The 144179-nt window shown below is 42.8% G+C and overlaps 2 protein-coding genes across 2 annotated transcripts; one reads left to right on the forward strand and one right to left on the reverse strand.

Moving 5' to 3' along the window:
- Window positions 1-7372: 7372 nt before the first annotated feature.
- On the reverse strand, window positions 7373-86844 carry SHLD1 (shieldin complex subunit 1). The gene is made up of 4 exons (XM_081096481.1): window positions 86811-86844; window positions 77756-77937; window positions 14407-15609; window positions 7373-9270 (listed from the first exon to the last, which is right to left on the reverse strand). Exons 2-3 carry the CDS (start codon window positions 77931-77933, stop codon window positions 15167-15169), a joined length of 621 nt encoding a protein of 206 aa, XP_080952607.1. The 5' UTR covers window positions 77934-77937; window positions 86811-86844; the 3' UTR covers window positions 7373-9270; window positions 14407-15166.
- LOC308522886 (non-histone chromosomal protein HMG-14-like) lies at window positions 11348-14083 on the forward strand. The gene has a single exon (XM_081096482.1). It carries the CDS (start codon window positions 11814-11816, stop codon window positions 12114-12116), a length of 303 nt encoding a protein of 100 aa, XP_080952608.1. The 5' UTR covers window positions 11348-11813; the 3' UTR covers window positions 12117-14083.
- Window positions 86845-144179: the final 57335 nt, after the last annotated feature.

Here is a 144179-nt window from a genome sequence, read left to right on the forward strand (position 1 = left end):
TACTGTTCAAGGATCAGGGAGATTTGTCAGAACATTCTGGAAAGCAGTTATGAGAGAAGATGAAGTTGTCTCCTGAGTGTTACCTTCCAAGTTCAGCATGTTCAACTGGCATATGTGTAATATAGGATTGAAAAATGCCTGCAGCCCTGCCCGATGTGGCTCAGTTGCACCAAAAGGTGGTGGGTTTGATTCCCAGTCAGGGCACATACCCAGGTTGCAGGTTCAATCCTGGTCAGGACATGTGCAGGAGGCACCTGATCAATGTTTTACTCTCTTGTCCATGTTTCTCTCTCTCTCTCTCTCTCTCTCTCTCTCTCTCTCTCTCTCTCTCTCTCTCCTTCTTCCTCTCACTAAAAATTAAAAAAAAAAGAAAAATACTTACATATGTGAGTGCTGCAATATGAGAGGGAATGCTCTGGGAACAGAAATCATAAGGAATCCTCAAAGGGTAAAAGCAGATGGTTCCAGATTGAAGGAGAAAAATCACAGCCCCTCCAATAGGGCTAATGAAAAAGAATGGAGGGGCTTTGGGATTCCTCCAAGCCCAGAAGCAGGAGGGCACCTGGGGGTGACTGTTGAGGACTTTGAGTGGTGCCTGGCGGAGGCACACAGGTGGTGTGGCCCTCCCCTTCTTCAGCACGTGTGCCAAGCATTGGGTAGCAGAGATGTCGGGACCTGCATCCTGTTCTGTTGGGTTCCTTTCACTTCTTAGTAGTAACTTTTCTCCATCTCTGATGCTTTGGTACCCACAGCCTCTTTCTCCTTTTTCAGCCTTCTCTTGATGGCACTCTTCATAGAAACTTTTGAAACTTGGTCTCATTCCAAAATATGTATTTTAATTTATGGGATTTCCAGTACCGAGCCAGAAATTGTGGTCATGACCTTGAAATCACAGCATGTTCCGATCAATATGGCTGATACTGGGAGTCAGAAGCAGTGCATTGCTGGTTGTTTTGAGATCTCCCTCCTGTGTTCTGCTCGCTGAACTCCCCTGGCCTTTCTCTGTGTGTCATCCTCGGGAGTAATGAAATGTAACTTGGTTCTGCCTCTGTGATTCTGAAAGAGCTGGTGGACAGTAAGCTCCCTTTTCTCTGGGAGGAGGTATTCTGCTGCTGCTGACTTTTTAATTATTTAGGGGAACATTAGAGCATATCTTCCAGGCAGGCTCCTCCTCAACAAAAATGTATTCTGTAGATGTAAACTCCAGGAAAACTCTGTGTAGGCTAATTTCAGTTTTACAGTATGAATATTTTATTTCCCAATAATTCATAATGGCCCTGGAGGAGCCATTATTGTTAAGTAAATATGCATAGTCTGAAACTTCCCAAGACGTCATGGCCCATATTTTTGATGTGGGTAACAAAGATGTATATGCAAGTAGGTCACTTCTCATCAGTTTTATTAATGGATTGCTCTCTGTGTCTTTCTCCATCTCCCCTTGCTGCCTTTCCTTTCTTTACATTCACTCACAAAGCTGAGGAAAGAGCACCAACTAATACAATACTGTCAGATAACCATGGTACTTTTACTTTTTAAATATATTTTTATTTATTTCAGAGAGGAAGGGAGAGGGAGAGAGAGATAGAAACATCAATGATGAGAGAATCATTGATCAGCTGCCTCTTGCATGCCCCACACTGGGGATTGAGCCTGCAACCTGGGCATGTGCCCTGACAGGAATTGAACCGTTACCTCCTGGTTCATAGGTCCATGCTCAACCACTGAGCCACATCGGTTGGGCAACATGGTACTGTTTAAATTGTAAATTACCAATAGATGAGGTAGTCTTAACTCAAATATTTTTGTCATTTAGCAGACAAACCTGGTATTCTCTCAGGTATAAAGAGAGAGATTGGAAAACTTAGTAGATTTGGTACTTCTTCCCATAAGTACAGTGGATGCAGAATTCATAGCTAACTTAGGAAAGGAGAAAGTACCTTTGCAGGAATATGACCCAACAGGCAAAGTGGTACCTCAGGTCATTCAGACTAACGCAGAAACCTCAGAATAAGAGGCAGCTTCTAACTTAGAGGTAGACGAAGTAAAGGGGCATCCAAAAATCCCCACTGAATCTATAGCCCAGAGAGAGATGAAAGAAAGCTCAGAGCAGCCGGGGGTGATGGGAGTTGCCTAAAGGGAAATGGTTTAGTCACAGAAAAGTGAGCTTGAATTACCCCTATTCCTGAATTCACCCAAGGACTCCGTGAAATGATAGACAGCATCTCCAAAAGCTGGAGCTATTTGTTTGCATAATTATTCGGCGCTTTATTGTGATCCTCCGAACACTGTTTTGACAGTGGGGATGTACAGGGAGGAAGGGAACAAAGAGTGTATAAGAGGCAGAATGGCATACACACACGTACCTATTCTCTGCTCTCTCCCTCCCTTCCACTCTCTCTAAAAATCAACGAAAAAAATATCCTTGGATGCAAAAAAAATGAAACTAGACCACCAACTTACACTGTACACAAAACTAAATTCAAAATGGATAAAGGACTTAAATGTAAGATGGGAAACCATAAAAATACTAGAGGAATCCAAAGGCAACAAAATCTCAGACATATGCCAAAGCAATTTCTTCACCAATACATCTCCTAGGGCATTGGAAACGAAAGAGAAAATAAACAAATGGGACTACATCAAAATAAAAAGCTTCTGCACAGCAAAAGAAACCACAACAAAACAACAAGAAAGCCCACTGCATATTTGCCAATGTTATCACCGATAAGGTTTAATCTCCAACATTTATAGGAAATTCATACAACTTAACAAAAGGAAGATAAACAATCCAATCAAAAAATGGGCAAAGGACCTAAATAGACACTTTTAAAAAGAGGACATTTAGAAAGCCAAGAGACATATGAAAACATGCTCAAAGTCACTAATCATCTGAGAAATGCAAATCAAAACAACAATGAGGTACCATCTCACACCTGTCAGACTGGCTATCATCAACAAATCAACAAACGACAAGTGCTGGAGAGGATGCGGAGAAAAGGGAACACTCATGCACTGCTAGTGGGAATGTAGACTGGTGCAGCCACTATGGAAGACAGTATGGACTTTCCTCTAAAAACTAAAAATGGAACTCCCATTTGACCCAGTGATCCCACTTCTAGGAATATATCCCAGGAAACCAGAAACACCAATCAGAAAGGATATATGCACCCCTATTTCATAGCAGCACAATTCACCATAGCTAAGATCTGGAAACAGCCTAAGTGCCCATCAGTAGATGAATGGATTAGAAAACTGTGGTACATCTACACGATGGAATACTATGCTGCTCTAAAAAGGAAGGAACTCTTACCATTTGCAACGGCATGGATGGAACTGGAGAGCATTATGTTAAGTGAAATAAGCCAGTCAATGAAGGAAAAATACCACATGATCTCACTCATTTATGGATAATAAAGACCATTATAAACTTTTGAACAATAATAGATACAGAGGCAGAGCTGCCTCAAACAGATTGTCAAACTGCAGTGGGAAGGCCGGGGAGGGTTGGGGGGTAGGAGGGAGGGGGGTAAGAGATCAACTAAAGGACTTGTATGCATGCATATAAGCATAACCAATGGACATAAAACACTGGGGGGAGGGGAACCCGGGGGGATGTCAAGGGGAGAAAAAAAGAAGGAGACCTATGTAATACTCTTTGTAATACTTTAAGCAATAAAAAAAATTAAAAAAAATATCCTTGGGCGAGGCTGAGCAACAACAAAAAATAATAAAAATTTAAAAAAGAAAGGGCTCTACCGAGTGAGCCCTACATTAACAAGCAAGTCCAGGAAAAGCTAGCAGCAGGGCTGAAGGGTGCGGGAAGGTTTCTGGGAGCAGGACAGGAGCCGGCCACAGATGTCACACAGGGGTTGGTCTGTGTGGCTTGTAGCTGTTGCCATGTTGTAAGGATGTATTCATGGCCCTGTATAGTGAGGCATTCTCCCAAATAAAATAAATGTCAATAACTTTATAACTTTTTATGACATACTTTATACTTTATGCAGATCCTGAGCGTGGTGTTCCAAGAAATAACTTTTGGGAGCAAAATAAGTTCATTAATTGTTGATTTTGAATTGTGATTTTTTTTGTGTGTAATACTATTAAACTTGCTGGGTTAAATTTGAATGTTAAATTATTCAAAATCATGGAATTTTACAACATTTGGATATCTGCTATAGGTTACAGTTCTTTATAAATACTACTAAACTGTTATTTCTTATTTATTGAAAATAGTTTAATAAATCCATGATAATGAGTAAAGCATTTCTGATGTTTCACTTCCAAGTCCCAAAGATTCGTATTTTTTGAGAATTTAGAAACATCACAATGAATGAGAGTCTGTTTTGAAACTTTGCCTAGGGTCAGTCTTTTTCCTGCAAGAAAAATACTGGTCTCTAAGCAGCACAGTTCCTACAGGGAAGCAGTTACTTAGTAAATGTCACAGGCTAAAGAAGCCGCAGGGATTTGCTCTTTTTTTGTCTTATCTCCCATGTTCTCAATTTCATCAAGAATCATTGTACCTTTGTCTTGGCCGAGAAGTCAGCTCATATGCTTAAGGAGGCTTCAGTGAATGTGGCAATCTGAGCTCCTGTTTGGTCTGGATTCACAGGTCTTGCTCACTATTGTGAGGCCCAAAGAACCCAGGGCGAAATCACAGCCACACGTGTCAACTGCATGTTTTCCAGCCCAGCCCAGTTCAGATGGAACAAGATGTGATCAAACACAGCAAGTTCTCAAAGTACAGTGATTGCTTCTCTGAGAATAAATTATTTTTTATCACCATATCAGAGATAATTGAGCCTGCTTTCTGGTTCCGGGAGGCTGGCCAGCAGAGACAGGGCATGAATGAAATTCATCAGGCACAGGCTTAACTTCTCACTTCAATTCATGTCCTTTGAAGTCAGAACGAAAGAGCTCATCCTCTTACACTTTAGCGAGTGTGATTCACAGTGGTCAATCTCTGTTCCACTCACATTTTTGTATGTGGCCAGAGGAGGAGAGAATTAAAATTAAATATTCATTTTAGATTAAATGTACTACTCATTCTGATGTAACAAACATTTTTATATGTGGCTTGTGATGTTATGATTTATAACAAATATGTATTTGGTCTTTGTCCCTGTTTCTGGCACAGAGCTCCTAAAACCCTTCAAATGTCTCAAGAGCAATAAAGGTGTCTTGATATTCACAACAGACCCCTTTTAATCACACCTGAATTTATTATGTTAAGTAGGTGACTTTTAGAAAGCTCCAAAAATGCGGGCTGGCTGCCAGAGGAACCAACCATGTGATTGGAGGTTTGGAACTTTTAGTCCCATCCACCTGACCTCTGAGGAGGGGAGAGGGGCTGGAGGCTGAATAAATCACCGATGGCCAATGATTTAATCCAGCGGTTTTCAGCATTTTTTTCCTTACGGCACACAAACTAATTACTAAAATTCTTTGGCACACCAAAAAATAGGTACACTCTTGATTCATTCACACTGACAGCTCTTGTTGTGTTGGCTGTTGTCATTTTTTAATCTGACAATCTAAGGGAAAAGAGGTCAGTGCCCCTGACTAGTCAGTTATTGCATGTTTCAAAATTTCTTGTGACACACCAGTTGAAAATTGTTGATTTAGTCAGCCATGTCTATGTAATGGGGCCTCCCAAAACACCCAAGAGGAGGGCGTTTGGAGAGCTTCACCTGCCACCATGCTGGGGCCCAGGCTCCATGAAGACAGAAACTCCTTTGTTTGGTACCTCGCAATATGTATCTCTTCATCTGGCTGTTGATTCATATCCTTTGTAATAAATTGGTAATCTAGTGAATAAACGGTCCCCTGAGTTCTGTGAGTCACTCCAGCACATTAATCAAACCTATGAAGGGGGATGTGCAAACCTTTGATTTATAGCCAGTTGGTCAGAGGCAAAGGTAACAATCTGGATTTGGGATTGATTTCTGAAGTGGAGGGCAGAAGAGGTGATGGGACTGAGCCCTCTACCTACAGGATCTGATGCTATCTCCAGGTAGATAGTGTCAGAATTGAGTGGAACTGTAGGATACCCAGCTGATGTCTAAGAATTGTTTGGTGGTGAGGGGACCACCCTCCCACACCCCCAAATACACTGGAATTGGGTGATCAGAATTGTTACGGTCAGATGAGGGAAGAATTAAAATTGAAATTTAATTTTATATTAAACAGACCACTCATTCTGATGTCACAAACATGCTCTGAGCTGCTAATTAGATATTCAGGTAGATGTAGATGTAAATGTAGATGATGAACATGGTGAAGTAGGTGATGTGGTTGATGTAGATTTTGTATGTGCTGTAGATGTGGCTGTCGGTGACACAGATGTAAAGGCAAATGTAGATGATGTAGATCTAAATACAGATGTAAGTAGATATCAATATAGATGCAGATGTGCATGGCATAGTTGTAAACATGGATGCAGATGGTGTGGATGATATTGATTAGGGTTTCTCAACTTCAGCACTATTGATAATTTAGACTAGATCATTCTTTGCTGTCAGGGGCTGTCTTGTGCATTTTCCTAGATGCCAAGGGCACTCTCTGCACCACAAGTTGTGACAATAAAAAAATGTTTCTGGATGTTGCCCATGTCCAGGTGTAGATGATTGAAGAGTACATACAATCATATAGCTCTAAACATAGATATCGATGACATACTTGATACAGATAATGTAGATGGTATAAATGTCAGTTTTATGATCTGGGCAGGAAACTGTAGATGTTAATGATGCAGATGACATAGATTAGGTATTGGTTATGAAATAGATATCTAGACAGATCAATATGAAAAAAATTTTCTCAACTTAAATCTAAGTTCTTTGAAAGTAGGAACCATGACTCTATAGTCATATCTCCCAGAGCAATTTGGAAGTATTCTTTAATGATCTGATGGTTATTTAATTAGTTCTAGCTCTTAAGAGCCAATAAAGTTATCCTTTGTATTTCAAGTATGTTTTCTATTAAGAAAAGAGATTGTCTTAGGAATGTTTGTGGTAATTTAAAATTTCAAGTTATAAATGTATGTGTAAATATTTAATACACTTAAAACCTATCCTGCATATATTTTCCCAACATTTTATTTTGAAAAATGTCAAATATGGAGAAAACTTGATAAAAATTTACAAGTAAGACCTGCATACCTACCAGATTTTACCATTAACATTTACCATTAGCTCTTGAATATCCATCTACCCACCATCTATCCATTCATCAATCAACCTTATTTGTTAATGGGCATTGTTGAACTTGCATGCTGAGTTGTGTGTTTGCATTGGTCCATAACTGATTGGAAACTAAATAAGGGTCCTTCACTACTGATCACTGAAGAAGCAATGCTTTAGCACACACACACAAAGGAGAGTGAGGGGAACAATAAAAAGAATGGCAGAAAGCTGACTGCTATTGAACCTAGGTAATGGGCAGGTAGCACAATTCTCTCTTCTTTTATGAAGGTTTTAAAATCCACATCCTTTGGTTTATTAAAAAGTAAAAAAACAAACAAACAAAAAAACTCTGCCTGTTCATGGAGATATTTTAAATATACACATTTTCAATGCATATATTTATAGCTAAACATAAAGTATATGTATGTGTGTGTGTCGAATAAAATAATATAGAAATGATACATAGAATACATAGTTCACACAGGGATTTTATGTAATGGTTCAAGTAAAACTTTACAGAAGTCTTAGGTGGGTAAACAAACAGAAAGTAACTTCCTGGATCATGAGCTCGGTGAGCTTTTATTATATAATAAATTCTGCTTATGTAATAAACTCTTTGAGGTCAAGGATCCTGTGAGATACCACTTCTGTGTCTCCACAGCACTTAATCCAGGGTACTGCAGAGTAAATGGTACTTAATAAACATTGGCTGATGGGCCACACTCAGGAAATGAATTGTGACGAACAGTAGTTTAATTCTCCATGCAATAACGCCACACCGCTCAATCAATTGGAAAATCGGTTTCCTGAATCCGCCCTCGTGGAGATTTGCACAGAATGTTTGAGCTTGAGGGAGACCTGGAGCTTTGCTAATGTCCTCATTTTGCAGAAGGAAATGAGGCCCAGAGGGATTATATGAGCCTCACTGAACATCCCACTTGTTAATGGCCGAGTTGTTGCCTCTGACGCCTACACTTGGACTCTTGCTTTTGCCATGATGTCTCTCAGAAGGTACAATTCCACCTCCCACCCCCACCCCTTGCTCCTGGCTTAAAATTCATGGCTTCAGTTACAGGAAAGAGCAAGAACTTGACAAGCTGGCTCCACCAGGAGGCTGAACAGGAGACATGACGGGAGAACAGCTCATGATCAGTGTTTGCCCAGCACTGTTCTGTGCTGAGCCTGGGGAAGATAAGCGCTCTGTCCATTGGAAGGAAGATGGACACATGTTAACAGAGGATGGTCCTGCTGTGTAGGATTAAAGCATAAATCAGTAGAGCAGAGCCGTGGGGGCTGGAGAAAGGATGGAATGTTTTGGAGGCCATAAAGCAGCGGTTCTCAACCTGTGGGTCGTGACCCCTTTGGGGGTCGAACGACCCTTTCACAGGGGTCGCCTAAGACCATCGGAAAACACATATATAATTACATATTGTTTTTGTGATTAATCACTATGCTTTAATTATGTTCAATTTGTAACAATGACATTGGGCGTCACCACAACATGAGGAACTGTATTAAAGGGTCGCGGCATTAGGAAGGTTGAGGACCACTGCCATAGAGCTTGGATATAAGGATCTAGGACTGAGGAGGGGGCAGGACAGCCAGGTTAGAATAGTGTGGACCTGGGTCTGTGCTTCACCCTGCGGGTGTTAAGGAGCTTGGGAGGTTTCTGTGGGGGACGGGATGGGATCCAGTACTGACTGGATTTAGGAAGACCAGTGTGTGAGAGAGGCTGGCAGCAGGGAGAACCTTGAGGAGGGCTTTCCGGAGATGAAAGCTGGGAGCAGGTAACAGCAATGGCAAGAGGAAGAAAACGGCAGATGTAAAAATGGTTTGCTCGGGCCAATGTTTCTCAAAAAGCAATGAGAGAATAAGGCCAGTGGGTTGCAAACAGGCAAACATGCCTGAGTCTGGTCCACAAGCTTCTTGGACTAAAGAATCATTTCTCCCAAAGGGCTGTCGTTTGGATCAACATAGCATGTTCTTTCTCTGAACTTGAACTTGTTGGGAACATTGAGTTCTCTGACCCATAGGGAGAGTGGTGTTCCCGTGGAGAAGAAAGTGGAGGGAGGCGCCATTGCAACGTGACCTGAGAGAATGGAAATAGAGGGAGAAAAAGATGATTAAAATACCAACAGTGTCATCTGCAACTTTTATAGTTTTATTTTTTACATTTAGATCTTCAATCCATCTGGAATCTGTGTTTGTGTATAGTGTGATGTGAGGATCTGTTGATTGAATATTTAGGAATTCAAACTTTACGAGTATTTTGAAATGTTACCCTGAACACATACTAAATTTCCACGAATATTTTCTTATTCTCTTGCTTAAAATCCAGAAATCATTTCCTATTTAGAATAAAATTCAAATTCCTTGCCCTGGCTTAAAAAGCCCTCACCTGCTTCTGAAATTCACCTGCTATTCTGCCCCTGTATGCTGTGCTCCAAACACGGGACTTCCTTCTGTCCAGCTTGAGCTCATTTCAGGCTGAGTTTCGCACCAGCTCTGCAAATGCTCCTTCCTCTTCCCGATGCTCCACTCCAGTCTTTGTGCAGCTGGTTCTTGTGAATCCTGCAGCTCTCGGCTCAAAGGCTACTTCTTCAGTCTTTCTCGGACCACCCAGCCTAAAGCGCCCACCCAGGCACTAACCATCCATCCTTGGTGACCCCAGAGCACCTAGAATTCATTTAGATATCAGGAGTGAGGTGAGGAGTCAGGCTTTTTCACTCTCCCCTTCCAGTGTGGGAAGCCAGTTACTTTAAGACCATTTGAGAAAGAAAAGGAAAGAAAAGAAAAGAAAAGAAAAGGAAAGAAAACATTTGCTAAAAAACTTAATCTTTTCATTATGCATTTGAAATGCTAGCTTCATCATATACTCAGTTTCTCTTGCATTCATATCTATTTACGGACTGAACTCTTTTTCTTTTCTGTTTTATTGCTGCTTTAATTATTGTGGAGTTAAAATGTTTTCATATTTGATAAGGCTAGACCCTGCTTTTTAATCTTCTGGCCATTCATGCATGCTTTGCTTTTAGAAAGGATTTGCACTATGGGTGCAAGGTAAAGAGAGGCAAAGCTAGATGTGGGTTCACCTGATGGAAGTTTCTCGCAGCATTCCAGGAGAGAGATGGCGGGAGACATAGAATAGCTTGCCTAACCCATTGTGTTCTGAATTTCAGTCATTTCCAGTATACCACTTTTATAATTTTGACACACCTATATGTCACCTGAGCTATTATTAATTTAACACTTTCAATAGTTCAATTCACTTTTATATTTTAAATATTTATATTAGATTTATTCTATGTAATATCTGTAGAAGCATAGATTAGACATAGTAGTTATACTTCTCTAATATATTAAACTGAATAGACAACAATGAAAATAACGTTGTTTGTGCACAGACATTGCTTTGTGTCCTGCCAGCAGTCTGAGAAACACTGGTCTGAGCGAACCAGCCTCCTCAGTTTTCCAGGTGAAAATTCCCACTCAGAAGGGGCCACAGGGACTAGCTGCTCACAGCTGTCCATTGCATAGGTGGGCTCCGTCTATGAAAATCATCAAGATGTTTACTTATAAACACTTTATACAAGATTATCGTAACCCAATAAAAAGTTTTCCAACTAAGCTTTAAAGTTTTGAAAGTATTACTGTGTTGTTTTGTGTTAATAAGATCTAGTACATGTGGTCCGGCCGGTATGGCTCAGTGGTTGAGTGTGGACCCATGAACCTGGAGGTCATGGTTTGATTCCTGGTCAGGACACAACAGGGTTTTGGGCCGAATCCCCAGTGGGAGGCATGCAGGAGGCAGTTGATCAATAATTCTCTCTCATCACTGATGTTTCTAGCTCTCTATCCCTCTCCCTTCCTCTCTCAAATCAATAAAAACGTCATTAAAAAAAAAAATCCATTACATGTGCCCTTACATAGGTCAAGCAAAGAAATAGACTAATGAAGTGAATAATAGTTTCATGAAGTTAAAACATGGCAGCAGTTCTCTTCTTTGGCGTTCCTGCAAGCAGATCCATCCTCCCCAAGACCAAAGGGCCACAGGTGGTATCACAGGCCAGTCAGAACCTTGGTAGGATGGTAATATGTCAGTGAGTGATGTGTAGGGCAGAATTAACTAATAATGCCAACGGTCAGAGCCTCAGTGTCATTTCCTCTTAGTCTTTATTGAAGGTAAACAGAGATAAATGGAAAATGCCATCCTGACCCACGGAGATCAAATTAAGGCACGAGATTGCAGGGAATCAGATATCTTGTTCTGACCTGTCACAAGCACTTACTCAGATACAAACAAGAACAGGCCACACTCCTTTTTTTTACCATCAGGTGCTTCTGGCTTTTAGACTTGTTAATTCTCTGATTTTAGAGTCTAACCACTGGCTGAGAGCCCATAGCACTGATGAAGTTAACAAAATTATTGACACTAAAATCTCACTGCCCAAGAGAAGCTGCTGCCTCCGGGCATGGAGAGTCAAATAGCTTATATCTTTTGTCCTTTAAAAACAGTATAAAAGAGCAGTTTGGGAGGCAGGAGACGGGGCAGCGGCCTGGCAGCCCAGGTTCGCCCAGACAGTAGGTGCCCAGGCCCTCAGGCACCCAGCACATGCCCAGCCCGCCTCCACGATGCCCAACAGGAAGGTCAGCCCTGCGGAGGGGGCGGCCAAGGGGGAGCCCAAGAGGAGGTCGGCCAGGTTGTCAGCCAAACCTACTCCTGCAAAAGTGGAAACGAAGCCCAAAAAGGCGGCAGGAAAGGATAAATCTGCAGACAAAAAAGTGCAAACCAAAGGGGAAAGGGGAGTCAAGGGAAAGCAGGTCCAAGTGGCTGACCAGGAACCTAAAGATTTACCTGCGGAAAACGGAGCAACTAAACACGAGGAGAGTCCAACCTCAGATGAAGCAGGAGAGAAAGAAGCCAAGTCTGATTAATATCATATATCATGTCTGATCAGTGGTCCCTGTCTCCCTTCTTATACAATCCAGAGGAATACTTTTATCAACTATTTTGCAAATGCAAGTTTTTCAGTAGCTCTAGAAACGTTTTTAAAGAGAATGGAATTCCACCTTATCCCATTTTTCAAAAAGTGTAAATGCTTTTTTTTTTTTTTTTTTTTTTAAAGAGGTGAAATCATTTGCTGGTTGTTTATTTTTTTTGGTACAATCAGAAAATAGTGGGATACTGAATATGGGAGACTTTGATTGTCTTGGGTGTCAGCTTAACATTCCATTGATGGTGGTAGTTCTTATATCCTATAATACAAAGCATCCTCACTGGCAATTTGGAGTCAGTCATGCATTTGCTATGTCTTGAACATTTTAAATTACTTCTATTCACATGTTTTTTGGTAGCATTGTTTCCTAAAGAAAACCACTCCTTGATCTTGGCTCTCCCTGTCAGAATTCTGTGCATCTGTAACATCTTTGGTGGTAGTCCAGTTTCCCTAGTAACTTTGTCAGCGTGCTGTGAAAGATTGAAAATTTGATTACGTAGTATATATGGTATTAAATTGTGAATTAGTGGGACTTTGATGTAACAGCGTATCAACATTTGAAGATATTGGTACTTGATACTCTATTAAGGAAAGTTAGCCTCTACATTTTAAGCTGGAAAGTCACTGGAATAACTGTTTAGAAAAGAATGACAACTACATGACTTTACATTTTTGGTACGTATGCTAAGAATTGTGTACAAATTGATATGTCTGTGTACTGATCCTCAAGACAAACAAAATCTCAATTAGGAAAGAAAAAAATAAAAACAGTATAAAATAAGTCAGTTTCTTTTTTGTTGGTAGCCATGGAAACTAATCTCCAATATTTCAGTGACTGCATGATACTAAGAACTACAACATTCTTCAAGGGCATCTATTAATTTGCTTCACATTAAAAAACAATAAAACTAGACTGACCTTCAAATTCAACCTGTAGATTTTCTATTATAAGTCCCATTGGTTTCAGACTATGTGGGGCCAGTTGAATAGCAGAGGCCTGTGGGGGAAGACTGCTGGTCGGAGGAAAATTGGGAGGCTTGTTTTCTCAAGTCTCTCAGAGGCCTGTTCATTTCCTGTTTCCTACCACTTAGGTCTCCTTCCAGTGGTGCGTCTGCACGTCAATGTGGAACTGTGTCTTACGTCTGAAATGTTTCTTATGTCTGACCTTCCTGACCTTTAAAAGGCTTCTGTCTCCATCCCAGAGTCCCCAAGGAACCTGCCTGTGAGGACGCATTCACTCTGAATGGTCACGGTTAGGCTGATCTAGTTGCCTAATATGGTTTCTGAAAAGCTTAGGGGATCTTATGCCAATTAAATTTCATCAGAAGTTTCTCCAAATCTAACTGCACAGCTTTGCCAGCTTCTCTTCTTGTTCCCTCTGAAACGATTGATATAACCCTTTCCTGTCAATGCAGTTTGTTTGGAGAACTGTCTAGGTAAGGATTACTGCGAGGCTTCCAATGACAGTTGCAGGGAACTTGGTCCCAGGTGACGTCATCTACCAACTGAGTCTCAAATGGGGGTTCAGGACATGTTAGTGGAGCAGAGCACCTGCCAGCACAAGCCTGCATCGGCGATTTAAAGCCACAAGGAATATAGTCAATAATATTGTATGATGTCAGATGGATATCACACTTATTGGGGGATCATTTCATAATGTACATAAATGTCGCTCTAACTGGTTTGGCTCAGTGGATGGAGTGTCGGCCTGCAGATTGAAGGGTCCTGGGTTCGATTTTGGTCAAGGGCACATGCCTGGGTTGCGAGCTCCATTCCCCAGTAAGGGACATGCAGGAGTCAGCCAATCAATGACTCCCTCTCATCATTGATGTTTCTATCTCTCTCTCCCTCTGAAATCAATAAAAACATATTTTTAAAAAAAGGTACATAAATGTCTAATCACTGTTATATGTCTGAAATAATAAAATATTATATTGTATTTTTTAACTATAACGAAGAGATAAATTTAAAAAATAATGAAAAAAGACAAGGTAAAGCCACTCTCTGGTGAAGTCAAGACAGGGCAGGGGTGAGGGGGCCAACCATTCAGAAGGTGGCAGAGGTGCTGGCGGCAGGCAGAAGGCAGAAACCACCAGAGGAAGGAGTGCACCTGGGCAAAGGACTCCTCTCTCTCCCACCACAAGCTGACGAGGCCACTGGCCCGCCCAGCCCGTCATCCTGAGCTTGCGCATACTTGGGTGTGTGGAGCACCTTTATTTTCTCCTCACCTTTCACATTTGCAATCTGGCGGAGACGAAGAGACTTTATTTTTTCTTTAATTTGTGAATCCTAGCTGTTATTTTAGGAGGTCCACATGTCCCTTCCACTCCCAGGTGGTATTATAAAATAGGCAGTTCTGGATTTGGAAAGGCAAGGGCCTGACTAAGATGCGAAGCACTTTTTTGGAAGCGTATTGAAATCTTTGTATTCTTCTGGGACAGACTCTCTCAATCGCGTGGTCACAGTTTTACAACATGGTATAATTCTTTACTTGATTCAGCATGGTTTTATTCCCTTCAAAAAATCCATCTGATGGAAGCCTGTTCCCTTAGGTCTGGTTCTCCCAGAAGTGGACTCTGAGTCAAGGATTCAAGTACAAGCGATTTATTGAGGAAAGGCTCATAGGTGGCACCAATAGGTGAATGAATGGAAAGACAGCATCGGCCTGGAGCTCCAAAGAGTAAATTATGCCACAGAGCATGTCTTCCTTTGAGACAAGGAAGCTGGGCTTTTTGAACTCCCAAACCAGCCCATCACTGGCCTCAGGCCAAAGGGAAAGGTAGGAGGGCATGTGGCCACAGGGGCTATAAAATTCCCAGGCACCGATGGCTCTCTATTTGGGCTGACCAGCCTCTAATACTTGGTCACAGATGCCAGCTGTTGGCTGCAGAGCACTTAGCTGGGGACGGGGCACACAGCTGGCAAGACAGACCAGAACGGACCTGGGTGGTGTACTGACAGTGGCCTGCTCTCACCACCAGGCACCAGTTATGGGTCTCCCATCACATTCTGCTGCAAGAGGAAACGAACAATGTCTTTGGAAAGTCCTGGGGTCGGCTTTTCGTCATCCAGAGACTGACTTCCTTCTCCCAGCGGGTAGAATCGGGCGTCCCTGGAATACCTCTGTAACAAGGAGCAGCCATCCCGGTTGAAAATGACGCGGGCCATTTGAAAACTGCGGAGGGCGTACTTCTGGCTCTCCTGGCCCTGCAGTTCGTCGATTTTCTGAGACAGGCACTGGCAGACAGATGCAGAGAGTGGGTTTCGAGAGGCTGGTGGTGGGTGGCCAAACATCTCATAGAGTCTATCCAGGGATTTCCGAAGTTCCTCATCTTCTGCCTTGGTCTCCGGTTGGCCATTTACAGAAGGGTCGACCCAGAAGTTCTCAGAGGCCCAGGAGTCACGTTGTGTAGTGTTTAGGTGACCGCTGTCTGTAAGACAAACACATCCCATTACTCAAACACATACTCAAAAATATCAGAAAGCCGGCCCAAAGCAGGTGATGTCTCTTTCTAATGCAACACACTTACTGCTCCTGGGTAATGGGCAATCGGCAGAATCAGATGATTTCTGAATCTGTTCCCACCGTCCTGGGGGTATGCCACTTGTTTGCCCAAAACAAGAACATGTTTCAGGGGTTCCTAACCTGAGGTCCTTGTAAAGAAGTTCAGAGTGGCTGTGAACTTAGATGGGAAAAATATCATATCTTTATTTTCACTAACCTCTACCTAAAATTACGCATTTCCTTCCATGATGAATGTAGGCAATAAACCCATTAGCAGCAATACGTGTGACTTTATCACCAGTAGATCACAGCTATTTTCATATCACATTATAGTTTGTTGAACATGTTTTGAAATATCACATATGCCCATCACTATGCTATGGACTGAACTGTGTTTCTCCAAAATTCATATGTTAAAGTCCTAATCCTTAAAGGAGATGGGCCTTTTAAGAGGTTACTAAGATTAAATGAGGTGGAAAACCAAGATGGCGGCATAGGTAAACACCGGAGTTAGCTGCCTCGAACAACCACTTCACAAATACAACTAAAAGACGGAACGAACACTGCCCAGAACCACAGGAAGACTGGCTGAGGGGAAATTCTTCAACTAGAAGGAAAGAGAACAGCATACGAGACTCAGAGGAGGCACAGTGCGGAAAATACAAAGGTGCGGAGGTGCGCGTGGAGCGGGCTGGTGGCTGAGGGCGCGGTTGTCGTTTTCAATCGAGAGGGAGTCTCAGATTCTGAGCTCCAGTTCTGGGCGAGTCTCTAGGGACCCAGACTCAAACGGGAGAAGCGGGACTGTCTGGCATTGGTCGGAACGCGAGGGCAGCTTTCTCTCTGAGGTTTGAAGCAGTTGCTGGGACTCTGAGAGGCAGAGCCTCTGGGGATGGGACTGAGAGCAGCCATAACTGCCCCCTCCACCCGCTCTGTTGATCCCATGTGACCCACCCTGCCCAAGCCCTGCGCAGAGCCATTTGCCAGATAGCCTCAGGCAAAGGCTAGATTAGCACCTCCACAGAGGACAGAAGTTTTCCCACTGCAGACACAGCTGATTCTCACAGCCAGTTGGCCTGGAGGTCAAATCCCCCTAGTATTAACTACAACAATCAAGGCTTAACTACAACAAGACTGCGCACAAAGACCACTAGGGGGTGCACCAAGAAAGCATAAAAAATGCGGAGACAAAGAAACAGGACAAAACTGTCAATGGAGGATATTGAGTTCAGAACCACACTTTTAAGGTCTCTCAAGATCTGTCTAGAAGCCGCCAATAAAGTTATTGAGATCCTCAAGAAATCTAATGAGACCCTCGATGTTGTGATAAAGAACCAACTAGAAATTAAGCATACACGGACTGAAATAACGAATATTATACAGACTCCCAACAGCAGACCAGAGGAGCGCAAGAATCAAGTCAATGATTTGAAATGCGAAGAAGCAAAAAACACCCAACCCGAAAAGCAAAATGAAAAAAGAATCCGAAAATACGAGGATAGTGTAAGGAGCCTCTGGGACAGCTTCAAGCGTACCAACATCAGAATTATAGGGGTGCCAGAAGATGAGAGAGAGCAAGATATTGAAAACCTATTTGAAGAAATAATGACAGAAAACTTTCCCTACCTGGTGAAAGAAATAGACTTACAAGTCCAGGAAGCGCAGAGAACCCCAAACAAAAGGACTCCAAAGAGGACCACACCAAGACACATCATAATTAAAATGCCAAGAGCAAAAAACAAAGAGAGAATCTTAAAAGCAGCAAGAGAAAGAAACTCAGTTACCTACAAGGGAGTACCCATACGACTGTCAGCTGATTTCTCAACAGGAACTTTGCAGGCCAGAAGGGAGTGGCAAGAAATATTCAAAGTGATGAATAGCAAGAACCTACAACCAAGATTACTTTATCCAGCAAAGCTATCATTCAGAATTGAAGGTCAGATAAAGAGCTTCACAGATAAGGAAAAGCTAAAGGAGTTCATCACCACCAAACCAATATTATATGAAATGCTGAAAGGTATCCTTTAAGAAGAGGAAGAAGAAGAAAAAGGTAAAGATACTAATTATGAACAACAAATATGCATCTATCAACAAGTGAATCTAAGAATCAAGTGAATAAATAATCTGATGAACAGAATGAACTGGTGATTATAATAGAATCAGGGACATAAAAAGGGAATGGACTCACTATTCTTGGTGGGGAAAGGGGTGTGGGAGATGCGGGAAGAGCCTGGACAAAAATTGTGCACCTAGGGATGAGGACAGTGGGGGAATAAGGGCAGAGGGTGGGGTGGGAACTGGGTGGAGGGGAGCTATGGGGGGAAAAAAAGAGGAACAAATGTAATAATCTGAACAATAAAGATTTACTAAAAAAAAAGAAAGAAAAAAAGATTAAATGAGGTCATAAAGGTGGGGCCTCAATCAGATAAGATTGGTGGCCTTCTAAGAAGAGGAAGACCTCTCTCATTTTTCTTTCTCTCTCCCCCCTCTCTTGTCATGTGAAGGAACTGAGGAAAGGCCATTGAGGATACAACAAGAAGGAGGCCTTCTCCAAGCCAGGGAGAGAGTCCTCACCACACTGACCATGCTGATTCCCTGCCTTGGACTTCCAGTGTCCAGAACTGTGAGAAAAATAATTTCTTTTGTTTAAGCCATTCAGTTTATGGTATTTTGTTATGGCAGCCCAAGTAGACAAAGACAACGACTATGAAATCACCACAGTTATTGGTCCTGACGCTAGATCGTATTATTTAAACATGAATTTAAAAAACATATATTCATTACAATATCACACATTTTGTTCTTTACGTATTTTAATAGCTACGTTTTAGTGTTTTCCCTTGGTAAGCCTATATGTTTTACTTCATGCAGTTAAAAACTTTATTCTGCGTTCATGGGCTTCACCAGATGCCAAAGGGATGCACTGCACAGAGACAGTGCAGACCCCCAATGCAGACAGTTCTGGGCATTTACACAGCTCAGATATTTCTTTCTTTACTCCCTACATAATCCTATAGATGCTTTATCTCTCAATTAAAACCATCTTTTTGTTTTTTAAAGGAATAGTAACAGCCCTAACTGGTTTGGCTCAGTGGATAGAGCATCGGCCTGCAGACTTAGGGGTCCTGGGTTCGATTCCGGTCAAGGGCATGTACCTTGGTTGCAGGCACATCCCCAGTGGGGAGTGTGCAGGAGGCAGCTGATCGATGTTTCTCTCACATCGATGTTTCTGACTCTCTATCCCTCTCCCTTCCTCTCTGTAAAAAATCAATAAAATATATTTAAAAAAAAATAAAATAGCCGAAACCGGTTTGGCTCAGTGGATAGAGCGTCGGTCTGTGGACTGAGAGGTCCCAGGTTCGATTCTGGTCAAGGGCATGTGCCTGGGTTGCGGGCACATCCCCAGTAGGAGATGTGCAGGAGGCAGCTGATCGATGTTTCTCTCTCATCGATGTTTCTAACTCTCTATCTCTCTTCCTTCCTCTCTGTAAAAAATCAATAAAATATAAAAAAAAAAATTAAAAAAATAAAATAAAGGAAGAGTAACAAATAAACTAAGAGATTTAATAATAGACAGTAAGAAACCAGAATTGGAGCCAAATCCTAGTTCTTGACCTAACTTTCTGTACCTCTCTGGGCACCCTAATTCTTAACATAGGAATCTCTTAAGTCTTTTGAAACAAAGAACTTTCATATCATTTATTCTAGAAAAAATTTTGCACAAATAATTTGTAAGTGGCTGAATTCCTTATACAGCCACCAGCTTTATGCTTTAAACTGTTATACTTTAAATCAAAATAATATATTTTCTCTTTTTTGCTCTAATATATGCTGTAATTAATTACTAGCTTTAATTCTACACACCCACTCCCCATCCACTTACTCAATTAGTAGTTATAATAAAAATGTTGGTATCCTGGCCAGTGTGGCTCAGGTAGAGTGTTGGCCCACACACCAAAGCGTCTTGGGTTCGATTCCCAGTCAAGGGCACGTGCTTGGGTTGCAGGTTCAATCTCTTAGCCCCTATTGTCCTGCCTTATGACCCCCGGACCGATCATCTGTGGGGAAGCAGATGGGTAGGGACCCCTCACCCTGCCACTGCAGGACCCTTCGCCCCTTCCCTTGGCTCTCTAACAGCAGTACCATTTGTTAGGCGAATACTATTTGCCAAGCCCTGAGCTAAGTCTTTTGTTTGTTTGTTTTAATAATAAAGTAGGCCACCGAAAGAAGTTTTACAATTACTCTCCAGAGGTTTGTTTTAATTTTTTTCTTGAAATGATCTCAAACTCATAGGAAACTTGCAAGCACAATACAAACAACTATTTCTCATTAATTATTTGCCAACCTGATGCCCACCCTGATTTTCCTACCAGCAAGGACATTCTTCCACATAACCCCAACGCAACCATCAACATCAGGAAATTAACAGGGACAACATTACTGCCATCTAATCCTAGCCCCCATCAAGCGGTCCCGATCATGTTCTTTGTAGCAAAAAGGTCTGTTTGAAAATCCTGTGTTGTGTTAGTTGTCAGTGGGAAGAATGAAAGAGAGAAGGAGATGCTCCATAGTAACACTGGGGAAGTTGGAGAGTTCCTGAAACTGCCCACCCGAGGCAGCATCTATACAGAACATTCCAAGGAGTGTAGCATGTACTTATTAACTGGTCAACAACTTTGATATGCAGGATTTTAAGTTTTCATCGGAGCTTCATTATTATACGTAATGTTTGAAATCAGGTGTCCTAAACTCAGTGTCCAAAAGAATCCAAAAAAATTAGCCTGTTTTCTCTATTTTTCTTGCAAATGTCAAGCAGACTGCAATTCATCTTCAAAGGCACCCAGCTCCCCCCAATCTCTTTCCAAAGAGCAATAACAATATGGGTTGAATCAGTCACTGCTTCAGTCAGTTCTTTTGAACCTGCCTCCAGCTCATTTCAGTCTTTGATTTCCTTTTAAAATTTGCATTACTGCCAACTACAAAGCCATCTCTTTAATCATGTGTCTGGTGTGGCCTTTTGGACATCACTGTTTCTTCACCAGCAAATAAAGCTAATTGCTTCTCTTTTTCCTAATGCACTAAATGTAGACAGAAGGATGGATCTTTGATAACTTGGTCAGTTGCTGCCCAATGTTGCATTCCCACAGCTATGTTCAAGCCCCACCATATTCTACCTGTTAATATAGCCCTGACTTATATATAGGGCTCTCAGCTTGGGACTATAATGTCTACTCTAGGGAGAGACTGGGGACGTTTTGTGCCAGTGATTGGAAAATGCTACTTGCATTTAGTGATGGGGTCAAGGATATAAATATCCTACAAGTTAGAATAGTGATTTTTCAACCGGCATGCTAGAAGAATTGTTAAAACATGCAATACCAGCCCTAACCGGTTTGGCTCAGTGGACAGAGCGTCGGCCTGTGGACTCAAGGATCCCAGGTTCGATTCCGGTCAAGGGCATGTACCTTGGTTGAGGGCACAACCCCAGGAAGGGGTGTGCAGGAGGCAGCTGATCGATGTTTCTCTCTCATCGATGTTTCTAACTCTCTATCCCTCTCCCTTTCTCTCTGTAAAAAAAGATCAATAAAATATATTTAAAAACAACAACAAACAAACAAACAAACAAAAAAACATGCAATACCTGACTATTTAGTCAGGAGCACTGACCTCTTTCCCCTGAGATTGTCAAATATAAAAAATGACAACAGTCAACACAGCAATAGTTGACTGGTGTGAATGAATAAAAATTATACCATTTTTTGGTCAGATTGGCAAAAAACATATTTCTTGGTGTGCTGCAGAATTTTAGTTATTAGTTTATGTGTGCCACGGGATGAAAAAGGTTGAAAATCACTGATGTAGAGGATAATTCCATAAACCAAGAACCATAATGTCCCCAAATTCCAGTAGTGCCCCTTACTCTCTCAGGAACTGTGGCTCAAGGATGGATTGTGGAAGGAGTGGGAAGTGAAGGCTGAATCCTACTGCATCGCAATATATTGATTCGCCCTGCGCTCGCCTTTGCTGTTGATTCTTGCACAATGGATTTCTTGCTGGTACCCATTCGCATTATGCATTCCTGCCTTCTCAGACCTTGAGTTTTTTTGTGTGTTTTTTTCCTAAGCAAGGGCCTAACCACCAATCCTAATTCTGGCGTTACTTAAATTGGATGGAACCTCCCTTTTCATTTCAATAGGCTTTCAATTACAAATAAAATTTCTTTAGGAATCACTAAGAAGAAAAGGAGGACAGGGCTTTCTATGACAATGCTTTTGCATGCACTGTGTTAAGGCCACCTATCTACCAGAACATCTGTTTCTTAACTCTTCTTTTTTGTAATCCTCACCCAAGGACATGCTTTTATTGATTTTAGAGAGATAGTAGGGGAGAGGGAGAGAGAGAGAGAAACATCGATGTGAGAGTGAAACATTGATTGGCTGCCTCCTGCACGTGCTCCTACTGGGGACTGAACCCGCACCCTTCAGTGTATGTCAAACCCGAGGCCTGTAGGCTGCATGTGGCCCACAATAGATATTTTTGTGGCCCAGCCAATATAACGGTATGTGAGAAATGTTTTAATAAAAATCTCATAACTTAACTTTTACAAATCCTGTTATACATAATTATTAATAACGAACTACAATGTTCGCTAATGACCGATTACTATAATCGTGTTGCATTCATTTACCTTAGGCACCTTATGCGCAGGCACACCATTTCTGTCCACTAATACTAGCAGCGAATATTTTAGCAGCCAATTGCCATGTCATTAGTCTAGGACTGGCTTGTTTGGTGTGCGCAACAGGAAATATTTCGCTTTCGGAGAACAAGAAAAATAAGTTTATTTGTGTTATGCTTATTAATTTGTGCAGTTATTCAGTGTCTGTGTTCAAGAAAAAACATTATTTTTTATTAAAATGTTCTATTTTTTTAAATATATTTTATTGATTTTAGAGAGGAAGGGAGAGGGAGAGAGAGATAGAAACATCAATGATGAGAGAGAATTATTGATTGGCTGCCTCTTGCATACCCCCTACTGAGGATTGAGCCAGCAACCCAGGCATGTGCCCTTGGCTAGAATCGAACCTGGGACTCTTCAGTCCGCAGACCGAAGCTCTATCTATTGAGCCAAACCAGATATGGCTAAAATGTTCTATTATTTTATGTTAACGATTACTCAGCCCTTTGTATTCAGCATGTGTCTATCGAAATAAATCTATGTTTCTATGAAAATTGAAGCTTTTGTTTTTTTGCGGCCCACATAATCTTAAACCTTGTTTATTTGGCCCATGTTAGCCTTTGTGTACAGGACAATACTCCAACCAACTGAGTCACATTGGCCAGGGCTGTTAACTTTTCTTTTGGCCAAAGAGAGAAAACATATAGATATTTGAGATTCTTATAGACCTATTTTTATATCTTTAGGAGTTACAGATGCTAATTTGAGTTCAGTAATCTGAGACAACCAATTAGCATGGAGCATTTGAGATTAATGGTTGTGTTCAGCGAGAGGCGCCATTAGCTTTTAGAAACCCAAGTGGTTAACAGGGGTTTCTTCCAGAGAATCTTCCTGGCTATTTCTGTGGCTGATACACACAGCAGGATTGTACCTCTGCAACTCTATCAAGTTTCCTCTGCATAAATTTGATATTTAGAATTCTGTCTCCTTCTTGCATCAGCATCAATCACTGCCCACTCAGCCTTATTTGCCCAGCGTTTCTTTTACTAACAACCGCTAATTGGGAGGATCTGTGGTTTTAAGTCTGCACAGAGCCGAAAGAAACCTGCGACTTCATTTTAAAACATGGAGAATGATCAGGATTTAAGGAAAGAAGTAATATGTGGCATGCACAGTCTCCTATGTTGCTCAGAGGGGAAGCTGCCCCTTTTGCTGGGCACTGCCCAGCACACTTCTAAGACAAACCCTGCTGCCTTGGTTTGTCTGTTGGAGGTTGCTTGGGTTCTGTGTGGCTCTAAGAAAAATTCATGGGCATGAGAAGAACAAGATGAATGGGGGAGAGGGATGTTCTGGTTATCAATGGTCAGTTGTTAGCGCTCTGTGGATGCAAGGACTCACTTTCTTTATGGCAGTGGTCAAACTTCAGAGGCCTCACAAGCTCTCCACACGGTGACACTACCAGTTTAGTATATGAGGAGCTGTGGCCCGTGGATCTGGGGGCCCTGCTCTCCTAGTCTGCATCTGCCTGCTCCAAATCTCTCTTTTCTTTCATCCCCTCTTCTATTTCTCTCACTCCCGCCTTCCCACTCCATAGAGGAGAGAACAGGATCAACAAGATTAAGCCCTATTTCCAGCCCTACAGGCTGCGTGAAAGTCTGACTGGTTGCTCACACTTTGGCATCATTGCCTTGAAAAATCTGGCTTCTTTCCAGTCCTGGAATGCATCAAGAGAGCTCCTCCCTCCCTTCATGGGGGAATGTGGTAGGAGTCAGACAGACGTGAACAGAGCAGATAGGTCAGGTGCACAAGGTCACCAGGGCAGAACTTCCCGGGTGACTAGCAACGCACAAAACAAGGAAAACAAGGACCTCGCCCAAGGGTAAACTTCCCTCCCCTAGCATATCAGGTCCCGAGGTTCAGACCTCCCTGACCTTTCCTCCCCTGGCATGTTGCTACTCATGCCAGTTAGACTCCTTAGAGGGAGAACAAACAAGGGAACCCTTAAGCATTAAGCCCCCAGGACAATAGGTTCTGACCCACATCAAATACATCTAGGCCTCAGCTGTGTTTCAGCTCCAGGCCCAGAAAAGCAGCAACATCAGGCAAGTGATGCCATGGCTGCCTCAGGACCAGCTGCACTGACTAAACACCCCCTGTGCTGGTCCCTACCTACCTGTAGGGACCATGACTCTGAAAAGAGGTACCTGAAAAGCTGATGACTATTCTATTAAGATCCTCCCCTAAAATCCCCACCCTTAGCAGCTCTTAGGATGGAAACTGCCTCAGCCTTTCCAGTCCCCGGCTTCTTCCCCCCAGGCTGTGTACCTTTACCTTTCTCTTTCTTCTAAGCTCCAAGGGCCTTTCTTTTGCCTCTGTAACTGTTTCCTGAACCCATTTCTTCTACCACTGTGACCTTCTAAATAAACTTTTGCTTATTTAAAAATAAAATAAAGCAAGCTCCCTCTTCGGAACCTTTGCACTTGCTGTTCTCTGAGTGGAACGTGCTTTCTCCACGTACCTGCATGGCTGGTCTCCTCTCCTCCTTCAGTTCTCTGCTTAGGTGTTACCTTCTCAGTGAGGCCAGGACGGGCTAGGTCAGTGGTCGGCAAACTGCGGCTCTCAAGCCACATGCGGCTCTTTGGCCCCTTGAGTGTGGCCACGAAGTTTCAATCGCACTGTGTGTGCGCGCCCGCACGTGGTATTTTGTGGAAGAGCCGCACTCAAGGAGCCGCAGTGTGCCGACCCCTGGGCTAGGTATGACACAGAGCAAGCAAGCCCCAAATCTCAGGGGCATAAAACAACAAGGGATTTTTTTCCTCTCATCTTCCAGCTCAGTGTCATACAAGTAGATCTGCATCATCTTTGTCCTTATCCTGGAACCCAAGCTGATGGGGCAGCCAGGGTCTCAACTACAACAGAGGGAAAAGGGTGTGGTCAAGGAGGCAGTGACTGGGAAAACTGTCACTCTGTTTACCTATCACTGGCCAATGTTAAACCATGTGGCCACGCCTGATTACAAAAGAACGAGGAAGAAAAATTCTCCTATAGGAAGAAGGTGTATGTTGAAGCTCCTGCATTGGCAAGGGTGTGAATATGAAGACATTTCATCCAACTTAACACCTCAAAGGGATGGGAGATCTGGTCAGACGCTTTTGCAACCACAGTCTCTGGACTTGTTTACCTCTGAAGCTAAACCTGAATGAATCACCCAAGGGGCAGTGGCATATGCTGTCACCTTCATCCTAATGACTAACAGATGCAATGGGCAGAGGACAGGGTCCTGCAAAATGCAACTGCTGAGAAATAAAATGAATGCTGGGGAAAAAAACAAAGATATGTGCGGCAGCCCTAAAATTAGGTGCCTCGGCCAGTTAGATAAGGCCAGTTTCCACTGTCTGATCTGTAAGCTATCTTACGTTTACCTTGGCATATTATACTTTTCTTCAGAAATGGAAATGCTCTGAAATTTACAGGGAACCCTAATATCCAAGTTTATACCACCCCAAATCGGCAATTAAGATATATTTGCTTCTTTTTTCTTATTAACGAATTAAACATTTCAACTAAAGTTGACCACTTTTACAGAAATTTATTCCTTCCAGCCCATTTTTATACCTTACATATATATATGTCTCCATAAGCAATAGAATTGTTGCTTTGTGTGTGGTGGTCATTTTAATTTTAGGTTCAATGAACAAGCTTTTGCTTTTTTCACTCAACTGTATGACTTTTTACTTCTAGCTAATGTTGATACATATGAATCTGCCTTATATAGTATTCTAACATAGGAACATAATGTATTATTTTTTCATCCATTCCCTTGCTGATGGGTATAGAGCTTGTGTCTAATTTTTCATTATCACGGACAAGGCCTCAGTGAAGCCCCTGGTGCCTGCCTCCTGGTGCACTTGTGTGAGGCTTTCCGTGGAAACACGGCCAGAAGCAGAATGGCTGAGTGGGAGGGAATCTTATCCATTTCACTAGGATCCAACTTTACCTCATCCAAAGTGGCTATAGCATTTACCCGCTCCCCCCCACCTCCCCCGGCGCCCACCTCACCTTCCCCAGCAGAGTCTGGGTATTCCTGTTTCTCCACGATTTTGCCAAACCCTGATACTGCCAGACATTTCAAATGGTATCTTCTCATCTGGGTTCTCATTTCCTTGATTCCTTGTATGTCTGAGCTGCTTTTCATGCACATGCTGGCCATTTGGGATTCTGATACTGTGAACTGTCTACTCATATTCTTTACCATTTTCCTATTGGGTTCTGTCTCTTTTCCCTCTCCTTTTTAATGGCATGCAAAATGAATTACAAAGAAAGCTGTATCTTTGACTTTTCTTTGTTTTATCTCAGTCTGAAGGGGATTAAAAAGAATGTGAGAGTGAAAAAGAGACTTCGTGAAAAGCCTCAAGGTTTGTTTTGGTTTTGGTTTAATGGCAAATCTCAAGCAAAAAAACACCCTCACAGTGTTAGCTTATCAATTCCAAAATGTGATACTGTGTATGGGTGTGTGTGTGTGTGTGGGGGGGGGGGGGATGGGAGGGGGTGAAGGGGGGAGCATCCTGGTCTCATACAGACAAGAAAACTGAGACAAAGGCCGAGTCTCCAGAATCGCTTGATGAAGGGATTGGCGAATAGAACCGGAAAAGGCTAATCTTATTAATTTTCTTATCATAGTTAAAATGATCTCCATCTGGTTATCATTTGCCATAATTAGGAGCAGCGATAGATTTGCATGTTGGTGATGCTCAGAGCCTCCCTAGCCCATTCAGGTAATAAGTTTCAAATGGTATCTTCTCATCTGGATTCTCATTTCCTTGATTCCTTGTATGTCTGAGCTGCTCTTCATGGATCCTAAAAATGCTTAACAATTCTTTTCTTTGCTGTGAGACTGAGGCTTTGCCTGAGGCTGAATTTAAAACAGCTTCGTTTTGCACTTTGTTAAGTAAGAACCAGTTAAAGGATCAGAATCTGAGCCCTTTACAGCTAGGAAAGCCATTGGGAATGATTTGCTCCTACTCACTTTCTGGAACAGAACCTTACAGCTGGAGCGGGAGTAAGAATAACGATCCCTGCTGACCCCATCAAGCCCTGAGAGGGGACAATGAGGCAGGCGAGGCTGACGGAGAAGGGAACCCGATAGACCGTCCTCCTCAGCAGCCATTTGGAATTAGGAGCTTCGCCATAACCCCTAAAGTAATCACTTAAAATGTTTCCCCCAAAATGGTTTTTTCACATTTCATTTTACATGGGAGGTCTCAGCAAATTTGTTTCATATCCTGGCCTAGATAGTAAGGAACGCTTGGGAGTAGAAAGGCAAAGCAAATGATTCAGATCTAGGTTTCTATAGCAACATTGCTTTTTTTTGAATGCCACTGTTTACTTCAGCAGAGTTAAGTTAAATGTGAGCAGCTAATTAAGATGATGCTGGAAACTTTGACCTTGACCTTCACTATCAGAAAAAATAAGCACATTAAAAATGCCGCTTGGAGTGTTGCTGGAGACATACAGCAGGGAGATCATTCTCCTTTGCTGGGAAAGCAGAAACCTCACAATCTGACCACATCCACAAGTCAATATTTATTTCTCTTAAGATTTAAAGGGGAATGGAACGGAACTACTATTCAACGTTGACCTCAGCAGTAAGACGTGTTTTCCAGACACAGAATTTTTGTTAGATGCATATTTGTGTAAACAGATTTCACTCCACATCAAATTGACGATAAGCACACCTATGAAGTAACAGATTGAATTGTATACCAACGCCAGAATGTAAAAATATAGCTGACTGCTCCCTCTTCAAAATATTGGGGGAGGAGGGACTCTTATTTTAAAGCCACTGCCATTGCTGAGCGCACAGTGGCGTCTCTTAGGAAGTGACTTCATCCCCTCTGTCAGTGTCCGTCTGCTGGTTGTCCTCATTGGTGGCAAATCGCCATCCTCAGAGGGCAGAGTTACCTTTTTGGAAACTGTCAAGAGGCATTAGGAGTGAAATCTGACAAATAATGGAGGTGATCAAGCATGGGCTAGGAAGCAAGGTTTGGAATATGAATGTCTAATCGCTATGCTTTTCACCTGAAACTAATATAATATTGTTATGTCAACTGTGATTGAAAAATAAAAAGATATTTGAAAAGAAAACATATATAAAATCAAGGTTTATCTCCAAAAGTTGCTTTTCTTATGTTTTAAAAGTTGGTTCGGAAAGCATTTCTCACAAAGCAGTTCCCAAACCAGTTCTGTGCTAGGGCAGGCAGCATGGTTTCGATGTGTATATACTTTCAGATGTGTTACCTTAAAGGACAGACCTGACATGGATTTAAGTTCTGGCCTTTGTAAAAGGCTCATAGCCATCAATCAGAGCGCCGAATGCTTCTACCCTGACAGACGAGACGCATGTGAGCATTGACTTTGCATTTAAAGGCTTGAGTTTGAGTCCCAGCATGACCACTCACTGGCTATGTGACCTTGGGCAAGTTACTTAATATCGCTGAATTTCCAGGTCCGCACCTGTGAACTGGGGATAATAACAGCTCCTACTTCAGAGGACTGTTGTTAGAATTAATGATTTGTTAGCATAAAGCCCAGCACATAGTAAATAAATAAAATCTACTTAAAATCATTACCATGGTGACAAGAGTAGTATCGGCAGCAGAGTTGACAGGTCTTTGTCATTTAGCATCTGGGATTTTTAAGAGTGGATTGCAAATGCTCCTCCATGTCCACTATTCAGTGACAGACGCCTATGATAAGGAAAGTCTAGATGAACAAACATCCATTCCTGACTAGAAGGAACATCTCTTTGCCAAAAGCTACTGCCCAGAGCTGATGGGATGAGTCACAGTGAGCATTACCCATCTCACAGCAGTGGGACTATGACTACAGAGAGGTCCCAAGTGCACGCTCTGCAAAGCAAACATGATCCCAGTGTGGGTGGAAACAGCAGGTGGCTCCGTGTGTGGGAGCGTCAAACACAGAAGCCCAGGCTGCAGGGCCCTCCAGCTGTCCCCCGACACGTGTCCCCAAGGGCGACCAGCACCAGAGTGTAGGTGGGACTGAAATGACTCAATCTGCAGGGAGCCTACTGGTTTTTGGAAATTGATGGAAACTATAAGTCAAGAAGAGCCTTAGGAAAAGTTTCGGTGAGTAAATATGTTGAAGAAGAAGAAATAGGCTGCATTAAAAAAAAAAAAAAGTTGGGAAAATAGACAGAAAAGGTCTAGGGTCAGAAGATGACCGCTGGCTGAGTCAGAATTGGAGTGCTGAGTTAAACTTAAAAAGGTGATATGAGCCTGGCAATCAAATGAGAACAGTTCTAGGAGATAAGTTTTGATCTTTCCTCTTGCTCTCTTCCCCCATTTACAGCTGAATCTGAAGGAAGGCAAAGCTTTGAGCTTTCTCTCCTGGTCCAAAATCTTCAGAGAACTTGGAAAACTCAGAGAAAATGGAAAACTCCACAAGCAAAATTTAAAATAGCATAATATGATGCAGCCTATGCAGAAAGGCCTATAACCAGCAGAGAAGTGGAAGCTGGGACTGACTGAACGACAGAAAACATGGGACATGAGGGATTTAGGACATGCTGGTATTGAAAGTGTTTCTAACATGGGTTCATTATGAAGGCTAGAAGTGGGTGCAAACGTGGAATTGAATTTCCACCTTTACAAGGATACTTCTAGTAGGATTGCAGAGATAGTTGTATATTTTTGACGAAAGAATATGGTTTACAAGGTACTTTGAAAATCGTCACTATTACCAAACATCTAAAAATGCTGGGTAAAATATTATTTTTGAAATCTTGTAAAATGCATGACTGAGCTGGAATAAAGTAAATAAAGTCCTTAGAGACCAAAAGCAAAATGAGAGGAGGCATTCCAAGAGGCAAGTGCATATAGGAGACCTAGCACACCAGCTTTAATGGCCACACAGGGGTCGGGACACAAAGTCTAGCATCATGGTAGGATGAGGTGCTTGAAAGATCACTGTGTAAATCTGAGAGCCCTCTGAGAAAAGATGAACTAGAAAAAAATACTTATGCCTTGCAAAGGGTCACAGTAAGAAAACGTGTTTGTCTTGGCTTTGGCTCAATTGGTAGGAGTGTCATCCCGTGCATCCAAAGGTTTGGGGTTTGATCCCTCAGTTGGAGTGCATATGGAAGGCAATCCACCGATGTTTCTCTTTCACAGCGATGTCTCTCTCTCTCTCTCTCTCTCAAATCAAGAAAAACATATCCTCAGGTGACGAGAGAGAGAGAGAGAGAGAAAGAGAGAGAGAGAACACATCTCTCCTAAGATTTAACCATAAGCCAGACCTCACATATGTTTGTAGTCTCAGGACTATTTTTGTGGTCTACAAACTTCAAAGCCAGGTATTTATTTTTATATGGTTCCAGATTGATGTGCCCTCCTATGTTTAGAGAAACCAAATGCAAATCCTCTTTAGAGAAGTGTACTCTCAACCCAAACTTCAAAAGAAACCCTACACATAAAGTTCCATTGGACATGACTCACAAAACACACACTGAACAGGACAGGTCTCCTTTATTGAGAGTGAGAAAACAAGAAGAGCCAGCACCAAAAGAAGACTTGCAGAACATTAAGTACTGGAGTCAATGGACAGAGAACATAAAACAAATGTGCTTAATATGTTAAAATATACAATAGGAAATAGAAAGTTTAAGTGAACAGGTAAATTAGAAAAAGAAATAAAAATAACTAGAGAAATGACAGATCATAATGGTAAAACAAGGTTAGACACTGCTAAAAAAATCGAAAATAGAAATCAAGTTTAAAGATGTTACTTAGAATTTAGCACAGAGAGACAAGGAGATGGAGAAAACAAAACAGAAAAAATAACAAGTCAAAGTGAGATGCTCTACTATGCATCTAACTTGAATTTCTCAGAGAGATAACAGAGAATAGGGGCAAGGCAACACACAATGAATTAATGGGTAAGAATTTCCTAGAACTAATGAAAGCATGAATTCTCAGATTTAGCAACCACAATGTCTTAAAAGCAGGATAAATAAAAAGGACTCTATAGCTAGGCACAAGATAAAACTGCAGATTATCAAAGGCAAGAATAAAAATTCTACAACCACCCAATAGGAAAATACAGATTACCTATAAATGAATGATGATTAAGTTGGCTGCTATCTCAATAGCAGCAATGTAAGCAGGAAGGCAGTGGAATAATATCTTTAAAGTTCTAATCGAAAAGAATGGCCAACCTAGGGCCATGCAGGAAATGGTGGGTGAGGAAATTAAGATAGCAGTCTCTTAACTGGCCAGATCAACAAAATGATAAATGTCAGGGCCAGATTGCCTTCATATCAAATCCTCCCTGTACCAAATATTTTAAAAATGCTGGGTAAAATATTTTTTAAGATCTTTTAAAGTGCATGACTGAGCTGGAATAAAGTAAATAAAGTCCAAAGTTCATCCTCTAAGAACTTAAAATGGACAATATTCATATCACCTAGGTTGATTTATAGAGATTTTGCCTGAAGACAGAGAAATGAATTTTTGTGTTTTCTATCCCTTTGATGACATGAGTTGGTTTGATTTATTAATATGGCCCAGCTATCTTTGAAAATGTATTCCAATATTAGACTTTGATCCCAAATCACATGTGATCATCTTAAAAGTATAGTTCATGTCCACCCTGTATTTTGCTTCTGAAAGTTTTATTCCATAAATAGCAATTATCCAAAATCATTCAAAAATCAAAGTTGTTCTAGTTGGTTTTATTTTAAAAAATGCAGATGCTTTTAATGTTTTGCAGTTGATATTTTCTTTCTCTGTAACCAACTATTTCTACTTACTTTTCAATTAATTACAAACTTTATCTTCCTAACCCAGTTCATGCCTGCTTCTCTGGTAGCCTCAGAATTACAATACTAATTGTGCAGCCAATGGCCCACATAACAAGATATCTGCTCCAAACACCCTTTTGGAAGAAAGAGAAAATAATTATTTTTACTCTCTCATGATTGTCACTCTCTTTGAAGAGATCACACAAAAGAAACCTTATAGCTTAGTATTAAGAAGGTAGCTAAATCTCTTTTAGCAAATAAACCAAGCCAATCATGAGAAGATAAACAGAGTCAAAGATTATTACTCACAAAGTTATTACTGGTAACATTTACTACCTTATTGGTATTTTAGAATTTTCTGTTACATAAGGTCCTCCTTAAATTCATTTTATTTCACATATAAATAAAACTGCCTTATTGCCTAGAAAGGAATACAAATTTGTAGGGTATTATGAAGAAGAAAAAAGAGAAAGATGACCTAATTATACTGGTTATTCCAGATGACTACATTTGTTTGACCTCTGAGTGGCAAAACTTCAAATGCACTTGTAACTTTAGCTCCTAAAAGGAGCCCTTAAAAAACCCAAGCTCACTGTAAATCTTTCATGCACATTTCTGTTTTTCTGTATCTTGATCTGAACAGTTGTTAACCAGGTATGTACATATAATCTACCAAGCTGTATTTAACACGTAAGATTTGTGTACTTTATATAAAAATTGTATCTCAATTTAAAAAATATCTACACACATACACACACTTCCTGTCTTCACTAAGTCTTGGATGTGGCATAGAAATTAAGTTTTTAAAAAAAGATTCCTGAAGGTTCTAATGTTCAGTTAGGTTGGTAACCACTACCCTAAGGCAATTAGAACTTGCCTTCATTAGAATAGACATTCAGCAAATATTTGTTTGAATGAATGAATGATCAAATCAACAAACTAATAAATAGCTATATTATTTATGGCTGTAGGTATACCATTGACTTGGGCCAGAAAAAGCCCTAAAGATTTATTTTTTTAAAAGTATGCCAGATAATGTTCTAAGTACTGTAAATGCATTCTCTAATGAACCCTCACAACAATTCTATGAGGTAAGTTGACTGTTCATGGTCTTCAGTTGCAGCCAACATAAATCATTTTGGCTGCTTTAAGCAGAAAGAGCTGTATTAAAAAGTATAACACAGTTCACGTCATTGTTGGGAGGGCTGCAGAAACCCACTCTAGGCTGAGCTCTTTGGAATCGCTACTCCAATAAACAGCCAAAGGGGCTAGTCCTCTATCACTATTAGGAACCCAAAGAATTAGGAAGCTGCTGCTACAAAGGCTGCACCAAAGTAACACAGTTTCTGCTACATCTGGAAGCTTCCCAATAGGAAGCTGCCTGCTGAATCAGGAAGCCATCGCTACAGTTGCTAGTTCCAGAACCATGTGCCTCTGCCATTAGACACACCAGCTAAAAATGAATGTACTGGCCCCATTTCTCTCTTCCCACACAATCTAGGTCTAAATTCAAAGGTTTATGGGAATGCATTGGATTAACAGAGCTAACTTACATCCAGAACACTGGCTGTGCAAGAGATTCTGGAAATGGAATTTCCACCCTCTGTAAGACAAGAAATCATGGTACGACGAGGTTGGAATAGGCATTGTGTGGGCTAATCAATAAACTCACAGATAATGAAACCGAGGCACAGAGGTTAAGAAACTTGGTTAAAGACACACTGCTAGAAGTGCCAGGGTCAGGATGCAAACTCAGGAAGTATGCCACAAGGACCCATAAAGCATACTAGAGAATAATAAGACAGTGCACAGGCAAGCTCATGGGTGTGAGGCCTGCAGTCCTGACATACAAATTTTTGTGCTCACAAAGAACAACTTGCAATTTATTTTACTCAAAAATCCTAACATCACCTCTAGAATTTTAAGTCTCATCTCATAGTTTCTCAGCTTCGAACTTCAAAAAGGTATCATTAACTTACTTGACTGTTTTATTTTTGGTCTAGAAAGTGTTTGCAAGTGTTTTGGGTGATGAGGGATCAAAAAAGATTCTATCACTAAATAGTCACTGAAGATGCCCATACCGAGGCCTCAATAACCACCTCAGCTCCAGCTCCTCACATTACTTCCACTGTATAAATTAAAAGGATATTCAAAAGTATCCTGAAGTTACTTCAAGACTTTCTAATGGAACATCTTCCTGATTCTACTTTCATCAAAAGGTTTTGGAAACTGTGTTAGATGCATTAGAATGATGGCTGTTTAACCGCTGCTTGGGATGATGACCATTATACAGCTCTTGTGGACTGGAAACTGTGAGACCAAAGCTTGATGTATCCTCTGTTATCTGAACTGTATTTCTATACACTCTTATTGTAGTTTTGTCTATCTATCTATCTATCTATCTATCTATCTATCTATCTATCTATCTATCGATCTATCTATCTATCTCAATTTATCCATCCACCCACCCATCCATCTCTCTATGAGAATGACCCAGCTAGCAGAATAAAAACATTAACTGTATCCAAAATAAATATATCAATAAGTACAGACTAAGGTTAATATGAGTGAGAAGGGTCAGTTCCAAATCAAAGGATGGAAATGTTTAAAGTTCCCCACAAAGGAGAATGAGTCAGCTATTTTTAAAAGACCATAATTTTCATCAGAGATCCTTCTGGGGGCAGAGGAAAGAGAAAATGCTTCATTTGACAAGTTATGAATTGCAAATCTGCCAGTTTGGGAAGGGTAAATATTTGCTGAAGATTAAGTACATGACAAAGGTACATCATTAAATCTAACGTAATTAAAAAGCTCAATTTAGTAGTGCATGCACCTCTCCATTTTTAATAAGCATACAGTCTCAACAGCCAGGAGCCATAGTCCAATCTATTTCCATGGTGTAGAGGAAATGATAAATGTCTTCAGCAGGACTTCCGATAAAAAGAGTCTGACTTAATTACTCCACGTGCAAGTGAAAATGGATTTGGTTAAACAAATGAGCCTGCCAGCCAAGGACATCGGACTTATGCTGGACTACGTTTCAAATGTACATCAAATTGTATCAGCGACATGTACACAGAAGAAGGGCTGCTGAACACTTACATTTTAATTTTTACTAATGTTTGTTTATCAAAGTAATATATGCTCATAGCTTTCTAAAGTCAAATGAGGTTCAAAGTCTTACAATGAGCAATGGTGCCCAGCCTCCATCCTCTTTCCCATTTCTAAGTCTACATTTCAACTTGCTGTTCCTTCTGGTTTTTAAAATCTTATCTAGCTAATTGATATAATCACAAATGATACTTAGGAGCTTTAGACATTTTATGTTGACATCCCTAGGCCTTATAGATGCACAGGTACCTTCACTTATTCTCTACGGTTATGTCAATTTTTTTTTATTAAGTCAACATTCAGTATTTCTATTATTGTAACTATATAAAGTTGATCACTGCTAAAAATGCGTAGAATGTTTTCTTTATTGTACAATATTATTGTTTCTGTGATTAACATTTTTTCTGCTTGCTTTGCAACTTTCTTTTTCTTAAATTTTTTTTTATTGATTTCAGAGAGGAAGGAAGAGAGATAGACAGAAACATCAATGATGAGAGAGAATCATCAATTGGCCACCTCCTGCACACCCCTACGGGGGGCAGGGGAGGGATCGAGCCTGCAATCTGGGCATGTGACCCCTGCTGGAATTGAACGTGGGACCCCCCAGTCCGCAGGCCGAAGCTCTATCCACTGAGCCAAACCGGCTAGGGCTGCTTTGTAACTTTCTTTAACTGTATCCACACCCTCCAAGGGCCTCTCGGTATAATTTTCTACCTGCCAGAATGACAGGATAGTCTCTCAAGTCCCCAGCTGTCCTGGCCACGTCCCTCTGAGAGCCCTCCAGCCTCTTCTCCAGGTTGCTCTCCGGGCCTGCTCAACAGCTGTTGACCCGGGTCTTCCATCTGTTGCTCTACTAAATTTCTTCTATTATTTCTATGATGATTCCTCTGCCCCATTTTCTCTCTCTCTCTTTCTCTTTCTTTCAGCACCAACCTTCCTTCCTTCTTTCCTTCCTTCCTTCCATCCAGATTTCTTGTGCTCCATCTCAGTTTCTTTAGTTTTTATTAGACTTGGTCTCTATATTTTCTGATGTAGGATTTCCACAAATATCTGGTGATCACTGGCTGTGAGTTCATAATTGAAGGCTGAGGCATTAAAAAGCTAATTTGGAAGCCCTTGCCATGGGTAGGGCTTATGGACTGGTGGACTTCATATAGGGTGGCTGATAATCATTCAGGTTTTCCAGAGGTGGCTCCTCTCATCTCTGCACTGGCCAGAGAAGGATGGATAAGGGTGCAGTCTTAGACAAGGAAAGTGCAGAAAGTTCTCTTTGACGAGGTGGCATTTAACTGGAGCCCTGAATGCAATGAGGAGGAAAAGTGATGCACATATCTGGGGCAGCCAGGTTCCAGAGAGAGGAAATGGCAAATGCAGAGTCCCTGAGTGTCTGATGTGGAGTGAAGGTATCTTGAGACCGGAAAACGATGCAGGCAATGCCATAAATTATCACTGAATGTATTGTGGGGTAAGTTAACTTACAAGGGGTAGGATTAGAGGGAACAGGCAATGCAGCAGTCTGTATGCAGCTAATCTCTGCTAAATGCTTTATAGCAGTGGTTCTCAACCTTCCTAATGCTGTGACCCTTTAATACAGTTCCTCATGTTGTGGTGACCCCCAACCATAAAATTATTTTCGTTGCTACTTCGTAACTGTAATTTTGCTACTGTTATGAATCGTAATGTAAATATCTGATATGCAGGATGTATTTTCATTGTTGCAAATTGAACATAATTAAAGCATAGTGATTAATCACAAAAACAATATGTAATTATATATGTGCTTTCTGATGGTCTTAGGTGACCCCTGTGAAAGGGTCGTTCGACCCCCAAAGGGGGCGCGACCCACAGGTTGAGAACCGCTGCTTTACAGTATAGCTAAAGCATGAAGTGATTGACAAGACAGCGAGACAAAGAATGCAGTACGAGCCAGGAACCATACCTCCCGGTGGTCTTGTGATGGATAATTGCTTACAATTGACACTAACACCTAGTTTGATATTTATCTCAGTTGCTGTGCCATTCTGGCTGTTACTGACAGGAATCTCTATGGTGACACTGTAAGCTTACAGCACGCAGCTAATCATTAACCATAAGGCTTCGGTATGCTTGCTGAGAATAGTTAGGGGAGTCTGAGTTCACAGCATGAAGACTTAAACAGAAAAGAAACCAAGAAGGTACAAAGTTGGAGTCAGTCTTATTTACATCAGCACTACACGCGGAGATGGGAACAGATTTAGTGAGGATGAGGACCAGCCAGAAGGCCACTGCAGCCACAGCAGAGTAAGCAAGGGGGAGACGGAAGGAGCCTGTGCATTTATCATTTATGGAAACAATTTTCACACAGGCCTTGTCAGAGACATTAGAAAGCCAAATATTACAATATTTACACATAGTTTATAAAAGTAAATCGAATAAAACTATGTTCTAAGGTGTCACTTGTAGTGGAGTCACTGGCTTGCAGTAATAAGTCATGCCTTCCCACTTAAGCAGGGAGGGGTGGTCATCCATGAGACCAGTTGTTAGAAGAATTCCTTGATTGGAACTTTTAGCTTTGAGTTTTGTTGCTCTATTTCCTGAAAATTACTTGGCGATGCTCCTATGTTGTTCAGCTACCTCTTTGATTCATTGAATCCCACCCATTCTTTCACTTTAAGAAAATACAAGTTGTCATTACAGAGGTCTCTGTGTTTTACAGCTGCCCTTTTTAAAAAATATTTTTTTTTTATTGAGTTTAGAGAGAAAGGGAGAGGGAGAGAAATAGAAACATCAGTGGAGAGAGAGAGAGAGAAAATCATTAGTTGGTTGCCTCTTGCACTACACTGGGGATTGAGCCCACAACCTGGGCATGTGCCCTGACCAGGAATTGAACAATGACCTCCTGGTTCATAGGTGGATGCTCAACTACTGAGCCACGCTGGTCATTTTTAACAAGCACATTTCCCAAATAAAACCATTTTTTAAAAGTGAATCTGAATCATTTCTAGAGTATTTGACATCAGACCAAAAAAAAATCACTGCCACTTGCCTTTGTTTGGAGAGTCAGGCAGGCTAACAGTAATGTGCAATTATCTATCTCCATTCAACCCTGTGAAGACTCTAGAAATTAAAAAATCTATAAACATAAACACACTAGAGACTCTCTGAATAAGATCCACACACTTCTAAGCTAGATCAAAAGGAAGCAGCTCACGTTGTTGAGAAAAATCAAAAGTTTGGAAAAAATCACTAGTTGCCAAGGCAACAAGAAAAAAAATTAGACAGGAAATAGAGTTTCCACCTCAAGCACTATCACATTCAGAAGCTGAGTGTCTTCTTGGCCTGCTTCAGAAGTTGTATTTAACCTCCACTCAGTCATTCCTGGAGATAGGGCAAGAATTGAGAATCCACAGCACAGGGGCCTTTGTCAACGCTGGGCCATGGGGCAACTCGCTAGTAAAAAGCCCACAAGAGGGTGAAAGTAAACCCTCTGCAGGCTAAGGCATCAGAACCATTTTTCTTTATTCTGCAACTTTTCCTGTGTGACACTTTTACAGAGAACTTCCATTTATGAGCTAGACAGGAAATGGTTACCGAGAGATTAGAAGGTCAAATAATTTGCTGGAGGGTTTCCAAACCCTTCTCCTTGAATTTCTATCATTTCATAGTGACTCAGAGCTGACTGTAAACATCATCTGTGCTCCTCCACTAGCACCCTGCTAAAAGCCATGCCATTTGCCAAGCTCGTTCTTGACCCTCCCCTCCCTGGCTTTCTCTACCTGGAGATTCTACTGCTCCTTGGGGACCCAGTGTCATGCTCCTCCTCTGTGAGGCCTCCTCAATCTTCCAGGTGGAGCTTGCTGTCCCCTACCACAGGTCCTGCACTCAGTACACAGTATTCAGCGCCATTTCCATCCTGAAAGTTTGTGTGTGGCTGTTTCCTTATCCAATTGTGAATTCCTAGAAGCAGTGGCCCTGTCCTGTCTATGGTGGGACACCATGGGGGGTACAGTGCGGAGGTAACTGGTTTTAGTGAATGAGACCGAATGCATTAATGCACTGCTCTAGCTTTTAATGCTAAAGGACAATTCTAAGACATCACCAGCACAATTAGGGGGAAGAATCTGGAAAGCTGGCTGTGGGTTGAGGGAGGCAAGTGTGTCTGGTCCCAGCTCAGGCCCTGGGAGGCTGTGAGATGACTAAACCTCTCTCATTTTCCAAACTGTCTGCAGAATACCATCTGTGTCCTGCAGAAGGTAGCAGGTGTTCCATGTAAATGGGGACTTAATTTTCCAATAAGTTCAAGATGGCGGGGTTAAAAACATTAACCAGGCCCTTTTCCCATAGGCCTTTACACGGTAGTATCTCACCTACAGAACTGGAGGCGGATGGAATGAATGATGCAGTGAAGTTCTGCTGAGTGCTTGAGAAATGCTAGCTGCTGTTTCCTTATTGTTACTCTTCTCACCCATCTACACTCTGCAAGTTTTCTTCATAGATTCTCATGGATCTCACAGACTGCAGATTACTGAGAATTAAAAAAAGCTATTTTACTAAAGGAATTAGTCAAATTAGAATGCAACCCAGCTGGATGAAACTGTAATATTCATTTTCCTCTATCATTATAGAAACAATCCCTTTCCTAGTCCTTCCTCTGCATAAAGTTACACACTGATAATTTCTCCAATAGGTTTGTTTGTTTGTTTTTTACTTTGGAGAGTTATACTAGCATTGGAAGGAAAGGACTCATGGGATAGGAGAACCATTCACCCAGAGGCCTCCAGAAGGCTTGGATGTGAATGGTGGCTTTCCCAAGAACTGAGCACTGCCTTCCTGATAATGAAAACATAAATATCACATCAATAAACTCACCCATAAGCAGATACCTATATTCTAAGGTCACAATGTTGAAGGGAATCAAAACACAGCAGGTGCCTCCTAGATGAATGGGGTTCCAGGAGAGAGGAGTATAGGGCCACTTCGGGTAACTGGGCACAGGCCAAATTAGACAAAATGGAAATGATGAATATGTGAGTCCAAACTATATATCTCTTTCTCTTTTCTAAACAACTACTCTCTCTCTCTCTCTCTCTCTCTCTCTCTCTCTCTCTCTCTCTCTCACACACACACACACACACACACACACACACACACAGTAGGGTACTCACTTTAGACAGACTCTGTTCAGGACAAACAACCATTTATAGCAACATGGTTAAGCAGAGGCCTACAGATAACGCAAAGGTCACATGGCCCCCAACCAGAGTGGAGTTGAACGAACAAAACAATGCACCCATTAAGGTATTTTAAAGGTCAAGAGAGATAGTATGTCAGTGTTTACAGGGGAGATTTTTCTTCTTACCAATGAATAATCTCATTTAAATGAATGTCATGTAAATTCTTAAGGAGTCTAAAGAGAAACTAGGGACAAAGCTCCAAGTAATCTGGGAGAAAACCTGAAACAGGTCAAGGAAAAACAGGAGTCTATTTTAAGACTATTTTAGGAGGAAAGCAAGAATACAAATACTGTATGGTATGTTCAGCCGTGTCAAGTTCACTCCATGTACCAGGAGCATGACAGACCGGGAGCTCCAGGTCATGACAAGGAAGACAGCCATGGCAGCCACACAGCACTAGTGTAGGTAGTTACTGTGCAGTTCCAGAAACATCAAGAACAGCACAGCCTTGTGCAACCACCCAGAAATCTCAGCCCAGAGAGGCAAATCTTCTGTTAAAATTCTCAGGCAGAGAACTAGGATTAATGGGATTTTAAGGTCTAAAACAGGTAACATCTAAGAATCTGAAAGATCTCACCTGCTTTCAGGATGTGATTGAGGGCAATAATAGTAGTCAACACAATGGTCTATCCTGGAGGAACTCTTGGATCATGTCACATTATATTATTCTATAGCAAGACATGAAAGTCCAGCTCTTAATCTAACTTACACCTTCACATATGGAGAGTAAAGAAAACTGAGGCAGTAACACATACGTTTTCTACTCTGCCAAAAAATCCTTTAAAAATTGGAGAAGTTTCTTCCCTAGACTCACTTCCATCATTCTTAAGAAATACAATAAAAACAAGAAACAGGAGAGTGGGAGAGGAGGACAGGGAGCATGAAAACAGTGGCATTCTGGGAAAACACAGCAAAATAAGCAAAGTGTTGCTCTCTGAGTGGAAGGATTACGGGTGTTTATCTTCTACTTCTTTGTGCCTTTTCATATTTCCCAATCTTCTACAAGAGAATTTTCAGAGAGAAGTGGAGATCAAAGGAATTAGAAAAATCAAACACAGACAACTCAAAGGAACCAACACAACTATTGCCACTTAACAGCAAATGCTTGTTCTGCCTCAGGCAGAGCCACTGTTCTTTCCTATTTCTTCAAGGGCAACAGCCATTTGTCAGATATATATGAAATGTCCGCGAAACGCCTGACCCTGGATGGAGAAATGAAAGGTGGGGCTGTTGGCCTTGATCAACTTGCAGTCAAGAAAGAATCCAAAGAAATAAAACCCCTAGAGCACTATCAACTGCTAAAACATGTTCTGTTTCTGTTTTTGTTTTCAAAGTGGCTATAATCAGAGCTTGTGGAGAACAGAGGTCAGAGTGCCATGAAGGTTTCACTGAACTGGAAAAAAGAGCTGACCCCTAAGGGAGATGGGGGTTGGGTGAGCTCCCATGGTCCTTCACAAAAAGATCACAGCTGAGTTGAAGTGTCTCAGTAGTTTCTGTCGGTAGATGACATGGGCTGCTTAAAGACAGTGTAGTACTGCCCTGGCCAGTTTGGCTCAGTGGATAGAGCATCAGCCCAAGGACTGAAGGGTCCTAGGTTCAATTCCAGTCAAGGATATGTACCTCGGTTGCAGGCTCAATCTCCTGGCCTGGGTGCATGCGGGAGGCAACTAATCAATGTGTCTCTCCCACATTGATATTTCTCTTTCTATCTCTCCCCTCCCTTCCCCTCTCTCTAAAAATCAATGGAAAAAATATCCTCGAGCAAGGATGAACAAAAGAAAAGACAGTGCAGTACTGTGTGCCTTTTAACCTTCAGTCAAAGCGTCAATGTAAACTTCTGCCTTTTCTAATGAGTCTGCTTGAAAATTATAGCGAGGTCCTGTTTTTAAATGGATATATTTTAAACTCTTTGGAAAATTATAATAACCACATATGACAGTGCCCGAATCATCTAGATTGCTTTGTCGTTTTTATGCTGAAAACAAGTGGAATTACAGCAGGTACTCTTTGGTATCTGGCTTCTTTCACTCAACCTTATGTGAGAAGCATCGTTTTATTGTGTAGAGCTGCAGTTTATTCATTTGCAGTGAAATACAGAATTCCATTGTATGAACACATAACCACTTATTTGTCCATTCTGCTGGCGATGAGCATTTGGGTAGTTTCTAGTTATGGCTGCTATAACCGGTGCTGCTGTAACTATCTTAGTACGTGTCTTTCCATGAAAATATGGATGCATTTCTCTCGGGGCTGTACCTGGGAATGGAGCTGCTGGGTTGCAGGGTATACAAATGTTCAGCTTTTAGAGACACTGTAAGTACGTATAGGTGTCATAGCTCATCTGAGGATTAAGGACCCATTTCTGTTTTTGCCTGTTCCTAGCTCTAATGATGGTGTCCTACACCACACCGGGTCCAAATCTCATCTTCTATCACCCAAGATTGAGAGCCCCCAAACCATTCCATTCTCATCTACCTTAAAAATATTTTCTTCATAGATATTGTCTATGCTTGTGTGTGTGTTTTTCCTAAAGAAGAGGCTGTAACCCAGAAGGGCAGAAGAAATTGTGCTGTAGTTAAGGCAAATGATATTACAAAGGACAAGCTGTCTAGTAAAACATACTTATAATTATAATTATCCTCAAAATAAATCAAATTATCCATACAAATCCAACCCCTCACTGGTAAATTAATGAAAAATATGACAGTGTTGAGCTTTTAATTGCTTCTATTGCAAAACCCCCAAATTTCAATTGCAGTTATCAGGCAGAAAAGAGGCAATTAGTTTGCAACAGATGTGTCAGTGAAAACCTGTTATAACATGGGCCCAGAGTTAATATTCTGCAAGTTTCTGAAGTCCATCTGTCCAATTTTGTCATGTTTTCATTTTAGACAATCCTACTTAGTCCTTCCAAATTAATTGCTTTTTGTTGTTTGGGTTGTTGTTTTTTTGGTCAGGATCTTTTTTTTATCTTCATTATATAAGATTCATAGGAGCCCTGTTATCTCAAATACCAAGTTTGATTTCCTTTTCAGAACATTTTTTTCCCCAAAATATTAAACCTCAGAAAAATGGCAGATGAAAAGATGATTGCGCAATGGTAGGGCTTAAATAAATTAAGGCTTCCAGGCTGTGTTGCTACTTCCTGTTTCTAAAAAGTAAAATCTTTTTTGAGGATATTAAACATCAGTTGTGACCTTTAAAAAGAACTCCCTGAAGTCATTAATTCATAATAAAATCTGGTTAGACTATCACAATAGTGAGTAATATAAAATGATGCCAATTTTCAATTACAGTCCCAACAATGCCTATTATACATTTTCAGAATTATTGAATAGGTTTGAAATGGTCCAAATAACAATCAAATATATTTTGGTTGGCAGCATTTGGGAAAGAGAAATGAGAAATAGAATAATTTCAGATAAATAATTCCCCAAATATTATATTCCCTATGGTGACTGAAGGAAAAGGGAGTTTGTTCTTGGTCCAAGTCCTACTCCCATACACGTGGAAAGGCTGGCTGCTCTGATGATGGGCGAGCGGGGTCATGAAGAAATGACTCCTTTGAGCAGCAATGCATGACTTGGGCATGGAAAGGAACTTCATGGGTCCTTCCATGGCATCTAAAATCTCCACTCTGCTGGCCTCCTGAGGTCGTGACATGCCACATAGTATTGTGACCAATACATTTATTCACTCAACAGATATTTCTGAAGGATCTATTATGTGCCATACACTGTTCTAAGGTCTGGAGCCTCTGTGATAAATATCACAGATATAGTCTCTATTCTCATGCAGATGAAGATTTGGAAGAGAAGGTAAAACAAGGAATAAATAACTACACAGATAAATTCTAGTAAGTCTCACGTAGGGTGCCCCCACAGTGAATGGACAGCAAGTAAATCTGGATGAGAGGGAAGGGTGTCAGGGAGTGACCTGGATATGCACAACATGTGGTATAGTTAACCAGTGTTAAATATGCTGAATTCATGATCATAACTAGCACCATCTTTAGCCAGGTGAGTGACGTTTATCACATCTTTCCATTAGTCATTTCAATACAATCAATTTTTTTCAGCACTCGTATTTATTTCAGCCACTTGAAGGTGCCACAAAAGAATGCCTAGATACAGTGGTGGCTGAATGTAATGTGTACAACACATCACCTCTTCTGTCATGAATACATACATACATACATACATACATGCCAAGATGAGTATGGTGTGGTCCGTCCTCAGCAGTGGATGGTCTGGCCTACAGAGCAGTCCCACAAATAGGCCCCCAGACCACAACATGCAATGCAGCCTAATGAAGTACACGGAGAATCAGCTGTCAGGAAACTCACAGGAGGGAGGGTATTTGGGGCTGGATCATATGAATAGGTAGCATTCTCTAGGCCAAGAAGGAGAGAAGGGGACTCTAGGGAAAGGGAATGGTCACAAAAAGTTGAAAAGAGGTGCAAATGTCAAGACGTGTTGGATGGGCAGCCTACAGACTGGCTGAGTGGCGGGGGAGGAGACCAGAGGGCAGAAACATGGCCAGGTGCCCTTGCCCTCTGTCTTGGAGTTGGGAACCACGGGGAGGCCTGGCAGGAGATGCAAGGAGGGAGAAAGGTGATGGACTATTTACTTCCCTGGCTCCTTTCCTGGGAAATTGCCATATGGTGGCTGCATCCCTCCACAAGCTCACGGCTCTGGTGAGGCAACCCAACCAACACAGCTCTTGTGGGCGTGCCCACTCGGGTTTCTAGGCCCAGGTCCTGTGCTTCCCCTGCGGTTTCCTCCCAGCCGCTCAGACCTCTGTACATATTCCATTTATTAAGCTTCCCTCAAATTACATGGTTAGACTGTGTTATCTGTTCCCCACCAGAACCTGAACTGATACAGTCATGCAGCAAGGAAATCAGGGTGGCTGATGAAGGCATTAGAGGCAAATGCAGAGAGGGAGATGCCTGTGGGAGAAGGAAGGGGCAGGGGCTGGGGGAGGGTGAAAGGTCATGACAGTGAAGAGCAGGGTGATGGGGGAGGTGGAATCACAGACCAGCCAGACCACAGCACTTATGTGAAACCTACCATGTGCCAGGCACTATCCACAGGCTTTAACATCAATCATGTCAAGGCAGCCCATTTAACCGATGAGGAAACAGAGACACAGAGAGATCTAGTGACTTTCTCAAAGTCCCAAGCTAGTAAGTGGAGATGCTCAGATTTGAATCCAGGGAAGTCTAGCACCAGAGTCATGCTCTCAGCCTCTGTGCTAGACTGACTCTCTGGCGGGGGCAGGAAAGGAGCCTTCAGAATTCAGGACCTTGCAGGTGGCAGGCACTGGTGATGACGCCTCTTGGGGAAGCCATGTGTGTAGATTGCTGAAGTAAGGCTACTTGGAGAAAACCTGTTACCTTATACAAACTCTGCCTCGGTGACAACGCAGAGCTCTGCGCAGGTATCAGAATGGCAGAAATCCTTAAAAAATGACTGTCCAAATAAATGAGTCAGGTCTGCTGAGAAACCATAATTACATTTCTACAAAGCCTCGTATTATCGAGAACATATCACAGAGTTATTTCAATATGGGAAAAGAAGGATTGTGGTCACAGAGTCCATAAGACTATTTTTCCTGTAGGAGCTTACATATTGTATTGTATTTTGTTAGCATCTAAAAGAGTTTAATTATATTTTGTTGCCATCTAAAAATACTAAATGGCTTGAACGGCACAGAAATATAACCTGCAGCCAAGCTCATACCCACTGACGGGGAAGAAAAACCCTTGGCGTCAGCTGGCCTCTGCGGGCGGCTGCTTCCTTCCGCCGGTGCTCACATCACAGCCCACCGTGGCCCAGAAAATGCAAGTGGTGCTTCCCACATGGTCAAAGGCATAATAACCAGGTCTCTTGCAGCAGATAAGACCATGAAAATAACAGTGCTCGGGAAAATGAGGAGGGCTAGGGGCATCTCCCTTACTGCGACTTACTGCAAATGGCATCTCACTCTATTAGCTCAGGCTGTCTTCCTTTGGCCGGCAGAGCCATGACAACATGTTCCTATTAACATCAGAAATAACTTCCACCGCAATCACTTTCTTTAAGGAGAGAGAAAAGAAAAAACGCTCCCTAGTCAGATTCACATTTTCCATTTGCACTGTGGGTTGCCAAGCGTGCCAGCCCAGCTGAGGCTGTAATGAGGAATCCAACATCGAGTTCTAGACGCGTCGGCCGGGGGCCTGCAGGCACACAGTGGGAGTGTGATAATAGCTTCTGATGGTGCTGACCTGCCTCTGCCTTATTCCGTTCATATCCTCAGGCCGGGTCCCACGCACAGGTAAAGATGGGACTACAGAGACTGGTCCATTTCTGCAGTTGTTCACTCAACACCAAAAGCAGGTTGCCATGATCATGGGCACACGCTGGTTTTCTGTGCAAGAGGGGGCAGCCAGCAGAGGATGCTTAGCAATCAGTGATGTTCCATACATCTATAGTAACAGGAGCCAAGAAAAGCTGACACTGGTGTGAATATCCTTTCAGGTTCAAACTGCTAATTTGTTTTAAAAGAGTACATCCTTGCCCTGGTTGGGTGGCTCAGTTGGTTGTAGCATCATCCCGTACAACAAAAAAATGTTTGTGGGTTCGATTCCTGGTCAGGGGGTCAGGGCATGTACCTAGGTTTCGGGTTCATATGGGAGGTAACCAATCAATGTTTCTTTCTTTCTCCCTTCCTCTATCTCTAAAGAAATAAAAATCAATAGAGTTACTCCTGGGTGAGCATTAAAAAAAGAAGAGTATACCCTTTCTTTGGGTATAACAAGAGAGATCTCATAAAGTATTTTGGTTTAGCTAAGTGTATTGTCAATGTTGAAAACTTCAGATTTTCCTGATGACTCAACATCCCCATAAATAAGGTGTGAGTACCTGCCACGTGGTCCATTTCGTGTCATAAGGCTGGTTCCTGCTATAGTTTGTCCCTCTTATCACCCTCCCCTGTGACCGAGTGACGTTTAAATACACCAATAAAATCCCCTCATGCCTTTTGCTTGTGTAGGGCTTGTACCTGACCCCAATAGAGGCGCCTGCCACCGGGTATTCACTCTCAGCTCCCTTCCTGCTTGGTTGAGTCTGCTTCCGGGGTGCTCTCCCATGTGCCTCCCTCCTCTAAGATCTGTGAGTACAGTAAATCCTTTCCTTTCACAGGCCTCTCCAAGTAAAATTTCTGTAGTTGTGTTGAAATCATCCTTAAAGACCCGACCAGGGGGGCTTAATCCCCATTCACAACACGCTAAGCCATCCAGTGGTTTCTAAAAGGAATCTAAGGCTATGGTCCGAGGACCATAAAGGCCAAGGTCGGTATATGGAGCACAGTGTGTAACTGATCCATGACTTTAGATTTGAAAAATACAATCTGAACATTAGGGTTTGGAAAGGCAATCTAAACTTAGGATCTTCAAATGAAATTGGGAAGACTCAAACTTCAATCTACATTGTAGAAAATTGGAGATTTTGTCATAAAATTGTTCCATGGGCGCATTTTCCCCTTGAAAATGCAACCTCATTACAACTAATGAACCAGCTACATGTACCGGTATCTTAGGTGCAAGTTATAAATCAAAATATCTGTGTTAACAAATGCATATATATCTTGGTTAACAAATATATATTTGTACCTTTTCATGCAATAGAATTCAAGTTCTTATTTATTAAAAAAAAACACTAACCGCCCTAACCTGTTTGGCTCAGTGGATAGAGCGTCAGCCTGTGGACTGAAGGGTCCCAGGTTCGATTCTGGTCAAGGGCATGTACCTTGGTTGCAGGCACATCCCCAGTGGGGAGTGTGCAGGAGGCAGCTGATCGATGTTTCTCTCTCATCGATGTTTCTGACTCTCTCTCCTCTCCCTTCTTCTCTGTAAAATAATCAATAAAATATATTAAAAAAAACAAAAACAAAAAAAACCACTAACCAATAATATAGAAGAAAATTACCTTCATGGATATCACTAATAAAGAATTTAATCCTTTACATGAGATAAATTTCTAAAAAAGCAACCTCCATCTTCTAAAGTCAAGGTTGGGGGCCGGCTGCCAACAAGAAGCAAGCATTCTGGTCTATTCCTCCAGTTCTGACTACACAAAGGGCAGCCCCACACCTGTGGGCAGGGCCTGCATTATTCGGAATCGCCTCTGGTTCTGGAAATTCTTCAGTTCTGGTTGACACGGAGGAGAGGGAGCATTGCTTCCTGCTCCGTTCGGCTACAAGTAGCAGCTCTGAAAGGGTCCCCTTTTCTCCTTCGAATCATCCTATCTGTCCCCAAATCTGACTTCCCCTTCCATGAGCTCCCAGGTGGGTGGCATTTACCCACTTCCCTGGCTACCAAGTGTGGCCATATGAACAAGGCCATAACAACAGCAGTGGTGGAGTGCGTGGAAGGGTGGGAGGAGAGGAAAAAGGCTGGAGTGGGTTGGAGAGAAACCGGGAAGGGAAGAATGGAGAAAGAGAGTATCGACAAATTAGATTCATCTTCCACAGCCCTTTGCTATACTAGTAAAAAGGAAGAGAGAAATGGGGAAGTAGAGCATACTGAAGAGCAATATGAAATCAAGGGAGGATTTCTTTTTTCTTTCTTTTTTAAGATGGGAGATATCACAGCATGTTGTCACTAAAAATGAACCAGTCAAGAGGGAGAAATCAATAAATTCAGGAGAGAGAAGATAATTGGAGGTGTGATGTCCGTTACTAGGAGAGGAGATGGGGATTACATACGAGGGGAGGAGTCAGCCTTAAACAGAAGCAGGGACAACTCATCCAAAGAAGAACTGGGAACCTATTTTATGGGGCTGCAGGGGAGCTGCCTTCCCAGCAGGTTCTCCCTGTGCAATCTGCTGAAACCCTCCGTGTGGCTCTAAGTCAGCTCCGGATCTAGGACAACACACCAGGCTCTCCGGCACGGCCTGGCTGGCTTTGTCATCCCTGGCCTCTCTCTCCAGCACACTGTAAATCAAAGGCCCAGGCTAGAGCTCAGACATCATACCTGGAGATGAAAAGGAGACGAGGCCAAAGGAGACAGATAAAACCTTCCTCCTGTGAGACAGTATGGCAGCTGGCCAACCTATCAGCTAACATCAGCCCGAAGTATCATTTCCCCTTCTTTATTTCAGGAACTCTACCTGGTCTTTCACAGCTATTCTTTTTTAAACCTTCTCATGACAAACAACTCTCACTGTGGGAGAATGAATGTCTTCTATTCTGAACACTTCAGAGGCCAGTTTCTAGGGTTTTCTATCACTGGGAGGTAAATCCCAAGAGGGCAGAGACTGCATCTAGCTTTCACTTCACCCAGGAACTAGCACAGTGCCTGGCACATAGTAGGTGCTCAGCGAACATTTGATGACTAAATGCAGTGAATTGACTTTCCACCTCTAAAGGTCCATCAATCACTCAAAGGATACCTGTTGAGTGCCTATGTGTATAGCATGGTGCAAGGAGCTATGTAAGGGCCATGAAACTTAACTTGGCATATGCCTGATGCACTTAGAAAGACAATCAAGTCCTCATTGTGTATCCACTGGAATCCAGTAGTTCTTTTTTAAAAAAAAATATTTTGCCCGAACCAATATGCTCAATTAATATTTGACAAAGGAGGCAAGAACATTCAATGGAGCCAAGATAGTCTCTTCAATAAATGGTGTTGGGAAAATTGGACAGATATATGCAAGAAAATGAAACTAGACCACCAACTTACACCATACACAAAAATAAACTCAAAATGGATAAAGGACTTAAATGTACGACAGGAAACCATAAAAATTCTAGAAGAATCCAAAGGCAACAAAATCTCAGACATATGCCGAAGCAATTTCTTCACTGATACAGCTCCTAGGGCACTTGAAACTAGAGAGAAAATGAACAAATGGGACTACATCAAAATAAAAAGCTTCTGCACAGCCAAAGAAACCATCAACAAAACAATGAGAAAACCCACTGTGTGGGAAAACATATTTGCCAATGTCATATCTGATAAGGGCCTAATCTCCAAAATTTATAGGGAACTCATACAACTTAACAAAAGGAAGATAAACAATCCAAAAAAAATGGGCAAAGGACCTAAATAGACACCTTTCAAAAGAGGACATTCAGAAAGCCAAGAGACATATGAAAACATGCTCAAACTCACTAATCATCCGAGAGATGCAAATCAAAACAACAATGAGGTACCATCTCACACCTGTCAGACTGGCTATCATCAACAAATCAACAAACGACAAGTGCTGGAGAGGATGTGGAGAAAAAGGAACACTTGTGCACTGCTGGTGGGAATGCAGACTGGTGCAGCCACTATGGAAGACAGTATGGCGTTTCCTTAAAAAACTGAAAATGGAACTCCCATTTGACCCTGTGATCCCACTTCTAGGAATATATCCCAAGAAACCAGAAACACCAATCAGAAAGGATATATGCACCCCTATGTTCATAGCAGCACAATTCACCATAGCTAAGATCTGGAAACAGCCTAAGTGCCCATCAGTAGATGAATGGATTAGAAAACTGTGGTACATCTACACGATGGAATACTATGCTGCTCTAAAAAGGAAGGAACTCTTACCATTTGCAACGTCATGGATGGATCTGGAGAGCATTATGCTAAGTGAAATAAGCCAGTCAATGAAGGAAACATACCACATGATCTCACTCATTCATGGATAATAGAGACCATTATAAACTTTTGAACAATAATAGATACAGAGGCAGAGCTGCCTCAAACAGATTGTCAAACTGCAGCGGGAAGGCCGGGGAGGGTTGGGGGACAGGAGGTAGGGGGGTAAGAGATCAACTAAAGGACTTGTATGCATGCATATAAGCATAACCAATGGACATAAGACACTGGGGCATAGGGGAGGCTGGGGGACTGTCTAGGGCGGGGTGATAAAATGGAAAAAATAAAAAAAAATAAAAAAAATAAAAAAAAAAGACACTAAAAAAAAAAAAAAAAAATATTTTATTGATTTTTTACAGAGAGGAAAGGAGATGGTTAGAGAGTTAGAAACATCGATGAGAGAGAAACATCGATCAGCTGCCTCCTGCACACCCCCCGCTGGGGATGTGCCCGCAACCAAGGTACATGCCCTTGACCGGAATCGAACCTGGGACCCTTCAGTCCACAGGCCGATGCCCTATCCACTGAGCCAAACCGGTTAGGGCTCCAGTAGTTCTTTAGGCCTAAACACAAAAGTGTAACTGTTCCAGCCAGTGTGATGTTTTAAATATTCTATGTAGTTCCTATGGTGCCTGAAATTAATAAGCATTCACTGAGTACTTACCACATGTGACGAAGGCAAAGCAGTTATAAAGGTGAGCATTACAGTAAGCAAAGTTTGGGACTGGAAATAACAGATAAGGATAAGAAAGATTATAAGTGATTTTTTTTCCCCCTTCTAATGTTCTGTATTTTCAAATTCTCCTACAATTAGTAGGTATGGGTTTTAAAGCCAGAAGAAAATAAATGGTGCCCCCGAAGAGGTGGAATAACGTAGGGAAAATATTAGGCAAGTCAACAAAAATGAGTCAGGAAGAGGCAACCCCTGTGGGAACCCACAATGGAGGAGCACAAGCTTTGGAGCCTGCAGATCTGGCCAAGTCTCAGCACGGCAGCACATTAGCTGTTTCTCTGGGCAGTTAACTTTGCCTCGTTTCCTGATCTGTACAATAAGGGTCATAGTTTCTTCTTTAGGTAGAGAATGAAGACTAAATGAGATAATACATCGAAGGCTCTCAGCACAGTGGTAAGGGAGAGTAAACAGTGGCTATTATTTCAATATCTTACTAGGTGACAGACAGTGACATCTAATGCACTCTTGGGATTATTATAGCTGTCCTAAATTTCTCTCCTAATATGAAGCTGTAGAGCCTTCTCCTACCGCATTCTTTTACCACCGTTTTTACCGTCTTCTCTTTTGCTCCACTGCTTTTGTCTCTGCCTGGGTTACCAGTAACACCCACTGGTGTGCTCAGCTCTACAGGTGGGATCTAGTTTAATGAGGCGAGGGCCAGGTCACGTGATCCATGGTTCCTGCCATCCTGACAACTCAGTTTGTGATTTCAAGCCTCTTATTCACTCTTGACAACTCCGTGTCATCTCATCTATAAAGTGGGGACAGGATCCCTGCTTCTACTTACTGCAGAAAAATACCAAGAGAGAAAAAAATCTGAGTAAATAGCCTCTGGCAATGACAAAGTAACTGGTGCCCAACTTGCCCTCCTGCTGTGAACAATACGAAAACTGGACAAAATGCATGGAACAACTGTTTTCAGGTACTAGACACAGGTAATATAGGACTTTGCTCCCTGAGAGAAGGGGAACAGTAAGATGTCTGATTGCCCCAACGTTCTGCCTAGGGGTACTTTCTGGTCCGCAGTGCATGGAGGAGGAAGCCAAGCAGAGGACAGCGGTCTCCTCCCTGGGGAGACAGAGACTGGAGCCTGAGATGCCTGGAACCTGTGGGGCAGAGAGCTGGAGGAGAGGGAGCTCACAGAGAAAGAGCTCCAGGAACCGGCAGAGGGACAGGGGGGCGGTTCTGTGCAGAGTAAGGTGTTTAATGGCATGCCTGGCCTCCGCCTCCTTGAGGCCAGTAGCACATCCATAGCTGTGACAACCAAACATGCCTCCAAACATTGCCAGGTGTCCCCTGGGGGCGGCGGGGCGGGGGTGGGAGGGGTGGCGGGGCGGGGGGGGGGGGGGGGCGGAATTCATCCCTGATTGAGAACCACTGTTGTAGAGTAAATGCTGAAGTTACCGACACAAATGAGGAAAGATGGAAGCAGTTGTTACAAGATAATAGGATATCAGTAGTCAGAAGAAAACTTGTCCTGGGCTGGAACTGGAGCAGCACCTGCCAAGGCCAAATGCACGGGGCCATTCTTTGGGCAGGGTGGCCGTTCCTTTGGGAGCAGGCTGGGCTGTGACATTGGAGCCCACCTCATGCGAGGCAGACAGCTTTTTTTTTTTTTTTAATGTTTGTATTGCTTTGAGGAAGAGAGAGGGAGGGAGAAAGAGAAACAGAGAGAAAAAACATTGATTGGCTGCCTCATGCCCCCTACTGGGGATCGAGCCCTGACTGGGAATTAGACCTGCCACCTCTGGATGCCTGGGACAGTGCTCAACCAACTGACCCACACTGGCCAGGGCGAGACAGACAGCTTTGCCTACATGGATGCCGCTCATCAGACACATGACCTTGGGAATGTGCCCATAAAGGGAAAATAGAGATTTAGCTGTGTACTCAGAGCAAATGAATCTGATTGTATGGGTTTATTTAAAGAGAGCCTTATCTATGAATGTTATCAAGATTTACTCTAAACAGTAATTATTCATTGTCTAATACTGTGCAACATGTATGTTCAGATGCTTTCTACTGTTTAGTCAGACATCTAGCTCTTTAGTGATTTTTTTAGAGTCATCATTTAATCACTTATGAACACAGTTTTAGAAAGAAAAATACACCCCCAACATTTCTCACCTCCTCTTAGGAGAAATTATTATTTTTAGTTCCACCTCTGGAAGCACACTCCAATGATGTACGTGTCACAGCTCTGAATCTGCGACTATGGCAACTCATTAAATAGGCCACCCCCATAAATTCCTTTATGGTATATAAATTTGATGTTCTAAAACAAATATTTTACCATGAATTAATTCTTAGCAAGTAATAAGATTAACTTAACTCAAACTGATTTCTATAACACTTCCACCATCTGTAAATATTTCTTGCACATTTTAAAGAAAATCTTTTGTTACGTAATCATTAGGCTTCATCATAAATGTTAACTAATATGTAATCCTCACCTGAGGACATGTTTTTATTGATTTTTAGAGAGAGAGGAAGGGAAAGAGAGAAAGAGAAACATCAATTGGTTGCCTCCCGTATGCACCCATGTGTGTTCTGACCAGGAATTGAACTTTACCACCTTCTGGTGCATGGGACGATACTCCAACCAACTGAGCCACTCAGCCAGGGCAATATTAACTAGTATTAAAATACAGCAATATAATTCTCAAGACATAATTCAACTAGTGAGAATATTCACTCACCAAATGCATTGGGTAAGATATGTACAAAGAGAGCCACAAGATTGAGAAAGAAAAAGTGGCAACAACCTAAACAGACATCATGCTAAATAAATTATGGTTCAATGATAAAATGGAATACTATGCAGCCACTAAAAATATGAGAGATCTACATGTACTAGCTTGGCAAGATGCCTTGATATAGCATTAAGTGAAAAGAGCAAGATAAAAAAAAAATTGGTATATATGGTAAAATTCTATTTGTATTTCTAAAAAATAGATATATGTGCTGTTTGTGTGTGTGTAATATGTGCATGTATATATGTGTATGTATATATACCTGTATGTATGCATATGTTTATAATTGTGTAGAAAAAATAACAGAAGTTATTTACACTGATTACCTCTAGGGAGAAGCACTCCCTATGGAGACAAGGCCTTTGCTTTTCACTTCATACCCTTCTAGTTATTTTTTTAAAGAAAAAAGTGACTAATGCCTTTATCACAAGTACCATAACTATCATACATATACCAAAGTGGGGACCTCCCCCCAAGACTAGTTGTGGTAAATCTACAAAAAGAACAAAGATATATTTTGGGTTGTTCTCTATAGCTCGTTGTCTGAAATCACCAATGAATTCTAGGGAGCATGAATCCTGAGGCTTAGCAAAGAAAGGCTATGTCCTCAAAAAGGAAATCTAAGGAGTACCTCTTTTTCAGCAAAGTTAAAATAACTCTAGGGTTTGCAACTCGCCAAATCAGGACATTCCACAGAAATAAGACTCTGTAACTTTGAAACTGCTTTGAATAACTAGAATGAGCACTTATTTTCAGAAGTTGGGAGTTTAGATTGTATTTCTGGATTTTTATTTTTTTTTTTTAACCGAAGTGAAATCACTGTGCCAATTCTGAGTCACAATTCAAGGACAGTCAAATGTAAGCAAGAGCTGCCCTTGGCCCAGCACAGACAAGGGACACAAAGCAAAGGCCGAATGAGAAGAGACACAGCTCTGCAGGGCTCCCGCGGCGTGCTGAGGGCACTGTCCTGGCCCTCGGCTGCTAGCCAACTGATTTCTAAGCCAGTGTGTTCATGAACAAAATGAAAATCTCAGGCAGAAAATTACAGGCAATGGTTACCAGGCCACTCACTCACTTTCAGGTGCTAAAAGCAAAGTCTTCTCAGTGGAAAGATACAATGCATGCCATTCTAGTAGAGAAGGTGGTGACAGAGGGCTGGCAACTATCACTGCCTCCACTCTGCACCTTCCCCCATGCCAGGATACTCAGTTCACATCCCCCAGGCGCACAGAAACGAAAACACGGGTATAAACAAGGAACGTTGGGATCTTAACTGATCAGCATACCATGGGGCAGGCAAGATGGCCAGGAAAGCCAACTTTCCCTCCCTTCTGCAGTGATATGGTGACGTTGACTTTGCCAAGGGCCAGAAGCAGATGCCAGGAACCTCTCCAGCTCCCAAGACAAACCATGGGCTTCTTTTAGGCCTAAACCTAATCCCTCCAGAACTTGGGAAGTAGTTTATCAAAACCGCATGCCTGACTGCGAAGTGTGGAAATGGACACAGGGCATTTACTGCAGATAATCCGCTTCCTCACAGCAATACAGGAAAATGATCAGTGCTTCGTAACCTTCACAAGCTATTTGATATATGACAGAAGAAAAGAGATAAGCAAATGTTCTCATTTTCAACAGGGAGGAAGAAAGGTACAATGCATAAACCCATACGTTATGGATCATTGAGCCTGGTGGTTAAACAGTGTGGGGGTAGAGACTGTCATTTGTGACACCTATTGTCTATCCAATTCCATTATTATCCCCATAAAACAGATGAAAAAAATGAGGCTCAGAGAAGCTCTTTAACACGTCTAAGGAGACTAAGTAGAAAGTGATGAAACCCCTCACGCCCCAAAGGCTGTCCTTTCTGCCTGGCCCAGCCCTCAGCCCTGTCACATTGGGCCCACTTCTGTCTGACCACAAATGTAACACAGTTCAAGCATTTGCATTCCTAGTTTTCTGTCTGCTCCATAATATCTACCTTTTACCCTTTCTAAGAAATTGAAAAATGTACCATGTGTATAAAGGTCTAATTTCTTAATTTAGAGAAACCAAAGGGGAGATTGGGGAACCGACTGATAAAGGAGATGGAGAAATAGAAACACAGTCATATTACTGTGGCTTCATCAGTGCTAGACCAAGAGCTGGGCATTAAGGTACAGCTTTCCTAGGTCAAAACAATACTATCTTCTGGGAGGGAAAGGGGCATTTGGGGTGAGGAATTTTGTTTTCCCCGCAGCTGATCACTGTGGAAGGTTGCCAGGCTTCCTGCTGCCTGGACGCCACCAAGATTTCCTGGGCAGGGCAAAGGCGTTATTTCACCCCCAGCAGCACACAGCCCGCTTTCTCAGTAAACAAACTGCCAAGGCGTCTGAATACATAGAATTTCTCAGGTTGTTTTTTCTACCTCCGCCTTCAAACACATCAAGTTTCTGAGTCAATAGGAAACATCGCATGCAACATTGAACAAGATCCTGCTTCGAAACGCCAGTTCCTGTCCGATGCACCAGCACGTCTTTCTGTGTCAGTCACAGAATGTCAGGTGGCACGGGGATACACCATTAGGTGACAGAAACGGCTGATGGACGCCTGCAGCAAGTGCAGCTTCTGCATGGAATTCCTGGGGTACAACTTGGCCATAATTGAAGTGCCTCTGCACAGTCACAGATCACTCTGTGATCGTGAAAGATGAAAGGATGTGGCAGACACTGAACCAACAAAACTAGCCTGCAGGTTAAAGTCACATAAGAAACATACGGGAGACGGGGTGGTAGCGAGTTTCTTTGTTTCTTGCTCTATACTGTTAGGCATTAGTTTAAAGATCCAGCTGTAGGAGCAGGCCGCTTCCTCTTTTGATAAGGAGGCAGGAGACTGGTGCCCAACCCCTAACGAGCAAGCCCACTACCACCTCCTCTTGTCGCTCTTGTTTTATTCCTTCAAATGTTAAATTCAGGCCTAGGACACAGGGGGAGGGCGTCCCTGAAACCTCACACTATATTTGCACCTTCCCCTTTTTCTCTGGGGACAGTTTTCATTCTCTCTATCAGATTCTCAAAGGGATCTGCAATCAAACAAGGTGAACAAATGCCTTTGAGCCTTCAGGAATGTCCTATTGAAACAGCCACACAAAAAGATGAAATACTGCCTTTTGCGACAATGTAAACTTTCATTACCTTGATGGTATCATGCTAAGTGAAATAAGTCAGACAGAAAGGACAAAAACCATATGATTTCACTCATATATGGAATATGAAACAAAAAAGTAACAAACGAACTGACAAAACTAAACAAACAAACCCACAGGTACAGACATCAGAATGGTGGTTCCCAGAAGGAAAAGGGATGGGGGAGGGCAAATGGGGTTCAAATATAAGATGACAAAGGAAACTAGACTCTGGGCGGTGAGAACACAAGGGCTTATACAGATATCAACTTACAATGATGTACACCTGAAATTTACATGTTATTAACCAATATTATCTCAGTTAAAAAAAGGGACCATCACCAATACTTCCCACCCCTTCAACAATGACCTATTGAAATACAGTCCCTCTTGAGTTTTGAGTATTGTGGGCTAATCAGGTGTATGCCAAGGAGGGTGAGAATAAACCCAGGACAGCGATAAGGGAAGGCCAGGGCTGGCAAACAAGCCAGATAGGAGCCAGAGCTAAATGTAACCCCTATTGCTTTGTCCTGGCCCTGGCCCTGTAGTGCGTGACAGAGAATCCCATGGTGTAAGCATTAGGAGAAATCTGGGGAAGCAGTGGGCTTTACCAGGCTGTGGCTGGGAGGACCCACTGTGTTAAGGCACAGTATCGACTACGGTGGCCACTGACAAAGCTCTGGAGTTAGACTGTCTAGTTCCACCATAACCTTGCTTAAATAACCTCGCTGGGCCTGTTTTCTCTGCTGTAAAATGGGGATAATACAGAATGTCTCCCTAGGTTTATTCAAGGATTACCTGGAGAAAGGCCAAGTCAACATTCAGTAAATACCGGCTAATTTGTAAAGGACTCCCTACTCCCTTTGCAACCACGTTTGTGTGTGACATTTGCAGTGAGCACTTGCTGAGGCTGAGAGATGTATTCTGACCTCTATGCTAATTCTTGCATTTAAGAACTTGTGGCTACATGTGTTAAAAGTATATTCTTATCTTTGCTGCTTAGCTATTTCAGAACTTCTCTCTTCAAAGGATCCACACAAGTTTATCTCCTCCATATTTTTCTTATATCCCACTTTCTGGAGATATCACACAAAGTCTACAATAATTTGAACATTTCTAAATTCAACAGACATAATGACAGAGGGGACTTTCCAATATCTGCTACTGATAACACACAGCTAAAAATTTCTTTTGTATGTATGATGCTTTGAACTTCTTTCACAGCTACTCTTTATTTTACTTATTAGAGGCCCGATGCATGAAATTCGTGCATGGATAGGGTCCCTAGGCCTGGCTGGTGATCAGTGCCCATCTGTGGGGCAACTGGCGGGGCGATCGAGGGGCAGCACTGGCCCGCTTGCTGGCCAGCCCCCGCCCCTCACTGTCACCCACTTGCTAGCAGCCCCGCGGGCCCCCCCCCCCCACCAGTTGCCTCCCTCTGTGGGGCAACTGGTGGGGCAGTTGGCGGGGAGGGGGGGGGGAGCGGCTGGCATCTGCCTTGGCTGGTCTGGGGCCTGCGGGCTGGGGGCAGCTCCTGCATTGAGCATATGCCCCCTGGTGGTCAGTGCACATTATAGTGACCAGTTGTTCCAATGGTCGTTCCACCATTTGGTTAATTTGCATATTAGGCTTTTATTATAAAGGATGTGTTTATTTATTTATAGTTCTACCTTTCCCCATCAAGGACTGAGGGTGACTTTAAGGGCACATAAAAGTTGATGAGACAGCATTAAAAAAGATAAAATCAAGGAAGAAAAACAAGGGGGAAAAAAACACCCAAATCCCTGGGAATTAGGAAGAAAAAGGTATTATCCCTGTTTCACAGAGAAAGAAACCAGGGCACAGAGCTAGTAAATGACTGTTTGAAGCTATGTGGGTTAAAAGCTAGAAATAACCTGAGATTAAGCCAGTCCTAAAAATGGCATCCTGGGACTCTGGAGTATTGGGAAATGACAAAACAAACTCATGTCAAAGAGACCACCATCCTGGTCAGCAAAGCTGGGCAGAGACACGGAGACTCCTCCTGGGAGAAGTCGTGGAGCTGGGTGTGGTTGGAGATTGGAGGGTTGGTGGTGCTAATGGCAACAGTGTAACTCATACCGTGGATCAGGTACTCACAAAGTGCCCGCACCATCCTAAGAATGTTCCAAGCATCACTTCATTTAATGCTCACCACAGTGCCTTATGATGTAGGTACCAGCATTATTCAAATTTTGCAGATGAGGAAAACGAGGCCCAAAAAGATGAAGTAACTTGCACAAAGTGATAGAAGAAGTACATGACAGATTTTAACTCAGACGGGTCTGACTCCAGAGCCTGCTCCTCACTTCTAGTATCTGCAGAGTCCCGATAGGACAGGAAAGCTGGGTCTGGAGGAGCAGGGACATCTTTTCACAAAGGTAAGAACGTGAGAGGGGCAGGATGGTGGGTGTGGGTCAAGGAAGTTGCAAAGGAAAATGAGGACTCTGCAAAAAATCAGAAAGTCATGAATTAATTCCCAAGCCTTTTATTTGGATGTTGCCAGCTTGCTGGGCAGAAAACTTCCTTAAAGTGACCTCACAAGGGGTCAGGACACTGATCTGTTTCCAAAACCAACCTTAACTCTGAAATAGGATAACAGGTTGATGATGATAATGATGATAATTTTAAAAAAAAAAAAGTGTTTGCTTTTTCCCACAGTAAGATTAGAGCTTTCATTCAATTTAGTGAGTATTTACTGAGCACATATGTAACAGGCACTGTAGTAGGCACAATGATTTCGAACACAAGACTTTATAGGGAAGAATTTATATAATTTTCACAGCACATTAACAATTTTTTAAACATCAAAAATTTCTAAATTTTAAAATAGAGCACTTCTAATTCTTCCATATCTGGGATATACCTGGGTACCAATTTACCGGGCTATTCCTATTACAGTACTCTAACAAATTACTGTTGTTGGTTTTTTGTTGGTTTTTAAACCTTTATTCTCCAGAACATTATATTTTTATTTTTTTAAATACATTTTTATTGATTTTTTTAGAGAGAGAAGAAGGGAGAGGGATAGAGAGCTAGAACCATCAATCACCAGTCATGTGCCCTGGCTAGGAATCAAACCAGTGACCTTTTGATTCATGGGTAGACACTCAACCACTGAGCCACAAGGACCAGGCTAAATACCTGTTTTTTGAACAGCATCCCGCCTGTTCTCCATATCTCCAGCAGCAGCTCCCACCTCCACAGTTCTTCCCTGTGCTCACTTCAAGCTGTGGCTTTTTCCTTCCATCAGATCCCTTTTCCTTCCATCAGATCCCCTATACTCAGGCCTTTGAGGGAGTCAGTAAAGCTATCTGAGAACTATTTCCAATTGTCCCCTCTCCAGGACACCGACAGGATTGCATCTCCTGGCTGCCCTGTGGAAATGGGACCATTAAATAGTTCTGGGCAGGGAGGTGAGTGGGAAGAAATCAAGAGATCAACCAAAGAACTTGTTTGCACATATGCATAACCCATGGACATAGATAATAGGGTGCAGGCAGGGAGGGACTAGAAGGGGTTAATGGGAGGAAAAGAGGGGCATATGAAATATTTTCAACAATAAAGATTTTTTAAAAAATCAATGGAAAAATATCCTCAGGTGAGCATAACAAAAAGAAATTTAAAATAGTAAAAAAAAAAAAAAATAGTTCTAGGCAATGAGTATGAGTAGGAATTTAACCTGAAGAATAATTTAACATTTATCAAATTTTTAATTCTATCATTTCCATTTGCTTCTTTTTATATAAGTTGTATTTCTTCGCTGAGGTTTTTCCATTTTTTCACTTGTTTCAAGAGAATTTGGAATTGATTGCTGAAGCATTTTCATGGTGGCTGCTTTAAAATACTTGTCAGATGATTCCAACGTTTGATTCATCATATTGATATCTCTGACTGCTTTTTCACTTGAGTTGTGATCTTCAGGTCTTGGTGTCAAGAGAGGTGATCTTTGATTGTCTCCTGAGCATTTTGTCTATTATGTTTAGAGAATATTACATTTGGAGAATTTTGGTCTTTTAGTTCAACACCCAAATACCCTCTTCAGGTTTAGCATGCAGTCCGTGGCCTAGTTTTGTGGGCTGTGGTTCCAATGACAGTGTAACTTTCAGAGCCTTTGCTGTTTATTTTGGTCTGCGTGGTTTATCTGGCACCGCTGAGGCCCCCACAGGCCCATGCTGGGGCTGCCTGAGGACTGGCCTGGCCCATGGGTGTCTCGTGGTGGAGGAGGGAGAGCTCAGGCCTCCTGGGGGGGGAGGAGGCTTCCCAGGCTGAGCTGCTTATTTAGATGGGATCCCCTTTTCAGTGTCCCCAGAGAATGTGCGTGGGGAGGGGGGGGGGGGCAGTCGCAGGCCCACCGGCATAAAGGCACTTTCCAGACCAGGTCACTGTTCATGCATTGGCAGAATCCCCTTGCTTGTGCCTTCTGGCTGCCAAAGTCTGGCTTAGCAGGGGATGTAAGTCTCAGGCCACTTCCTGTGGCCACTTCCTGTGGTGGGTCTTTTATCAATTCCCTCTTTCTGGGTGCTAAGCTAGCCTCGTGATGTTGGATGGACAACAGGTCAATCCCGGGAAGAAATGACTCCTTCCTGGGCCCCTTCTTGTTGCTAGATTTCAGGTCGGGATGCATGAGGTCCTGGGCACCTTATTCCATTGATGTTGTTCCTTCAGTCTGAGGCTCCAAACCAACTCATCTTCTTACCCCTGCAAAATGTTCCCATTTAGTTGCCTGTTGTGTTTCTGGGGCTTACACTTGTACTTAGCAGGGAGAAGCAGAGAGAAATAGGGCTACTCCATCTTGTCAGATTAGAAATCCCAAAAAGATTTTTAAATTTTCATTACCCTTGAAAGCTACTATAATTTTATCAGATAAAGTAAATTTAAACCCTTTGGTCTTATCCTTGTTCTGTTTCTTTTTTAAAAAGCACAACTTTTACTTGGCAAATGGGCAGAGAAAAACCAGACATCATTCTTTATGTCTGCATTAGCCTGCGATCAATCTAGCCCGATAAATGAAAAGGTGTCCTCAGGTTACAGAATGCATGTCCAGTAAGTAGACCTAACATTGCTGGCCTCAAGACAAGTTAGCTTCTCAGATTTCAAAAGAGTAAAATAAGCTCCAATAACTTTTAGTCTGATTCGTAGTAGGCACAAAAATCTGCAAAGAATGAATTACAAAGACTTAAGACATGGTACATTTAAATTCTTTTTCTTGGTAAGGCTCAAGAATATATTTAAAAAGTAGCCACTAGAGGGCAGTAGACTCACACTCTGCCCAATAACAAGAGATGGCCAGGCACATCTCAGCTCTAGACTCAGAGCAGCTGTGTAGGTACTACCTAAAAACATGGGATATTATTTTAACCCATTTTCCCCAAAACTCTATTTCTAACATGACATTGGATCATGGGTAACTTCCCCATTTTTTAATTCCTAGTATTCCCTAGTATTTTCCAAGAGTTCTTTGTAAAAAAAAATTCTGGACATAATTACTAAATATATTATAAAGAAACTAGAGGCCCGGTGCACGAAATCATGCATGGGTAGGGTCCCTAGGCCTGGCCAGTGATCAGGGCCAATCTGTGAGTCAACTGGCAGGGCAACTGGGGGGCCCCCACTGGCACCCACTTTGGCTGGCCTGGGGCCTGTGGGCTGGGGGCAGCTCCTGTGTTGAGCGTCTGCCCCCTGGTGGTCAGTGCGCATCATAGCAACCAGTCATTCCACTGTTTGGTCGATTTGCATATTAGGCTTTTATTATATAGGATGGAACTCAGTACCTGTGGTTGTTTGTTTTTAAAATTTATTTAAATGTTCCACTCAATTGCATTATTTTGTAAGCAGAAAAAATCTTGTATGCTATAGAATGTGATCGGAATACAGTTTTCTTAATTGCTTTAAAAAAAGAAGTCTTAGGTATCCTTACAGCCATAAGCTCTCACACTGTAATTAGAGAGATGTTTGCTGAATAAATAAATTAAAGAAGCATCCCCGCTAGTAACATGCTTTCTTCATGATGGAGAAATATAGTGACAATTCAGTGGCATTTTGTCTCCTCACAGATGTTCATTTCTCTGCTGGTTATTTATTTATTTACTTACTTACGTACTTTAATAAGGGGGCTTTCGAGAGACCAGTTCAAGCCAGCCTGAAGACTTTGCCATTGCGTTGAACAAATCTGCAGGGCTTATGTAAGAGTATATTCTATTTAACTTAGAAACTTTCTCATCCTATAATACACATAACATCAATCATAACTTAAATATGATAAAGTTATAAAGTGGCAATCAAGGTACTGTGATACCTTATGTCTATTTTAAAATCATATCACAATTTCACTAATATGTGTTTTTTATTTATTCATTCAACCAGCCTTTGCTGAGGACCTACTATGTGCCAGGCGCTGTACCCTTATTCTCTACTCACATGTGAGGGTCTAGGTTTAGAAGGCAGGAGCTGCAGACATTGTGATTAGACAAGACAGAGAACAAAACACGAACCCTGACAGGCAAAGAGGAATTAATTAAAAAGCATTTACCCTTAAAAGTTATGCTTCACCCAGCCAGCGTGGCTCAGTGGTTGAGCATCGACCTATGAACTGGGAGGTTGAGGTTTGATTCCCGGTTGGGGCACGTGCCCAAGCTCGATTTCCAGTGTGGGGCATGCAGAAGGCAGCCAATCAATGATTCTCTCTCATCACTGAGGTTTCTAACTCTCTCTCCCCTCTCCCTTTCTCTCTGAAATCAATATATGTATATATATATATATATATATATATATATATATATATATATATATATATTTTAAAGTTATGCTTCAATAACCTGGGTTTTTCTAACATCAAGCATGTTAGCAAAACCCAGCTCTATCAAAAATTTCAGGGAGCTTGCTGGTCTGTAACAGGCAGCCACTCAACAGACAAAAAGCATGAGTTACAACTTCAAAGGGCAAAGAGCCAAGAATAAGAAGAGTTCCCAGGCCAGATGGGAACATTTCTTCTGGATAGAAAAAGTTATCAAGGGTTTCATTCATTCCAGCAAACAGAGTTAAAATTCCCAACTTGTTTTCTTCCCTTGTTTTTTGTGGGGTTTTTCCCTTTGGTTTTAACATAAGAAGCTGGTGTGAAAAATTTAACTGAGAAGGCAATGCCTTCTCTCTGACTGGCCTGCAGGTAGGTAGAGTGTCTTCAACAACGGGAACAGGAGAGGTTGTAAGGGAAACACAGTGGACAGGGGACACAACGCTGGTCAAATGAACCCGAGGCCTGGTCACCCCTGAGAGGGTGCTGATATTGAAGGTATTCTGAGTGAATAGAAAGAAGCTCGCGGAGACTGAAGGAGGTAGCTGCTTAGCACTTACTCATTCCTGGATGTTTGCAATTTCTTTCAAGTTCTGCCTTTGAAGTCAGCCTGACCCAGATTTGAGCCTCAACATTCCACCATTCCTTAGATAACACATTAATACCTCACCTCACTCTAAAGCTCTATTTCCTCATAGGTAACATGGCGATTATAATAGTATTTATTTCTTGAGGGCAGAGGTGAGAATTAGAAGGAACAGTATATATATATATATATATATATATATATATATATATATATATATATAAAATGCATAGCACAATGTCTGTCTTCTTTGTCCTATAAATATCTAACAGTGAATGATACTACTGACGGTGTGTATTTACTGACTTTAATCAAGCTGTTTTCCCATATTTTAAGAAGACACGGCTGAGTGGCAGGTCATGAGTGAATGTCCACTTGGGGAAGCCCTTGAGGAGCTATCGGGTCAGACCAGCGGGCACTGCTGGACACCTGAACTGGGGAGATAAATGCCTGGAGGTGTGGCTCTCAGCAGGAACACGGCCTGCTTTTCAACTCAGCTGGGATTTCTTTTTAAAACTGTGACGGCAGCGAAGTACAGAAGTAAACAAGTCTCTTTTCCCACAGCACATGTCCTTGAAACTCAAAAGTGAGGAGAGACGAGAGACCTCACGGTTGGCAAATGGCATTCTTGAGCCTTGAAAAAGAATTCTCTTAAACTATTATCATCTCTAGTGGCTGTTTCCTGTTATCTACAATTTAGCAGCCTAAATAGAGAAATATCTGTATTTTTAAAAGGGACAGAAAAGTCACCGTTAGGAGAAGTCTGTACAGAGGGTCACCTAAGAAACAGGAGTTGCCGGGTTATTCTGTGACCTTGATGACTTTCTTCATTATCCTGGGGTTCCACTTCCCTTTGCGGAAAATGAGACAACTAGGGGAGCTGGGCGGTTTTCAAACTCTTTTTGGCCCTGACATCCTTTCTTTCAGTGAATGCTTATCTGGAAGCCCACACAGTAAATAAGCTGACATGGATGAGCAACAGTGGAGAGTCCAGGGCCCCCATAAGTTCAGAACTTCCTCCCAATCCTGGCCCTGTAGTCCCTAAACGGCGGCCTGAAGTACAGTTTGAAAACCCCTGGCCCAGAAGCGATGCCATTCACTAACTCTATGGACCTTCACCAGATACACTTAGCGGCTTATCCATCACTACCGGAGCCGCACAATTAGGACACATTGCTGCCTTCCAACAGCAGCAAGCACAGGGTTCAAAATCCCATGACCTGAAAATTAAGTCTAGGTGGCCGAATCCACGTAACTCAATCCGGAAAGTGGAAACAAATGCAGAGATGCACTGTCCTACAAAATACTCAGACTTTCCAAAAAACAAGACAGAACAAAACCCGTCAGCCTGAGATATAACAGGAAGTGCCAGGCTCTGCTGTATGATTTCTCAGAGATGTGGGTCCTCACTCTCCCTTCCCTTCCTCAGGACCTCAGGTCCAGTTTAGAAGGTGCTGGGTCATGAGCCACTAGGTTGGATATCTTTTAATGTACCTATAAAAATGTATTTTAATTCAATGTAAAAGAAACTTTAATATGAAATTTGTCTGTTTTATGAGGTTTTGTTTTCATTTTATTTCACTTTTAAATTTATCCATATTTTTGAAGTCAGTAAAACCCGAGGAGAAAAAGTTAATCTTTGTACCTAACACTAGCATTGCTCTCTTCGTTAAAGAAGGGAATCAATCCATTACAACGAGAAAGTATTCTTTCAAAGGGCTTGCCTGCCATGTGCATTCACAAATTTATTTTGTATCTTCAAAGAATCACTTAAAAATATTATTAAAATGAATAATTTTCTACCTACTTTATTTCACTCTTTTCTTTCCTCTGAGTCATTTTCTCCTTCCTATCTTAAAATTTATTTCTAATGCTAAAAAATAAAAGGGGATTTAAATGTAATTATGATTTAAGATATAACAGGATATTTTATATATTGGTAAGTATTTTTATTGTACTTTTATTATCCAAGTTTTTATGTACTATAGGTAGGTATTACTTCTTGTTTACCACATTGTATTTTGACACCTTTATTTTAAAAGTTTCTTATTGTAAATACTTGGATTTTGAATGCTCATAGAAATATATTTTTATTGAACTATTTCTTTTTTTCTTCTTCTTCTAAAAAAAAAGCAAATGTCTTTAACATTATTTCCCTGTCTAAAATATATCCTGCCACCTATTCAAAATGACAACCACAACACATCCAGAATTGTACAAATTCTATTTTAAGATCCTGGATTTAAGAGCTTATTATTTCTTATGAAAATAAAAATTTCTAGAATTACAAATAGATACCATATGATCATTAAAAGAAAATAAGGCATATTCACTCCACTCTTAAATATCAAATTTCTTGGATGAAATGCCTAAATACACAGGTTATAAAATGGCCTTTGAAAATTGGGATGTTGACAGATTCCCTAAGAAGAATAAGGAGGCATTAAAGTACTATTTACTTTAGACTATAGCTGTCTATCAGCGAGAGCCTTTAATCATCAAAGACTTAATTGGGTTTAACATTCAACTTGCTGTGTACATGCAACCAATTTCTCCAACAACTGACCTTAGAAGTTCAGGTTGGAGGAAAGGTCTGAGGTTTTCCACCTCGTATTGTAATGTCGGAGCACAACTTCAGAGAAACCCTTTGTCCTGTGTTAGTATGTATCTTGGGTGCTTTCCAGGACAAAGTTTTCAGAAGGCCCTGATGAGATACGCCATGTGAGCCACCCGGAGTTTGTTAAGCTGTCGTAATGCACACAGTACTGCCCCCCCAGGAAACCTTTGTGACCTGGCTTTTGAGAGGTTCATCCAAGACCATTTGCCATTTCACATGAGGCTTCCATTCTGTTTACTCTATGCTCTCCTTCTGCTCGGTAACAAAAGAGGAAGGAGAGAAGTGTTGTAGAGGCAGGAGTTCAAGTACATCAGCAGCGACGTACTCAGGACTAATTGATGGATTCGATTCAGCAGTCTCTGGAGTGGGCTGGAGTAGACGAGGGAGAAAGGGGCGCACTTCAAGTTGGAGAACAATGCAGCTCAGCTGTGGCCCTGAGGTCTGAGTCAGCACGAAAACAGGCCCAACAGGAGTGGCAGGCCTGTGTTAATGAGTAGTTAGACACCAGCAGGGTCCTCCGCTCAGCTGGCGTGCACCTGTACAGCCTTGCCACTTGTTAAAATATTGCAGTGCTGCTGAACTGCTTGTTAAATATTTTGAACAAACACCCTTGACACCAGATAACAGAGTCCTGACATGGAGGTGCAGGAGCTTTGACTGGAGTTGGCAGGAAAGTGGAGGTAGATGATGAAATCTCAAAGGCACTGAGGGGAAAGGGATGGAAACGGAGTTTCAGGAAGACCTTCTTGGGGTATGGGGCGTTTGCCTTATCTCAGCAGGATGGGCAGAGGGAGGGAGTTTCGTAATCCTGTGCCTGGCTTAGGTGACAGGCTGTGTACAGCATCAGCACGTCATGAAAAGTGGCTGGCTTGTTGGTCATTTAAGGACAGCTGAGCTCTATTTACTTAAACAAATATAACCCGGCCTCGCCTACCTTTGGGTACCGAGGCTGAAATGACACATGACTAAGGCTTCTGAGCTTTTTCTGACTAATACTTTCAGGTTCTTATCAACCCACTAGTTTCTTAGAAAGTGCTATTAAGCCTCGTGTCCCTTGCCACTAATGTCCGCCTCCAGGGCATGCACAGTAATGTGGCAGTGAGCATGCAGATAAGGGCAGAAAAGTGTCCATTAGGTGCGGCTTCTGGTGAAGGTCACTGGCATCTGAGCAAGAGAAGGCTTAGTCTAGTGCAGGGGTCCTCAAACTACGGCCCGCGGGAGACATGCAAATACAAATATTGTATTTGTTCCCGTTTTGTTTTTTACTTCAAAATAAGATATGTGCAGTGTGCATAGGAATTTGTTCATAGTTTTTTTTAAACTATAGTCCGGCTCTCCAACGGTCTGAGGGACAGTGAACTGGCCCCCTGTTTAAAAAGTTTGAGGACCCCTGGTCTAGTGGGTAATGGGGATGGAGGTCACATGCCCAGAAATGAGGAACAATCATAAGATGAAATAGAATGAAGGAGTGTAGGCAACTCCTTCAAAAAGCCTGCCTGGCCCTGCCGGCATGGCTCGGCAGTTGAACGTCGACCTATGAACCAGAAGGTCATGATTGGATTCTGGTCAGGACACATGCCCAGGTTTCGGGATCGATCCCCAGTGTGGGGTGTGCAGGAGGCAACCAATTAACGATTCTCTCTCATCACTGATGTTTCTGTCTCTCTCTCTCCCTTTCCCTTCCTCTCTGAAATCAATATATATTTAAAAAAAAATCCTGCCTGGAGTCTTTAGGGTTTTCTATGTACAATATCATGTCATCTGTAAATAATGACAGTTTTACTTCCTCCTTTCCAACTTGTATGCCTTTTATTTTTTCTTCTTGTCTGATCTCTGTGGCTAGGACTTCCAGTACTATGGTGAATAAGAGTGGTGGAAGTGGACATCCCTGTCTTATTGCTGTTCTTAGGGGGAATGCTTTTAGTTTTTGCCTATTGAGTATGATGTTAGCTGCAGGTTTGTCATACATGGCCTTTATTATGTACTAGGGGCCCAGTGCATGAATTCATGCACCTTGAAAGGAATTGTGGGCCGCAAGGCTGTGGTGGGCACAGGGGCGGGTCTCCGCCCATCCTCCGCACCCTCGCCCAGCCCCTCCAGCCATGGTCCCCTGTCTGTCAGCAGCCCTGCTCCCGCCGCCACTGCTCCCATGCACTGATAGCACCAGCCCCGCTCGCACCTGCTGATGGTGCGGAGAGATTGGGGCCAGCGCCGTCAGCGGGTGCAAGCAGCGGCTGCTGCCCCAGTCGCCTTCCAGGAGCAGGGGAAGGTGGAGAAGCCCTCAGGGGCAATCGGGGCTGGCAGCCGCCACTCGCACATGCTGACGGCACCGAGCGACTGGGACCAGCGCCAGGTGCTGACAGTGGGTGCGAGTGGTGGCTTTGTCACCAGCAGTGGATGGGAGCGGGGCCATCACCGGCAGCGGATCCGAGAGGTGGTTGCTGGCCCCAATTGCCCCTCAGAAGCAGGGGGAGGTGGAGAAGCCACGAGGGGCAATCAGGGCTGGCTCCAGCGCCAGCAGTGGGTGGGAGTGGGGCCGAAGCCAGCAGCAGGAGCAAGCGCCCAGTGGGACCGCAGCGCATGGGAGCAAAGAATTTTCAGTAACCACTAGAGGCTCACCCCAATGACAGCAACCGGCGCCCTGCCTTGGTCTGGCACCCCGGCTCCCTTGCTCTACCATCCAGTCATGGCCGATGCCCGCCATGTTCCATGCTCTGTGCCTGCTGCCAACGCCCACCATGTTTCATGCACGCCCCCTGGTGGTCAGCGCACATCATAGCGACTGGTTGTTCGGTTGTTCAGTCTATTTGCATATTAGGGTTTTATATATATATAGATGATCCCTCTATTCCCACTTTGCTGAGAGTTTTTATAAAAAATGGGTGTTGGGCCCTAGTCGGTTTGGCTCAGTGGATAGAGCTTGGACCATGGACCAAAGGGTCCTGGGTTTGATTCCACTCAAGGACATGTACCTTGGTTGCAGGCTCTTCCCTGGCCCAGGCCCTGGTTAGGGTTCATGCAGAAGGCAACCAATCGATGTGTTTCTCTCACATTGATATTTCTTTCTGTCTTTCCCTATCTCTTCCACTCTCTCTGAAAATCAATGGAAAAATACCCTTGGGTGAGGATTTTAAAAATAAAATAAAAAATAAATAAAATCCTATATAATAAAAGCATAATATGCAAATCAACCGAATGGTGGAACGACCAGTCGCTATGATGTGCACTGACCACCAGGGGGCAGACACTCAATGCAGGTGCTGCCCCCTGGTGGTCAGTGCACTCCCACAAGGGAAGCACAGCTCAGCCAGAAGCCAGGCTCAGCTGGTGAACGCAGCGGCAGTGGTGGAAGCCTCTCCCACCTCTGCTGTAGGTGGGCAGAAAGGAGCAAGGGAGTCCAGACTGTGAGAGCCCCAAGGGGTCCTGAACTGTGAGAGGGCACAGGCTGGACTGAGGGAATTCTCGCCCCCCCCCCCCATACTGCACAAATCTCATGCATCAGGCCTCTAGAATGAAATGAAATGAAATGAAATGAAATGAAATGAAATGAAATGAAATGAAATGAAATAATAAAATAAATAAATAAATAAATAAATAAAATATAAAATAAAATAATAAAATAAAATAATAAATTAAATAACTAAATTAAATTAAAAATGGGTGTTGGGCCTGGCCGATGTTGCTCAGCAGTTGAGTGCCAACTGATGAACCAGGAGGTCACAGTTTGATTCCCAGTCAGGGCACATGCCTGGGTTTGGGGCTCAATCTCCAGTAGGGGGTATGCAGGAGGCAGCCAATCAATGATTATCTCTCATCATTGATGTTCCTATCTCTCGCCCTCTCCAGTCTCTCCCTAAAACTAATAAAAACATATTTTTTTAAAAATGGGTGTTGGGCCCTAACCTGGCTCAGTGGATAGAGCGTTGGCTTGTGGACTCCAGGGCCCCAGGTTCGATTCTGGTCAAAGACATGTACCTTGGTTGTGGGCACCTAACCAGTAGGGAGTGTGAGGAGGCAGCTGATCAATGTTTCTCTCTCGTTGATGTTTCTAACTCTCTATCCCTCTCCCTTCCTCTCTGTGAAAAATCAATAAAATATATATATATTTTTAAAAATGGTGTTGGGCCCTAGCCGGTTTGGCTCAGTGGATAGAGTGTTGGCCTGCGGGCTGAAGGGTCTCAGGTTCAATTCGGTCAAGGGCACATGCCTAGGTTGTGGACTCGATTCCCAGTAGGGGGTGTGCAGGAGGCAACCGATCAATGATTCTCTCTTATCATTGATGTTTTTCTCTCTCTCTCTCCCTCTCCCTTTTTCTATGAAATCAATAAAAAAAATTTTTCTTAAAAAATGGGTGTTGGATTTTGTCAAATGCTTTTTCTGTGTCTATTGATATGATCATGTGGTTTCTGTCTTTCAATTTGTTTATGTGATGCATCACATTTATTGATTTACGAATATTGTACTAGCCTTGCATCCCTGGAAAAAATATCCATTTGATCATGGTGTATGATCTTTTTAATAGATTGTTGGATCCCATTTGCTAATATTTTGTTGAGGATTTTAGCATCTAAAACAAATGGGACTACATCAACCTAAAAAGCTATGCATAGCTAAACAAACCAGCATCAAGCTGAAAAGGGAACCAACTGCATGGGAGAACATTTTTGCCAACAGTACATCTTATAAAGGGTTAATCTCCAAAATATATAAAGTACTCATACAACTCAACAAAAAAAAGACAAACAACCCAATTGAAAAAAATGGGCAGAGGACCTAAATAGATACTTCTCCAAAGAGGACATACAAAAGGCCAAGAGGCATATGAAAAAATGCTCAATGTCACTAATTATCAGAGAAATGCAAATTAAAATGACAATGAGGTACCACCTCACACCTGCCAGTATGGCTATCATCAATAAATCAACAAACAGCAAGTGCTGGCGAGGATGTGGAGAAAAAGGAATCCTAGTATACTGCTGGAGGGAATGCAGACTGGTACAACCATTATGGAAAACAGTGTGGAGTTTCCTCAAAAAATTAAAAATGGAACTGCCATTTGACCCAATGATCCCACTATTAGGAATATATCCTAAGAAGTCTTTCTGAAACACCAGTCAGAAAGAATATATGCACCTCTATGTTCATAGCAGTGTTATTTATAAGAGCTAAGATGTGGAAACAGCCCAAGTGCCCAACAGTAGATGAATGGATTATAAAACTGTGGTACATTTACACAATGGAATGCAGCTGTAAAAAAAAAAAAAAAAAAAGGATCTCTTACCCTTTGGGACAGCATGGAGGATCCCGGAAAGTATTATGCTAAGCAAAATAAGCCAGTCAGAGATCTCAACTTATATGTGGAATATAATGAACAGAATAAACTGATGAACAAAACAGATCCAGAGAAATTGAAACATGCAGCAGATACAATAGACTGACTCATTTCAGAAGGGTGCGGGAAAGGAAGAGATTCACCAAAGAACTTAAAAGCATATATGTACAGCCCATAGACAATCAATAGTGTGGGGAAGGCCTAGGGAGGGGGTGCGAGCAGGGTGGAGGGGGTCAACAGGTGAAAAAAAAGGGGCAGCTGTAATACTTTCAACAATAAAGATTAAAAAATATTAATAATAAAGTTAAACTAAATTTTTTTAAAAAGCCTGGGAAGAGCAGGTGAGTAATAGGCCCATAGCCAGAGGCAACTGCAAGGTGAAATGGGGAATCTATAATAATAAAAGCATAATATACTAATTAGACCAGACATCCTTCTGGATGTTCTTCCTTCCTGACAAAGCCGCAGTGGGTGGGGGCTGAGGTAGAGGCAGCAGAAGCCCCTGGCAGGGGCTGCAACGGCGGGCAGAGGCCGGGGCCAAAGCTCTTGCACAAATTTTGTGCATCGGTTCTGTAGTCTATAATAATAAAAGCGTAATATGCTAATTAGACAAGATGACCTTCCAGATGAAGCTGGGACTGCGAGGGTAGCCCAGGTCCCAGGCGCCAGAGGGAAGCTGGTGCCGGCAGCCAGGGGAAGGAAGGCCTACTCTTGCATGAATATCATGCATTGGGCCTCTAGTCCTTTATAAAAGTTAGGTTTAAGCCTGGGCCCATGGCCTTATAACCTGGCTTTTGCAGGGGTCCCTGCTACACCATCATATATATGGGGTGCTGGATGGCACTAGATCTGTGGTGAAGATTAAAGCATATGAGGAAGGAGCGCCAGGGCCTCCCTGAAGGGTGAGACTATAGGGTAGAGGAACAAGCTTGGTGTGGCAGAGGCCTAGCCCTGTTGCACGTAGGGGCTTAGGGGTGGGGATGGTAGGAGGTGAGATCAGAGAGGCCCAAGGCCCAAAGGGCATGGTAAGGACTTTGGCTCTTGCTCTGAGAAGCCATGATGAGAAGCCATGAGGAGTTTTGTACCAAGGACTAACATGATCTGATTTAAAAGGATCGTCCCGGTTGCTGTGTTGAGAAGGGATGGCAGGAAGGTAAGGGTAGGTGTGGAAAAATCCAGTTAGGACACTGTGACAGTAATCCAGAAGACAGATGATAGTGGCTGGGACCAGGGTGGTAGCAATGGAGACGGCAAAAACTGTTCAGATTCTAGATTTAATCTGAAGGTAGGGTTGACAGGACTTGCCAATGAGCAGGATGTGAGGTTTAAGACAAAGAGGAATTGAGGATGACTCTTAGATTTTTGTCTAAGTAAACAAAAGGATAGAAGTGAGTTTTTGAGATGAGAAAGCCTCAAATAACAGGTGTGTGTATGTGTATATGATGGGGAAGGGACTAAGGAAGGTGTAGATGAAGCATATCAGACTCAAAGGCTAACACGGGCCAAATAAACAAGGTTTAAGTTTATGTGTGCTGCAAAAAAACAAAAGCTTCAATTTTCATAGAAACGTAGATTTATCTCGATAGAGACATGCTAAATACAAAAGGCTGAAATAAATGAGTAATCGTTAACATAAAATAATAGAAAATTTTAATAAAAATTAATATTTTTTCTTGAACATCAACTTACCAGACACTGAATAACTGCACAAATAAGCATAATGCAAATAAACCTATTTTTCTTGTTCTCCGAAAGCGAAATATTTTCTGTTGCGCACACCAAACAGGTCAGTACAAGACTAGTGACGTGGCAATCGGCTGCTAAAATATTCACTGCTAGTATTTATTAGTGGAGAGAAATGGTGCACTGTGTGTAAGGCACATAAGGGAAATGAATGCAACACGATTATAGTATTCAGTCATTAGCGAACATTGCAGTTCGTTATTAATAATTATGTATAACAGGATATTGTAAAAATTAAGTTACGGACTTTGTATTAAAATGCTTCTTACATACCGTTATATTGGCTAGGCCGCAAAAATATTCATTGTGGGCTGCATGCAGCCCGTGGGTCACGCGTTTGACATGCTTGGCGTAGACGTATTGGGAATTTGGTTTAGGATGTGTCAAATTTAAGCAATCAGAGTAATTAAAAAATTAGTTTTTAAAAAAGATTTCTAATGGAAATCTAAGTGATGATGTCAAATATACAGATAGTCTAAGGGTCAAGCTAGAGATCCAAGCTAGAAAGAGAAATTTGAGATTGATCAGGGCACTGAGGGCGTTTAAGACCCCCAAACTGGGTAAGATCATTCAGGAAGTGAGTGATAATAGAGAAGAAATCTGATGACTCCAACATTAAAAGGCTGGAGAGGCAAGAAGAAACCAGCAAAGCAGACTGAGAACAAATTGAAAGTAAAGTAAGAAAAGAACCATAACAGGCTGCTTCCCAGAAAACCCATGGAGGAAAGAATTCAAAAAGGAAAAGGTCAACTGCGCAAATGCTGCTGATAGAGCAAGAAGGATGAGGATTGAGGAGTGTCCATTGGACTTAACAATGTGGAGGTCATCAGTGACCTTGGCAAGAGTGACAGAAGGAACTGGAGGAAGCAGTTTTTCTGTAGTAAAGAAGAGAGAAGCAAGACTATAACTAGAGGAAAATTTTAGATCTAGGGTGGATGGTTTGTTGTTGTTGTTGTTTTAAGTATATTTTTCTTTATTTCAGAGAGGAAGGGAGAGGGAGAGATGGAAACATCAATGATGAGAGAGCTAGGGTGGATGTTTTTAAAAGATGGGAAATATGATAGCATGTTTTCATGATCATGAGAATGACCAGTAGAGGGATCGGATGACACAGAAGACTGCCAGAGCGACGACCTTGAGTAGGCAAGAGAAGCCAGGATCTAGTGCAGAAGTGAAGGATAAAACAGGCTAGGTCTGCCACAGATACAGGAGGGAAGGAAGCTGGTGGATGTGCAGTGTGTGTGTGGTCATTCTCTTCTGATTGTTTCCGGTTTTTCGATAAAACAAAAATCAGCCCTAGGTGGTTTGGCTCAGTGAATAGAGCATCGGCCTGCGGACTAAAGGGTCCCGGGTTTCACTCCGACCAAGGGCACGTGCCCGGGTTGTGGGCTCGATCCCCAGTAGGGGGCATGCAGGAGGCAGGCGATTGGTGATTCTCTCTCATCATTGATGTTTCTATCTCTCCCTCTCCCTTCCTCTCTGAAATCAATAAAAATATATATATATATTTATTATTATTAATAAAAAATATTTTTTAAGAAATCAGCTCACCAGATCATCAGCTAATCAGGTGTCAGAAAGGCCGAAGGAGGAGGTCACGGAGGTTTGCAAAGAGAAGAGAAGATATAAAACAGTCATCTAGGAGGCGGGAGAATGAACTTTAGGAAAACAGCGTGTGACGGAGAGGCAGCACGAAGGGTCCCTTGGAGGTGGGTGCCATAAAGGTAAAGGGAGCCTGGTCAGCGTGGTAGTGGGTTGAGTGGCCCAGATGCTGTGAGGTTATGAAGAGTAGGATTTCCAAAAGTCCACCATGTGCCAGCACCACGTGCCTCACACATATTCATTCTCATGGTATCGCTCCACAACAAGGTAGGTGTTATCATCTCCATTTTACAAATGAGGAAACCAAAACAGAGGCCAAGTGACTTGCCCAAGGTTAAACCACAGGAAGAAGCAAAACCCGAATTCAAGCCCGACTGTAGGACCTAGCACTACGCCACTGATACCTGCTAAATGTTCGTCTCAGCACTTGAGCGCGCCTTCCCATGTTCAGACCTCTCTCAGGACCTCTAAAAGAACCTTTTATTTATTTATTTATTTATTTTTGCATGAAATGTCTAGGTTATTAAGAAATACTCCAATATAAATCTTTCAACATGCTTCTCCCTTATAGAATTTTCAACCAAATTGGAAATGATAACAGTTGCTCTCCTATGGGGTATTCATCCAAAAGTCAATAAAAAATAAAAACAGAGCCCACACAGAATTCTCTGGAGGGACAGAGCCAGGCTCTGAATGCAGGTCTGTGGACCTGCAGGTCTGAACTGGGCAATGAATGGGGGGAAGACGTGAGCTTTACAACCAGGGATGGTCACTACGTCAAGGAATTATCATTAAGCTTAAATAACAGACTTTTGGGTAAACTGAGTCAGAGAAGCTTATAGAAAAGTTGTTACCTAAATTCAGGGTATCCTTCATATGAGGAATATTAAAGCCCTTATTGCTATTGTCTATAACACATAACTGGCCCACACTGCTATTTTCTGAAGTTTTAAGAGAACAACACCGAAAAACAATCCCACTCTCCCTGTTGAACCAAGTGTTTCCCTGCCTCTGATGCATTTGGATGGAGATCAGAAAGGGACGCAGACAAAAAAAAACCAAAACAGCTTCCAGGAAACAGCTTTTTGTGGTGGTTACACACCAGGGAGGCTGTCCTTTGAAGTGTCTCCTGGTTTTGTTGAGACGTTTTTCTACCTGAGCCAATGCATCACTCCCCAGAGAGAGAGAAACAAACTACTGCATCCCTGTATATGTTAGGGTTTTTGGGGTTTTTTGTTGTCTTTTTTAATGTTAGTTTGTTTTAAACTCTGCTCCTTACCTGGATCCACCTCAGAAGAGGAAAGAACGGAAAGGCCTTCTGCAGAACTAGCAGCCTCGCTGTGGGCCTCCTGGCAGGGCTCCCGCAGCACGTAATCTCTTATGTCACAAGCAGACGGCAGCTCCAGAGAGTTGCTCTCCTCTGACTGGCTGTCTGGAGTGGCTTGCGGAGTTGCCATAGTCCTGCCACGGGAAAAATAAAACAATCAACACAAAAGGCATTGCAAAGAGAAGCCTCCATTCAGACAGTCACGACTTGAAGGACTGAAGTCCCAGAATCGGAAAGGCCAAAGCACAGTAGAACCAGGATAATCGGTCTTTACTTCCTTGTCTGTCCTTTAGACCCAGTATTTGTTTACCGTATTTTCTTCCTCATGAGAAACAAATGTTCTCATCATGAAAGAAACCATGAACAAGTCCAGCTGGAAAATAGCCCATATGCCTGATGAGGATGAAATCATTCAAGGACTACAAGAATATTTAATGAAAAGGGAAATTGTTCATGAGCTATTCCATAAAAATGGATTTTAAAACGATAAGATTTGATCCAGATTCTGTAAAATAAAATGTCATGTGTGAGATGCATGCGCGTGAAATATATAGACCTCTAGCTAGAAAAACCAAACCTTGAAGAGTGTATCCCAAATCAATTTTACTGGTAACTAATCCAGTGGTTTAATTTCCGAGTAGTGAGATTATAGGCGATTTTCATTTTCCTCTGTGGCCTACTCAGACATGCATTTAGCCAATTATTTGACATGCCAGGCCAGGTGCCAGGCTCTGAGGATGTAAAGATGAACGTGATAGGCTTTTCCTTCAAGTTGCTCAGTTTGGGGTGATCCAAACACAGAAACATACCATGTCAACACAATGACAAAACAGAGTGGAGCCTGGAAAGGAGTAGGAGGCTTACTGGAGGAGGCAATCCCTGTGCATAAGGCAGGCCAGGCCATGGCCAGGGGACAGTTTGAACACGAGAAGAACCAGCTTGGGCAACCACAGTGGCATGGGGTGTCAGGAGTTTAAAGTGAGAGTCAAGGAACAGTCATGCACTGTGTAACTGGAGAGACAAACCCTGTGGTCTTAGTTGGCACCCTCTTCTCCTCCTGTGCCAAGTCTGGGGAGGACAACAAGGCTGGCTGCTGTCAGCAACTTGGATATACAAAATCTTTTTTTAATATGTTTTTATTAATTTTTAAAATGTATTGTATTAATTTCAGAGAGAAAGGGAGAGGGAGAGAGAAATAGAAACATCAATGATGAGAATCATCAATCAGCTGCCTTCCGCATACCCCCTGCTGTTCGTGCAAGAGATCAAGCCCACAACCTGGGCATGTGCCCTGACTGGGAATCGAACCTGTGACCTCTTGGTGCATGGATCGATGTTCAACCACAGAGCCACCAGCCAGGGAGATATACAAACTCTTTAGCTGAGCTCTGGGGACTGTGAAAGTGGCTTATTAGGTTCAGTGTTTAGACATTCCTTGTTAAAAATGAGTTGTTCCTGCCCTGGCCAATGAGCTTGTGAACCAGGGCAGGGCACTACCAGTCAGGAGCAGGGGCAGATTAAGAACATATTTAGGAAGAAAAATGAGAATAGAACTTAATAACTGAATGAATAAAGGAACTAAGGAGAAATAGAGAGCCAATGAGGAATGGCACCTGGGTTGTATTATCAACTGAGGTAGAGAAGATAGAAGAAAGGGGTTTGGGAGGGGGCAGTATTCCAAGTTACGTAATATTATGCAACTATTAAAATGTTAGTCAGAACTTGAAAGACCTCAAAGATGTATGTTTGAATGAAAGAAGCAATTTCAGAATAACATGGACAGCCTATAATAATAAAAGGGTAATATGCTAATTAGACTGGACGTCTTCCGGGCATCATTCCGGATGTCCTTCCTGGCAAAGCTGGGGCCAGAGGGAAGCCAGCCCAGGTCCTGGGTGCCTGGAGGGAAGTCAGTGCCGGCAGCCAGGGGAAGGAAGGCCTACTCTTGCACGAATTTTCGTGCATTAGGCCTCTAGTATAATAATAATAAGAGTAGGTGCCCTGGCTGGTGTGGCTCAGTTGGATGGGTGTCATCCTCTGCACCTAAAGTTTGTGGGGTTCATTTCCCAGTCAGGGCACATGCCTGGGTTGTGGGTTTGATCTCCGGTGGGATGTGTGCAGGAGGCAGCCAATTAATGTCTTGCTCTCACATCAGTATCTCTCTCTCTCTCTCTCTCTCTCTCTCTCTCTCTCTCTCTCTCTCTCCCTCTCCCTTCCTCTCTCTCTAAAAGTCAATAAAAAATCTTTAAAAAAATAAGAATATTTATCAAGTGTTCATTGCATGCCAGGTATTGTGCTGAGCTTTATCTGCAACCACTCTATGAAGCAGGTAATCCAATTATTACCCTAATTTACAGTCAGTCTGACCCAGACACAGAGACAAGTAGAGTAACTTGCCCAAGGAAACCCATCTAGAAAGTACCAAGCTAGGATGAACTCAGCACCAAGACCTCCCACTCTCCTCTGCACAGCCTCCATACTGTGACCTAAGCAGGCACAGATAGGAGAAGGTGGATGGAAACAAATCAACAGAGAGACCTGGCAAGACCCTTCTTGTTTGAAGACATCAAGTCACATGCTGTTGTGAACATTTGCTCTAGCAGAGAGTGAGCCAAGACATCAGCTGATTGCTTCTGAAAGGAGTGGAGTGATTAATGTGCCCAAAGAAGCAAGAACGTCCTGTCTTTTCACATGTGCTACATTAGCCAATCAGGCCTGAAGTTTCAGCAAACACCTCTGCTGCAAGCTATCAGTGGCTCCTCCTTCTCTCTTCATGTTACCAAACACTGCTCTGGAATCTTCTGGAAGGGATCAAATAGGTAGGTCAATGAATGCCTGCCTACAAAGGTGCCTTGAAATCAACCATCAACTGAAGGTGTTGTTATCAATGTAAAACAAAAGAAATCCTTTTTTGAAAACAAATAGTACACTGATGTGACATCTACCTTTTCTTTTAGAATCACTTACATTGAACATCAAATACATTCCAAACTAGGTATGTGAACAAATAAGAATTTGTGCATGTAAAGCACAAAGCAAGTAATAGGTATAGAAGAGACCTCGTTATAGTCTGAAACCATGTAGGCTGGCAAGTAAAATACAATGATTATTTTTTGCCCGAAAACTTTTTAAATCTTCACCCAAGGACGTGCTTAGAGAGAGGAAGGGAGAGATGCCTTTGCACATGCCCCAGCCAGGGACCAAACCCACAACCCAAATACGTGCCCTGACCGGGAATCGACCTGGAAACCCTTAGGTGCATAGGAAGACGCTCAACCAACTGAGCCATCTGGCCTGGCTGACCCCAAATTTTTGATATGTGGTTCTACTTCCTTCTCCAGAATTGCATATTTTCCTTTCTTAAAAGAGCCTGAATGACAAGGGGCCAGCCTGGGCCTTAAGTGCCATTCTTTGGATCTGTCCATAGCCTTCAGGGACAACAATCCCTTCTCTCACTTCTGTTCCACTGGACTGTCACTGTGACTTTTCAACATGCCCAAATTGCTCCCTCCCATTTTCAACCAAACCTGGTGTATAAGGGAATGACCTTATTCTTTAGAGATGCCCCTCAAATATATATTGATAGGGGGACATGATGTCTACAACATACTCTCAAATAGTTCTAAAAATATGTATATGCGCGCGCGCGCACACACACGTAAAGAAGAGGAGAGAACCTGGGGTTAAGCCTCAAGAAAGTCCAATTGGAAAAAATATCTTTATTGATTTCAGAGAGGAAGGGAGAGGGGAAGAGATAGAAATATCAATGAGAGAGAATACTTGACCGGCTGCCTCCTGCACGCTCCCTACTGGGGATCAAGCCCACGACCCAGGCATGTGCCCTGACTGGGAATCAAACGGTGACTTCCTGGTTCATAGGCTGATGCTCAACCATTGAGCACCACTGGCCAGGTGGAACTCATATATTAATATACATTAGCAAGAAATAATTAAATTGAAATTAAAAGAACACAATTCCATTTATAATAGCATCAAAAAATAAAATATTTAGGAATATATTTAATAAAAATGCATAAGGCATATACATTGAAAACTACAAAATAAATTTTGAAAGAGACTGAAGATCTACATGAATGGAAAGACATCCTATGTTCATAGACTTAATATTTTATTGCCCAAATTGATCTACAGATCAATGCAATTCTTATCAAAATCTCAGTTGCCTTTCTTTTTTGTACACATTTGACAAAATTTTCAAAAATTCATATGGAAATGCAATACCCAGAATGGCCAAAACAATTATGAAAAAGAAGAACAAAGTTGGAGGACTCATATTTTTCAATTTCAAAACTTACTGAAAAGCTACAATAATCAAAATTGTATAGTACTGGCAAAAGATTGAACATATAGATCAATGAAATAGAATTGAGAGTCCAGTTGTAAAATGTTACATTTATGGTCAATTGATTTTCTTTTTTTAAAATTGAAGTATAGGTGATATACAATATTATATTAGTTTCAGGTATACGACATAATGATTTAATATTTATATATCTTATGAAATTATCACCACAAAAAGTCTTATAACCATCTATTACCATACAAAGTAATTACAATATTATTGACTATATTCCCTGTGCTTTACCTTATATCCTGGTGACTTATTTATTTTGTAACTGAAAGTTTGTATCTATTAATGCACTTCACATATTTTTCCAATCCTCCCCCATACACACACCTTTGGCAGTCATCAGTTTGTTCTCTGTATCTATGAGTCTATTTCTGTCTTGTTTTGCTTTTTTTTTTAGATTCCACATATAAGTGAAATAACATGGTATTTTTTTCTGATTTATTTCATTTAGTATAATATCCTCTAGATTCATCCATGTTGTCACAAATGGCAAGATTTCATTCTTTTCTTTTTAAATATATTTTTATTGTTTCAGAGAAGAAGGGAGAGGGAGAGAGAGATAGAAACATCAATGATGAGAATCATTGATCCGCTGCCTCCTACAATCCCCACACTGGGGATCGAGCCACAACCCAGGCATGTGCCTTGCCCAGGAATTAAACCATGACCTCCTGGTTCATAGGTCAATACTCAACCACTGAGCCATGCTGGCTGGGCCAAGATTTAATTCTTTTTATGGCTGAGTAATAGTCCATTCTCTATATACTAGAGGCCCGGTGCATGAAATTCATGCACTTCGGGGGGGGGGGGGGCCCTCAGCCTGGCCTGCACTCTCTTGCAGTCTGGGAGCCCTCGAGGGATGTCCAACTGATGGCTTAGGGAGCGGGCCTAAGTTGGCAGTTGGACATCCTTAGCATTGCTGCGGAGGCAGGAGAGGCTCCTGCCACTGCTGCTGCACTTGCCAGCCATGAGCCCAGCTCAGGGCTTCTGGCTGAGCGGCGCTCCCCCTGTGGGAGTGAACTGACCACCAGGGGGCAGCTCCTGTGTTGAGCATCTGCCCCCTGGTGGTCAGTGCGCATCATAGCAACCAGTCGTTCTGTCTATTTGCATATTAGCCTTTTATTATATAGGACTAGAGGCCCGGTGCACAAAAATTTGTGCACTCGGGGGTCCCTCAGCCCGGCCTGTGCCCTCTCGCAGTCTGGAACCCCTCGGGAGATAACGATCTGCTGGCTTAGGCCTGCTCCTGGGTGGCAGAGGGCAGGCTCAATCCTTAGGTGCAGCCCCTGGTTGGGCTCAGAGCAGGGCTGATTGGGGAGTTGGGGCGCTGCCCCCTGTCATGCACAGAGCAGGGTGGATCGGGAGGTTGTGATGCCACCCTCAGTCACGCTCAGGGTAGGGCCGATTGAGGGGTTGGGGCACCGCCCCCTGTCACACTCAAGGCAGGGTCGATGGGGAGGTTGCGGCGCCACCCCCTGTCACGCACAGAGCAGGGCCAATCACGGGGTTGGGGCGCTGCCCCCTGTCAGGCACAGAGCAGGGCCGATCAGGGGGTTGAGGAGCTCCCCCCTGTCACTCACAGAGTAGGGCCGATAGGGGAGTTGGCGCACCGCCTCCTGTCACACACAGAGCAGGGCGGATCAGGGGGTTGGGGTGCCGCCCTCTATCACCCACAGAGCAGGGCCGATCAGGGGGTTGGGGTGCTGCCACTGTCACACTCAGGGCAGGGCCGATGGGGAGGTTATGGCTCTACCCCATCACACACAGAGCAGGGCCCGTGGGGGTGGGGGGGTTGGGGCGCCGCCCTCTATCACCCACAGAGCAGGGCCGATCAGGGGGTTGGGGCGCCGCCATTCTCACACTCAGGGCAGGGCCGATGGGGAGGTTATGGCTCTACTCCATCACACACAGAGCAGGGCCTGTGGGGTGGGCGGGTTGGGGCACCACACCCTGTCACACACAGAGCCGCAGGGTGATCAGGGGGTTGGGGAGCTCCTCCCTATCAGGCACAGAGCAGGGCCGATCAGGGAGTTGGGGGGCCTTCCCGTCATGAACAGAGCAGGGCTGATAGGGAGGTTGTGGCCCCGCCCCCTGTCACACACAGAGCCGCAGGGCGATCAGGGGGTTTGAGCGCTGCCCCCTGTCACACTGATCCTGGTGCTGGGAGGCCTTGCGGCTCCGCTGATCCCGGTGCTGGGAGGCATATTACCCTTTTACTATATAGAACAGAGCCCTGGTGCATGGGTGGGGGCTGGCTGGTCTGCCCTGAAGGGTGTCCTGGATCAGGGTGGGGGTCCCCACTGGGGTGCCTGGCCAGCCTGGATGAGGGGATGATGGCTGTTTGCAGCTGGTCACACACCCTTCAGGGTGGGGGTCCCCACTGGGGTGCCCGGCCAGTCTGGGTGAGGGGCTGAAGGCTGTTTTCAGGCTGGGACTGAAGCTCCCAACTGCTCCTTTTTTCTTTTTTTTTCTTTTTTATTCTGGGCCAGCTTTAGCTCTGAGGCTTGGCTCCAGCTCTGAGGCCTCAGCTCCTGAAAGCAGGTATCTGGTTTGTTTCAGTTTTATAATCGAAACTCTGTATCAACTCCAGCTCTGAGATCCCAGCCGGCTGAAAGCTGGTTTCTGGGGTTTTGTTTAGCTTCTATATTTATTACAATGTTTCTTAAACTGCAAGCTCAGAGGCCAGCAAGGCAGGTTGGGAACGTTGCAGTCCTCCGTCACTGAAGCAAGCAAGCCTCATGTTAGTTTCAAGCTGCCTGGCTGCCAGCTGCCATCTCGGCTGGCAGTTAATTTGCATATTGCCCTGATTAGCCAATGGGGAGGGTAGCGGTCGTATGCCAATTACCATGTTTCTCTTTTATTAGATAGGATACCACATGCTCTTTATCCATTTATCTATTGATGAACACAGGTTGCTTTTGTATCTTGACAATTATAAATAATGTTTCAATAAACAGAGGGTATATCATTTTAATTAGTGTTTTTGTTTTCTTTGGATAAATACCCAGAAGTGGAATTGCTAAATTGTTCATTTTCTGTTGTTGTTTGTTTTGTTTTGTTTTTTGTTAATCCTCACCCGAGGATATTTTTCCATTGATCTTTTAGAGTGAAAGAGAGGGAAAGACAGAGAGAAACATCGAAGAGAGAAATACATCGATTGGTTGTCTCCTGCATGAGCTCTGACCAGGGTCCAGGCCAGGGGAGGAGCCTGCAACTATGTGCCCTTGACAGGAATGGAATCTGGGACCCTTTGGTCCACAGGCCAACATTCTATCCATTGAGCCATAACAGCTAGGGCTGAATCGTTCATTTTTTGAGGAACCTCCATACTCTTTTCCATAGTGGCTACACCACTTTACATTCCCACCAACAGTGCATGAGAGTTCCCTTTTCTCCACATCCTCACCAACACTTGGTATTTCTTATCTTTTTTTAATTTTTATATATTTTATTGAGTTTTTACAGAGAGGAAGGGAGAGGGATAGAGAGCTAGAAACATCAATGAGAGAGAAACATTGATCAGCTGCCTCCTGCACACGCCCTACTGGGGACATGCCCGCAACCAAGGTACATGCATGCCTTGACTGGAATCAAACCTGGGACCCTTCAGTCCACAGGCTGACACTGAGCCAAACCAGTCAGGACTATTGTCTTTTTGATAATAGCTACTCTAACAGGTCTGAGCTGATATCTGATTGTGTTTTGATTTGCATTTCCCTGATGATTAGTGATGTTGGGCATCTTTTCATGTGTCTATAGCCATCTGTATGTCTTCTATAGAAATATGTCTATTCATCAACGATTTCCACAGGGTGCCAAGACAGTTCTACAGGGAAAAGACTGCCTTTCAACATTTCAACACTGAGATAACTGGATAGTCACATTTAAAAAAAAAAAAAAAAAGTAAAATGGTGCAGGCACTTTGGAAAACAGTTTGGCAGTGTCTCAAAAGAAAAATAGTTACACTTTGTCCAGGCAATTCCACTTATAGGTACATGCTCAAGAAATAAAAACATGTGTTCACACAAACCTTCACAAATATTAATTGCAGCTTTATTCATAATAGACAGAAAGTGAAAACAATCCAAATGTCCATCAACTAATGAATGGATAAATAAAATTTGGTATATGCATACTTGGAATATTTTTCAGCAATAAAGGAATGAGGTTCTGACACATGCTACAAGGACAAATTTTGAAAACATTAATTTTAAAAAGCTAGTGTTTTTTTAAAAAGAGACAACAGGCTCAAATAAACTCACAAAACGTTTCTATAGTCACATGTGACCAAACCTCTAAAAACGTGAATTTTATTTTTTGTGAATTATAGCTCAACAAAGCTGGTGTTTTTTGTTTTTTAAAGAAGAAAAACCTAAGCTCATACAGACACACTGCCTGCAGACTCCGGGGATCGCCAAAGCTAAGGCTGCTGAAGCTGCAGAGGTCGCACCCTGGGGTGGAGGAGGGGTGCATGGCAGGAAATTGGAAGTGTGCCAGGGGAAGCGACCACAACTTCCCAATTGTGAGATAACGATCTAAAGCATTGTGGGGCACCCTCCCCTCTCTACCCCCAGTCCCAAGGCACTCCTGAATCAACCCAGACACCCGCCCAAAATATTCGTCAATTACACTCACCATCAGGCAGCGGCGGCAAGCGGAATCCGGAAGCGGAAGAGCCATGTTTGTTAAGGGAAAAGTGAGTTTAAAAGGAAGTCGCTGGGGCCATCTTTGCTGAGGGCAAGCAAGGGCGATGGAAGGTAACTGCGGCCATCTTGGCTAAGGGCATTCGCCCAAGCTTTCCAGGGCGCATGGCTAGTTTGGGCAATTTCTAGAGAAGGTTTATTAATAAAATGCGCTTGGTGGACACTACAGAGAACAGAAAAACTATTTAAAAATTTTAAAAATGTGAATGCACTAAAAAACTAAAGTAGAGAGAAATTAACAAAGAATGAAAATAGTTTAACATGTTTTTTTTTAATCCTCACCCAAGCATGGCAGGGATTGGATTACAGGACAATTAACAAGATTATGTGCTCTCTCAAGGGTGGTTACCCTTCGGATGGATCTGAAAGAGGCATTTCAAAGGTGTGTTAACTTAGATGCATAGAAACAATGGACAGGGCTTCCTTAAACTGAAGACAATTCGCCCTAACCGGTTTGGCTCAGCGGATAGAGAATTTGCCTGGGGGCTGAAGGGTCCCAGGTTCCATTCCCGTCAAGGGCATGTACCTGGGTTGCGGGCACATCCCCAGTAGGGGGCGTGCAAGAGGCAGCTGAATCGATGTTTCTCTCTCATCAATGTTTCTGACTTTGTATCCCTCTCCCTTCCTCTCTGTAAAAAAATCAATAAAATATATTGAAAAAATAAAATAAAATAAACTGAAGACAATCCTTTCACAGGCCTGAGCATGACTACCCACCCTGACTTGCCCAGTTAGGAATTTATGATCAGATCATCTTGTGAGGTTACTTTTGGTTAGATTAATTATATTTTCATACAGAGTATTTATAATGAACATAAACTTGGACCTTGGTATCTGAAATCAACACTTGCACAATGGTAGGCAAATGGTGAAGATGTAAAAAAATGGTTTGATGGACATCCTTCAATATTAGGGAAAAACATCCCAAACCACCCTGGATTATCTGTACTCAATGATGGATCAACAAACAGCTTGAATATGGAGTTAGGAGAGTGAGCTTTAATCCCAGCTCTCTTACTAATCAATTTTATGACAGTAGCCTTTTAACCTCTGTGAGCCTTATTTTTTTTCATCTGTAAAAAGGGAACAATAAATGCCTTCCAGGACTACTTAAAAAACCCTGCTTGATGGAATAAGTGATGGATTGGTGGCCAGCAATTATAAAATCACTTCTCTCACAAATTTAGGATGTGAATGTTAGATTTAATGACAGTATTCCATGTCAGCAGCAAACAAATGCAACTTGAAGACTCTAGCTACAGACACTGATAATGCTTCTGAATACTAAAAAAATAATTTGGTTATTACCAATTTATTGGAATGTGATGCCTCAAATCTTCTGGGAACTACCACCAAGCTTAGAAATGAGCAGGTACAATGTGGTAATGACGAGTTTTATATCCTTACCAGAGGCCCGATGCACAAATTCATGCATGGGTGGGGTCCCTCTGGGTGGCCTGTAGGAGTCAGGCCAAAACCCAAAGTCCAAGGCTGCCTGCAGCACCTGCCTGCCACTTCCTCTCATCCCGGCCCCACTGTGTCTGCTGTGGGCTCATGCCCAATCAGTCCTGATCCGAGAGGCTTGCACTGCTACAGCAGCGCTCACCAGCCATGAGCCCTATTCTGACACACTCCCAAGGGGAGTGGCCTGAGGGATGGGGCTGAAACCAGCTCTCCGACATCCCCTGAGAGGTCCCAGATTTCGAGAGGGCTCAGGCCAGGCTGAGAGACCCCACTGGTGCATGATCTGGCCAGGGAGGGATTGAAGGAGGGTGTGTCTGGCCCATGTTGCTCAGTCCCAATTGGCCAGACCCCAGCAGCAAGCTAACCCTGGTGGTCAGTGCAAGTCATAGAGAGTGGTTAAGCAGCCTTAGCATATCATTAGCATATTATGCTTTGATTGGTTGTTCTGCCATTCAGTCTATTTGCATATTACGCTTTTATTATATAGGATATTCTACTGCTTCGAAGAATTATTAAAACAACAATAATCTTTTTGTATCTGTGGGCCAGTTATTATCTTTTGTAGTTTCTATGGGTCAGTTATTGGGCAGTGGCTTGGCTAGATGGATGGTTCTGGCTCAGTGTCTTTCATGAGGAGACAGGCTAATATTGGCTGAGGCTGCAATCCTCTGGTGACTTGGGTGGGAGTTGGGAGACTACTTTCAAAGTGACGCACTCATGGCTAGCAAGTTTGTGTTGGCTGTGGGTGGGAGGCCGCAGTTCCTCCCCATATTGGCCTCTCCACAGGGCTATATGCATGTCCTTATAACAGGTGCCTGGATTCCTCAGAGCTGGCGTGGCAACTTTATTTCTGTAAAAGACCAGATAGTAAATTTTTTTAAGCTTTGTGGGCCACATCCAGTCTTTGTCACTTATTCTTCTTTTAAAAAAAACATATTTTAAAAAATGTAAAAATCAATTGTTGCCCTAGCCCCATGGTTGGCAAACTGCAGCTCGCGAGCCACATGTGGCTCTTTGGCCCCTTGAGTGTGGCTCTTCCACAAAATACCACTTGCGGGTGAGCACGTACAGTGCAATTGAAACTTCGTGGCCCATGCACAGAAGTCGGTATTTTGTGGAAGAGCCACACTCAAGGGGCCAAAGAGCCGCATGTGACTTGCGAGCCACAGTTTGCCGACCACTGCCCTAGTCAGTTTGGCTCAGTGGATAGAGCATTAGCCTGTGGACTGAAAGGTCCCAGGTTCGATTCTGGTCAAGGGCATGTACCTTGGTTGCAGTCACATCCCCAGTAGGAGGTGTGCACGAGGCAGCTGATCAATGATTCTCTCTCATCATTGATGTTTCTCTCTCTCTCCCTTCCTCTCTAAATCAATAACAACATTTTTTTTAAAAAAAAGAAGGAAAGAAACTAACCAGCCCTGGCTGGTGTGGCTTAGTTGGTTGAGCATCGCCCCATGCACTGAAAGGTCGCTGGTTGGATTCTTGGTCAGGGCACATACCTGGGGTACACATAAGGAGGGGGTATATTAATGTTTCTCTCTCTCTCTCTCTCTCTCTCTCCTTCTTCTTCTTTCTCTAAAAATCAATAAAAACATATTTAAAGTAAATAAGTAAATAAAATAAAAATGAAACTAACCATTGAAACACCCTTATTGCTCCTGTTTCTAAAAAAAAAAAAAAACACAAAAAACTAACCAGTAAAGAATCCTGACCCCTCTTTATGCACATTTAGATTAATTGGCATATTGAAGGACACACCTCGAAAACTAATGAATATTCTGTTCAGAGCCTCTCCTGAGACCTCCCCTAGGATTTCCACTGGCTAATGAAAGATAAAGAGCCTCAAGACAAAGGACGAAGGGGCTCTCTTTCTAGAGCACACCCACGTCTTTCTCCTTTAGGCATGTATCTCTGATCTCTTTCTCCTAAACTCTAAGGGTCCACACAAGACTTGCAACCAGGGGAGTAGTGGGCAGTAGCAGCTCAGCCTGGGTTAACCCCTGAACCTGTCTCCCAGGGCCCTTTTTCTCTGACTTTGAAGTGAGCTAGCCGCAGTCCCATCTTGGCTCACTTCTGTCACTGTGACTTCTCAGTGAGTTCATGAAGTCCACGTGCCCCACTTCTTTCCTATAAAGTTTTTAAAAAGCTAAAGCAGCCCCACCTAGGCTGTCTCCTGCTGATTTTTCTATTCTAAGCCCTTCCCTCATTTCACTGTCCCCAGCTATAGTAAACGTGCTCTCAGAATCACCTGGACTTGTGTTGAAATCTTTCCTGCACAGAGTCAAGAACCCACACACTGCTGCCGGACCCAAGGAGACCCATTCCAGGCCTGGGCACCATCTGGTTACAGTCTTAGCATTAGAAAATAATTTTTTTAACTATTTCTATTTTATTTTATTTATTTATTTATTTATTTATTTATTTATTTTTAAAATATATTTTATTGATTTTTTACAGAGAGGAAGGGAGAGAGATAGAGAGTTAGAAACATTGATGCGAGAAAAACATTGATCAGCTGCCTCCTGCATACCTCCTACTGGGGATGTGTCCGCAACCCAGGTACATGCCCTTGACCGGAATCGAACCTGGGACCTTTCAGTCCGCAGGCCGACGCTCTATCCAGTGAGCCAAACTGGTTCCGGCAAATGATTTGAAGGTAAGTTTTAATTTAAAAAAAAAATTGAAAATAAGTTTAAATTTTAAAACGTTGAAGTCATAAGTTATTTTTTTTAATATTATTAAAATAGAACAGACACAGCCCTGTACTGGATATCTGTGACCTGAGTCTCTGTGTTTTAGAAGCAGCCCTCCTGTGTGCCATAAAAACTCCACGTCAGAGTGCCTCGTTGCTAAAGTGGCTTGTTTAAAGACCTAGAGAGGAGAAAATTATTAACAAAAGCATACATGAAGAGAAATGTGTAACTACAAAGCTCCAATGCTCCAAACCGATTGATGTAGAAAATGAAAGTGTGAAGACATGCCTTTCATTGGGCTTATTATTTTCCATTTGGCTCCCTCCTTTGTTGTGGATGGCCTGACAGACTCATTAGGAAGGCAGAGTGCTCACTGCATGTCTGCGGTGACACTCCAGGAGTCAGCAGCCTCACATTTCCTGCTGTTCTGGTTTTATAAAAAGGAGGTAATAAAACTCTTCTCCCCCAGGCACCTGAGCGTGTGTGAACATACTTTGCCTTTGCTATCACAGTGACTATCATAGCTCGCTCCCTATTCTCTGAGAGAAGCAATTACCTGCTGTCCACTGATAAAGTCAAGTTATAAGTACCCATTATCAGTAAGTCCTTGGAGCTGACTGAAATCCATAAGAAATCCAAGGACAACAGTGAGCCAGATGTTTCTGAAGATCCAAAGGGCAGAGCCAACCTCTCAGGACAGTGAAGTGGGAGGCTACCTATTAGGTCATTTGAATGACAGAAGGTAGAACATCCTGCCCCATGGTGAAGTATGGTAGCAACCATCTCAGGTAGAAATTATAGGTTAACTTTAACCCTGCTGCTTGGCTTATGTACCTATTTGCTTTGTTTAACAATGGACAGGTTATTTTGATTTTCTGAATTATATAAATCATCCCATTCAATTAAATGCCTTATTGATTGTAATGTGAATATCCCATGGGTTGTGGTCATACTGGTCTTAGAAAGCACATTTTTCCTTCACCTGGGAAGGACAGCACAGTTATCCCAAGGTGAAAGGGCTCTAATCCCAAAACTGTAATTTAGATAACATGCCTAAGTTAAACCCAGGTTACCCAAGGGCTCTAGATAATGTGTTTATAACATGCTGTTTCTGCTTCTGTAAACTGTTTTTTTGCAAACCAGGTTCCTCATTCCAAACCTTGAGATGTAATCAATACCTTTGTGATCTTTGCCTATATAAGTCTGGTTTTGCCACCATCTTATCACTATGAGATTTGGGAAATGGCCCCTCATAGTCCCGGATTGCAATAAATGTGACTCTTTAATTCGACTTCTTGAGGCATCCTTCTGTGATTTGTGGGGTACATTACAACAATGGGATCTTCGTCAAGCTTAGTTCTTGAAGTTCCACCATTAGAAATGCACTCCTTACTAGAGTCTTCTTTCAGAATGAAAATACCTTCACATCCACTTTCCATATGGGCAGTGAATTCAAAGTTGGGTCATTGGGAATAATGCCCAGAAGCCCCTGCTTGCACACCCCCGTCCACCTTGAGTCAGGGGGTGTGAATGGATTGCCCAGGAGAGACACAGACCATCCTACGACTCTGAGGGCTCTAGAACTTCCTGGTTAATATGTCCCACATAAACAGAGCCAGGCTGGCAGCCTACTTTCCAATTGCAAGGAAACCTCAAGCTTTGACTGAATTCCCTCTTATGGATGGAAATGGGGTTCTATAGAAAGGTTACGGGTAATAAATTCTTAACTGGGCAGGTCATGGTGGATAATCCCTCCCTAGGCATATAACTTATTTAGTAAAAGGCTTATCTTTGCCTTAAGCAAGTCTTGTCCACCATTTTTTGTGCATCAGGATTAACACACCTTTGAAATGCCTCTTTTCAGACCCCCTCTTCTAAAGCTGACCACTCTCAAGAGAACACATAATCTTGTTAACTATCCCACAATCCAATCACTGCCTTGCTTTCTCCCATCGTCATGTAATCTTCCTTACATCCCCTCCTTAATTCCAATGACAAAAGAAACTGCAAACTGTCATTTTTTTTGGAAGCATTTTGCTAGTTCTGCTGAGATCTTGCTTCCAGGTGTATCTTCTGTTTAACTCAAATAAACTCATTAAAATTCTTTACAGCCCTGGCTAGTGTGGTTTAGTTGGTTGGACATCGTCCTGTTAGGGGCAAAAATAGAATATTGGGGAATAGATATGGTTATGAGAAGTAGTAATCATGCTCTGTTAACTATGATTGCTTTGTGTTGGTTAAAGAAAGGACATTCTAACCTGACTGAGAGTTATATGCCCACAGGATCTGGGATCTGGGAATTGTAATCTCTGCTTCCCCATGTAATCCTTGTCCTACTTTATATAAGCAGTTGTCTTATGGTGGGCTGCAGAGCAGGTTTTAGTGGATGACCTGCTGCTCTCCCATACTGCCGGCATTATTGGAATAAACGCTCACCTATGATTCAACTCTGTCTCTGCTGAATTGGCTCAAGTAGTGTCAGGCAGCCCGGACACATTGGTTGTCTGGTTTCAGTCCAGTGTACTGAAAGCTTGTGGGGCAACATTTCTCGCTTCTTGCTTGAGGCCCTATGGACCCACACAGCTGGGCTCTGGCGGTACTTAGATGCAGACATGAGCTTTCCAGGTACCTCACCGAGGAGACTTTTCCTTCACCTGAACTCCAGAAGACTGGCTTTTTTTTTTTGCTTTTTCTTTGAAATTACTTTGTCATTACAGACTATCTAACCTTTCCCATGGGGACTGAGTCAGTATTCTGCTCTGATTAAGGGTCCCAAGGTCCTAATCACTTTTCCCCTTTGAAAAAAGAACTCACTACATCCACATTCTTTCTCTTAGCATGTAACCTAAGCTCCAACTGTGCTCTTTGCTCCAACATCTAACTAAGGGCCATTCCCATCATCCCTGGACACTAAGAGGTTTCCAAATAGAAAACTGTTAATGTACATTTAATCTACAAACTGCATGGGGCAGAGGGTGAAGGGCAAGGAAGGAACCAGCAAATTGCAAATGCTTAGATGTCTAACACACCCACAGTCAATCAGTTGAGAGGCAGACACACCCATTTATCAGCCCTTCAGAGAATCATCTCAGAGATTAATAGCATTCGGAAGCAGTAGGACTTTGAACTTGGAGCAAGGGTTTACTCACCCAACCAGGTTACAAAAGGCAGTGAGAGTATGCTTTGAATTAAGGTGATTAGATAAATGTAATGCTAGCCTTCTTTTTTTAAAAAAATATATTTTATTGATTTTTCACGGAGAGGAAGGGAGGGGGATAGAGAGCTAGAAACATCGATGAAGCTGCCTCCTGCACACTCCCCACTGGGGATGTGCCCGCAACCAAGGTACATGCCCTTGACTGGAATCGAACCTGGGACCCTTCAGTCCTCAGGCTGACGCTCTATCCACTGAGCCAAACCGGTTAGGGCATGCTAGCCTTCTAACACAGTGGTTCTCAACCTTCCTAATGCCGCAACCCTTTAATACAGTTCCTCATGTTGTGGTGACCACCAACCATAAAATTATTTTTGTTGCTACTTCATAACTGTAATTTTGCTACTGTTGTGTTATGAATTATAATGTAAATGTCTGATATGCAGGATGTATTTTCATTGTTACAAATTGAACATAATTAAAGCATAGTGATTAATCACAAAAACAATATGTAATTATATATGTGTTTTCCGATGGTCTTAGGCGACCCCTCTGAAAGGGTCGTTTGACCCCCAAAGGGGTCATGACCCACAGTTCAGAACCTCTGTTCTAACAGTTGTCCCTAAAATTCCTCAAAATCATCTGAGTTTCTTTGTCTCATTCAGTGTCTAACATTGCCCACTGTTTTCCTTGACACACTTAATAAGTTGGACAGAATATTTTTAATATAAATTCAACTGCTTCTTGCTGACCAGGTCTTCATGTACTCCCTCCTCTTAGATCTTTAGGAAAAAGGTTCCCACAAAGATAGAGTCAAATTAGAAGACAATAGAAAGTCAAGTAACTCAGTTTTCAAGGACTGCCAGGGAAAAGTCCCCCATGGAGCCACAATGGCTCCTTTGTAAATTCACCCTCACCAACTATACTCACTCAACAGGCTCTGGTCTTTCGGTGGCATTTCTCTGTGCAAGCTTTTCTCCTCTATCAGGATTATTTCACATTTCTCCCTCTCCCTCTTGGCTGCTCACTTGCTTCCTAATGCTATCAAATATCCAACCCCATCCAGATTCCAGCCACCTGAGCCTCTTTCCCTCCAGTTCACACAGAAGTTGCTGACAGTTCCTGTGTCTAAACATGCCGTCCTCTGTCCCAGCACATTCACAGAACACTCACACTATTGATCTTCCCTTCCCTCCTCCAGCTAATTGTTCCCTCACAGCTGGTTCTTTACATCTACATCCATATGCCCATGTCCTTACCTATTATACACATCTTACCTAATAATAGACAAACATGTAAATTAACCGTCCCTCCGCTACACTCACCAGCCAACCAGGAGAGTATGCACATTAACCCAACAAAGATGGCAGTTAATTTGTATACGTAGGAGCGAAATGGTGGTGCAAAGACTAAAGGCTCCATCCGGAGCCATGAAGACTGAAGGCCTCGGCCAGAGCGAAGGCCTGGGTGCCAGGTGCCAGAGGAAAACCGGTGCCGGCAGCCAGGGGAAGGGACGGCCTATTGCACGAATCTCTTCATGCAACAGGCGTCTAGTAATATATAAAATACATGTTACAGCCTTAGCCGGTTTTGCTCAGTGGATAGAGCATCAGCCTGCAGACTGAAGGGTCCAGGTTCAATTCCAGTCAAGGACACATGCTGCCCTGGTTGCAGTCTCGATCCCCATGGGAGCGTGCAGGAGGCAGCCAATCAATGATTCTTTCTCATCATCAATGTTTCTATCTCTCCCTCTCCCTTCCTCTCCAAAATCAATAAAAATATATTTTAAAAATAAAATAAAATACATGTTGCAAATTTGTCATTTGTCTCTTTACCTTGTTTATACTTTTTGTTTGTTTGCTTGCTTGTTGTGTTTTTAGCCATGCAAAAGTTTCTTCTTTTTAAACAATCATATTTATCAATCTTTTTTTTTAAAAATATATTTTATTGATTTTTTACAGAGAGGAAGGGAGAGAGATAGTTAGAAACATCGATGAGAGAGAAACATCGATCAGCTGCCTCCTGCACATCTCCTACTGGGGATATGCCCGCAACCCAGGTAAATGCCCTTGACCGGAATCGAACCTGGGAACTTTCAGTCCGCAGGCCGATGCTCTATCCACTGAGCCAAACCGGTTTCGGCATATTTATCAATCTTTTATTGCATCTAGATTTTCAGTAAGAAATACCTTTTTCTACCCTCAAGAAGTAAAGGAATTCACACCTGTTTTCTTATAGAACTTATATGGTTTTATTTAGATATCCAATCCACTTGGAATTTATTCTTTTACATAATGTGAGATATGAATCCAATTTCATAATTTCTCCATGGCTATGTAAGGCATCTCAATACCACTTATTAAAAAGTCTTAGCCTTAGAGATTTGAGGTGCCACCTTTATCATGTTCTAAATTTCCATGTGTAGTTGAGTGTATTTATGGACTTCCTGTTTGCTCTATTTGTGTGTCTGTCATTAAAAAAAAATACCCTCCATCAAATCCTACATGTTTTTCTAGCATTTGCTCTAACTCTCCCCCCTCCCACACAACTGTTCAAAAAGAGTTCTATGTACTCTGTGCTTCCATTTTCTTACCATTTACTCTTCAATTTCCTTCAATGTGGTTTTCACTCTGATTATTCCATCAAAATATTGTGAGCTTGAGTCATTGCCATGGGCAGTTTTCAGACCTCATCTATGTGTTCCCTCAGAAGGTTTAAAAACATATATATTTTTATTGATTTCAGAGAGGAAAGGAGAGGGAGGGAGATATAGAAACATCAACAGTGAGAGAGAATCATCAACCAGCTGCCTCCTGAACGCCCCCTACTGGGGATCAAGCCTGCAATCTGGGCATGTGCCTTGATCAGAATTGGATCCTGTGACCTCCTGGTTTCTGGAGCGACGCTGGTATTCTCCCCTATTACTAGGCTACCCCCCTTTTTCCTCCCCCAGCCCAGCCCCATCCATGCTTTCTCCAACCAAGAATAATGTTCCCATTATGTCCTCTCTATGGACACTCCTTGGAAATTTAAAAATCATAGTTAGCATTTTATTTAGCATTTACATGGGTTACACGGAAGATTTATTTATTTATTTATGTGCCTCAGGCATGAAACAGCTCTGGCCACAGACATAGGCATCAAGCTAGGATGAACTAAGGACTGTACATCTGCTCTGCCCCTAACTGATATAAGAGCAACACCACCAATCAGGTGTCTCCTTGCCCATTGCCGGGGGGGGGGGGGGGGGGGGGGGGGGGGCGGGGCGGGGGAGGGGAGAGATTTATTTTTAATACCTATAAGGACAGGGCCATGTCAGTCATTTGTTTCCATTTATCCCAACATGTGCCTCTGGGCCTGACATCTATATACATAAAAGGGTAATATGCAAAATGTCTCCTTGGGAGTTTGACTGGGAGAACAAGAGTTCAATTGCTATGACATGCACTGACCACCAGGGGGTGGCATGGAACATGGCGGGTGACCAGTGGTGGTTGCTGGACACTGAGGAAGTGAGGGAAGGAGAAGGCAGGGAGATGGGGAGGTGGGGAGGGGGGAAATCTGATTGGTCCTGATCGCTGGCCAGGCCTAGGGACCCTACCCGTGCACGAATTTCATGTACCAGGCCTCTAGTATGGTAAACAAATGAGTAAACTTAAATCATCTCCTTCTTCTTTCACAGTCATAATTTTCCATACTTTAAAATTTCAAATAAATACAATTTTGTTTCTCAAGAAGATGTGCTTATGAAACATGGGATAGCAACCAAGTATAAAATCTAATGTTATGACTAGATTATTGAGAATCAGGAAAGTTTAGTTCTAATTGCAGTCTTAAAAATTATAGTGGTGGGGTAGGGGGGCAGAGGTGGGCTGGTAGGGGTCAATGGGGAATAAAGGGGGATGCATGACATACTTTCAACAATAAAGAATTATTTTTAAAAATAAATAAAAATCACTACTGTAAAAAAATTACAGTGGTGAATTGAGAAAACGGTTTTAAATATTGCATACTTCCCCAAGCATTCAAAATTTAGCTACCTTGCTTCTATTTTTATTATCATAGTTGCTTTCGTATTCCTCTTTTCCACTGAATTGCCAATTTTTTTATGGAATACCCCATGTTTTACTGACTTCTGTGTCTCCATGGTGTCCATCACTTCAAAGTACATGGAAGGTATTCAATCAATGTCAAATAAATGTGTAACACATGATGGTATAGTTATTAACAGCACTTTGAAAATAATACAATATTAAAAATAGTTGAGGGAGAATTGAGGGGATTTTTTGCAATTTAATCAGAAATATAATATAAGCAGAAGTACCCCAAATATGATAAGCCTTTGGTCAGAGATATAAACAAGCAGAGCTGATGTCAGACAAACCATGAGGTAGGTGCTCAGAAAGAGGTGAGAGAATGCTTACTGGTAAACAGGCAGTTAAGGAAGACATAGGCATCTGGAATTGACAGCATATCAATTAGGTAAGGCTCTCTAAGACAGCATTGGGTACAGAAATTTTAGAATTAGCTTCATTTAGATACAACAAAAAATTTACTTAAACATAATAGAAGGTTTTTCTTTATGTAAATAAAGTCCAGAAGCAGCTGATCTAGTGTTGATATATTGGCTCCGCGATCATCTGGAACCAAGATACCTTCGATCTTGTTGCTTTGACAATTAAATGTGTGGCTTCCATGATCTAAAATAATTGCTTGGGTTCAAGCCATTGTATCTGCTTTCCAGCCAGGGAGAAACAGGAACAGAGAAAGATGGCCATACCCAGCCCTTTAAGGACATTTACTGGCACTCACATGCCATTGGTCAGAATTTAGTCACATTGCCACATCTAACTGCAAGGGAAACTTGGGAATGTGATCTTTGCTTAGGGAAGCCACATGTCCAGTTAAAAGTTATGGAGAATGAATAAAGTTGGGGGGGGGGGTAGGCATCAAATTACCGTCTTTGTCCTACCATTTAATCAGAAGAATTGAGAAAGGAGTTTGTGTTGCAGGGAATGAAATTTGGAGAAAATCGTGGATTGAGCCAGTTTTCACATTTCTAATTCCTACACACAGACTGCTGGGCACTACCCCACTGCACAGGTAGTGGCCAAATGAGTGACCATCAAGCCTCGGGTGGACCTTAGCACCCCAGTTAATCCACACTGGTGCCTGGTCAGCTCCCTCCTCCACTCCCATAGAGGCTGTTCCAAACCTTCACCATTATTCTATAGCCACAGTCCTCCTGCCTCCCTGACCTCTGACGCCCCAGAAGAGATGGACATTTTCAAGCACAGGTACCCCAGCTTTCCATCCCAATATCTACAGGGCTTTTTTTCCCTATCATTTACCCCCACAACACCTATCCTCAATTTTGTTGTTGTTTATTTTATTTGTTTGCTTTATGGTGCCCTTTCTCCTGGTTAAGATAAATCCTGCTTCTCAGGAACCAAGACTCAATGATTACTATGACTTCTATATCTGCTCTATCCCAACACTTTCTAAATATTTTCAGGCCCCCCACCCCCCGCCGGCCCCCCACCTAAAAGAAAAATAGAAGGCCAAGTCGGTGTGGTTCAGTGGTTGAGCATCAACCCATGAGCCAAGAGGTCCCCGGTTTGATTCCCAGTCAGGGCACATGCTTGGGTTGTGGGCTCGATCCCCAGTGTGGGGTGTGCAGGAGGCAGTCGATCGATGTTTCTCTCTCATTGATGTTTCTATATCTCTATCTCAATTCCTTTCTCTCTCTAAAATCAATAAACACATACATACATATATACCTACATACATACATACATACATACATACATACATACATAAGAAAAAGAAGGTGCAGCTCCTCCTTGGCCATGTGCTTTTATTTAGCTACCACCCTCTTCTCAATATTTGCCTAATAGCCCAAACTTCTAGGTAAAATGTTCTACTTCCCTACCTCCTCTTACTCTTCAACTCGTTGCAATCCTATTGCAACCTGACTTGTGGCCCCCATTGTCTACTGAAATTGCTCTGGCCAGATCCCTCATGACCTACTAATTGCCAAACCCAATGTTCTCTTTTTCATCTCCATCTTTCCTAACATTTCCATAGCACATGACACTGTTGATTTCTCCTGCAAATTCTGATGAGCTGTATGCCTATTCCTTTTCATTTTACTTTCTACCCCTCATTGGTGTTCCTGAACTTGCCCGAGGGCAATCTTGTCCCTTTTCACAACTTCAAATACTCCTTGTGTGCTAATAATTCCAAAATCTCTATCTCCAGCTTCAGATAAAAAAAAAAAAATCAGCTTCTGGACATTTCCACCAGGATGTTGATTTGCTCACAATTCTGTGAGGAGCAATTTGGGCTGGACTCAGGTGGGTAGTTCTGCTGATCTCACTGTAGTTCATGCCTGCAGCTGCAGTCACCTGCTGCCTCATCTGATGCTCAGCGGTTTAAAATGGCCTCACTCACATATCTAATGGGTGGTGCTGGCTCTTGGCTGGGCCACTACAGTACTCCTTTGTATAGCTCACCAGGCTTATGCACATCATTGTTCCAGTGTTCCAACTCTGGCCAAAAGAGAGCAAGCCTCAAGTGTGTTAGTGCTTTTCAGGGCTCTGCCCTGGGACACCCTTGCTAATATCTCACTGGCCAAAGGAAGTCACAGAGCCAAGTCCCAATTCAAAGGGTGGAGGAATTAATTCTATTGCTTGATGACAGAAGCAGCAGAGCCACACAGCAAAGAGTCATGTAGACAATGATGAGGGTATTATTGATTGCAGTAGACAACTTACCACAACGTTCTTCTCAATTCACACTTGTTTCTTCTCTTGTCTTTTCTGACTTAGGGAATGGTGCCTGTGTCCCCCATTCACTCAAGCCAGAGTCATTCTAGTTTGCTCCTTCCTCACCTGCAGATACTGCAAGTTAGAAGGCTTAATACCAATTCCCAACCTCTTTCTCTACTATGGAGGTGTTGATGCTAAGTACTTTCTCACGCTACTTTGTATAAGTAGTCATGTGACACAGTTTTGGCCAATAAGTAGAAGTCTGTTCAGTGGAATAGCAAAAATGTTTGCTTTCTTATTAAAAGGAATAGACCCTGTGTTCTTGTTTCTTCCTCTGTCCCTGAACAAGACATTTGGAGAAGCACAAACCATCTTGTGACCCTGAGGTAACAAATCTTAAGTAAAGGCCAAGAGAATCACCGAGACACACATCAACTTTGATATTGCTGAATCACTGAACCAAAGGTAGCAGTTGTTTCAGGCTAAACTTCTTGTTATCGAAGAAAAATAAACTGTTTGTTTAAGCCACTCTAATTTGTGATTTTTTTGGGGGGGGGTTACTTCAGTCAAAAGAATTTCTGACACATATTCATTCACTAAGCCAACCAGCCATCACATCCTAAACGCTGTTTCTCTTGAGGTTTCCTCACCTGTACTTCCTTCATTCTATCCCTGCTGCCTCCGTTATTGGGGAGCAGCAGTACTCTGACCAAAAGTATCCTCTTCCTACCAGCGTACTTAAATTCATAAAATTCTCATTATTGTGCTCACTTTGGCAGCACATATACTAAAATTGGAATGATACAGAGAAGATTAGCATGGTCCTTGTGCAAGGATGACACATAAATCCGTGAAGCATATTTAAAAAAAAAAAAAAAAGGAGCCCTTGCTGGTTTGGCTCAGTGGATAGAGCGTCAGCCTGTGGACTGAAGGGTCCCGGGTTCAATTCCAGTCAAGGGCACATGCCTGGGTTGCAGGCTCGATCCCAAGTAGGGGGCATGCAGGAGACAGCTGATCCATGATTCTCTCATCATTGATGTTTCTCTCTCTCCCTCTCCCTTCCTCTCTGAAATCAATTTAAAAAAGGAGAAGAAAAAATAATAAAATTCTCACGATTGAGTTATGCTTTTGGTTAAGATATAATTTTGTTTCAGTAGGAACACGGAAACAAAATGTCACTGCTAAAGCACAGATGTACTGTAGAAGTATAGAAAAAAGACTGGAAACAGTCATTACTGACTGGGCTCTGCCATCGTCTGTGTTTGAACGACACCTGCAAAAGCTTCTGATGCGGACTAATGTTTGAGAACCACTAAGTGAAGCAATGAAGAAATCTATCATTACAAACTGATTCAAATGCTCTGAAGGAAAAGAACTCTACCAATGTTATTCAAAGCATGGTTTTGCCCACTGTTGGCAGCATCAGCATCATCAGAGAGCTTATTAGAAATACAAATTCCCGAGTCTCATCCTAGACCTCCTGAATCATGGGGAGGCCAGTAGGGGCCAGGTCAAGAAATCACTGGGAGCCATTCTAAGTAATTAAGACTTTACATGATAGGAAAGTGAGGATCTCTGGATCAAATTCAAATTCCAGCAATAAACAGAATTAGGTTGGAGAAAATACTAGATTCCGGAAATTATATCTTAACCAAAAGCACAACTATATAATAATGAGAATATTATATATTTTGACAGGCTGGTAGAAAGAGGATACTTTTGGTCAGGGCACAACAGCATTGCGTGAGAAACTGCCTATAAACACCCACACATTCCGGTGGCCCAATGGTAGACAGGGAAGCTGAGAATTCAGAACCCTGGCAGGCAGCAAGTAGGAGTTGGGGAGCTTGCAGAATTGGTGTCACAGTCCGTTCCTGCTCACGCATATTTGACTTCCTCCGACTCCCTCCTCCTGCCACATATCTCTAAATCTGGGGCGGTTTGGTGAGCTTGCACTACTCCAGCTAGAGTCATTAGGGATTAAATTGTTCATTTCAGGTTATCTTGGGCCACAAACACATTGCTCTGTGTAACAGCCAGGTCCTCGAGCCAAGTTCTGTGAATGCCGTGGGGTAGCTGAAGACTTGCTCATTCACCTGTAGGGAAATCATCATTGTGCTTTTAGGGCTGTGAGAAGGAAATTCTCACAGGGAGTGTAGTGGAGCAGAACTTTTTGAGAGGGTGAGTGTAATTTTATGCTTTTCTGGATAAATTGACTCTTTAATAGTATGTTACAGAAGTTACTTGAGCTAGCTTGAGGGATTAGGGGAAATGTATACCTATACTGGCATATTTCACAGGCCAGGAGCCAGATGTAGGAGGGCTTTAGGAAGGGAGGGAGCCTGGAACAAGAGGCCATCTCCCTTCTCTGGTTCTGTGGCCCAACCTCCTCTCCCCTGCCTCTCTCTCGGTGTATCTCTCCTTTCTCGCTCTCCACCTTCCCACCCAGTTCTTCAGACTGGCTTTCTGGGCTTCTCCTATACATGTGATATGCATGACCATTCTGATCAACATCCTCTCTATTCTAATACAAGATTCCAGAGAAAGAGAATCTGATGGGTGCCACTTGGGTACAGTCAGCTATGATTGGTACAAGCAAGACTATGGAGGCCCATCCCTGGTACTCCCAGTTAGATGAGTTAACTCTTCCTAGGGTTTCATGAGCCAAAAATGTCCACACCTTCTCTAAGTTGTTTGAGTTAGGTTTCTATCACTAGCTCCCAAAAGAATCCCGATTGATACTTGTATACATAACTATTATTTATACAATAAACAGATCATGGCTATTTCTATTCTTATGTTCAGTAGGACATAATCTATTTTGGTTATCTATTGTTATAAAACAAATCATCCCAAAATTAGCTGCTGAAAACAACAACCATTTTATTATCTCTCATGGATCTGTTGGTTGACTTAGATAAGCTGAGTGGTTCTTCTGCTGGTTTCCTTTGGGGACTCCCAGGTGACTGTAGTCAGATGGTGGCTGGGCAGAGTCATCTGAAGGCTCAAATATCTGGAACATCCAAAATGGCTTCTTTACTGACATATTTGGCATCTCAGGGCTCTTCTACGTGGCCTTTATCTCCACAAGGTAGTTTCTCATCCAGGGCCTGTCCATAGTTCCTCTCTTTCTAACAGGATGGCATATATGGTGGATCAGTGCTCCCATGAGCGTGTTCTCAGAGATTAAATCTCTTTATGACTCAGGCTTGGAAACCACATAGTATCACTTTTTTTGCATTCTCTTGAGCAAGCCAGACTCAAGGTCATTCCAGTATCTAGGAGAGGCAATGAGACTCAACTTCTTTTTTTAAAAAAAAATAAATATGTTTTTATTGACTTTTAAAGAGAGAGAGAGAGAGAGAGAGAGAGAGAGAGAGAGAGAGAGAGAGAGAAACATTGACCAGCTGCCTCCTGTTGGGGATCAAGCCCACAACCTGGGCATGTGCCCTGACTGGGAATCAAACTGTGATCTCTTGGTTCATGGGTCAACACTCAACCACTGAGCCATACAAGCTGCTGAGACTCAACTTCTTGATTATAAGAGTGGCAAAGAAAGTACAGCCATTTTACCCTACCAGTATAACTTTCTGATTTTTACAGATGTTATTCAAATTTCAGTTTCTCAGCATGTCATATTTGGAGATTCAAAGAATAAAAAAATCTAAACTTAGCCGAAACCGGTTTGGCTCAGTGGATAGAGCGTCGGCCTGCGGACTGAAGGGTCCCAGGTTCGATTCCGGTCAAGGGCATGTACCTGGGTTGCGGGCATATCCCCAGTAGGAGATGTGCAGGAGGCAGCTGATCGATGTTTCTCTCTCATCGATGTTTCTAACTCTCTATCTCTCTCCCTTCCTCTCTGTAAAAAATCAATAAAATATATTTAAAAAAAAAAAATCTAAACTTAAAAAATGTCAAAGGCTAATAAAAATAATTCTCCTGACAGCCTGGTATTTCCGTGTCTACGGGTTTTATTCTAGAACTGGCAGTTGCTTGCAAAGGTCATTCAGATATTCTGTGAAATGTAACTTTCTCAAAAGAGCGAGCTATTATGTAATTGCATGCTTACTGTTGGCCTCACTCACTAGACTAGCAGGTTTGAGAAAGCAACTACCACATCCCATTGGCACGTGGTATCTCACATGCCCCAAGGCATGTTATCTGCACATGATGAACGCTCCTTAACTACTTCTTAAATAAATGAATGCAGTGGTTCTTAACCAGAGGTGGTTTTGCGCTTAGGGGACAATCGAATAAAGTCTAGAGGTCTGGAGACATTTTTGGTTGTTACAACTGGATGGGTTGTTACTAAACATCCTACAATGCATAGTACAGCAATAACATGGGTATATCTTACAAGCATCATATTGAGCAAAAAAAAGCCATGTACAAAATGATGATACAATATACAGAATTATTTCATTTATATAAAATTTAAGAACAGGAACAATTAATCAATGCTGATAAAAATTATAATAGCCTTGGTTGTAACTCTCAAAAACTAACTTTCCAGTAATTTACCAGGGAGAACATACTTTGAAATTTCAAACTCTGCCTTGTTTCAAAGACTTTAAAGCAACTGTATTCAACTCACCTATGGGGACACTCTGAGGTCTACGAGAGACTGGAGTCTTGCCTGTTGTCTCTGATGTGCTTGGTGAACATGGTATTCCCTCTGGGACTCCTGGGACTTGCAGATAGGGGTCTGTCCTCTGTTCCCTGCCTCGCCTCCTCTCTAGGGCAGACTAATTTCCAGGATCTCTCCAACTCTAGTCTACCACATGCCGCAGAATGAACTGGCACAACCAGGAAGCAGAACATAACAACTGCTACCATAGTACTAAGAATAAAGGACAACCTGCAGGTCTGAATACCTGTGGGCATAACTTTAGGTTCAAATCACTGATTATTCAAAATATTGTCTCAGTTTGAGTTCTCCCAAAGCAGACCCTGAAACAAAGTCTAGGGTGCAGGTTATATATTTGGGAGGTGGGTCCAGGAAGCTCCATGAGCGGGGATGGAGAAAAGCCACCACAATAAGATAGATTAATAAGCAAGTCACAATTCAGGGCAACTTGGGCTCAGTCACACTGGGCATCCTCTGAGAAACTGTGTAGAAACTGTCTCAGAAACATCACTCTGAGGGATGGGGAAGCTGGGGGAAGTATGCACTGTTATGGACTGAATGTCTGTGCCCTCCCTCCCCCTTCTACCCCCCAATTCATATGTTGAAGCACAAATCCTGAGTGTGACTGTGTTTGGAGATGGGACCTTTAAGGAAGTAATTAAGGCTAGATGAGGTCATAAGGATGGGGCCCTGATTTGATAGGATTAGTGTCATTATAGGCAGAGACATTGGAGCTCACTATCACACTCTCTCTCCTTCTCCCTCTGTGCACACTTCCTCAGAAAGGCCATGTGAAGACATATGGAAAAGGCAGCCACCTGCAAGTCAGAAAGAGAGCCCTAACCAAAAACTGAATCGCCCAGAACCTTGCTCTTGGACTTTAGCATGCAGAATTGTGAGAAAATTAATTTCTGTGTGTGTTTTTTTAAGCTATACTTTCTGTGGTGTTTTGTTTTGACAGCCCAAGCAGGCTAAGTTATTCACTATAGTTCATGCTCAGGAACTGAGTATTGCCCTTGAGGGCATTGCAGGTGGCTGGAGGTGGGAAGCTGTGCCAGTACATACAGAACTTTCCATCTTGCCTGCAGGTGAACTCAGAGGTGAGCAAAGGGAATCTGGCAAGTCTCTACAGTGTCCGCGATGCCATTATTTCCCATCTTACAAAAAACACTCCTGCATTGACTATCCTCGTACAATTACCATTTTGTACATGTTGAAGCATCAACTAGGGATAAGCATCAATCGAATGGGATGGGCATGTAAATCCTGATAGATATGACCAAATTGTTCTCCTAAAGGAGTATATCAATTTGCATTTCACCTGCAATGGCTGTTTCTCTGTCTGGCACATTTATCAGACATTTTGATCTTGCCAGCCTAATAGGTAGACAGGGTGTCTCATCGTGATTTTCATTTGTAAACTTCTCTTGAATAGGTGTAATAGAGTGTAAGACAAAGGTGGGGGAAAGGAAGTTTTCCTGCTGTATTGGCAACCTCGGCTCATAAATCAATTCTTCACCAAGGGCATGAATGCACCAGCAACTTCAAAGGTTGTAGTGTCTTTGGCCTGGCTGGGGCAGGAAGGAAATTCCCTTAAGTATAATGTATTTCAGGTATCACTTGATCTTAGTGTTAGCCATGGCAACAATAGCAGCAGCAACAGAGGGAGCAGAAGTAGTTTCAAAGCATCAAAGGCTTTGGAGCAGATTAAAGCCCAGGAAACCACAATGAGGGTGGAGTGGGGGGGGGGGGGGGAGAGTATATACTACATGGTAGCTATGTTTGTGAGCTAACCTAAGTTACCCCTGCCCACTTCCAGAAGAGGGGGGATCAGAGAGAAAGAAAAGTCATGTGTACTATTCTAGGGTTCCTGTATTTTTATCTCTGCATTGGGCCCCCAGTTATTTTGCTAGGCTTCATAAAAAAAACCCATTCTCATATGTCTCTAGAAGAGAGAAGGACCATAACATTCAAGCAGTTGAAAACTGCTTGTCACCCCCACTATTTGTGTAGACAAATCACAAAGGAGATAACTGCGTGGAATGCTGGAGAGAAGTCACAGGCCACGCTGGCCCTTTGGGGAGAGCCGACACCAGCTCTCAGTGGCATTCTGAGCCAGCTGCTTGCTTATTCCTGGAAGTCTCCACAGGGTTGCCAGCCAACGGTATCTTCTTCTCTCTGTCCTCCCCTCTCTGATGCAGAGTCTTTGTTCCATGCTGATCACATTACTAGGGTGCTCTATTTTAAGCTAACCTTGAATGACTTGCATTCTTTTGCTAATACAGAATCAAATAATTGGTTTGCTTACAGCAGGCCTGTTGATTTATCTGCTCCATCCATGGGACAGACTGTCAAAAGGACACCTACAGCATATGGTAGAAAAGCCAAAAAGACCCCTCTGGTCTTGGGAAAGGCAGCTACGCACCAACCAATGCATCACAGATGCTAGCATCCCCCAAATTTGCACCTGCTATAGTTAAAAATGATTGCACATTTCCTTTTTCAATCTACTAAGTTGATTCCAGGCAACGATCACCTGACTGGGAGTAACTGCGGTAAAGAAAAGAGTGAGTTACTCTTATAGCTCCGCCACATAAGAGAAGAATTCTCCAGTTCCCAAGCCTTCCAGAGCTTCCTTCCACAGTGTTAGGACAGGTGGCTTCAACTCTTTCCCTCCCTTTGCCTTTCCACTCTGAGCGTATGAGGCAACCCACATGCCCACAGCCGCTTAGCCAAGACTTCTAGCTACAGATTGTCAACACTTTAAAGGAGGGGATAAAGGTTTATTTAACTTTGAATCTTCCCTGGATCTTGTAAAAGATTCAAGCTCTTGGTATTTCTCATGTGGATTATTGCACCCGCTTCCTACCTGCTATTTTACCTTCCTCCTCTCCTCCTCTTCCTCCTCCTCCTCCTCCTCCTTCCTCTTCTTCTTCTTCTTTGGCTATAAAGCCCCCAACTTTATTGATTTTTGTTTCTCCAAATCCCAGGTGCTTCCAGGTACAAAGAATGCATTTTGTGCTTACTGAATGGAATGACCAGTTGACTGACTTGATACAGCCATACTTGAGTAAATAAGGCTCATACTTTATCTTTGTTGAATCAGTCCAGGTTGTAGCTGAATGCCCAGTGCAGAGCCTGAGTGAGCTCAGTGATCACTTGCTGAATGTCAATGAAGGTAGAGCTGTGAAACCTGAGCCTTACCCTACCTGAGCCCTAACACCTGCTTCTCCAGGCCTCTCCACAGCCAGCCCTGCTTTGGTGACTTCATTCCTCATATGCTTAGTCATTGCAGTGCAATTCAACAAGATTTATTTCCTGTGCTTTTTGGAAAATATATTTTTATTGATTTCAGAGAGGAAGGGAGAGAGAGATAGAAACATCAATGATGAGAGAGAATCATTGATTGGCTGCCTCCTGCATGCCCTGCATTGGGAATACAGCCCACAACCAATCAAACTGTGACCTCCTGATTCATAGGTCAAAGCTCAACCCCTTAGCCACGCCAGCTGAACTTCTGTGCTTTGATGGCGACGTTAAAGAAAAATACAGCAATGCCCACACCTTTATGCAGTTCAGTTTACAACCTGCACAAAATAGTTCAACTCCAACCAGCTAAGGACACTGCAGTTGTGCCCTGGTCCACTTCAGGCATTGCTGCTCTCAAAAACTCTCTTAGAGCAAGAGATACAGCCATAACAAAGAAATAAAGACAGAAGAGCAAAACAAGGAATGAGGACATCTGAAAGTGAGAAAATTCTACAGAGCAAGGGATTAACCTGGAATTGAAAGGGGAAGAGAATACGGGCTTTCTTCTTAAATCCAGAGTTAGAAAATGTTTTTTTAAAGAACCGGAACTACAGAAAGGATTGTCCACCTGTGATTTGGGAAGATCACAATGAAAAGAGAAGGGGCTTCTTGAGTGTTAGAATCCAGGGCTAACATCCTTGGAGCTAATTCTAAGCTGCTTCTATCCACTGAGCCAAACCGGTCAGGGCAAATATATATTTTATTGCTAAGCTGCTTCTAGATAAAGTCATGATTTCCCAGCGGGCCACACAGGTGCCTCCTGGCTGGGTGGCCTTGGCTGAGTTACCTTACCTCTATTTTTGCCCCTACATACATTACAGAGTTGTGAGGATAAATGAATTGTTGACTGACCATCAGTGAATCAGGAGGCTTCGCTAAAATTTAAAACGGCAAAGATTTATTCAAGGTCTCAGAAGTTGCTGCTTTTATTCAGATAAGGGAAGCCTGAGGAGGCTTTTTTTCTGTATCTGTTGAGTCTCAAATGCCTTCAGCTTAAAATCAACTTTATGCTAATTCAGGCATTCCAAGTGCTTGGAATAAGATTTTTTGTTTTTGCTTTTATTTTTATAAGGTTTTTTCCTTTTTTTTTTTTGAGATTATAAGGAATATGATCACAACACACATAAAGTCAGAAGTAGGAGAGAGAATGCTCTGAAGGCATGTTTGGTCACCCAAAATCATTAAGCAAGACTATCAAAAACATAAAGTGTAAAAAATACCAGTTTAAGTTGTTCATTATATTCCACAAATGAGTGAGATCATGTGATATTTCTTTTTTCCAACTGATTTATTTCGCTTAGCATAATGCTCTCCAAGTCCATCCATGCTGTTGCAAATGGTAGGAGTTCCTTCCTTTTTACAGCAGTGTAGTATTCCATTGTGTAGATGTACCACAGTTTTTTCATCCACTCCTCTGTGGATGGGCACTTAGGCTGTTTCCAAATCTTACCAGTAGCTATGGTAAATTGTGCTGCTATGAACATAGGGGTGCATATGTCCTTTCTGATTGGTGTTTCTAGTTTCTTGAGACATAGTCCTAGAAGTGAGATCACTGGGTCAAATGAGAGCTCCATTTTTAGTTTATGGTTAGTGTTTTTGCCTTAAAGCAGCGGTTCTCAACCTGTGGGTCTCGACCCCTTTGGCGGTCAAAAGACCCTTTCACAGGGGTCGCCTAAGACCATCCTGCATATCAGATATTTACATTATGATTCATAACAGTAGCAACATTGCAGTCATGAAGTAGCAATGAAAATAATTTTATGGTTGGGCCACAACATGAGGAGCTGTATTTAAAGGGCCAGAAGGTTGAGAACCGCTGCCTTAAAGGCTCAGCACATAATGCCCAGGGAAGAAAGCCCAGTGTTTATAAGGTCAACGCAACACTTTCTGTTTCCAGGGAAGGCTGGGGTCACGCAAAGATGGTTGTGGGATGTGAGTGCCTTTGAGAGACCAAGGGCGGGAGGCAGTAGTACAGGGTGAAATGGATGCTCTGGCGTCTCCTTAGCTGCCAGGGTGGTTGGCCTCTGGTGGCTGCCTTAACCAAGGCCACATGCCCTTCCTGGTGATAGCCTGTGTCCAAAGACTGGTTGTTTCAATTCAGGGCTACTCTGAAAGGCCACCCCAGTGCCAGGGCTCAGGTGGGATCAGTTAAGCGACAGCATCACCGCCCAACTTCCCCCTTTGCTGACATGTGGAAGGAGTCGGTGCCAGGGGTGCTCAGAGTGCTGTACCCCATCCTTAGCTCTCTGCTAGCACCTGGGGGAGAGGGCAGGGTTCTATGAGAGAATGGCTGCATACCACAGAGAGGTGATAAAAGTCTGCTTCATGTTTCTTTCTTCGCCTTCTACCTGATCTCCCTCTAATACAGGGGTTCTCAACCTGTGGGTCGCAACCCCTTTAGGGGTTGAACGACCATCGGAAAACACATATATAATTACATATTGTTTTTGTGATTAATCACTATGCTTTAATTATGTTCAATTCGTAACAATGAGATTGGGGGTCACCACAACATGAGGAATGGTGTTAAAGGGTTTCGGCATTAGGAAAGTTGAGAACCACTGGTCTAGACTAACTAAAACAGATTCTGTAACAATGAAAATACATCCTGCATATCAGATATTTACATTATGATTCATAACAGTAGCAACATTACAGTTATGAAGTAGCAACGAAAATAATTTTATGGTTGGGGGTCACCACAACATGAGGAACTGTATTCAAGGGTCGTGGCATTAGGGAGGTTGAGAACCACTGCTCTAACACATAGATTAAATGATGGCCATATTGGCTGACAAACAATGTATGACCCCTCTCAAAAGTCACCAGACATTTGTGGTGTCTACAACAAGGCCCTGGTGTCTTCCTTTGGGTTCATGCCTGCTGTTGTGTGTGCCTTGGAGCACATTCTTTCTGGAGTCCACTGTCCTCATGTTTCCCTTGGCACCTAAATGAATTCCCAGGGTTATTGCCAGAATTCAAATAAACAACCCTGACCTCAGCCTGAACTGAAGGGAAAAAAAAAAAGGACAACCTCAAGTAACCTTTTTTCTTCATTTTAGGTACACAGACCTTTTTTAGCACATGGCCCACTGGGATTGCATCTTAGGATATTTATATTCTCTTCCACATATCTTGAGCTAGAACCTTGTAACCAAGCAAGAAGAACATGTCAGGGATAGCCATTTCTGTTCGGTGTGACAGACTTCATTAGTGGCAGATGACCTGTGTGGCATGGGCACCAACCAACCAAATGGTTGCCAGCCAATCAGCGCCGGTGCCTGTGAACAAGCTGTATGGTTTGTACTGGTAGAGGTCTACTCTGCAGAGACCTGCAGCATTAACCTGCCATAAAATATCAGTGGTAAGTGCTGTTTTAGTTGGGTTCCCTCAAAAGCAAAATCTGGGAGCAGGACATGGGTGCAGGTAGTCTATTTGGTAGGTGATCCCAGGAGGCAGAAGGGAGGGAATGGGAGACAAAAGACATCACTGGTATGCTAATGAGCTGGTTACCACTGCAGGCAACTGAGGCTCAATCCCGCTGGGACAACCTGAAGAACCATGGAGAAAGCACATCAGAAGTGTTCCACCAGAGGATGGTGATTGGGGCATTTTACCACTGATCTCATCCCCCATTAGATGAATATCGCTTCCTGGGGGTGTTAACTTCCTTGCCCTTCCTTCCTTCCTTCCTTCCTTCCTTCCTTCCTTCCTTCCTTCCTTTCTTCCTTCCTTCCCTCTTTCCTTCCTTCCTTCCTTCTTTCTTTTTTTGTTTGTTTATAAAGGAAATCCTACATAATAAAAGGGTAATATGCAAATTTTCCCCTTGACCAGGAGTTCCACCAAGTTAGACCAGGGGGCAGGGCCAGCCCACCAACCACCCTGGGGCTCCGCCGCCCCCTTCGGACCCCACTTGTGCACGAATTCGTGCACCGAGCCTCTAGTGTTAATAATAAGCGTTTATTTTTTTTATTTATTGCTTTGAAAGAGAGAGAAAAATCAACTGGTTGTTCCACTTATTTATTCATTCATTGATTGATTCTTGTATGTGCCCTGACAGGGGACTGAACCTAAAACCTTAGCATTTAGGGACAATGCTTTACGCAACTGAGCCACCCGGCCAGGGCCCCTTGTACTTTCAAGTTACCTGAATTTGGTTAAGGTACCTTCTGCTGCCTTAGAGAAAGCAGAGAGCTGTTTCCATGTGTGCTTTATGAAGGATGCTGGTAAAGTGTGCAAACTGCCTGCCGACTAAAATATAAATAAAAGGCACCTAAATAGATGCACACACACCCTTAAATCTTAAATTATTGTAGAGGACATGTTTTTTGTCTGCCCAATATGACTTCCTTTGTGGAAACACAATTCTCCTCATCTCACTAGAACTGTGTTTGTTCTATGTGGTATGCTAAATAATATAGCCCCCCAAAGATGCCACAATACCCAGAACCTGTAAAATATGTCACATTACATGGCAAAGGGGAATTAAGTTTTCAGAAGGAATTAAGATCATCAGTCAGCTGACCTTGACGTGAGAGATTATCTGGTGGGCCCAATGTAATCAGGGCCCTCATAAGTGCAAGAGGGAGACAGAAGAACTTGAACCAGGAGGGTGCCAGCATGAATTAGATGTTACTGGGTTTGAAAGTGGGGAGTTTTCAAAGGCCTCACCTGGAAGGGACACACTTCCCATCCACTAACCTTTCGTTAACCGGAACACAGTCCCCTGGCTCTGCCCAACTCAAGGCAGCTGGGAAATGTGGTTTATAGTTCCCAGGAGGAGGAAGAAAAGGATTTCAAGAACAGCTGGGCATTTCAGCCTCATAAGCTTGGTTGTGAAATTCTTCCTCTTGTAATCTAACTGGAATTTATATCCATGCCAATAGATTCACCATGAACACAATCACTCATTTAAATCACTTGTTAAAACTCTGCTCAAATTCTACTTTTACAAAAAGCACATGATGACCGCCTTTTCTTCTTTTTTCTTCGTTAATCCTTTATAACAAGCCATGTTCTTCTAGAAGTGTGTGTGGACTTAGGTGAAAAATGATGACCACCTTCTCTTGAGCTCCTAGACCTTAGAGTATTGCATATCAATATTTTTGTTTCCCAGTGTTTATTGAAATAGAAAGAAGGGAAACTGCCCTAACTGGTTTGGTTCAGTAGATAGAGCGTCGGCCTGTAGACTGAAGGGTCCCAGGTTCGATTCCGGTCAAGGGCATGTACCTTGGTTGCAGGCACATCCCCAGTAGGGGGTGTGCAGGAGGCAGCTGGTTGATGTTTCTCTCTCATCGATGTTTCTAACTCTCTATCCCTCTCCCTTCCTCTCTGTAAAAAAATCAATAAAATATATTTTAAAAAAAGAAGAAGAAGAAAGAGAGAAAGGAAGCCAACTGAGGGTGACGAGAGTCCTATCAGAAACCCTGAGGGACTTTTTCCCACCCATACATGCATTCCCCCCCAGTTAGAAACCTGTTTCCAAGGAAGCCTGGCTCTGGCTCACAAAAGCTCAGTTCAGTGGTATTAAGCACATTCATATTATTGTGCAACCATCACCACCATCCACCTTGTAGCTTTTTTTTTTTTTAAATATATGTTATTGGTTTTTTACAGAGAGAAAGGGGGAAGGATAGAGAGTTAGAAACATCGATGAGAGAGAAACATCTATCAGCTGCCTCCTGCACACTCCCCACTGGGGATGTGCCTGCAGTCAAGGTACATGCCCTTGACCAGAATTGAACCTGGGACCCTTGAGTCCGCAGGCTGATGCTCTATCCACTGAGCCAAACCGGTTAGAGCTGTAGCTTTTTTTTTCTTATTTTTTTTATTGTTTTTTTTTTTTTTTTTTTTTTTAGAGACAGAGGAAGGGAAAAGGAGAGAAACACTGATGCGAGTGAAACATCGGTTGGCTGCCTCCTGCATGCCGCCTACCAGGGATCTAGCCTGTAACCCAGGCATGCGCCCTGACTCAGGTATCGAACTGGCAACCTTTCGGTGCATGGAACAATGCCCAACCAATTGAGCCACACCAACCAGGGTGGGCATGAAGTGGCATCTCATTTCGGTGTTGATTTGCATTTCTCTAATGATAAGTGATTAGCATCTTTTCATGTGCTCATTGGCTATTCTTTGAGAAATGTCTATTCAAGTCCTGTGCCCATTTTTGAATAGTTTTTTGTTGTTGTTGTTGTTGTTGTTGAAGTTTAAAAGCTCTTTATACATTCTATATATTAAACCCTTATCAAATGTATGATTTGCAAATACTTTCTCCCATTACATAGAATGTCTTTTTACTGTGTTGATAGTGTTCTAGATGCACAAAAGTTTTTAACTTTTATGGAGTTCAATATGTCTATTTTTGCTTTTGTTTTCTATGCCTTTGGCTTCACTTTCAAGAAATAATTCTCAAATCTAGTGTCATGAAGCTTTTGCTCTATGTTTTCTTTCAAGATTGTTGTAGTTTTAACTCTTATGTTTAGATCTCCTATTCATTTTGAGTTAATTTTTGAATTGGTGTTAGGTAAGGTCCACCACCTTTTAAAACATTATCTAATTTAATCCTGTGACAACCCAGTCAGGTAGGTACATGTAATTCCCAATGTACAGATAACACAAGGAGCACTGAAGTTACTTGCCCAAGAAAACACAACTAGCGAGGAGGTGAAATCAGGATTCAAACCCCTGTTTGTCTGACTGCAGACCCGACTCCACTAACCCCTTCACAACATTCTTTTCATGATTTCTGTGCCTCTGTGTGACACCTGTTTTCCGCTGCCTGGTAAACCCTCACCGCTTGCAGCAGGTGCTATAGGTGTTCCACCCATATCCTGTTGGCCCCCACCACTTTAGTTCATGCCAGCCAGACTTCCAACCGCCAGCACCTGCAACTTTTTGCCCGAGAGCTTTCTGAAGTGCTGGTGCCTGCTCTGCACATGTGACAGGCCAGAAGTGCCAGAAAATGAATGCCCCCCAGGAGATACTTTCAACCAATGATGATAGGAGTGGTCATCCCCCTATACTCTTGTCCCTTGAATATGATAGTTCTGAGGCATGGTCTACACTGTTTCCCAGCATCCCTCAGTAGGATTAAGCTCTATTTGTTTATAATTGTTAACCTGCTTGATAATTCATTCATGTTGACTTCTTCTCTTTCTCACTCCTCTACTGGGATTACCACCTAAAACAACTAACTACTTGCTTTCAAATTCTTGTCTTGGGGTTGTCTTCTGGGGGAATCTGACCTAAGACACTGCTCCTTCAAACCCAGCTCAAACTCCTTTTCCGGGAAGTCTTTTCCACTTTCATCCTCTGCTCATCGCTGGGCACACTCCTTGAAGATCACATGGGCTCACATTGCCTTGCAGGGGTCAGTTTACAAGTCGGTGTTAGGTTTTCTATTGCTGCTGTAACAAATTATCACATAGTAGCTTAAAACAACACCCATTTATTATCTCACAGTTCTGTGGGTCAGAAGTCCAGGTACAGCCTGGTTGAGCTGAGTGCCGTGCTTAAGGTCTCAGGAGGCTGTAGTCAAGGTGACGTAAGGTTTTGCTCCTTTCTGGAGGGCCTCAGAATGGATCAGCTGCCCAGCCCATCTAGGTTGTCAGCGGAATTCAGTTTCCTGTGGTTGTAGGACTGAGGTCTCAGTTTATTTTCTGGTTGTCCACCACGGGCCAGTCCTTCGAGACTTCCTGCACTACTTCGCATGCTTTCCAAGTGGCCCCCTCCAGCACTAGCAGGTCCAGTTGGAAAAAGTTTTCTGCTTATAAAGGCTTATGTAATTAGATTGGGCCCAGATAATCCAGGATAATCTCCCTGTTTTAAGGTTCTTAACCTTAATTCCACTTGCAAAGTCCCTTTTATCATGTAATATGACATACTTACAGATTCCAGGGATTAAGAAGTAAACATCTTACCTGGCTGGTATGGCTCAGTGGTTGAGCATTGACCTATGAACCAGGAGGTCACTGTTTGATTCCCAGTCAGGCACATGCCCAGGTTGCAGGACCGATACCCAGTAGGGGGCATGTAGCAAGCAGCCAATCAATAATTCTCTCTCATCATTGATGTTTCTATCTCTCTCCCTCTCCCTTTCTCTCTGAAATCAATAAAAATATTTTTTAAAAGAGAAATGAACATCTTTGGGGACCATTTTGCTTACACCATTCATCTTCCCCACTGTATCAGTTACCTATTTCTTTGTAAAGAAACCACCCCAAAATTCAACGGCTTAAACCAACAACCATTTTGTGTCCTCAGGATTCCACAGTAGGGACTGGGCTTAGCTTGGCATTCCTTCTGCTGGAGGCACCAGAGGAACCAAGCCTCAGTTGCCTACAACAGAAAACCAGGCCTAAAAGCTTCCCTCTCTTCTCCCCTGTCTCACCCTCCCCACCTCCTCACTCTGGCTTTCTGTAATCACCTCCCAAAGAAAGGGCTTGAACCCAAGTCTTTATCAGAAGGCTGTTACCATCACAGATCTAACATTTTCCTTGTTATTCTTATTTAATTTTTAGGATTGTCTTCTTATGGTGTTTCTATGTGGTCCCAATCTATCTGAATGTATGTTAGCTTTGCAAAATGTTTTCTACTATTATTAAAAATACAACCAGACCCCACTTCCACCTCACTTGCTGGTCCACACTCCAGGTCTTCCTATGATCTGAAATCAATTTTTCCCAGTAGATTTGTCTTGCTCCCGTCCTTTATTTCCTCACAGTTTGAGAAAAATAGTCCAATTATCTGAATAAACTTCATGCTGAGGCTATAGATTTTCATTTCCTCATTTCTCTACTACATTCTGTAACTTCCTATTTTTCCCCCTAAACTCCTGCTCTGAACTTAAAAGCACTGGTTGGTAACCAATTTCCGTTCCTTGACAAAGAAAGTCCTGTTTACATTTAGTCTCTGATTCTGTTACATAAGGTCCAGCAGTCACGTTTCCTCCTTGTGCTGTACAAGCAGTTTATATTGGGCTGCACATAGAGACAGCATAGGATAATCGCAGAAATCTTAGGATCATAGTCCTTCTGCATAGCTAGTGTCTAAATACAGAATGTTCTCACTTATCAGTGGACCCAAGAATCAAAAAGAAAAAGATTAGATCTGTGGTTACCGGAGGAGTGGGAGATGGGGATGAAGGAGGTCAAAGGGTACAAACTTCCAGTTATAAGATAAATACTGGGCATTTAGTGTACAACATGGTGGCAATAGTTAACACTAGTGCATGGTGTATATAGTATGAACGTTAAGAGAGTAGATCCTAAGAGTTCTCATTACAAGGATTAAAAACACACACACAATTCTTTCAAAGAAAATATTCTTGAGATGTGGAATTATGGGTAATTAAATAATTTTTTTGTCTACTTTTCTATAGTTTTCAAAACTGTATAATGACCATGTTTTACTTTTATAGTCAGATTAAAAAAATGAGTTTATTTTTTAAAAGTAATTATCCAATTATCTCCTTTCCAGATAGAAACTGAGGTCCAGAGTGGTTATCTGAGGCCATCAGGTCATTTAATGATATGGCTCTAGGCCACCAGTTCCTAGAGCCACCAATTCCTGGGGTGACCCTACATATCAGTCTCATCTTAATGTGGAAACCCACAGAAGCTGACTCAGAGTCATAGCTAATGTGGGCGATGACCCCAGGAAAACACCAGTGGGAGGAAGGCTGGCAGGTGGAGATGTGAGAAGAGAGAGGTGAATTATCAGCCAGTCAAGGTGAATTATCAAGTGAGCTACCACTCAGAGAAAGGGATCTGTGTCCACAGAAACCCCTGGGAGCCATGGCAGAACACACCTCACAGCACCCCACTTCAGGGAGAGGGAGCTGGGGTGTTGAATATGACACCTCCTGTCAGACATCAAGGACCACTCCCAGGGTGGTGACAATTCCTGAGCACTCTGGCCTGTCACATGGTTGGGCGAAGTGGGCTCTGGCAGCTAGAAGTGGGTCCTGCCCACTAAAGGGTCAGATTGAGAGGATGTGGGTGAGTAGCAACAGCATCTACCACAGGTGTAACAGGAAGGAAATGAAATTGTGAAATTTGAAGGGCATCTAGATCCCTATGTACCAAAACAATAAGCATACTCTAGAGGTCACAGGGCCCCAACTTACCACCTGGCGAAACTTCATTTAGGTTAACATTACCTCCAGGAAATTGTATGTGGAAGCAGCACATTAGTTCATGTCACCCAGTAATATCTATGTCAGTTAGTACTCTTTGGTTGCAAGTGACAAAATCCAACTCCAATCAATGTAGTTTACAAAAGTGGGAGTTGGGGGAGGGGGGGAGGGGATGTCACTTCCTTGTGAAGGTAGGGCAGAGTGCAAACTTATTGCAATTCATCCATAGAGTGAGCACAAATCTTGCAATTAACCCACCCAGATGAGATGCCTTTTAAAAACTTTGCACTAAAACAACTTATATGCTAGCAGCAACCTAGCTATCCCCAGAAGAAGAGAAGGATGATGAGCACAAAGATGAACAAATGTCCTCCTCAATACTGTGACAAAGTAGCGGCCACCCAGCAGAACATAGGACCGTGAGGGAATGTGACTCTTGTGTGTTAAATTGTGAACTTATTTGGAAATAGGATCTTTGCAAATATGATCCATTTAAGATGAAGTCATGCTGGATTAGGATGAGCCTCATTCAACATGGCTGGTGTCCTTTTAGGAAGAGAGGAGTCAGACACACAGGGAAATGCCATAGAACAGCGGTTCTCAACCTGTGGGTCGCGACCCCTTGGCAGTCGACCGACCCTTTCACAGGGGTCGCCTAAGACCATCCTGCATATCAGATATTTACATGACGATTCATAACAGTAGCAACATTACAGTTATGAAGTAGCAACGAAAATAATTTTATGGTTGGGTCACAACATGAGGAACTGTATTTAAAGGCCCAGAAGGTTGAGAAGCACTGCCATAGAATGATGGAGACAGAAGTTAGAGCCATGCATCTACAAACCGAGGACCTCCGAGGATTGCTGGCAACTCCAGAAGCTGAAAGGAAGGCATGGAGCAGATTATCCCTTAGAGTTTCAGAGACAGCATGGCGCTGCTGACATCTTGATGTTGGACTTCTAGCCTTGGAGCTATGACAGAACAAATGCTTATCTCACACAGTTTGTGGCATTTTGCTATGGCAGCAGCTTTGCTCTAAATGTTTGTGTCCCCAGAGTTTACATGTTGAAGTTCTAACCCCAAGGTAATGGAAGGAAGGCCTTGGGAGGTGATTAGGTCATGAGGATGGAGCCCTCATGAATGCAATTGGTGCCCTTATAAAAGAGGCCTGAGGAAGCTCCCTGGCCCTTTCTGCCAGGTGAGGACAGAAAAGATAGTCATCTATGAACCAGAAAGAGGGCCCTCACCAGACACCCAATCTGCTGGCACCTTGATCTCAGACTTGCCAGCCTCCAGAACTATGAGAAATAAAGTTTGTTTGTGCCCAGCCAGTGTGACCCAGTGGTTGAACATCGACCTATGAACCAGGAGGTTGTGGTTTGATTCCTGGTCAGGGCACATGCCCAGGTGGCAGGTTCAATCTAGGGGGCGTGCAGGAGCAGCTGATCAAGGATTCTCTCTCATCATTGATGTTTGTAAGCCAGCCAGTCTGTGGTATTTTGTTATAACTGCCCAAAGGGACTATGACAGCAGCCCTAGGAAGCTAATGCAGAGATTGACTGCACGCAGATCTGGTAGGAAGGGAGGACCAAGCCCCAGGCAGGGCAAGGATATGTCAGAACAAGGACAGTGGGCAACTAGGGATGAAAAGGGAACAAATGCTGAGTCACAGCCCTGGCTGGTGTGACTCAAGTTGGTCGGATCGTCATCCCTGTGCACTAGAAATTTGTGGGTTTGATTCCCAGTCAGGGCACACACCTAGGTTTCTGGAAACAGCTGATAGATGTTTCTCATCTCTCTCTCTCTCTCCCTCTCTCTCTCTCTCTCTCTCTCTCCCTCTTCCCCCCCCCCCCAACCTCCTTCTCTCTAAAAATCAATTTAAATTTTATTTTTTTGTTACTCCTCTCTGAGGACGTTTTACCCCACTGAGTTTTAGAGAACGTGGAAGTGAGAAGGAAAGACACAGAGAGAGAAACGTTGATGTGATGTTGCCTCCTACACACTCCCTGGTGAGCCTGCCACTAAGGTATGTGCTCTTGACCAGAGTCAAACCTGAGACCCTTCAGTGCCATGGCCAATGCTCTATCCACTGAGCCAAACTGGCTACAGCTAAAAAAAATTTTTTTTTTTTGTTAATATTAACTAGAGGATACTTTTCCATTGATTTTTTCAAACACACACACACACACACACACATATATTTCAAAGAGGAAGGGAGAGGGAGATGAGAGAGAATCATTGATTGGCTTCCTCCTGCATGTCCCTCTACTGGGGATCAAGCCCGCAACCCGGGCATGTGCCCTTGGCCGGAATCAAACCTGGGACCCTTCAGTCCGCAGGCTGACACTCTATCCACTGAGCCAAACTGGCTAGGATACCATTGATTTTTAGAGAGAGAGAAAGACAGAGAGAAATATCGATGGGAGAGAAACACATCAATTGGTTGCCTTCTGCATGAACCCTAACCAGGGCCTGGGCCAGGGAAGAGCCTGCAACCAAGGTACATGCCCTTGACTGGAATCAAATCCGGGACCGTTTGGTCTGCAGGCTGATGCTCTATCTGCTGAGCCAAACTGGCTAGGGCTAAAAAAAAAAAAATTATTTTTAAATCCTGAGTCACAGAGGACTGGAAGCTGAGGTGAATGCTCGCTCACACGCCTTCCTTGATGGGCTGTTGCCTAAGTGGTTGTCTCTATGTAAGGAGTGACCTTTTATACCCAGGCAAAGGTGACAAAAAGAATTGTGGTTCCCAATTTCTCCTTTAAATGATTGTAGATCTTCTCTATGAAGACATTACCCAAAGGTAAAGTGAAGGGGCATTTCTCTAATGGAGAACATTCCCTCTAGTCCAAGACTTCTCTCTTTTTCCCTGATTCCTGGGGCTCATTCTCCTTTCCTCTACTTGGCTATAATGACTTGACACCTAGAACTAGCCCTTGTTGGGTGTTTACTATGTGTTATGCAGTTTTTTATTTATTGGTTGATTTTTTTACAGAGAGAAACAAAGGGAGACAGACAGACAGACATTTATTTCTTGTTCCACTTATTTATGCATTCATTGGTTGATTCTTGTAAGTGCCCTGACCAGGGATTGAACCCACAATCCTGGCATATCAGGATGATGCTCCAAACAAGTGAGCAGTTTGTTATACAGTTTTCTAAATCTGCATTGTCTGATGCAATAGCTACTAGCCACATGGGGCTATGTAAATTAAAATGAATTACAATGAAATAAAACTAATAATTCAGTTCCTCAGGCACACTAGTTATATTCCAAGGACTCAATTGCCACCTGTGGCTAGTGGCTACCCTATCCGTTAGATATAGAACATTTCCATCACCTCAGAACGTTCTCCTGGACAGTGCTGGACTTACGTGTGCATCTTATTCAATCATCACAGCCCCTGTAAGGCGGGTTCTACTATTATCTTTATTTTACAGTTGAGGAAGCTGAGGCTCAGGTCCTCAAATAAATAAGTGAACTAAGTGACTCATGCTGGCCAGTGAGTAAAAGCAAAGGCCATTGGGCCACTTCCTGAGCTCTTTTCTCTCCATCATGATGACCAGCTGGTGGGTGCCCCATTGGCCTGGGTTCTGGAGGAAGGCTGACAGGATGTGGCATGGAGCCCTGGCTGACCTATGATGGACACGGTGTTTCAAACAATGGTTCTGGGGTTTTAACCACAGCATAATTCAGCCCATATCAACCAATATGTATGTATGTGCAAAAGGGGGGGGGCAGTTTTGAGACAATTAACCTCACAGATGTGATCAGTAGAAATGTAGAAATAAAAACTCATGATTTGCCGAAACCGGTTTGGCTCAGTGGATAGAGCTTCCGCCTGCGGACTGAGAGGTCCCAGGTTCGATTCCGGTCAAGGGCATGTACCTTGGTTGCGGGCACATCCCCAGTAGGAGATGTGCAGGAGGCAGCTGATCGATGATTCTCTCTCATCGATGTTTCTAACTCTCTATCTCTCTCCCTTCCTCTCTGTAAAAAATCAATAAAATATATTTTTAAAAAAAAACAACTCATGATTTTAACTCTTCTTTCTGAAAGTAGGAAATGTATTTTTATTGCCACTAAAGCCCTGCAATTTGGTAAGATGTTCACACACGTGAGGATATTTACCATAGGTCTTCAATGAGCTTCTCAGGAAATTTTAATTTAATGCTGTAACTATTTTTTGGTTTCAGGTAATATTTTTCATTTTAATGCGGAGCCCAATATTTGGTGATGCAGACATTGAGTTATTTCTTCTTGAGAAATAACTAAAACAAATCACACCCAGCTGGCCTGGCTCAGTGGTTGAGCGGCGACCTATGGTCACGGTTCAATTCCCGGTCAGGGTGCATGCCCGGGTTGCAGGCTTGATTACCAGTGTGGGGTAATCACACAAATCACATCATCTTAGAATTCATGAAATACCAGTAAGAGAAACAGTGATATTGGGAATAAAAATTGTAATACAGTATAAACCCACACATCAAGAGGAGCTTATTTCAGGCAAATTTAGTGAATTCAACTATTTATTAGGGATAGTGTTTTTTACCTGCTGTGATAATAGAAGGCAGCAGATATTTCTGAAAGGAATGATATCATACCTTATTTATAGTTCCTATTCCCTGAGTCCATTATTTTTTAAAATATTTTTTATTGATTTCAGAGAGGAAGGGAGAAGGAGAAATAGAAACATCAATGATGAGACAGAATCTTTGATTGGCTGCCTCCTGCACACCTCCCACTGGGGATCAAGCCTGCAACCCAGGCATATGCCCTGACTGGGAATCAAACTGTGACTTGCTGGTTCATAGGTCAATGCTCATCCACTGAGCCACCATGGCCAAGCCTGAGTCCATTATTACAATCAGTTAGTTTGTTAATTAACTAATATGAGCCAAAGCATGGCAGAGTTCACAGAAGACATGCAGAACATAGCCCTGTTCACAAATAACTTACAATCTATGTCAACAGATCAAAATACAATTGATGAAAAAGATGCATGATGGTAAAACAAAAAATAGATCCTCACCTCTTTTCTGCATGTCTCTTGCTTGAATCACAGTCAATTATTTCTCTCTGTACCCCTCTCTGACAGATTATATTAATAGCCCAAATATTTTATGCCTCCCTTATTCATGTCATTTTTCTGAGTAAATTTGTAGTTTTTCCCTACAAATGGATGGAATCTATTTCCCAACTCTTTAATTTGGGAACATGATTTACTTTGGCCAATGGAATATGGGAAGAGTGACAGTGGCCAGTTTGTGTCTAGCCTTTAAGCCATCTGAATTCTTGCTTGTTTCTATGCCATCAGAATGAAAAAAAAAAATGTGCAGACTAGCCTATTCATTCCAGAGGAGGATGAGAGATATGCAGAGCAGAGTAGAGTCACCCCAGCTGAGCCAGCCTAGATCAGCTGACATTGAGACAACTCTCAGACTCATGAGCAAAATAAATAATTAGTGTTGTATACTATGGAGAGTTTGGGGCTGTTTGTTACACAGTAATAGCAAACTGACACTCTGTTGGATGCAGCTGACTCTCACAGCTCCTATAGTGCTTATTGCACTAGGCTATATCTCTTCTATTGTATTGTGAAATTCCATTGGGCAGGTAATGAGTTTTTTTTTCTTTTTGCTCTTTCTATTCTCATTACCTAACCTGTGCCTAACACACAGGGTACACTCAATATCCACCATTGAGTAAATGACTAGATGAAAGAATGAGCAAATGAATAGCATTTTCTGCATGATTTTGTTTTTAATATTATCCTTGAAAGTCCAAAAGATCTTGTTATGCAGTCTATGAAACTGCTTTCAAAATTTAAAAACTGCATATTTATGTCTATATGTATATTAAAATGGTATATAAAGTAATCATCATTAGCATATTTACTGTTATAATTCCTTTTACATCACCCCCCCCCCCAAAAAAAAACCCCAACAAGCTAACATACAACTTACCCCCAAAACAAAACAACTTCTTCAGGTATTGACTAATCAAAAAATATTTTTAAAAATATTCAGAACTCAGGAAATCTTTTGTTGTTGTTTTGTTTTAAAGGTTTTTATTGATTTCAGAGACAAACAGAGGTAGAGAGAGATAGAAACATCAATGATGAGAGAGCATCGTTGATCGGCTGCCTCCTGCACACCCCCCACTTCGGGATTGAGCCTGCAACCCGAGCATGTGCCCCGACTGGGAATCAAACCCAATCAATCACCCAGCCACCCTGGCCAGGCCAGAATATAGGAATTCTTTATTTGAGCCCATAACGGAAGAGATTTGATTGATCTGGATAGTTGCTTTGCTCCAAGGAAAATGTCACTCATCCAGAAAGCATGTCTCTTCTCCAGACACCAGGGCTCCCCCAGAGCCCAGCACTAATAGCACCACCAGGGAGGGGCCCTGCTGGGACAGCAGCAGAGGATAAAGTAGTCAGGAGTGAAGACACTCAGGTTGACAAGACAACCTGCTGTCTACGCAGGTAAACATGTCAGAGATATGGAAGGAATGCTCCACGAATTTTTTTCTTAAATAGAAATAGATTGCAACCATAGCACAGACTCACTGCTATCTGTCTGCTAGATGGAAAAGTAAATTGCACAGCTTTCCTGAAATGGAAACATGAAATTGGTTTAAGGTTTTCTACGCAGTTTTGCAACACTTTGACAGCTGTTTGCCCTTCTTTTCCAGGCTGTTAAAAACTGGCCTCCATCCATGACTAACTTTTAAACTGAAAAAATAATGTGGATTGTATGTAGGAAAAAGGAAATCTCTGATGGTGAAGAAGAAATATGTCAAAGTGTTGACATTTCTGTTTCACAATTTTAGAGAGTTAACTTCTCTTTCATTTAGCTCTGTATTTCATTATTCATTTAATAGCAGGTGAAAACAAAATTATTTGTGATGAAAAAAAGTCATAAATTTGTACTTCAATCAGATCAGGTTCTCTGGTTGGTTGGTTTGGAGGAGGCAAAGCAAAGACACGCGGAGAATAGCAATAGTGCCGTAATGGAAACTGGATCCATTTCTCACGCAAAGCCTGAAGTTTTCAGTCTCCTCCCCAAGGGCAACCATCCCTTGTTTCTAGACTATTGTCCCTAAAACAGTCCATGCCTACTTAAGCATTTCTTATATTTGAATTTTTTGTTGTTGTTAATACTCACCCGAGCATATTATTCCATTGATGTTTAGAGATAGTGGAAGGGAAGGGGAGACAGAAAGAGAGAGAAACATTGATGTGAGAGAGACATTGATTGGTTGCCTCCTACACTCGCCCCAAACTGGGGATTAAGCCTGCAACCCTGACATGTGCCCTGAACGGGAATTGAACCAGGACCTCCTGGTTCATAAGGTTGATGCTCAACCACTGAGCCACGCCAGCGGGGGCCTTTGAATTTTTTAAACAAATGCCAAATTTCTAACATCTGTTGTTTCACATCTTGTCTTTTTCATGGGGAAAAATCTTAGAGCTCATTTTATACGTGATTTGCATTTCAACAGGATCCCTCTAAAGTGACATGGGAAACCAAGATTGTTTTGAATTGTTTACTAGCAAAATAAATTAACAAGCAGTCCTTATGAAAGCACCCAACATGTGCTCTGGCATTCATGAACTATGTGTATGGGGAACTCAATACAAGATGGTGAGAAACCAGCTGAAGATCTGGGTTGTAATGGCCATTGACCATGAACATTAACAGCATTAGCATCTGCCTCATGACAATAATCAGTTTCATGGCTTCAATGTCACTTTGGGATTATGAGGCATAGAAAGGGGCACTCTTTGGCAGGAAAATGCACATTCAGATAACGATGAGCTATAATTTCAGAGCCATTAGTTTAGCAGAGTTTTAAATTCTGATAACATCACCTGCGGTGAGAGTGGAGAACCACAGCACAGACTCACTGCTATCTGTCATACTTGGTCTGTGGGAGGAAAAATTGGAATAATTACAACAGATAGCAATTTTGCAATACTTAGTAAAGTTAAGATGTACATAATTTCAACTCAGCAAGCACACTTCCATGTACATACCCAAGCAAGGTTCTTGCACATATGAGTCGGCCATGTGTATCAAAGCCTGTTCAATGCAGCATTTCTTTTTTTTTTTTTAATTTTTTTTAAATATATATTTTATTGAGTTTTTACAGAGAGGAAGGGAGAGAGATAGAGAGCCAGAAACATCGATGAGAGAGAAATATCGATCAGCTGCCTCCTGCACATCTCCTACTGGGGATGTGCCCGCAACCAAGGTACATGCCCTTGACCGGAATCAAACCTGGGACCCTTCAGTCCGCAGGCGGAAGCTCTATCCACTGAGCCAAACCGGTTTCGGCGAATTTCTTATGATAGTAAAATGATGGACTACTATAGGGCCATAAAATAAATGTATGAATTAGAGCATAGATAAATATCAAAAATACAATGGTAAATGAACAAAAGCAAGCTGCAAAAGCACACGTAAAAATACGACACCATTTAGTAAGTACATTTGTAACACATACAAACAATGCTTTGTTTTGTTTTTCAATGGTCAGCTCCACCTGCCAGCCTTCTCTATGCCACTCTAGCCCTGGGGTGCTTTATGGACTTCATCTTCCAACTCTCTTCCCTCTGGCTTTAGTTGGGTTCATCTGATAGGAGGCACCAGTAGGAGTCTAAGGGGAGGAGAGAGGGAGGCTGGTTATCGTACCCCCACCCCCTGCAGAGGCTGCGTTTGATCACTGAAGGCCACAGCTGCTGCCAGGTAGCCTGCACCTATGGTGGCAGGTCCTTCTGGGTCTGTAGCGATGACTTCCCTGTGTCCCTCCAAGCCTAGGCATGATCATGACTCCCTTCAGTTTCTACCTCCCAGGCACTTCACCATCCCTTGCTGGGCTCCATTATCACAGTCTACACCTTTGCAAATAGAACCTCTAATAAATGACGTCAATTACCTGCCAAGGTTCTGAATGATGCACATATTTATGTGGGGAGGTTTAAAACTATGCCTGCTAATGTTATACACTCAATTCAGGGGACTGGTTATCATTGTGAAAGGAAGTAGAATTGCAGATGGGGTGAAGGAGGAGGAGAAGGCTTTGGCTATATTTGCAACAGTTTTTTATTTTATTTTTATTTTATTTTTTGTTAATCCTCACCAAAGGATATTTTTCCATTGATTTTTTTTTTAGGGAGAGTGAAAGAGAGAGGGAAAGATAGAAAGAAACATCGATGTGAGAGAAACACATCGATTGGTTGCCTTCTGCATGAGCCCTGACCAGAGCCTGGGCCAGGGAGGAGCCTGCAACCAAGGTACATGCCCTCGACTGGAATTGAACCCTGGACTCTTTGGTTCTCAGACCAATGCTCTATCCACTGAGCCAAACAGGCTAGGGCAAAAGTTTTTCAAGTAAAAGTTTTAAAATCACAGAAGCTATTATGTAAAAATGTTTAAATCAATTAAACCTGGTGGTTAATAAATGGATGTTGTATAATGCTTGGGTTGAAAATTTTCTTATAATAACAAGCTTTAGAAAGTGAATTTCCTCCTCATTCAGGATGACACAAGAGTGTCACATGAAGCCCTAGACACATTGCATCTGATGAAAGCGCTTCTCCCTCACCCTGATCCTTTCTTCACTAAACCTTCCTCCAAAGACCTGAGGTATTTCTGCACAATTGAGTGAGGCGTTCCACCCTCTTTACTTGGAAGTTGTGTGGAAATGCAGAAGTGCAATTAAGAACTATGACACCTGAGGAAAGCGAGATAAAACTGCCCTCCCGCCCTGCCCCCCCCCCCCTCAACTCTGGGAGGCACAATGGTAGGTGACAGCCAGCCTATAAACGGAACAGATTATTGTTAACCAAGGCCTCAACTCATTTGTTTCCATGTTACTGAGGAAGCTGCTTGTGTCACCAAAATAGACACAAACCAGGATCGAAAATTGCACAGTCATTCAACTTGTTTGAGAGAAACATTTGTTACGCTAAATCTTGGAGCTTAGAATCAAAGCCTGTATTGCCTTGCCTTAGGTACAGCAGTGTGTGTGTCCACATGTACATGAGGTTGTGGGTTTAAGGTTTTTAAATATTTTTATGCTTTCACTGGTATTTACACAAGTTACATTTATTTCAGCAGCCAAGTAATCAGTACGAAGTATAAAGTTACCAGGACAAGTCCCCTTGGCTGTTCCAGCTCCTGCCTTCCCCAGAAATATGTAAATACTGTTATTAATGAGGTGTGTTCTCCTGGACCATTTTCTATGCTTGTGTGGGCATGTGCATATGGGAATATTATCTTTAATATTAAAGCTTTGAGACCTTGTATGCATATAAGCATAACCCATGGACACAGACAACAGGGTGCTGAAGGCCTGGGGCGGGGAATGGAGGTGGGCTTGAGGGGGTCAATGGGGGGAAAGGGGGGACATACGTAGTATTCTCAACAACAACAACAAATATATATATATTAAAGCTTTGATACTCTTCTTGGTGTTCTACAACTTATTTTTCTCATCTAATAATATGTGCTCTAGCAATGCTTGATACCTTTCTATGAGAAGGTGCAATTAATACTCATTAAAAAAAACCCTAGGAAGTACATACTATTATTTACCCCATTTTAAAAATGGGAAAGCAAAAGCATAGGAGGCTTATCTGAGCATGGGTGGCCAGAAAGTGCCAGCACCAGGATTGGAATCCATACAGGCTGGTGCCAGAGCCCTCATTGGTTCCTCCTGTGTTATATTATCCTTATCTTTAAGACTTTGTCATGTCACTACGTATAGTCTTCCTAGATCTTTTTAGATGCTGCAGGGTTCTCTTTTTTAAAAATATACTTTTATTGATTTCGAAGAGAAAGGAGAGAGATAGAAACATCAGTGATGAGACAGAATCATTGACCGGCTGCCTCCTGCATGCTCCACACTGGGGTTTGAGCCAGTAACCTGAGCATGTGCCCTGACTGTGACCTCCTGGCTCATAGGTTGATGCTCAACCATTGAGCCATGCTGTCCAGGCTGATTTTCCATAGAATGGATGAACTACAGTTTGCATAACCATGACTCATGCCTCTTCTCATACATGCCCTACATGCACTTGGGTAACTATTTCTTTGGACTAGATACCTAAAATTGGAATGCAGGGTGTATACATTTAAGAGTGTTGACCTATACTTCTAAATTATTCTTAGAAAGGGCTCTGCCCAATTTTCAATAGTACATGTCCCCATAAACACTGGGTACTATTAGCCTTTTACATTTGTGAAGAGAATTCACAACTGCACAAACTTTATATATTAACATTTTTGGAAATGTTTCCTAAGCTGATAAGCAAAAAAAATTTTTCATCACTGCTTGTAACTTCTATTTCCTTGTTTTTTTGTTTTTTAATGAGGTTGAGATTTGTTTATGTTTATTGGACATTATTTTTTTAATATATTTTTATTGATTTCAGAGAGGAAAGGAGAGGGAGAGAGAGATAGAAACATCAATGATGAGACAGAATCATTGATTGGCTGCCTCCTGCATGCCCTCCACTGGAGACCGAGCCTGCAACCTGGGCATGTGCCCTGACCGAGAAGCAAACTGTGATCTTCTGGTTCAAAGGTCGACGCTCAACCACAGAACCAAGCCGGCCAGGCTTTATTGGACATTTTTATTTAAACTTCCATAAATTGCTGTTACCTTGATCCAATTTTTATTGGATTATTTTTCTTATTGATTTGCATGATGTATGTGTGCAATGATTAAACTTCTTTTTCCACTCTACATATTGCAATTATTTTTTCTCAGTCTACCCTTTTTCTTTTAAGTTTATTTTTGGTTTCTTTGACTCAAGAAGAATTTAATATTTATAAAGACAAGTTCATCAGTCTTCCTTTTGGTTTCTGAGGTTGAATCTTTCTCATCCCTCACTTTTAGAAATAAAAAGCATATAATACATGATTATTGTATAAAACATAGGCACTACAAATAAATAAAAAGTAAAAGTAAAAATTGACACAATCCTATCCCCCAGATACAAACAAAAATTGTGTATTTATTCTTACTTTGGGGTAATTTATTCTTAATGTTTTGGATACTTATTCTTAATATTTTATTTGATTTCTTGTTTTAAAGAGGTCAGTGCCCCTGACATAATAGTCAGGTATTGAATGCTTTTTTTTTTTTTAAATATATTTTATTGATTTTTCTACAGAGAGGAAGGGAGAGAGATAGAGAGCTAGAAACATCGATGAAAGAGAAGCATCGATCAGCTGCCTCCTGCACATTTCCCAGTGGGGATGCGCCTGCAACCCAGGTACATGCCCTTGACCGGAATCGAACCTGGGACCTTTCAGTCCGCAGGCCGACGCTCTATCCACTGAGCCAAACCGGTTTCGGCTGAATGCTTTTTTAATATATATTCTTATTAATTTTTAAAGAAAGAGGAAGGGAGAGGAAGAGAAGCATTGATGTGAGAGCAGAACATCAATCGGCTGCCTCCTGCATGGCCCCCTTCCTGGGATAGAACCCGAAGCCAGGGCATGTGCCCTGATACCGCTCAACCAACTGAGCCCACCATCCAGGGCTATTCTTTTTTTTTTTTTTTTTTTAAGAGCTATTCTTTTTTTTTTTAATATATTTTATTGATTTTTTACAGAGAGGAAGGGAGAGAGATAGAGAGCCAGAAACATCGATGAGAGAGAAACATCGATCAGCTGCCTCCAGCACATCTACTGGGGATGTGCCTGCAACCCAGGTACATGCCCTTGACCGGAATCGAACCTGGGACCTTTCAGTCCGCAGGCCGACGCTCTACCCACTGAGCCAAACCGGTTTTGGCTAGGGCTATTCTTAATATTTTAAACATAAGAACACATATATATTTTTCCCTTCAACAATGTGGGGATTAGGGACACTAACCACCACTCCCCACAGTTGAAAATTTACATATAATGTTTGACTCTAAAAAAAAACACAAACTTAACTACTAATAGTCTACTGTTGACCAGAAGTCTTACTGATATCATAAACAGTTGATTAATATGTATTTTGTATATGTATTATATACTGTATTTTTACAATAAACCAGAGAAAATAAAATATTAAGAAAATCATAAGGAAGAAAAAAAATACATTTATAGTATTTATTGAAAAAAATTCATGTATAACTGGACTTATGCATTTCAAACCCAAGCTGTTCAAGGGTTAATTGTAGTTACTTTTTAAAAAGAAAAAGAAAAAGAGTCATGTTTTTAAAAAGCATCTGATGTAAATACCTTTTAATGTCTGGTGTGTTGCTCTAAGACACTAAGACTGTGGGGTAATTACCATATACCAAGGAAAGCACTGGGTCCTGACACATTTGGGCTGGGGAAATATAAAGGGGACATTTCCAAGAGGTTGTAGTCTCTGTTCTTCGATTCCAAGGCGCGAGGAGGGTACCAGAGGAGCACAGGCAGCCCCATTTGTTAGGGCGATGCCTCTGCCCCAACTAGGACTCTCTCCTCCCAGGCTACTCCGGTTACTCCTCGTGTTGTAAATCCATAACCCTGGACTCTAATTCTCTGCGCCCCGGCCCCCCCCCCCCCCCCGGGTTTTTCACAGCCCCCCTCCCCCCCTCGTTTGAGCACTTAACCCCCAAATGTTATCTGGAACTTTTCCTGAGCTCCAAATTCTCATGGGTCTCATTTGTTGTCTTGCTCCAGGCACTAAAGAGGCTGGGCACAAAGTTTCCATTGTTTTCTAAGGGGATTAGCACTAATAGAGCTCCTGAGGTTGTTAGAAAAATATATGGCCCAGGCTGGTTTGGCTAAGTGGTTAGACTAGAGGATCGGCCTGCAGACTGAAGGGTTCTGGGTTTGATCCCAGCCAAGGGCACATACCTCGGTTGCAGGCTTGATCCCTGGTCCTGGTCTACAGGTTCGATTGATGTGTCTCTCTCTCACACATAAATGCTTCTCTCTCTTTCTCTCTCTCCTCTTGCCCCACCCCCACCCTCCTTTCACTATCTAAAAATCAATGGAAAAATATCCTAGGGTGGGGATTTTAAAAAGAAAGAAAAATATATGACTTCGAAACCCTGAATTTAAAGATGGGGGAATTTTTCAGTGGGAATAAAATAATGCACTTTAGGAGCATTCATGTTTAGTTCTCAAGTTCAATCACTGCACAAACACCATCATAATAACAGAAGGAATGAGCACAATCACTTGCTGCTCCATTATAACCTGTTTTCACATGTTTCATGCCTTCCAACAGAAGCAGTATGTTTGAAAGAACAGCTAAATTTCTTTCTTCTCACCTAAAGTGAATCAAAATACAGGCAGATTCTCTCCTAATGAATGTCACTGACGTGTGACAAGCACTTCTGCTACAACCCGCATATGTTCATTTCTGTCTACACGCGTGATCTCTCTTCAGCTATTGAGCCCCTCACAGTCTAATTCATGTATGTCAATTAATTGGGATGTCTAAGGCAGAGGGGTATTAAAATTTCTATTTTCTCTAATCACACTTTCAGCCATGCTCTTTTGAGCATTCCCGTTTCTGCATGATACCTATAGCAGAGCCATTGGACCATCTCGTTCTCAGCATTCACACCAAATGCTTCTTAATGCAAGTGTTTAGCATTCCCACCTGAGCTAACTCTAAGGCAAGTGGAGAGATAACAGCTCTGGGAGCAGCCCTCCGCCAATGACTGAGGAGAACTGGTGATAAATAGCCGAGGTACCTGACTCCTCAGGTAGGACTATTCTGAGGTGTGCTCCTACTCTCCCAGAGGTCCCAGTGGGATTGACCCAATTGCCCATTTTTTACTAACATATCCATGGCTTCCTTCCTTTTCCTATGTTGCTTCTCTACTCCCCTGCAGGCACTTCCTTGGGTCATCTCTTAAACCACTTATATACACATCCTTGTCTTCAGCTCTACTTCTTGGGAAACCTGAAACAATGCTCATACAGTTCAATCTCAGCATCCCAGGACTGCTCAAGCTGGGTGGGCACCTGGACGTGTCAGTTGGATTCTTTCACCAAGATTTTCATATTGGAACAGACAGAATGTTGGTCAGTTTCTGCAGGAGACAGGGGCTTGAACTTGAGGGGTTTGCAAGGTCATAATGTATCACATGTGTAGGAGAAGCAGAGAAAGCCAGTCTGAAGATGAGAGAGAGAGAGAGAGAGAGAGAGAGAGAGAGAGAGAGAGAGAGAGAGAGAGAGAAAACAGACCTTGAGAGACATCTTCCTGTTGTAGGCTCCCTCCCTTCCTGAAGCCCTCCAACATCTGCTTCCTAGTCTGTGAGTTATGCCAATATAGGTGTAATAAACTTCCCCTTTTCTCTCAAACTAGCTTAAATAACATTACATTCTACCAAACAATGGGTTAACACAGAAGATCTTCACAATGTTAAGCTCACCCTGGAAATTTATGCTCCAGACTCTCCCCCTCCTTATCCCCAATTCTCTTCCCAGCCTGATTCTCTGGGGGGGACTCAGGAGGAGAGGAGGCTCTGACCTCTGACCTCCTCTTGTGAATGGCTCCTAGGAGGGCTCCCTCAGGCTGGCCCTGCTGCTGGTGGCCCCCACAGAGTTGGTGAGCTCTGCTGAAGATCCCCTTGGGCAGGGGCAGTCATGTCTGCCCTCAGCTGTGCCAGCCTCCAGGGCCCCTGGCCCATCTCCTTGCTGGACAACGTGTGCAATCCCTTCTTGTCAGCCCATACTTTACTCTCTGCTCCTTCATAAAGAGTCTGGGGATCTTTTGAGGTTCTCTTTGATGCCGTCTGCCTAAGGAAACAGGGTGAGGGATAAGCTCGCCCACCCTCTCCTCTTGGGGCACACTCATCTAGTACAGGCTGCTTCATCAGGTTCCCTGTTTCAGAATTTTTTACTCAAAAAGCACTGTTGCCCTGACCAGTTTGGCTCAGTGGCTAGAGCAGCCATGGGCAAACTACGGCCCGCGGGCCGGATCTGACCCATTTGAAATGAATAAAACTATTGAAATAAAAGACCGTACCCTTTTATGTAATGATGTTTACTTTGAATTTATATTAGTTCACACAAACACTCCATCCATGCTTTTGTTCCGGCCCTCCGGTCCAGTTTAAGAACCCACTGTGGCCCTCGAGTCAAAAAATTTGTCCACCCCTGGGCTAGAGCGTTGGCCTGTGGCCTGTGGACTGAAGAGTCCCAGGTTCGATTCCGGTCAAGGGCATGCACCTTGGTTGCGGACACATCTCCAGGAGGGGGTGTGCAGGAGACAGCTGATGGATGTTTCTCTCTCATCGATGTTTCTAACTCTCTATCATTCCCCCTTCCTCTCTGTAAAAAATCAATAAAATATATTTTTTTTAAAAAAAGCACTGCTGATCTCTAAGTTCAAGAGCACCCCCAAGTTATAGGGGACATATGTCAATTCTCCCAAGAATCCCAAATGCCCCAATTGGTACTCTGATATCCTCCCAAACCTATTCCTCTACAGTTTCTTCTTATCTCAGCTAACAGCAACCCCATCCTTCCAGCTGCTCAGGCCAAAACCCTTCTTCACTCCTCTCTTTTTCTCTACTTTTTATCCAATATGAGAGGAAATCCAGTCAGTTATTCCTTTAAGATATGTCCAGCATCTTACCACCTCTCACCACCTTCCTGCTATCCTCATGTCTTGCCTGAATTACTGTAATAACCTCTTACCACATTTCCCTGCGTCTGACTTGTTCCCTATATCAGTTATCCATCGTCATGAGAATGCCTAAGAAACAACCACAAAACCTCAGCGGCATTCAGCAATGATGCATCTGGGGTTAACTGGGGATCCCCTAAGGGGCTTCCTATCCATGTCTGGGGCCAGCTGGTTGGTTGACCGAAGCAGGTCAGCTATGCTCCTTGTGCTTCTCAGCCTCCAGTGAGCTCGTCTGGGCAAGTTCTCAGGATGATGGCAGAGATGCGAGACAGCAAGTGGAAACTTGCAAGGCTCCTTGAAGCTGAGGCTTAAAACTGTCCTGCCATCACTTCCATTCAGCCAAAGCAAGTCTCAGGTTGCGGGAGGTCCTTACCAAGTTACATGGCTGAAATCAAATCAAGTGGCAGGGAAATGCATGTTGCCTTTTAGGAATAAGCCCAGACATAATATGGTATACACAGCATTAATCCATTTATTATAAATTCTAGAGAAGGCAAATCAGTATAGACATAAAACCAGTCAGTGATTGATTGAGGCCTGGGGTTGGGGTAGAGGACATGTCCGAACATTCTGGAGTGGTGAAAATGTTCCATATCTTAACTGTGGTGGCAATGCAACTTTTGTTGAAGGGTAGAGTTACATCTATTAGATGTACAAGGATGAAAGATATAGTGTGGTTGGAGGGTGTTAGCCTTCCTGAAGACTAGGAATGTTTGCAGATCTGCAGAGATAGGGCCTCCGAATAGGCTGGCTGCAAGTATGAATAGGGTTTGGGACCCTAGATGCTTCTCAGGAGACTTGGCAAAGAGCCCCTACCTGAACTTGAGGGGTGGAGGCCATGGAGGGGAGTTGTGGAACTCCACTTCTTCCAACGGAATAGATGGCAAAATATGTGGACTGAGTAAGCCCCGGGTGAAGGTACAAATCTAAGTGAGTGGAGAGGAAACTCTTCACCAAAAGTCTAAGGTTGGATTCCTCTGCTATTAAAGCCAATAGAGGTTGAACCAAATTTAGTTTCATTTGAAAATATATAGGAAGGTGACAGTTCTTGGGTTTGATTTTCATGGAACAGATTTATATATACGAACGTAAAATCATATTAATAGAGGGCTGTTATAGAAGATGTAATATCCAGAGGAAAGGACCACTGGAGGTGGTTTTGGTGCCAAGAATGGGGATGGGGAAACTCTTTGGCAACAACCAGGCTCTTAGTTCCCCGGAGACCTTACCAGAGAGGCTGGTGCTTCTCACCCTGCTGCTTTAAAAGGCTCAATTACTTGGCCTTAAAGACTTAGAAACATACGTCACTAGTCTGTCGTGTAGGACATTGGCAAGATCAACTTTAACATCATGTTCAAATTTTCAAAGACCATCATTTGCCAGGCAATTAGTTTTGAACAGTTGCCTTCTCTGTGAAAGGCAGTCAGCAGAAGATAACATGTATTGCATCAATATAAATGAAGGCTATCTTCTTGTAAACATGTGCCCTAAGTATCATGTACAGCTCACCCAACCTTGGGAGTTAGAATAGCTTGTTGGTACAATAACTCAGAGTTTTCAGGAAGGGAAAACCCCACAAACCTATCCATCAGGGTAAACTGGAGCAATCCATTATTATGTCAACATCGAATTATCATACATAATTATTGCTGAAATAGAACCAGCTCCTTACACAGTAGCTTGGCTTCCTGGTAGTTGAGAAAAACATTTCTATAGGTAAATATGAAGCTGTGATTATTTATGGGGGTATAATGTTGATGATCTTTAATGATTAATCAATTAAGAGCTTTAAAAGGTCTAAGGTTTGTCCCAGCCCAGGATTTAACTGGATGGAGAAGAACTTGGAAGAATGTCTTAATCTACTAGGGCTCCCATAACAAAATACCATAGACTCAGTGGCTTAAACAACAGAAGTTTAGTTTCACACAGTTCTTGAAGTCTGAGATCAGGACACCATCATGGTTGGGTTTTGGTGAGAACTCTCTTCCTGACATGCAGATGGCTGCCTTCTCACTGTGTGCTCACCTGGCCTTTCCTCTGTACTTGTGTGTGGAGAGAGCAATCTCGCTCCCGTCCTCTTCCTATAAAGTCACTGAGTCTATGACATCAGGACTCCGTCCTTCTGACCTCACTTAACCTTGATCATCTCCTAAAAGCCCCATTTCCAAATGCAGTCACATTCAGAGTTAGGGCTTCAACATATGAATTTGTGGGGGACACAATCCATAATAAACAGTAAGCAGCCCCTCCTTTGTCTCATGGAACTTTCAATTTAGCCAGCATATAACCTGCAGTTCATGAAGCAACAATAACTGGTAAGGATGATGGCATCTACAGCTCAGAAAGAGGAAGGGCTCCCCTTCACCTTCAGGTCTGTGCCCAGGTGGTTCCCTCTACCCGGGAGGCTTACCTACCCAACATCTTACATTTCACTCTCTCACCCTTGCTTTGTGCCTGCTAGCTCCTCTCATCCTTCAGGTCTCATTTGAGAGGACACTTGCTCCAGAAAACCTCAGATTACCCCCACCAGGGCTGGTTATGTGCCTTTCGTGTTCAGTATAGGCCTTGGTAGAGAGAAGATATCATGAACCCCCATGTACCCACCATTCAACTTTGTTGATGATGGGGTATCATCAAATATTCCATCAGTAGTGAAATTTCTCTAATCATCCCCAAAATAATTTTAATAGTTTATTTGTTTGAATCAAGATCCAGAGTTCACACTTTATAAAACATTACTTAAAATTGTCCACTGTATTATTATACTTAATATTTACCCACTGTACATCCCTTACCACACTGGTTGGACCACAGAGCATTTGCCTGCCCTTTTTACCCCAGACCACAAACTTGGGATGCAAGCTGCTACTGACATTGTCCCCTCAATGAGAACTCAACCAAATGTATTGATAGGCAGCCCATGTATACCACCCATTCAGTTCTTTTCAGCACAATCTGACCTCACTGTAGGATTCTCCAAGGGCTTTAAAGGAAAATAAGAGGGAGAATGTGTGATGCTCAATTGGCAGCCCCAGGCTCCATCCAGCACAGCGGCTGAGGGCATCTGAGGAAGCCTATAATCAGTTAAGCAAAGTGTTAGGACACACGCACCCTGTGAAACATACTGTACCAAAGCTACATCTAAGCTTAGATGGATTCCAAGATCTTCCCCCTCCTGAGATCCTCTAAAAATAGCTTCTGTGTTACTTAGGAAATCTGTCTTGCTCCTAAACACCCATATGCTTTGATTTCACTCCAACAAAAAAAAGATATTACCACCTGAAAGAAAAAAAACAAAAGCCCGGTGCTCTTAGTGAGGGATATGGATGGGTAGGGAACTATCGGAAATTACTTCCCTCGTCTTTCAGAAGGTGCGCAGTCTCCCCTCCCCCATTGCTGGGTTCTACACGGAAAACGTAGTGGAGAGCGGGGCTTTGCCAGAGAAATTTGGTGAGTGTAGGAGAAGGGAGATACGGGCAGCGTTCTAAGCCCTGCTTTGTAATACAGAACATGTCGGAGAGAGAAATGCTGAAAAACCGAATAGGGGAGGATTTATATTCCCGTGTTGGCAGTTGATCACATTCACTCTTATTCACTGAAGCTGCTTCCGTGGCTGTTGCCATAGGAACCAGACATGAGCAAGTAGTGTACTGAATGCAGCTTTCATGGACTGACATTCTAAAGCTCGGTCAGGGCTTCACCCTGACGCCAGGTGTCTAACGCAGTCAGGATGTTTTCTCCCCATAGGTGTATTTTTAATTTCACTATCTCTGAAAACCCAAAAAATCTGAGATAAAATGGCTACCACGAACCTGATATTTGTAGGATTTTGACTATTTTGTCAGGAGTGAAATGATTTGGCATACTTGCCCCAAGGAGGCTGTAACTATAACTTTTTTGTGTGTGCACGCTGAAGTTTGCATCCCAATGTAGAAGGGATCATCTCACTTTGTGAAATCACCAAGGCCTGATTTGCCATTTTTCTCTTTCCTGACTGTGCTGATTCAGAAGAACATTCATCATGGTGGTGACTTCTTTGTAACCTTTCCAAGTGTTTCATTATTCCTCACTTGTTGACACTGGCAGTTCTCTGGTTAGAGTCTGGCCAGACATTTTGTCTCCCTAACCACTCAGTGAAGTGTAACGTCACTGGTTTCCTCCTCACGTTCAGCCTCCAGTTATTCACCCGACACACGGGATGGGCAGCTGACACTGAGATACTGTGTGTCTGGGATTCTTTCCAGAAACTCTCTACAGTGGCCAGTGTGTAGAAATTGGCACACACTGAGCAGTAGGCAACGAGGGGCAATGCCATCTAAAGGCCTGCATGCGGACCTGGGCTTTGCTTCTTAGAAGCTGGGTGACTCGTTTTCTTTCCCACGACTGCTTCATGATTCCTGGGATGCACGGCCCAGATTCCTCTTCCGTCCAGAAGGTCTTTGTCTCCCAGCTGCTGAAAGTTTTGTCAGCTGAGAGCCCAGTGCCTTTCTAGGAATTGTCTTCTAAAAAGAGGCAGCTTGGCCCTAACCGGTTTGGCTCAGTGGATAGAGCGTCCCAGGTTCGATTACAGCCAAGTGCATGTACCTTGAGGGCACATCCCCGGTAGGAGGTGTGCAGGAGGCAGTTGATCGATGTTTCTCTCGCATCGATGTTTCTAACTCTCTATCCTTCTCCCTTCCTCTCTGTAAAAAATCAATAAAAATATATTTTAAAAAATAAAATAAATAAAATAAAAAGAGGCAGCTTCCCCATCTGGTGTGGCTCAGTGGTTGAACCAAAAGGTCACCGGTTCAATTCCAGATCAGGACACATGCTTGGGTTGCAGGCTCAATCCCCAGTAAAGGCCGTGCAGGAGGCAGCCAATCGATGTTGATGTTTCTCATTGATGTTTCTATCTCTCTCTCTCTCTCTCCCTCTCCCTTCCTCTTTCTAAATCAATAAAAACATACTTAAAATAAATAAATAGAAGAGGCGGCTCCCTCCGGACCACATGCCTCTTATCTACCTCTTGGGCAGGGAGGATATGAAGGCTCAGCCTCCTCACTCCCACCCACCCATCTTACTCCAACTCAAGATACCTCTGAGGGGTCATCCCCCAGAGGCCCCTGCAGAGTTGCCAAACGCTTGTTGAGACTTTTTTGCAGTCCAGCTTCTCCCTCTGCTTAGCCTTGCCGCTTTCCCCTCCTTCCCACGGGTGCTGCTCGCAGGGCACTCCCTAATACACCTGTACATGCATGCTCATCTCAGTATCTGCTTCCCAGGATACAAATCTGCAACAACCCTGAACTTGCTTTGAGAAGTTGCCTCCCCTATTTTTGCAATGCAGTTTGGGGGTGATTTATTCTATACTCAGCCTCAGGCTTGTGGCATTTGGATAAATCCATCCTCTCCTTCATCCCCAGGCCACAGTGAATTCCTGATTTAGGGCAATGAGACAATGAGAGGGGGTCTGATGAAGGCTCTGAAAAAGAAGCTTTCCCAGTTTTCCAAAAGATTAACCAGAGAGATGTTCTCTGTCATTGGATGTGGACAAGGAATCACGTGGCCTTCGAGTAGTTGACAGACACCGTAAGATGATGAGAGAAGTTTGCTGAAATTATAACAAATACAGGAAAGTAGAGGTTAGAAGCCACTGGCTTGAGCCACTGGCTCAAACTACATCTGTACCAGTCACATCTGAAGCCAGCCTGCCTCTGTATTTCTCAACCTGTGAACCAATAAATTCTCTTTAATTTCTAAGTCAACTTCAAGATCTTCAACTGTAAAATGGCACTGGTGATACTGGAACCTGCAATGGGCTGTTTTGGAGAATAAATGATCAGTTCTTCCAGCATATCGGAAGTGTCCTGCAGATGTTAGCAATTCGTGTGGTTTTCAAACCTCATGGCTGATTTATTTATTTATTTTTTAAATATTTTTATTGATTTTTAGAGAGAGAGGAAGGGAGAGGGAGAGAGAAAGAGAGAGATGAATATCGATGATAGAGAAACATCAACATCAATTGGCTACCTTCTGCATGCCCCCCACTGGGGATCAAGCCCAAAACCCAAGCATGTGGCCTGACTGGGACTCGAACCCAAAACCTTTCGGTGCATGGGACAATGCCCAACCAACTGATCCACACCGGCCAGGGCCCCTGTGGCTGGTTTATATAATGGAAGGCCATGTGTTTCTTTCAAGCAGGGTTCCTCAGAGGTACAAAGGTCCTTATTGGACAACATCTTAGACTTTCCTTCTATTCATAGTATGAAGCTTAGTCCAGAGTGGAGATCATCAATATTTAAGCAGTGGCATTTTTAAAAACTGAAATTTCATGTGAAATTCACAGATGTGTGTATTCATAATAATAATAATAAATGGGAGTATGTTACAATGGAGCGATAGCTCGCGTCCTGCAGAGGTCCCTCCGGAGAGGACCGCGAGCTGAGAGGCTGAGTCCTGGTCCTCGAAGGAGCTGGAGCCGCAGATATTGGGGCACCCGCGCTGGGCCTGTTGGGCAGGTTGTCCTAGTGGGTCGGAGAGTGCGCCCGGCGCAAGAATAAGAGTCTTGGCTATGGTGTCCAGATGCCGGTGACGGAGCTGGGAGAGGTGCCTCACGTGCTGCTACTAATGGCTCACACCTGCAACCATTTCTGGAGGCTTGCCCTTAGTAGATTGGAGCAACATTACCAGGAGGTGTCTGGAAGTTATGCACCACTCATTCCTGTAACAGTCAGTAAACAGTGACTGCCGAATGCCTGATATGGAGGTACAAAAGCCTCGCTTCCTTGTCGCAATGTGCCAAGACTGTGGTGTGGTATATGCATTAGAGCTCCTGGAGATTTCAGGCTGAGGCTACACCAAGCATGTCAGACTTGCAGCCTGTGGGCCGCATGCAGCCCACAATGAATATTTCTGCAGCCTAGCCAATATCACGGTCTCTGAGTCTCCCCGATCCTCTTTGTATGATACCCTCTTATAAATTGGAGAGGAGAGCCAAGAAGCTGCCAAGCTTGTAGCATGGTGGTGTTTACCTCAGAAAGCAACCACATGGGAGTGACACTGAAGAAGATGCAGTTACAACAGCTGGTACATACTGTTCACCATCCTGAGAGGAGCAAACCTTTCAAGTGCTGTCTTGTTCTCATCAAGAAGTGCATTTCTTACTGGTGAAACAGAGAACAACCAATAGATCAAGATCATAAGTTTTGTGATGACTTCTCAGGGAAGAGACGGCCCAGGGTGTTTGGGGCTGTTCTATCTGGCTCCCTGCTGCTCCTGGCTTGATGTAGAACTTTGCAGATTAATCTTGGTGCTCCACTGAGATTTTATTTTTATTTTTTCATTCTCACCGAGGCTATGTTTTTATTGATTTTTCAGAAAGAGGGGGGAGGGTCAGAGAGAGAGAAAAACATCGACGTGAGAAAGATTGATTGGTTGTTCCTGTATGTGCCCCTACCAGACATCGAACCCACAACCTAGGTATGTGCCCTGATGGGGAATCGAACCCGCAACCTTTTGGCATATGGGAGGATGCTCCAACTGAGCCAGCTGACCAGGGTCAGACTTGTTATTTATAGCTCTGTTGACTTCTAAACTATAGGCAAACAAATATGCAATATACAAAGTACTTTGCTGGTGGGCAACAGAGAACACCCCCACCTACCCATCCACCTACCCAAGGAAACAGCCCTTCATTAGGAAGAGGACTACTTACACCAAGAGGAAGAATGATACAGTATCTGAGGTAGAAGGTGCTTAAAGAAGATGAAATCAAGCTAAAAGCCTCCAGGACTCCAGGCGGCCTGGCTTCTCCAGCTGCTGTCTTCTTCCATTCTCTCCCATCATTCTCTAGGCTCTTCTCATTCTTCCAACTGCACCTCTGCCCCCACATCTGCACATGGCTCACTCCACTCCACTGATGTCAAATGTTAACCTCTTCTGAGAGACCTTCTCGGAGAATTCAATCTAGATTGCTAAAACATGCCCACCACAGCCTTCCATCTGGCTTGAGTTTTCTTTGTGTCACTTATTCTCGTCACAAGCTTTATAAAAATACACCTAAGTTTACTTGTTGATTATCTCCCTTGGACACAGAAGCACGAGAGCAGGAACTTTGTCTTGTTCACTGCTGAATCTCCACACCCGGACACTGGCATGTGTGGTCGCCTTACAGTGAATAATTGTGTCATCAATGAAGGATCAAATTGTCCCCCTCAACTCACTTGAGAAGGCGAGTTCGCGGCTGCTTTACCTCCCATCCCTAAGTTGCAGTAACTCTGTACCTTGATGTTGAATCCGTTTTTCCCTTTTGTGTCCCTCCCTCATCATGATCACTGCCAGACTTAATTGTATTCGTGTCTACTTCCTTTCCTTCAGCCTCCCCCTGGGGAATCCCCGTAGAGCCTCAGTCTTTCCCGGGTGTTTCCTGTGTTCTTTTTTTGCCAGCTTTACTGAGGTTTGATTGACAAATAAAATTTGCATATGTTTAGGTTGTAAAAAAATAATAATAATAA

This window comes from Myotis nattereri, assembly GCF_964212035.1.
Source record: "Myotis nattereri genome assembly, chromosome: 8".
NCBI classification, from domain to species: domain Eukaryota; kingdom Metazoa; phylum Chordata; class Mammalia; order Chiroptera; family Vespertilionidae; genus Myotis; species Myotis nattereri.

What these genes read in the sequence shown, in the direction of transcription:
- LOC308522886 (XM_081096482.1), top strand. Translation starts at nt 11,814, where the DNA reads ATGCCCAACAGGAAGGTCAGCCCTGCGGAGGGGGCGGCCAAGGGGGAG.
- SHLD1 (XM_081096481.1), bottom strand. Translation starts at nt 77,933, where the DNA reads ATGGCAACTCCGCAAGCCACTCCAGACAGCCAGTCAGAGGAGAGCAAC. An exon ending in CTCTTCTGAGGTGGATCCAG is followed by an intron (nt 15,610 to 77,755) that starts GTAAGGAGCAGA and finishes TTTGTCTTACAG; the next exon opens with ACAGCGGTCACCTAAACACT.